The sequence below is a fragment of the Heterodontus francisci genome, chromosome 2 (genome assembly GCF_036365525.1).
Source record: "Heterodontus francisci isolate sHetFra1 chromosome 2, sHetFra1.hap1, whole genome shotgun sequence".
Lineage (NCBI taxonomy): Eukaryota > Metazoa > Chordata > Chondrichthyes > Heterodontiformes > Heterodontidae > Heterodontus > Heterodontus francisci.
This window is the reverse complement of record NC_090372.1, coordinates 70,570,537-70,695,772: the sequence shown is the minus strand read 5'-3', so window position 1 is coordinate 70,695,772 and position 125,236 is coordinate 70,570,537. Positions and strand designations below refer to the sequence as shown.

General features: G+C 45.1%; 1 protein-coding gene across 1 annotated transcript; it reads left to right on the top strand.

Annotated features, from left to right (window-relative positions):
* The first annotated feature begins 55,349 nt into the window (after nucleotides 1-55,349).
* On the top strand, nucleotides 55,350-123,424 carry LOC137380624 (antizyme inhibitor 2-like). Its single transcript, XM_068052746.1, has 13 exons — nucleotides 55,350-55,448; nucleotides 59,705-59,878; nucleotides 68,963-69,135; nucleotides 72,389-72,523; nucleotides 73,644-73,725; nucleotides 86,065-86,148; nucleotides 92,772-92,934; nucleotides 105,218-105,330; nucleotides 115,817-116,031; nucleotides 118,352-118,415; nucleotides 122,327-122,513; nucleotides 122,572-122,745; nucleotides 123,360-123,424. Exons 1-13 carry the CDS (start codon nucleotides 55,350-55,352, stop codon nucleotides 123,422-123,424), a joined length of 1,728 nt encoding a protein of 575 aa, XP_067908847.1.
* Nucleotides 123,425-125,236: the final 1,812 nt, after the last annotated feature.

Genomic DNA, 125,236 nt, shown 5'->3' with positions numbered 1-125,236 from the left:
AATAAAATAAACACATTAAAAAGTGTTGTGCTTAACACCCACTTACTCTTAAAGAATCTGCGGAATCCGATTGGTGAAAGGTATATCAATATTTTATTCACACACTAAATCATCAAGTACAAGCTCTCCCTACTTGTACAGTATACTACCCGTCAAGACATGAGGTGATCAGTCTTGGACTTGCGACTGCTCTTCTGTTCTCTGAGCCCCTGGCTCAGGGTATCTTCTCGCGTGTTCTTCCTCGGGGTTCTCGTACCTTCCTCAGTTTCAGTCAGGGGTTAAATCTTGTTTCTAAGACCCGCCCCTCTTACTTACTTATAGGGGTCTGGTATAATGACATAATGATAATGCCATAGTTGGCTCAGTGAGAACCTGTTCAAAACTTCACAGTTTCCCATTGTCTTATGAGTTTAATCATATCTGGTGTGCATGATGACTCCCTATATCTGCTAAGTCCAAGGACAGTTTCTGGGATCCTCCTCACTACCTTTTCTATCATCATATCTGCAATTCTTTGGCTATCTGTGTGCTGTGCCCCTTTGTTTTAATTAAGTTCTTATGCGTTTTTGCTATATGTGTTTTTACTGGGTCTACAGTCCCCCATTTGTTTCTGCAGGGCTATGCCCAAGGGATCACACTCTCATGTCTCTTAGGTAGTACACTTGTACAATTACAATTTCATTTTCAAAGCAAAAGCATAAGCAGTGTAATATTGAAGAAAGCACAATTTCAACATCACTATTACATAATCAATCAAGTGTGCGAACATAATGCAGTCGCAATTTCATTCTTAGAGCATGTTGATCATTCATTAACTCTTTTAACTTTATATGAATAGGTTATACAATTACCCTTTTATGGCATAACTAATTGTCTCTCCTTTTATAGAGCAAGTTCTAACACTGATTGCCTTTCGGGTAGCTGACCAACCTGTGTTCATACATCCTCTCACATCGCCTAATTAATTTGTTAAGTTGCCAAATTAAGTATGTCACATGTATCACCATGATACCCAAAACCACTATCAGGACATGGGAGATAATTCTAAACCAGGGGTGTATCTGCACGTTTGACCCCCAGTTCCATAAGTCCTCCCACCAGATAGAATTGTTTATCTCATCAATCTCATCTTGTAGCATCTTCGACTGTTGTTCCAGATTGTAGTACACTACAGCAATGGCTTCTAGCTGCTGTCTTTCTTTACCCAAGCGTGTGGGCAATAGCTGAATAGTATATTCATATTCCCAGAGGTAATTTGTCAAGTCCTCCTTAATATTTTCTTTCACAGTTATCGTTTCTGTCTTTCGTTTATGTATGTCTACCCACTCCAACTTCCCTACTCGGGTTGGTATTTGTGGGTTGAAACAAAATGTACTGTTGCTCAATGGACAAGCCCGGTTATATCCATACTGGTACTCCTTCACCGTAGTGGTTAAACAATATCTCCCCTTTCCCATAAAGGCCACATGGGTTAGCCCTGACAATGCTTTCCTAGTCTCCATGGTGCAATTTACAGTGGCATTAAATCTTCATTTTGATTCTGCTGTTTTATATATAGGATGATGACATATGGCCACCTGTTTTCCAGACAACACTCAGACAATGCTGTTCCAACTATCTCTTTTCCAATTTCCATAATGTAGGGTAATATATCATAGTATTTTATGTAATCTTTTCCCTTTATCACCCCTATATTTTCTAATTCATATAATTACATCCCTAACTTATCTCTCAGAATTACAGGTATTCCCAATACGACTCCAATACTCATAGATCTTGTATTTACACACTCTTGACCTTTCCATACCTTAAGTTTTCTGAGTTGGCACCTGGTAATTTTATCATTTGTGTGACTAGCTAAGTCCTCCAACTGGGTGTCATTGATCCAAACTGGTACCTGCCCCTCATCAATTTGCCTCAAAGTTTCCTTCATTTGTTCTAACATCCATGAACTGTGTTCACTACAAACACTTTCATTATTTGAAATATCATGGATGCCCTTTATCTTTTCTATTATATCATTAATAGTATGAGCATGACCTTCCAGTACTCTCACCAGTCCTGTCACTGCGTTCGTCAAATCCTGTCCTACACCACTCTGTGCCTTTGTTCCTTTTTCAAAATATCCTTTACGAGCTGGCTGAGAGTTCTAACCTTCTGGTCCTCGCTTTCCAAATCTATAGTATTGACAATTGAAGTGCCCGTATTAAAGACTGTGGCTGTGTCATTCACTAAACTACGTTTACGTTTCTTTCCCTTTATAATTCCCTCCTCACCAAATTCTTGTCTCAGCAATTATTGCAGTAGTACCTTGTACAACTCTCGGGTCTTCTCAGGGCACCAGCCAAGTAACTGGATTTCTGAGATATTTAATATTACCGGTACCAACTCATGCTGTATATTATCATATACAATTTTATTAGTTTTTATTATCGCAAGCCCATTTTCTGGTCCTGCAGTCAAGGCAGGGCAAGGGAGACCAGTCATTTGTGGCTGCTGGGTCGTAACCTTACTCGTTGGTAATTCGGATTTGGGGGTAACCGTGGGGGTTGGTGCTTCTTGTCCGTTTAATCTCACAACCTGGAATTGGAACTGTCCTTTTTTATTTCTCCAAACAAATAGAGCCAATAGCCCCTATCGTTTTGTGGTTTCACACATATTGATTGGTTTCTACAGTCTTTATCATCACATTTCCATACAGGAAACTCGGGGGGCCCCCCTGGTGGGTCCCTTTTGGGCATTCGACACATACCCACTGTCCGATAGTAACATTTACAAGAAAGACCCACCACAATTTGGCCCTGAGTCTGGGACTTCCATCCTCCTGTACACATAATCCCCATCCTGTCTGCCTAATCCCTTCCTCCCCTGTAGAGGAACCGTCAACAAAAGATTTTGAGTGCTGGTTTGATTGCTGGCTCCTTCCCTTGTCCACACCCCCAATGATTTTGACACAAATGCTCCCTGGAGGGCCTTTGCTGTCAAAACCTGACACTCATGGGGTTCGCCCTGGTAAATTAAATTATCTGCCAGGCACGTAGTAGTTCTTATTTAGGAGATCATATAAAGGGGCTGGCTTTAAGGCAAATCCATCAGTAAGGTTCCTGCGATACCCACCAAGGCCCAAAAATGATCTCATAGCCTTAGTATCTTGCGGTAATGGGAGTTCGAGGATTGTCTGTACTCACTTTTGCTCTATCTCATGCTTTTCCTATGTTATCACTATTCCCAAATAAGAAACTTTTTCTTTCAATATCTGTGCCCTTTTCGGGTTAACTTTCACTCTGACCTTCCAAAGGAGTTGAAGGAGTTCCGCCAGTAGCTCTAAATGCTCTTCCTTACTCTCCGTTTGGAGTAAGAGGTCATCCACATTTTGGATCAAACATTCTGATCGGGAGAAAGGACTTAACCCTTTTGCCAATCGTTGGTGGAATATTGACGGACTATTATGAAATCCCTGGGAGAGACACGTCCAGGTGTACTGTTGTCACTGGAACATAAACGCAAATTTAGATTGACATTCTTGTGCAGTGGTATGGACCAGAACCCATTGCTAATGTCCAACACAGCAAACCACTTAGACGGTTTTGTTTTTCATTTTCTAAAACTTTGATTGTCCTCTTAATTATCAGATAATCTCTTTCTCAAGCACTTTGTCTCATTGATAAAGATGCTGTGACATTTGATGTCAGCAATTAAATTCTTAAATTCTTAAAGCTGCTGGATCTCTTGCTGTGGCATCAGTTCTCATGTGGCCTTGGAACCTACCTTCACTTGCTCAAAAAAAACCAGAAAGATGCCCCTGAGCCCAATGGGTGAACTTGTCCAATTATATCTGTCAATTTAGAAATTTGAGATTTAATAATGTCCAATATATATAAATTTTACTCTCAGCAATGCAAAATTGTGTGGTGGATTAAATGGAAAAACAATAGCTGCAGCAGGGTTAATTTCTTTGTTTGTCTCCAAGGGGGTGGAGCAAAACATTCTCAGCTGCGTCACTTCATGTAACTTTTTTTTCTGATCAAAACGAACTACACTCCATTTTAAACTTTTTTCAATCCTTTTGGTATCCTTAGGGTTTGAAAACAACAAAATCATTCGTAACAACTTCAAAGGAAAGCATCTCCATCAGGAAAGACAGCATTTTATATTAAATGCAATTGTTTCCAAATTTTTAAGAGGTTTCTAATCCAAGGATTTTTTTATATAACAAAAATGATTCCAAATTCCACTTCACTACAATAAATATTTAAAAATCAAAACTGCCAATGTTATATGAACGAGTCTTATGTCCAGAACTGAAGACTCCTCCAAAACTTGACATAATAAACCTGTAAGTTCATTGTGGCCACAAATGAAATTTCCAGTTTTTCAACTTAACAGGTCAATTAACCTAATACTCAGACTTATTAACTTATAATACTTATTAACTACACACAGAACAGAATAGCACATGCTTTTTTTAAAGATGGTAAGTAACGTCATTGTTCTTGTTCTTTCTTCAGGCGCCTTTTCAAATGACTGTAATCAAACCAAACACTAAAGAAAAAGTTATTTAACATTCTTAAAACAAAAGATTTAACACCAGCTTCTTAAACAAACTTTAAACAGATTGAATCTTTCCTGTATCTCCTTTGTTTATCCTTCTCTCCCTTAAACCAATATCCAATTCCTGTAATTTGCTACTTAAAACAGTCAGTAAAACATGTCTTTAATTTAAACTCCAAAAAAGCTAGAATAGGTTTTAAACTGGAACTCCAATTAAAGCAGTGTTTTAAAGTTCAAATTGGATTTCTGCCAAACATCTTCAGACCTTCAAGGCTGAAGCTTATCTCTTACAAAATTGTTCATTGCCTTTTCACAGTTGCAAAGCCAACTTTTAAAATAAAAATAAAACTTTAACTTAAAATATAATTCAATTTTGTATCCCATTCCTGGGTGCACAATCTTAAATTGAAATGAATACACTCAACAATCACTTTTCACACTCATTCAATTCCAAACAACTTAGAAAATTGATTCCTGTAATGGGTTATGAATTCAAAGTACCATAATCTCTGTCAAATTCCCTGTCCCGATGCCAAGGAACACACAGGTTCAACCAATTCACAACCAAAACATGACTCAAGGTTCCCACAAAATATACACGTATAAAAATAGAAAAAGTAACAGACTCATTCTTTCAACATCAAGGCCAGATAACAAAGAGTTAACGACGCTTAGTTCCACAGAACACAGGCTGCAAATCCCAAGGACATTCATTTCATTTGTGGAAGCTTCCAACATTCACACATTCAAATCAAAAGACACAGTAACTTGAAATTTCACTAAAACATAGTCTTTTTATGTCACTCTGCCATAAACTTTGCATTGGAACCCTCTGGCCTTATCTGCCAAGTTGGCCCGATTAAAATTGTCATTGTCATCATCCTCCCTATCCTCAAAAGTGCATATTACACCCCTCTGTGCTGAGAGTTGAGACTATAGTTTACTTGTCTTCTCCTGACATTTGGTATGATCCGCTAACTGGTACACCCGCTCCTTCTGTAAGCGGTGCAGAACCATCAATGCAGTCTGTAAGTTAGAGCATTTCTGTTCCGCTCTTGTGAGCTGTTCCTTCACCTTGTCCACTTCCCTCTCAGCCTTACTGCGACTGTACTCAGCCTTTCAGCAAGAGACTGGAATTGATTTAAATGTACCACCTGTGCTGAACTAACTGACTCTGCCTTCAGGGCCCTATCATGCCACTCAGCAGTGGCTTTCACTAACTTAGGTGCCCTTTTGGCTTGGTGGGTACACGCATCCTCCCAATGTTGTACCCCAACGGACCCCTGGCCCGCGTACTGTTTAACTGCAAACTCTATCCACGAGGGCCACTTGCCCTTCAAATATTTCCGGAGCTCCAACTCCCACTCTGGCCTGGCCAGGGCTGTAATTACTCAAAGGTTCACCAATCTGATCCGTCAGACTTGTAACATTGTTTATAATTTAGTTCAAACTCAGCGAGGCTATTCAAAATAACTTGAAATAGCACTACAACTGAGTCCCTGTTCGGGCGCCAATTATGTTTTGCCTAACACGCACTCTACTCTCAAAAAATCCACGGAATCCGATTGGTGAAAGGTACATCAATATTTTATTCACATACTAAATCACAAGCTCTCACTACTTGTACAGTATCAAAACTCATCAAAGTACAAGCTCTCCCCACTTGTACAGTATACTACCCGTCAAGACACGAGGTGACCAGTCTTGGACTTACGGCTGCTCTTCTGTTCTCTGAGCCCCTGGCTCAGGGTATCTTCTCGCGCGTTCTTCCCTGGGGTTCTCGTAGCTTCCTCAGTTTCAGTCAGGGGTGAAAGCTTGTTTCTAAGACCTGCCCCTCTTACTTACTCATAGGGGTCTGGTATAATGACATAATGATAATGCCATAGTTGGCTCAGTGAGAACCTGTTCAAAACTTCGCAGTTTCCCATTGTCTATTATGAGTTTAATCATATCTGGTGCCCATGACGATTCCTAGTTTCTGGGATCCTCCTCAATACCTTTTCTATAATCATATCTGCAATTCTTCGGCTATCTGTGTGCTGTGCCCCTTGGTTTTAATTAAGCTCTTACGTGTTTTTGCTGTATGTGTTTTTACTGGGTCTACAAAAGAAAAAAGAAAAAATAACGAACGACAAAAATAAAAAGGGGGCCCGTCATGCTCTGAAATGATTGAACTCAATGTTCAGTCCTGTAGTGTGCCTAATTCTGTGTGTGTTCCTCGAGCTTGCGTTGATGTTCACTGGAACACTGCTGCAATCCCAGGACAGTTTCACCTGAAAGGAGTGTTGGGGCCTTGGATAGTGAGGAGAGAGGAGGTAAATGGGCAGGTATTACACCTCCTGCGATTGCAGGGGAAGCTGCCGTGAGCAGGGGACGAGGTGGTGGAGGTAATGGAGGAGTGGACCAGGGTGTCACGGAGGGAACAATCCCTTCAGAATGATGACAAGGGAAGGGAGGGCAAGATGTGTTTGGCATCACGCCGTAGGTGGCGGAAATGGTGGAGGACAATCCTTTGGATGTGGAGGCTGGTGGGTTGGAAAGTGGGGACAAGGGGAACCCTATCACGGTTCTGGCAGGAAGGGGTGAGGCTAGAGGTGCAGGAAATGGGCTGGACACGGTTGGGAGCCCTGTCAACCACAGTGGGGGGGAATCCTCGGTTGAGGAAAAAGGAAGACATATCAGAAGCGCTGTCATGGAAGGTAGCATCATCAGAGCAGATGCGTCAGAGACTGGGAGAATGGAATGGAGTCCTTACAGGAGGCAGGGTGTGAAGAAGTGTAGTCGAGGTAGCTAGTGGGCTTATAAGGAATATTAGTAGACAGCCTATCCTCAGAGATGGAGACAGAGAAGTCGAGGAAGGGAAGGGAAGTGTCGGAGATGGACCATGTAAAGGTGAGAGAAAGGTGGAAATTGGAAGCAAAATTGATAAAGTTTTCCAGTTCCAGGTGGGAGCAGAAAATGGCACCGATACAGTCATCAATGTACTGGAAAAAGAGTTGGGGGAGGTGGCCTGAGTAGGACTGGAACAAGGAATGTTTCACATATCCCACAAAAAGACAGGCATAACTAGGACCCATGCAGGTACCCATAGCAACACCTTTTACTTGAAGGAAGTGAGTGGAGTTGAAGGAGAAGTTGTTCAATGTGAGAACAAGTTCAGCCAGGCGGAGGAGGTTGGTGGTGGATGGGGACTGGTTGGGCCTCTGTTCAAGGAAGAAGTGGAGACCCTCAAACCGTCCTGGTGGGGGATGGAGGTGTAGAGCGATTGGACATCCATCGTGAAGAGGAGGCGGCTGGGGCCAGGAAACTGGAAATTGCCAAAATGAAGTTGAGCATCAGAAGAGTCATGGATGTAGATGGGAAGAGACTGGACCAGGGGAGAAAGGATACAATCAAGATAGGAAGAAATAAGTTCAGTGGGGCAGGAACAGGCTGAAACAATGGGTCTGCTGGGACAGTCCTGTTTGTGGATTTTGGGAAGGAGGCTGTCCGGGGTTGCGTGACTATGAGGTTGGAAGCTGTAAAGGGAAGATCTCCAGAGGAGATGAGGTCAGTGACAGTCCTGTGGACAGTCGTTAGATGTTCAGTGGTGGGGTCATGGTCAGGGGGAAGTAGGAAGAAGTGTCTGAGAGTTGGCGCTGAGCCTCTGCACGGTAGAGGTCGGTACGCTAGACAACAACAGCACTGCCCTTGTTAGCAGGTTTGTTGGCCATTTCAACACTCCCCCCTGCTCTCATGCTCACACCTCTCCTGGGATTGCTGCAGTGTTCCAGTGAACATCAACGCAAGCTCGAGGAATAGCACCTCATTTATCGATTAGGCACACTACAGCCTGCCGGACTGAACATTGAGTTCAATAATTTCAGAGCATGAATTATTAGAGAATGGTGACCTGCTACAGAGTTGGACTCTGTAAGAAAACAGGTATGTTGGTTAATAATGCCACAATGCACAGTTTCAGTCCAGTTGTGCCATAATGTGCTGTCCTTTCATCAGTCTCAGACTATTCCTAAATTAAAAACTTGAGTAGTAAAATGAGCCATTTATGAAATGGCCTCATTTCCAAGTACTATCACAAACAAGTCATTGAGGTGGTATCAATATTTCACTTGTGGCCAAATTATTTTATTGTACCAAAACTTGCCATTTCCAATAGTCTGGAAAAGAAGTTGCTTTTGCTATTTTACTTCTGCAGAGTAAATGGTAAAATCATTGTAAAGTGTGTGAAGAGAACATTTATGCCGCTAATTTGTAAGCAGTAGTTTTGGTTATTGTGGTGCTGTAATTTTGTGAAATTCTGTATTGCTTCTTTTGTTAAAACATTTCTCGTATGCTTCATTTTTAAAAAAACGTTTTCATTCTCAGGATGTCGGAGATGCTGACCAGGGCACGTTTATTGCCCTGAAAAGGTGCTGTTGTAGACTTTGAACCGCTGCTGTCTTCCTCCACCTGCATCCTGGCCGTTTCCGCAGACCTTTGTGGTAATGCTGTTAGTTGAAGAATTTTGGGTTTTTTCCTCAGCAACAATGCCAACATATGTCCAAGTCAGGATAGTGTTTGACTTGGTGATGATGTATTTCCATGATGTTGCTACTCTTATCCTTCTTGGTGGTAGAGGGACTGGAAGCTTCTGCTGCAGTACATTCAGTAGTTATCGTACACACCAGCCAAAGTGCATCAGGGCTGGAAGGGTTGATATTCAATTCAGTGGTGGAGTATGATCAAGCAAGCTACTGTATCCTGGGTGCTGTTTAGCATTTTGTACATTGCAGCTGCATTCATCTGGACAAATGGTGAGTACTCCATCATGCTCCTGAGTTGAACCTTGTAGATATCAAGAAACATTGATAGGTCAAGAGATAAGGTATTCATCGCAGAGTACTCAGCTTCTGGCTTTCTCTTGTAGCTACACTGTTGATATGGCTGCTCCAATAAAACTTCTGGTCACTCATGACCCTCTAGATGTTGGTGGAGGAAGATGATAATGGTGTTGTGGTTGAATATCAGGAGGAGGTGGTAGGGTCTTGTTGGAGATGATCATTATCTGGCACTTATGTGATATGCACGTTACTAGCCACATATCAGGCCAAGTCTGAATGTTGTCCAAGTCCTGTTGTAGGCTGTCATGAGCTGCTTCATTAACTGAGGAGTTGTGAATGGAGCTGAACACTGAACAACACTACCCCTGACCATATGACAGAGAAAGTCATTGATGAAGCAGCTGAAGTTGAAGCCAAGGATGCTGCACTGAGGAACCCTGGCAATGCCCTGTGGTGTTGATGATTGGCCTCTGACAACCACAACCATCATCCTGTGTATCAGGTATAACCCCACCTTGGTTGAGGATAGCATGGCTTATGAGCCTCCTCCTATTTGTTCTCCATTCTTGATTAGCTGTAGTAGGGCTACAGAGTTTTGGACCACTCAGTTCTGTCTTAAACCTGTTTCTTTGGTGCATTCGGCCTTGTGTTGCAGCTTTACTAGTTTGGTGCTTTTTTCTAAGGTTTGCCTGGCGCTGCTCCCCGTTGAACAAGATTGATCTCCCAGCTTGTCGGAAATGGTAATGGAACATTTCGAGGTGTGGGGTTGCAAATTATGGTGGGATGCAATTTTATTGCTGTTGATCACCCAAAACACCTCATGATGCAGTTTTGTTCTGCTAGGTCTGTCCCAGTCTGTCCACTTTGAACAGTGGTAGTGTCACAAAGGATGTCCTCACAGGGCTCCTTTTTCTGGTGCTAGCCCACAATTACCAGATTTATTAAATTCAACTTTTGCAACTTGCCATAGTGGGATTTGAACTTGTAGTTGCTAGTCCAACTCCGTAGCAGGTCACCATTCTCTAATAACTCATGCATTTCTGTGTGATATTCAATTGCACACATTTTGAGAAGCCAATTCAATCTTTTACTTACAGAAAGTCTTGTGACGATGAAAAGGAATTGTGGGTGAGCACAGGAACCTACTGGGAACTTCGGAAAGATCTAGATTTCGACAAGCTTGACAATCCAATACTTTAGTGAAAGGTTATATTGACATTTTGACACATTCATTCATTCTTTGCTCCATGACTGTTATCCTTTATTTTTTTTTAGAGATGCAGCACTGAAACAGGCCCTTCGGCCCACCGAGTCTGTGCCGACCATCAACCATCCATATATACTAATCCTACACTCATCCCATATTCCTACCACATCCCCACCTGTCCCTATATTTCCCTACCACCTACCTATACTAGGGGCAATTTATAATGGCCAATTTACCCACCAACCTGCAAGTCTTTTGGCTTGTGGGAGGAAACCGGAGCACCCGGAGAAAACCCACGCAGACACAGGGAGAACTTGCAAATTCCACACAGGCAGTACCCAGAATTGAACCCGGGTCGCTGGAGCTGTGAGGCTGCAGTGCTAACCACTGCGCCGCCCTATTTATTACAATCATCTATGGACCATCACTAATCTTCAAATATAAGGGGTTATATCTCGATTTATTTATTCTAAATTTGCAATAGTATTAAAATATGTTCTGACTAGGTTGATGCCTTAACAAAATTGATGGATCGAAAACCCATGCAATTTTTCCTTCAAATATCACTTTATGCACTGCAAGCTTTGTTTATTTGAAAGAAACCTAGCAAAAACAGTAGATACAGAACATATGCAAATATATAGGGATGAATTTTACCGGCCCCTTGATGCCACCGGACCCGGGCGGGGGCCGGTAAAAAGTTGCAGGGATAGACCCGCCTTGACCCGCGACGTCGAGAAGGGCCCACCGCATATTACCAGTGGCGGGGGGACCTCGGTGCGGCCCCTCAGCCGCCTGGTGCCAGGCCCTTCATCTGCAGATTTAAATTGACAGTAATGATATTCAAATGAACTTACCTGCCGTCCCATGCCGATTTTACAGCCTCTGTTTGGCCTTCTCGCGCCTTTGGAACTCCGCACGGAGATCGAGGTGAGAACCTGGTGGGGAGGGGGGAGTAATAAAAATTTCAGGGCGGGAGAGGTGGAGGAGCAGGGAAATCAATTTTTAATGGACGTAGGAATGGTGGGAAGGGATTATAGGCCAAATGCTACAGGTTTAAGGGGTAACGTTCGGGGAGGGAAAAAGGAATGTGTTGGCAATTTCAGGCATGGAAATGACCATTGGGGGGTTGGGGAAGGGCCATCCACATATTTCTTATTGTTTGATAAAAATTTAATACTGTTTCCCATTTAAAAATTTAAAGTAATTCTGAGGGCTTAAAGCCCTTTAAAAATGGCGGTGGCACCAGACGCCATTGCTGGGGACGTGAAGGCCACCTCCTTACACGTCATCGGGGCGGGCACTCCGCCCCCACTATTTAAATGAGCCCCCACGCAAAATATCGCAGGGGCTCTGCGGCAGCCGCTGAATGCAGGCACCCCATCGAGTTCAAAGGGCGCCTCCGCAGAGTGCGGTGCCCGAATAACATTCAGCCCATTATGTATTTATTGCTAGCAAAGAGAATGAATGGATGTCTCCATATAAACTAGTATCCAGAGATATTATACGCCTTTGTATTCCTTCAGCTAAGGCACACAGAATGCATCCAAAGTACAAGTTATTCAAAGCTCAATACAGAACTTTTGAATGGTGATGACGTGCATTCAAGATACATTGATAGTCAAGTGTATGTATTTGAATAATGTATCTGCTTTGAGAGTAGTGCACTCTTACGATTCTTCAAAAACACATTTCTACAGTGAAATTTGTCATGAAGTCCATGAACCCCCTGTTGCATTCAGACCAAATGCTGACGTAGACAACATAAAACTGCATCTGCCATAACCAGTTTTTTCGGTCTTGCTGTCCTTTCTTTCCCTCCCCTATCCAATTCACACCTTTGCGAGGAAATTGTGTCTGGGCTTGTGGAAGAATGCAGGCCAACCAAAAAGAAACAAGGTAGAGGAGCTTTTACCCTTACCTGGTAACTGCAGATTGGTTCAAAGTTTGCAACAATGTCTACTTATAAGCTTAGGAAACATAATCTTGCCCTGGCAGTATCTTTGCAAGTAAGTGGGATACTTTTGTTTAATGTAACTTATTATGATTTGCTGAGTGCTCACTCAGTTTAAGAAATGTCTACACTCCCCGAAAGCAGAGGTAAAAATACCAATATAACATAGAGGCTCAAATTGCTTTATTTTGTCAGTATTTTTCCACTTCTATTTGTAGATACATGAGGTTGATTTTTCTGTTTGGTCACAATCACTAGTCTTTAATATATTGATGTACACTTGATCCTGTATAAAAAATACACTTGTCTGTGAAGACATGAAGTGAGTCCTGAGTGTTAAATTCCAGAAAGCTTGTCGTGGAAAGATAATGCTGGAGCTTATCTTTACTCAGTTTCACATTTATTGTACAGAATAAATGGATTCCGAACATGTAGCTGCACACTCAAACCCTCCACCATTCTCAGTAGGAGACTTTTTATAAATGTTCAAGTAAGACCTCAGTTAACACCCTCCACCTGCATATAATTAAACAATTGATACGCAATCAGCAGATTTCCTTCTTTCTTTTATAATAAAACTTAGATTAATATGTTCAAACATTTCAAAATAAATTCCACATTATGTACAAAGTATTAACATGTTCAAAGAACATTTCAAAATAAACCAAAATAAATTCCATATTAAATACAAAGTATTACAATGTGAGACGGCCCTCCTCTAGCACCCCTGCCCATTTCTTTGTACTAGCATTTCTTTTTGTGTAACGATCGGATACCTGATGACTTGCATCTATCCATTTAAGTTTGTAGATTTCCTTTCTCGCCAGCATTTGTTTCAATTCAGTAAAGTCAATAACAATGTCAGTCAGACTTTTTGTAGCTTGTATATTGTCCCACAATGAATGAATATTCACATAACATTCAATGGGTATCCTATCTTCAGTATGTCCCTTGTTCAGAATTTCACCTAAGATATTTGACAAGTAGAACCCCATATCCACTGCCTCCATAAGACCCAGTGTTTCTGCAGCTAAAGTACTCACTTTATTTTCTTGGCTTCCCGAGCTAGAGGACAACATTTCCCATTTTCACCCATCAGAAATGTTAGCAAACCAGCTGCACTTGAATACTCATCAGGAAGATTAGCATATGAAGCAACATTAAAAATGACGAGCTTCATGATCTTTGGGTCACCTAAGGATGGAAGCTTCAGTACACACTTCTTCAGATTTTTTTTAATGCTTTATTTACCCTTAAAACATTCTCAACTTTTGGGTGATCATCATCGTACTTATCTCCAGCACATCAAAATAATCATCAGGTCTAGTCTGAGTGCACAACCAATTTAATTGATCAATCAAGCTTCACAATTGCTCAGTCTCTGTTTTAGATATATTGGGCTGGATTTTATTGCACCCGATGTCGGGTTTCATGGTGGGGTGGCCAGAAAATGCCTCAGGGAGAGGGCCACCATGCACCCTGATACCAGGAGTACCCTAGGAAGTACAGAGGGTCAGAGGGACATTGGTGTACTTGACGATAGATCACTGAAGGCAGCAGCATAGGTTGATAAAGTGGATTGGAAGGCATATGGGCTACTTGCCTTTATTAGACGAGGCATAGAATATAACAGCAGGGAGGGTATGATAGAGCTGTATAAAACACTAGTTAGGTCACAGCTGTGTGTACAGTTCTGGTCACCACACTCTAGGAAGGATGTGACTGCACTGGAGAAGGTGCAGAGGAGATTCACCAGGATGTTGCCTGTGCTGGAGCATTTCAGCTATGTAGAGAGACTGGATAGGCCAGAGTTGTTTGCCTTAGAGCAGAAAAGGCTGAGGGGGGAACCTGATTGAGACATACAAAAATATGAGGGGCATTGATAGGATAGATAGGAAGAAACTTTTTCCCTTAGCGAAGGGATCAATAACCAGGGGGCGTAGATTTAAGGTAAGGGACAGGAGATTTAGAGGGGATTTGAGGAGAAATTTTTTCACTCAGAGGGTGGTTGGAATCTGGAACACACTACCTGGAGGGGTGGTAGAGGCAGGAACCCTCACAACATTTAAGAAGTATTTAGATGAGCACTTGAAATGCCATAGCATACACGGCTACGGGCCAAGTGCTGGAAAATGGGATTAGAATAGATAGATGCTTGATGGACGGCACAGACACAATGGGCCGAAGGGCCTGTTTCTATGCTGTATGACTCTATGAGGGCCGGGCCTGATATTCCTGGCGGCAGCGAGGCCTGAAGGCGGCCCCCGCTCTCCCCTCCCCCCACCGCCGTTCGGCGATGGGACCCCAATTTGAATCTTTAAATAAATTAAAATGATTGATTTAATTCAGGTCATGTTGCCTCCTGATGTACCACTGCAATCTTCGTGGGGTGAGGGGGTGGTGGTGGGCGAGTGGCACAAGAGATGTATTTATTTATTTTAATCCAATTTACCTTTAAAAATTTAAATGAGCCAGTAGGGCTGACAGCTGATGCCATTTCCGGGGACGGACAACCCCCTGCACCCCCCGCCACGTGATCGGGGGGGGTCTGCTCCGCCCTGGGGATGCAAATGAGCCAAAGCACAGAAGATTACAATGGTTCTATGGCCAGATCGGCGGCAAGATTATAAAATCCAGTCCATCATCATCTTTCTGCAATGACCTAGCCTAGCACGGTTAACCGGGATGGGAATAGCACTCTCTAAATAGGATTGTTGATTTAAAGTTATTCCAGACTTACTCTGCTTAATATCTAAACCAATATATTTAAAGGCCCCGCAAGCCTGACTCCCAATCTTAAATTCTGCCCTAATCTTTTAATGTCATATTTTTTTTAGAACATTACAGCGCAGTACAGGCCCTTCGGCCCTCGATGTTGCGCCAACCTGTGAAACCATCTGACCTACACTACTCCATTTTCATCCATATGTCTATCCAATGACCACTTAAATGCCCTTAAAGTTGGCGAGTCTACTACTGTTGCAGGCAGGGCGTTCCACGCCCCTACTACTCGCTGAGTAAAGAAACTACCTCTAACATCTGTCCTATATCTATCACCCCTCAACTTAAAGCTATGTCCCCTCGTGTTTGCCATCACCATCCGAGGAAAAAGACTCTCACTATCCACCCTATCTAACTCTCTGATTATCTTATATGTCTCTATTAAGTCACCTCTCCTCCTCCTTCTCTCCAACGAAAACAACCTCAAGTCCCTCAGCCTTTCCTCGTAAGACCTTCCCTCCATACCAGGCAACATCCTAGTAAATCTCCTCTGCACCCTTTCCAAAGCTTCCACATCCTTCCGATAATGCGGTGACCAGAACTGCATGCAATACTCCAGGTGCGGTGTCACCAGAGTTTTGTACAGCTGCAGCATGACCTCGTGGCTCCGAAACTCGATACCCCTACTAGTAAAAGCTAACACACCATATGCCTTCTTAACAGCCCTATTAACCTGGGTAGCAACTTTCAGGGATTTATGCACCTGGACACAAAGATCTCTCTGTTCATCTACACTACCAAGAATCTTCCCATTAGCCCAGTACTCTGTTACTCCTTCCAAAGTGAATCACCTCACACTTTTCCGCATTAAACTCCATTTGCCATCTCTCAGCCCAGCTCTGCAGCCTATCTATGTCCCTCTGTACCCTACAACATCCTTCGGCACTATCCACAACTCCACCGACCTTCGTGTCATCCGTAAATTTACTAACCCACCCTTCTACACCCTCTTCCAGGTCATTTATAAAAATGACAAACAGCAGTGGCCCCAAAACAGATCCTTGTGGTACACCACTAGTAACTAAACTCCAGGATGAACATTTGCCATCAACCACCACCCTCTGTCTTCTTTCAGCTAGCCAATTTCTGATCCAAAGCTCTAAATCACCTTCACCCCCATACTTCTGTATTTTCTGCAATAGCCTACCGTGGGGAACCTTATCAAACGCCTTACTGAAATCCATATACACCACATCCACTGCTTTACCCTCATCCACCTGTTTGGTCACCTTCTTGAAAAACTCAATAAGGTTTGTGAGGCACGACCTACCCTTCACAAAACCGTGCTGACTATCGCTAATGAACTTATTCTTTTCAAGATGATTATAAATCTTATAACCTTTTCCAACATTTTACCCACAACCAAAGTAAGGCTCACAGGTCTATAATTACCAGGGCTGTCTCTACACCCCTTCTTGAACAAGGGGACAACATTTGCTATCCTCCAGTCTTCCGGCCCTATTCCTGTCGACAATGACGACATAAAGATCAAGGACAAAGGCTGTGCAATCTCCTCCCTGGCTTCCCAGAGAATCCTAGGATAAATCCCATCTGGCCCAGGGGACTTATCTATTTTCACACTTTCCAAAATTGCTAACACCTCCTCCTTGTGAACCTCAATCCCATCTAGCCTAGTAGTCTGACTCTCAGTATTCTCCTCAACAACATTTTCTTTCTCTACTGTAAATACTGATGAAAAATATTCATTTAACGCTTCCCCTATCTCCTCTGATTCCACACACAATTTCTACCGCAAATTTCTCAAAATCCTCAGTACCACCCAATAAGAAATCATCAAGATGCATCATGAAGATATCTGAAAGTTTCCCTTTATGATAACTATAAAACATTGCAGGATCTGCTTTGAGTTGAACACAACCAATTTTCAACAAAACAGATCTCACCGAGAAATACCACACCCTGGAAGCATCATTCAGGCCGTAGATGCATTTGTTCAGTTTCCATAGTTTTCCTTCTGCATCTGCTGCCTCTTTGGGTGGTTTCAGATATACTTCCCTCTGAAAAGTATCACCCTGCAGAAATGTGGCTTTTATGTCAATGGATCTACATTCTCATGAATATGTGGTCAATTTGTTTTGTAAGAGATAAGCTTCAGCCTTGAAGATGTTTGCCTGAAATCAAATTTGAACTTGTCAAAACAATTTGCTTCAATTCATGATTGTCCAACATACAGCTGCCAAAGGTTTCCATCCAGCCCACCAATCTGCCTGTGGCTCAGCTCTGATTGACAACTGCCCTGTACGTCAGGAGAAGGGGTAGGAGGGACCGGTGTCTGATGGGCGGGGTATCTGTGACTGACAGAGGCTGCCCAGACAGCATTAGCTCTGATTGGTAGAACACAGCACTGGCACCCTGGGATCGACCAGCCCTGCTGCTTTTGTGCGATTCAGTAAATGTCCTGTACCCTGATCCTGCACACTGGGCAGGTTCCTGCCTCCACCCGTCCCAACTTAAATAAAACAGGAATGGTAAGCATCCGGCTGTGGGAATGGCTGCTATGGTGAACACGGAGCTGGGGGCGGGGAAGACTGAGTAGGAAGCAGGGAACACTGAGCAGGGAAAACTGAGCAGGGAGACGGGAAAATGGAGTGGGGAACGGGGAACAGTGAGCGGAGAGCGGGTAACACGAAGCGGGGAGCGGGGAACATGGGGCTGAATTTTATTTGGGCACCATGCTGTGTGGTGCGCCCTATAAATTCAGGGAGGTGCCCGCATTCAGCAGCCACCGAGGAGCTCCGACGATATTTTGCGCAGGGGCTCATTTAAATAGTGGGCGCAGAGCACCCACCCCCGATGACGTGTGGGGGTGGCTGCCGCATCCCCGGCAATTGAGTCCGGCAGCACTGCGCAGGCGCCTGCACCATTTTTAAAGGGCTTTCAGGTCTTACAATGAATTGTAATTTTTGAAGGGAAAATATAATTGATTTTTATTAAATATAAAAATAAATGATGGAGGCCCTTTCACCACCATCCCACCCCCCCCATGGTCATTTCAATGTCCGAAATGACCATTAATTTATTTTTCAAATATCTGAACAATCCCCCCCAGCCTTCAATCATTTGCCCTTCAACCCCTTCCCAACATCCCCACATCCAATAAAACTTGATTTCCCCACTCCTCCACCCCTCCTGACCTGAAAATGTTATTCCTCTCCGCTCCACACCAGGTTCTCACCTGGGAACAACATGCGGAGTTCCGAAGGCGCGCGAAAACCGAGTGGACGCCATAAAATCAGTGTGGAATGGCAGGTAAGTTATTTTGCATATTTTGGAGATGAAGGGCCCGCTGCCAGGGGGTGGGGGGGGGGGGGGGGGGGCGGCACCGAGATTCCCCGCCGCCGGTAATATGCGACGGGCACTTCTTGACGTTGTGGGTTGAGGCGGGCCTCTCTTTGTGAGATGTTGGCAGTGGATGTTTCCTCAAACTGTATCGGAGGCAATCCAATGCCAGTTGCTCTAAAGATTACAATATCTCTTAACTTCTATGTGACTGGCTCATTCCAAGCCTTATCAGCAGACTTGTGCGGAGTCTCACAAGCAGCAGTGCACCACTGCATCAAGGTTGTGACTGATGCATTGTTCCAACGTGGTAACCAATTCATCACGTTCAAGGCGGACAACACTTGTGAGGCTGAGAGAGCCAGAGGCTTCAGCACTATATCTGGGTTTCCAATGGAACAAGGAGTGATTGACTGTACTCATGTGGCCTTCAGAGCCCCAGCAGGTCAGTCGGGGGCATTGATTAACCGCAAGAGATACCATTCAATGAACGTTCAGCTCATCTGTGATCATCATCAGAGAATCATGCAGGTGTGTGCACGTTACCCTGGGATTTGTCATGATGCCTTCATTCTCTGAAACTCCCACGTACCTGTACTTTTCAGGCCTCCAGACAGAATGGAGGGATGGATACTTAGTGACAGGGGTTATCCTCTGAAGACATGGCTCATGACACCAGTGAGGAATCCAAGGGGTCAGGCGGAGGAACGATACAATAAGAGCCATGCGGCCACCAGAGTGACCATCAGACAAACTATAGGCCTGCTTAAGATGAGGTTCAGGTGTCTTGACCGCTCAGGTGCAGCACTGCAGTACGCACCTTCAAGGGTTTCAAGAATAATTGTCGTCTGCTGTGCCTTGCATAACCTGGCGATTGAAAATGGAGAGGCACTGGAGAAGGATCAGTGTCATCGCGATGTGTCATCAGATGACGATGATGTTTCTGATGATGAAGCTGGACACCACTGACTTGATGGTCATGGAGAGGAAGCTGAATTTAATTTGGATCTAAGTGCTCGATAGACAAGGGTGTCTTTAAGAGGCAGACGTTTCCATTGAGAGTCTGCAAATTTTCGCACAATTGGGCTCACCGTATGACAAGACTAATTGTGAGGCTCTGAAAGGGCAAATTCACTCACCTTCACAGGGAGAGAGAATGCAACGATGTAATCCTTCACATCATGAGGAACGCCACCCAGGTGTGAGACCTCACATGTTGAACTACTTTTGTTGAGCAACGATGTTGGATTTGACCTCAGGAAAGCCATGACAAAATCTCAGAGAACCCAATTTATTACAATATTTGATAACACATTCAAATAAAAAACCTTTCAATTCACTCTGTGAACCATTAATGATGTTAAAGTGATTTCTTAAATCTTTTCCGAGTGCTCTTTCAGGTGCATGATCCCTCGCCACCAGACACACCAGAGGCAGGTGGCTGAACTGTTTGCTGCCCTGCTTGTGATGACTTTGGCGGACGTCCTCTGCTTGCTCGCGGCCCTGAGGGCCCCGGCATCTCAGGGTTCTCCGGAGAAATCTCATGAGTACCCTGTAACACCCTGGGATTTCGCTGATCACATGTCCCTGGCAGAGGGAGCAAGGAGCTGGAGGATGCATCAGAGGCGCCCTGAGAGGAGCTCTCATATGCAATCTGCTGCCCCTGTGCCCTCGTGAGGCTCGGACGATCCTCCATGGTATCATCAGAGGGATGAGCGGCCTCAACCTGGCGGCAGCGCATCAGATTCTGCTCTCTGATGCTCTGGTCCAGGGAGGCCTCAATCGATCTGACATCCCGCAGTGCATCCAGAACTGGCCCTTCCACTGCAGCTGCCAATCTGTCAGTGGGGGAAGCCAGATGTTCAATTGCCTGAGAGTGAGCAGAAATCATACTCTGGATGGATGTAGCCAGAGTTTGATTAATTGTGCGTTTTGTCTCAGGCAGCTCCGCCAGATTTTCAAGGACCGCTTGCTGCACCTGCAACATCTCCCGCCAAATGGATGTTCTCAAATGCATGTCATCAGCTTGCTGCTCTGCACTGGCCTGGCCTCCCACACTCCTCCGACTGAGTGAGGCATCGGCCGATTCCACAGACACGCAAATCCCAACCGAAGTGTCTGTATCTGCGCTGGTGCTTGGTGCGTTGTGAGGATGTGACGGTGCGCCCTCTGAGGCGCACTCCTCAACCTCAGAGGTGGATTGTGGTACAACTGAGATGCTTCCTGTTCCACGCAGTCGATCACCTGCTGGGAAAATCATATTGATCAGTTTGATCAGAAAGCCAGAGTGGAGAACATGTATTAGAGTCCATTCTGGTCACATCAGTGTGATGGGACTTTTGAGGGACTAATTATGTTCATTAGTCACTCATAACAACATTGGCCCATCAACGCTCCCCCACCCTGCCCCCTCCCCCCCGAAATACACTAATACACCACTTTCCGGATCACTCACGATCATGGCCATGTCCACGTTCACCGCCCTCGTCATCTGCTACAGCTCGTCCTCCTTCCTTCCCTGCTATCATCAATTCGTCCTCCTCCATTCTACTGAGGAATGCTGGACAGGCCACACCATCACCAGTCCGGGACCTCTCTCGGGCGTCGTGTGCCCTCTTTTCCTAATGAAAGAAAAAAATTAGGTCAAACATTTGTGTGCACATTTCACGCAATCACCCAAATGGGTTGATGTGGCATTTAACTGCTGTGCCATTGCTAAGCGTGCCCTCATCAATCCCTCCTTAACGTTCATCTCACATATGCCCATCTTGCATCCCAATGCAAGGAGACAGCCAGGCAATGATCACACAGGGGTTCCACATTGCATCATGAATACAAATACACCCTCCTTTGACAAAATAACGATGAGATGAATGAGGAATTCCCCTTACCCGGGCAGAGCGAAGCAGGTCATTGAGGCGCTTGTGGCACTGTATCCATGTGCGCCGAACGACGCCACGGCTGCTGACCACCTCTGCGACCTCCAGCCAGGCCATCTTTGTCACTGTCGATGGTCGCCTTCTACCATCTGGGTTGAAGAGGATATCACGCCTCTCCTCAACTGCCTGAAGGAGGACCTGTAGTGAATCATCCGAAAAACGGGGGGCTGAGCGAGTGCTTCTCCCCTCCATGACTTCCTCCACCTGTGTTTAAATCTCTAACTCCTTCTGCACTAACAGAATTGTAGCCTCTCAGTGAACCACAACTAATACTGCTGATTTTTAAACAATGAATAAGCACCTGGTCAATTTCATTGAGGTAAACATTTTTCAAGGGTTTTAATCAGACATTCCCGGATGTGGCTCTGCCCCCAATGATGTATATCGTCCCGCCCGCACGAGCTGATTCAGGTCTCAGTTACACCGCGGGACTGCTAATTGTTGTCCCGCTCATGATGCCGGTGGATAGGAGACGCAGTGTGGGAACGGAGGCCCCATCCATTTGAGTTCCACCCGTACCGGAGCCAGCAATTAAGGTAAAATTTCCGGCCATAGAAGTCATCTATGTCACAGAAGGAAACCATTTGGCCCATCGAAGGCATGCTGGCTCTCCACAGAGCTATGCAGTCAGTCCCACTCCCCAGCTCGATCCCCGTAGTCCTGCAAGTCGATTTCTCTCAGCTGGCCATGCAACTTCCTCTTGATGTCATTGATCATCTCTGCTTCCACCACTCTTGTGAGCAGCAAGTTCCAGGTCATTACCGTCTGCTGAGTAAAGAAATGCTTCCTCATAGTCCCCCTGCATCTTTTACCCCAGCCTTTCAATCTTTGTCGCCTAGTCCTAGAGTAGGGAGAGAGGGGGAAAGAGAGACAGAGACAGAGAGAGATAGAGAGAATGCAAGGAGAGGTAGGGGAGCGAGATCACATTCTCTCCTCACAGATGGAAATCTACCTGGAATACTCTGCATCACTGAATCAAGTGTGCAGGCAGAGATTGACTACTTTTGCAAGTAAAAACAATACCAGGTATGTCACTCAATCAATGTTCAATATATTGATGAGAAAGTAAGTCAATAAATTAGCCTTCTCATTTAAAGCTGCTTTACAAAAATGCACATTTGTTGTTGTTTTAATAGTGGGATAAATTTTTAATGCCGTTATCTTTCCGAAATTTGTTCACCGGCCCTCTATGTAGAGCAAAAATTGTAATGCGCCCCTCCCACACGGAATAGTTGGACAACACTGCTTTAATTGAACTAGAGTTTTTAAAAAACTGCTTTTTTTGCGGCTTTAATTAAAGACATGTCTTAATGACTGTTTTTCCAAAGGTTGTTAAGGAGCAAATATCAAGATTTGAAGATTGGTTAAGGGAGGAAAAAGATAGTAAAGGAATTATGGGTAGTAGTCTGTCCTCTTTCCTACTGTTTAAAGACAACAATGTTGCAGTGTTGTCTCTTTAAAACACTAGCGGGAATTCTTGAAGCTCACAAGCTGTGGGACGCTCCACCCTCATTAACTCTTTTTGGTGTAAGAATGAAGATGCTATCTAACTACTATTTTAAGATACTACCAACTGAAAAGGCAGGGCCTGGAAGCCACACAGTGATTTTATGTGGCCTAGGCCCTTAATTGGTCTTGGTTGGGGCTTCAGCCCCTCTGAGGCAGGAAGTCCCGCCTCCAAAAGCTGCCCGCCAATCAGCAGGTCGACAGGTCTTCAGTCCCAACAGTGCCACCGGGAGCGGTGGCCACTGTTGGGACTGCACCCAGCGCAGAGCAGCATTGTAGACACTGCCCTCGGAACAGGTGAGTGGGGTTTGGACCACGCCAATGACAATTAGCTGGGCCCCAGCAAGGTAGGGTCAGTCAAGATTGGGGGGGAGGTGTTCAAGCGGGGGCAGCTCATGTATCTGGGGGGCCCTCCATGGGCACAGGAGCCCCCTCCAAGCCCGCAAAGAAGCCACCAGATAATTCCCGGGAAGCCTCATCAGCTGACAAACTGCCCATCTGCAGCTGGTAATATACCAGCAGTGATGGCAGGAGGCCCTTAAGTGGCAATTAATTGGCCACTTAAGGGTCTCAATCGACCTGGGGCAAGCAGGCCGTATTCTACCTCCCTCGACCCTGGAAAAATGGCAGACGGGGCAGGTAGGTGATGGGAATGGCACCCTTACCTCTCACTCAATTGTACACCCCACCCCGCCTGCAGCCCGCTCCTGGGTGGGTGGGTGGGTGGGTGGGGGGCATAAAGGCATAAAATTCCAACCAAGGTTTTTGCATATATCATTGGCAGTTTTGAATTTTTAACTGTTTAATCATATGAATTGGGATTTGGGATATTTGAGTTAATTCTGGTTGTGTCATCATCTTGGTTGTAGCAAGAAAATCTTGGGTTGGAAACCTCTTACAAAAAAATTAAAACATTTGGAAGCGATTGGAGTTTAATCCAGAATGCTGCCTTCCTTGATGGGAATGTTTTTTTTCCTTAAAGTTATTTCTGTTATGAATGATTTTTTGTTGTTTTCAGTTCCTAAGGATAAAATTTGAGCAAAGTGAAGAAAAGATACCAAAAGATACCATAAGAATTGGAAAAAAAACAAAAGAATTGGGGAGCAAAAACAGTTTAAAATGGAGCTTGGTTCTTTCACGATTAGGGATTTAAAAAAAAGACTTTGTAAACTGGCACAATTGCATGCATATGAGAAGTTTCCTCCCCACCCTTAAGCAGTGAAGTTAATCCTTTCTGCTGACAGCTGTTTTCTTTTTATTTCACCTCACAACTTTTGCATTGCTGAGTGTACATTTACATATCGGGCATTGCTAAATTTTAAGTTTCTAAGTTGAAAGATATGATTGGACAAATGTGACAGCATGGCGATGACTTGGACAAAAGAATTTGCCTTTCAGAGACTTAGCCTTAACCATTTCAGGTCATTTGTTATCTTCTGAGACAAAGTGCTTGAGAAGAGGAGTTACCTATAAACTAGTTGCAAGGAGTTCTGTCTTTAACGCACAACACCATGGGCTGAATTTTAGGAGCACGCTGCAAATTGCGGCAGCGCGCTCTGTCTCGGCAGTCTGCCTGCGCGGATCTGCCGTCGCTGAGCCCCCACAATATTTTGTGCGGGGCTCATTTAAATGGAGGGGGCAGAGCGGCCACCCCCAATGACATGCAGGCGCTGGTGCCATTTTTAAAGGGCTTCAAGCCATTCGGGTAGATTTTAATTTATAAAGGTGCCACAGCACTGAAAAGAGAAATAAAATTTTAATGATACTTTCAATCCCCTTTCCCACCCATTGAGTTATCAATAAATAAAATAATCCATCCCCCTGGAAAACCAATATTTTAAATGACGAACTTTCACCCACCCCCCCCCACCAACTTCAGCATCTTTGACCCGCAATCCCTTCCCACCATCCTCACACCCAATCAGTGGTTTTCCCTGCTTTTCCCCCCACCCCCGCCCTGAAGCTTTCACTCCTCCCCCCCTCCCCATCAGTGTCACGCCTTGGAACTCCGAATGGAGTTCCGAAGGTGTGGGAGTTCCGGCCAGTGGCCAGAATATCCGCGTGGAATGGCTGTGACTTCCAGGTAGGTAATTATTCTTTGATTGTAATATCATTTGCTTATTAAAATGAAGGCCCTGCCGCTGCTGGTAAAATGAGGCAGGGCTTTCCCGGCGTCAGGGGTCGTGGCGGGCCTCTCTGAGAAAAATCTTCCGGGCCCCCCCCCAATCATAACCCCCGATGTCGGAGGGCTCATAAAATTCAGCCCCATGTGAAACCACAAAGCCTGACTATCATTTTTTCTGAGATTGGAATTGATCAAATTTATTTCAAGCACTCAAAGGGAAAATTTACCTGAAGTTTAAGGGTATAGTCAAATTTTCATCAAAACAAACTAATGAAAAGCAGTCTAGGTGGTTCCTGGGTATCAAGAAAAAGGAAGCTTCTTTTAGGGAAAACTAAACTGAACATTGGTAAAAGCTGTCAGCCCAACAACACAGCTTTTTGAATTTGGGGTAATTTTAAAATGAGGAAAAAAAGTTAGGCACAATTTCGCAGGTTACACTTGAAAAAATAAAAGGTCATCGAAAATAAAGAACAAACAAACAAAAAGTAATAACTACCATTACCCAGGTAACTGGTGGGGGGGGGGGGTTCATGTCTGAAGTACAATATTGGCAGGATCAGAATTCAAACTATTACATTAATATAGTACAGAATTCCCAAAAAATCCAGAACATTCCAGTGAAAGTTCAAGAAGGCAGCTCACCACCACCTTCTGAAGGGCAATTAGGGATGGGCAATAAATGTTGGCATAGCCAGTGACGTCCACATCCCATGAATGAATAAAAAAATATATTATTGCCTTAGAGGGAGTACAAAGAAGGTTCACCAGACTTGTTCCCGGGATGGCGGGACTGTTCTATGAAGAGAGATTGGGGAAACTGGGCCTGTATTTTCTAGAGTTTCAGAGAATGAGAGGTCATTGAAACCGACAAAATATTGTCAGACAAACCGCCCCCCACCCCCGCCCGGCACCTGCCAAGATTGAAGCACACATGATTTCGCCACATGAACATTAAAACTTAAAATTGCAAGCCGCTGACTGGAAAGACATTTCCATGGTAACTAATAGTGTTGGAACAAGGGACAAAGGGCCATGTCCTGAGTCATTCAACCAAAAATGAACTTTTGATTACCAGACGTTGAAGGTGGAGCGAGCTAGCATTCCAGAGGCTGCTCAGGTACAATCCACAAACCTCGCAGGAGAGACTGTTCCATATAAGGAGCTAGTCACATGACTAACCTGCTGGGCAACCTGGGAGATTTTTTGAATTTGAACTCCCAATAAAGGAATTGGAACAGAGAAAGCCGTGTGATGATGGAGTAATGATTGCTCCTGAATTGAAGCAGAACCCTCTCTGTCTGCCTCCATCTCTTTCCCACGTAACTGAATCTTGTGAAAACATGTGAAACTCAAAGACAGAGAGTTTTCCTACATGAACAAGGTTGTAAGAAGACTACTAGGCTCCAAAGAAAAGCAAGACTACTTACAAAATGACTAAAGAGTTCCAACAAATTATTGACTCAAACTGTTCCTTATCATTTCTTCTCTTTTCTGTCCCTATTTGCATGTATCGCGTGTGCATGCTAGCGTGGGCATGTCGTTTATCCGTAGGCATGAACCGAATTGAGTTTAAGTCTTCAGTTTTCATAAAATTTCATCTTTCTTCTTTAAACCTGAGAAAGCCTGTGTGAATTGGTTTCTTTGTCTTATAATTGGAAAATTGTGAACAAGGATTCACAAAAAATGGAGCTCAAAACACAGTGTGTTTAAAATAAAACCCTGTTGCAATAAGACCAGGTAAAGACAGTAACAGACCCCTAGACACCTTTTGCACCTGGTCATAACATAAATTAGGTGCTGACGTCCAGATTGTTACCCACAGACAAACGAATGAAAACTGAAGCGGGAAGCCAAATTGTTCCCAATAAAAAAGAGCAAATCAATACAGGTTTTCTAGTGGTTGTATGTGATTGAATACTAACATGTTTCCCACAGAAGTGAGTAGCTCCCCAAGCCAGGGTGAAGTAACTTGGGATAAGTTAAAAGCAATGACTATGGAGGAGCTGAGAAAAATGGCTAAGCTGTGTGGGATCATTGCACATGGCAAGGCTTGGAAGTCTGAACTCCTAAGGCTAATGACCAACCATTTTTCCCTTGAATCTGACGAAGTAGAAGCAGTGTTAGAAGCAGACCCAGAGAGGGTACTGCTAGCAAAGTCATAATTGGAACAAAGGAAACTTGAATTAAGGAAAATGAGAGAGGCAGGAGAGGGAGGAAGAAAGAGCCTTCCAAAAGGAACGTGAAGAAAATGAAAGGCAGGAGAAGGAAGAAAAGACAGAGGAGAGAGAGAGAAAGAATATTCTGGAAAGCATGCGAATAATGAGTGCAGAAGCAGCTTGAGTTAACTGGGGGTGGTGTGCGACAGAGTAACCCTAGTGAAAGCACAGCCAATATGGAGGAGCACAATTCAGGACTGGGTACGAGATTGCTAAAACTCACCCAACTAATTCCAAAATTCAATGAAAAGATGTGGAAGCCTTTGGCGTGTTCTTCGAGAAATTGGTAAGGCAGCTAAAATGGCCAGCTGAGACCTGGTCTCTCTTACTGCAAAGCAAAATAACTGCAAAAGTTCATGAGGTTTATTCCTTGTTGTCAGATGAGAGTTCATCAAGTTATGAACTGATCAAAAATGCTATCCTCGGGGCATATGAATTAGTACCCGAAGCCTATCGCCAGAAGTTTAGAACCCTCATAAAATAAGCCAATCAAACTTATCTGGAGTTTGAAAGAAGCAGGCTTTTGACCAGTGGCTGAGGGCTTTAAAAATACAGCTCAGCTATGAGAATCTCAGAGAAGTAATCCTGTTAGAGGAATTTAAAAACGCTCTCCCAGTTTCAATAAAAACCCATGTGGAGGAGCAGCGGGTTCAGAGAGCCTGGCAAGCAGCCGTTCTGGCCGAAGAGTTTACTTTAATTTATAAGTCGGTTTCCCAGGTGAGAACCTTTCCGAATCACCCCCACAAATCTGAAAAGGACAAAGGGTGGGAAAATAATATCTGCCCAGGCAGTCCTGGAAGAAAAAGGAAAGCAGGAGACACAGGGGGCCCTCCTCCAGCCAAAAAAGAAGGTGCTGTGAGCAAGAGCGAGACCCGGAGACCTGTGTGCTTCCATTGTAATAAAGCAGGGCATTTAAAAGCTAACTGCTGGAAACTAAATGGGAAACCGGTAGGGTTAATCAAGGCATACCTGTTCAGTGGAGACAAGGGCCTGATGGAAAACATACAACGAGCTGTGGCTTTGACTGCAGTAAGGGTGCAACCCAGGAAGCTTACTATGGCCAGTGCAGGAAAAGTTAATAGGATTCATGAAGGTTATCAGGGTTTTGTATTTGAAGGGAAAGTAACCCCATAATCCTCGAGTGGGGCAGGCAAGCCCATAGTGATTCTAAGGGACACAGGGGCCACTAGATCCCTTTTACTGGGAAAAGGCCTGACCTTTCCCCCAGAGAGTGCAGTGAACACCAAAATGGTTGTGAATGGTATTGGAGGGCAGTGTATGTCTGTACCTGTACACCGAGGGTACCTGGAGTGCGACCTAGGTTCGGGACTGCTGACCATAGGGATTGTCCCTAGTTTGCCTGTGGATGGGGTTGACCTGCTCCTAGGTCATGATCTGGCAGGGGTGAAGGTGGTAGTCCCCCCAGTAGTGAAAGAAAGACCGCAGGAGGTCAGAGAGACAGGGCGGTGGCAGGAGACGGTCTCCTGCACAGTCCCTGAATGTGTAGTGGATCAGGCCATGATCAAATCAGCTTCCCCAGAGGAGACTGTATTGGCACTGCAGGCAAATGACCATGAGGTCTTCCTGTCCGAGACTTTCTTTGGAAAGTTGGAGACCCAGGGAATGAATTAAATGGATTTTCCCTACATGAGGCTCAGCGAGCTGACCCAGTATTGTGAGAGTTAGCACAGGCTGCCCAGTCTGAAAGTGAAGCCAAGGGAGTCCCTGACTGCTACTTTTTAAAGAATGAGGTACTGATGAGGAAATGGAGTTCTCCTCACAGACCTGAGGGCAAAGAGTGGACAGTAGTTCATCAGTGGGGGAGCTTGCATTCCAAGTTGACTGCTAAGATTGCTGAATACATAAACAGACATGGTCAAACCAGCTAGTCACATGATGGAAGGAATGCCAAGAAAGAGAACTGAAGTGGCTTGAGTTAACTAGGGGGTGACAGAGTAACACCAGTAAAAGCATGGCCAATATGGAGGAGCGTAGTTCAGGGCTGGGTACAGAATTATTAAAACTAGCTCAATTAATTCCAAAATTCAATGAGGAAGATGTAGATGAATTTTTGTGTCCTTTGGGAAACTGGCAAGGCAGCTAAAATGGCGATCTGAGACCTGGCCTCTTTTACTGCAAAGCAAGCCAACTGGAAAAGCCCATGAGGTTTATTCCCTGTTGCCAGATGAGAGTTCATCAAATTATGAACTGACCAAAAATGCTATCCTCAGGGGATATGAAATAGTACCTGAAGCTTATCGACAAAAGTTCAGAACCCTCAAGAAGTAAGCTAATCAAACATTTCCGGAGTTTGAAAGAAGTAAGCAGCTGGCTTTTGACCAGTGGTCTCTTAAAGTACAGCTGAGCTATGAGAATCTCAGAGAAGTAATTCTGTTAGAAGAATTTAAAGAGTTGCTAACAGCATTTACAGGAACCTGCAGAGACAAAGAAAGACCTCTAGGGGGCAGAGAAACCTTGAGGGTGATGTCTCACCTAGTCGAAGTGCCACAGGGGACTGTAGTAGAGTCTGCACAGTTACTTGCAGGCGGGAGTGCTCTCTGGGACAAAGGGGAGATTAGCAAAGAGTCAGAAAAAAAGCAAACCAGCCATCCCCTGAAATCAAAAGCCTTTGCATGACTCAACAAAGCACTGAAAGGGAGTTCAGGATAGACCCACACACTGCTGACTCTTTTTTGAAAAACAATTACCTCAGTAAGAACAAAAACCCTCAGCAGTCATGGAAATGGGCAAACTGAAGAGAAACTTCCCAAAAAAAAGAACCACATGTTTATTGGGTTGCCACAAAGGAGGCAATTAAAGCAGCACTGGCACCTAGAAAAGACAGGCTGTAATAGGTTTTAGGATTTGAATGAATGGGAATGAATTAGAGAAATGCATGTTTTTTTTGTATCTTACATTTTTCTCGATCCTTTTAATGAAATGCACCTTTTCTCAAGTCGCATTTCATTCCACTGGGTGTAGAGGTGTCATGCTAGGTCCCCACCTGTCAAGAACGGGGCACCGTAATGTTATCGTGAATATTGATTTTAAACTGTTACCGGAGTGAGGGGAGGACTTGTTGAACAGACCAGCCGTGGCTGGAAATGACATTTGCATAATAACAGACAGTGTTTGGAAGGACAAAGCAGCATTCCCTGACATTCAACCCACAATGGACTTTTGATCACCAGACACTGAATGTGGGAGAGCTCGCATTCCAGATTGACTGCTAAAATGGCTGAACACATAAACGGGCATGGTCAAACCAGCTAGTCACATGACTAACCTGCTGGACAACCAGCGTTTTTTGAATTTGTACAAATAGTTTGGGCAGAAAGCGGAATGCTCCTGGACTGAGAATATCTCTCCTGGCTGGCTCGCCACCGCTTCTCTTGTCTGCCTGCTCCCATCTCTTTCTCACAAGCCTCTGAATCAACTGAAGACACATGAATCCCAAGAGAAAAAAGTGTCCTACAGCGAACAAGGTTTAAGAAGAATACTGGGCCCCAACGAAAAGCAAGATTTACCTCCAATCAAGGACTCTTCAGTGAGCTCGAAGAAGCGTAACAAAAACTCTTCAGATATTGCCTCAAACTTTTCCACTTTATTCTTTTGTTCTTTTCTGTCTCTATTTGCATGTGTGTATCGCATATGCATGCTAGCGTGGGTGCATCATGTATCTGTAGGCGTTAACCGAATTAGAGTTTGTTTAAGTTTAATAAATTTCAACTTTTCTTCTTTAAACCTAAGAAAGCGTGTTTGTGTTGGTTTCTTTGCCTTATAATTGAAAAGCGGTGAACAAGGATTCACCAAGGTGGAGTAAAAACACGGTATGTTTAAAATAAAACCCTGTTACGGTAAGACCAGGTGAAGGCTCAGAGGGACCCCTAGACACCTTTCTCACTTGGTCGTAACATTAATCTACATAAAAGCAGCGTTTCTGCAGGGTGATATGATACTTTTCAGAAAGATGTGTTTCTGAAACCACCCAAAGAGGCAGCAGATGCAGAAGGAAAACTATGGAAATTATACAAATGTTTCAATGGCCTGAATGATGCTTCCAGGGTGTAGTATTTTTCAGTGAGGTCTGCTTTGCTGAAAATAGGTTGTGTTCATTTAAAAGCAGATCCCACAATGTTTTATTGGTATCATAAAGGAATATTTTCAGGCATCTTCATGTTGCTGATTTCTTATGGGGTGGTACCGCAGAACTCGAGAAATGTGTTCTTAATGGGATGAGAGTAGAATATAAGTCTGCGTGTCAGGCTTCTGGGGCTTTTAAATATATTGGTTTTGATATTAGTCAGAGTAGGTCTGGAATAAATTTGAATTAACCTGCACAGTGGCAGCAGTATGTACCATCTACAAGATGCACTGCAGCAACTCGCCGAGGCTCCTTCAACAGAGGACTGGAGAATTTCTAATGTTACACCCTTGTTCAAAAAAGGGTATAAGGACAAGCCCAGCAACTAAAGGTTAACCTTTAGTTTAACAGTTTAACCTCGGAGGTGGGAAAGCTTTTAGAAATGATAATTTGGGACAAAATTAATAGTCACTTGGATAAATGTGGATTAATTAAGGAAAGCCAGCATGGATTTGTTAAGGGCAAATTGTGTTTAACGAGCTTGCTTGAGCTTTTTGCCGAGGCAACATAAAGTGCTGTTGAGGATAATACTGTTGATGTGGTGTACATGGACTTCCAAAAGGCATTTGATAAAGTGCCACATAAGCAAGGTTAGAGCCCATGGAATAAAAAGGACAGTGGCAGCACAGATATAAAATTAGCTGAGTGACAGGAAAATGAGAGAGTAGTGGTGAATGGTTGTTTTTCAGATTGGAAGAAGGTATATGGTAGAGTTCCCCAGGGTTCGGTGTTAGGACCCCTGTTCTTCTATATATATATGTTAATAACTTATACTTGGGTGCACAGGGCACAATTTCAAAATTTGAGGATGACATAAAACTTGGAAGTATTGTGATCTGTGAGGAGGATAGTGATAAATTCAAGAGGACATAGACAGACCAGCAGAATGAGCAAACAAGTGGCAGTTGAAATTTAATGCAGGGAAGTGTGAGGTGATTCATTTTGGTGGGAAGAACGAGGAGAGGCAATATAAAATAAAAGGTACAATTCTAAAGGGGTTCGAGAACAGAGGGACCTGGGGGTATAAGTGCACAAATCATTGAAGGTGGCAGGGCGGGTTGAGAAAGCGGTTAATAAAGTATACAGGATCCTGGGCTTTATCAATAGGGGCATAGAGTACAAAAGCAAGGATGTTATGATAAACCTGTATAAAACACTAGTTCAGCCTCAACTGGAGTCCAGTTCTGGGCACCACACTTCAGGAAAGATGTGAAGGCATTAGAGAGGGTGCAGAAAAGATTCACAAGAATGGCTCCAGGGATGAGGAGCTTCAGTTTTGTTGATAGGTTGGAGCTGTTTACCTTGGAAAAGAGATTAAGAGGAAATTTGATACAGGAGTATTGGGGGTTGGTTAGCTCAGTTGGCTGGCTGGCTAGAGTATGATGCAAAAAGATGCCATGGTATAGGTTCAATCCTGTACAGGGTGTGGTAGTTTAAGGAAATCTCCCTCCTTGCCTTGCCCCATGTTTGAGGACTGGTGACCATCACGTTTTACATCACCAACAGTCTCTTGTTGATGGGGAGAGATACCTAAGGTCCTTTGGGACTATGACTAGAGTATGATACAGGTGTTCAAAATTATGAGGGGACTAGAGAGAGTAGATAGGGAGAAATTGTTGGTGGAAGGATTGAGAAGCAGAGGACACCAATTTAAGGTGATTGGGGGAAAAAAGCAATGGTGACATGATGATTAGGATCTGGAATGCACTGCCTGAGAGTGTGATGGGAGCAGATTTAATTGAGACCTTCAAAAGAGAACTGGATAATTATATGAAGAGAAAAAATGTGCAGGGCTACAGGAAAAAGGTGGTGGAGTTAGACTTGGTGAATTGCTCTTGCAGAGAGTCAGCACGGTCGTGATGGGCCAGATGGCTTCCTTCTGCGCCGGCTCTCTGATTCCATGATTCTTATGTTCCAGAGACAAGATAGAGCTGGCACTGACAAAATGTATTCAGTGCTGCCAACCATGCAAGAATGTTCCTTTTGACAGATATAAATTCAACAGGAAATCACTGGGCTGGTGAAATGTATGACCTTTATCATATGACACTCTGGAAACTGACTGAAGGGTGCAAGATTAAGATTATACTGCAGGAGGAGATACTTAGAGACTGACTCATATTTGGAATTGTGGATTCAAGGATCCAAGAGAGACTGTTTCAAGAGGCTGATCGAACCTTGGTGAAGACGGAGCATATTTGTACTGGGGCTGAGCGCATGGTGGTGCAATTTAAAGTTATCAGGACGTTGAAGGGACAGATGTGAGTGCAGTATATAAAAGCCAAAGAAAACCCTATGCATGACAAAGGCAAGCTGTGGGACAACGCAAAGCAATCCCCAAAGTCTCATGAGTGATGGAACTGAGGGAAGAAACACAAGAGAAAGCTTTGTCCTGCCTTTGGAAAGCTGTACAACAAGTGCTGAAAGAGCAATCATTTTGCAGCAAAATGACATGGAAAAGAATTGCCTGCACACAGATAGCTAAAGCAATAGATGAAGAACCAAGGACTAAAGAAATCTTTGTCATTGTGGTCAGTCTTACTGGTTTAGACCATTTGGAGTGTGTTATACCTAAGCTGGAGTCTGGCAACTACCTAAGTTTTCAAATAGACACAGATGCTTAACGTAACATAATTCCACTTCACTTATATCAAAAACAAGAGATTTTAAGTTTGCAAAGTTGGAACCACTTAAGTCAGTGATTATAGTTTCTGGTGGAACAAGTTTCCCCATTTGAGGAAAAGTGGGACATGGTGATTATACGTTTTGTCTGGAGTATAAGCTCGTCGAAAGCATGACTATACAACCTGTGCTAGGTAGGAAGGCCTGCCTGGGCATGATCATCATTAAATACAATGAGAATGATGAAATTAATAGAACACCATCTACTGGAGTAACCGTTTACACAATCAATGACTACATACAACAAACCAAGGAATGTTTAATACTGAAGCAGTGGTGGGGTAGGACAAGTTGAGGGAGAGTACTGAATCAGGCTCAACAAGGCAGTATGTCTGGTCCAACATATCCTGCATTGTGTACAAGTGGCTTGAAGGGATAAGGTGAAAGAAACCCAGGATGATCTGGTCACACAGGACAATATCACGCTTGTAACTACGCTGACCTCATGGATCAGTTCAATGGTAGTAATAAATAAGGATGGCATGCTACGTATCTGCTTAGATCCTAAAGACTTAAACAAGGCTGTCAAGTGAGAACATTATCCTTTATCAACAACTGAACATACAGCTGCACATCTACATGGTACTCAAGTTTTCACGATTCTTGACATCTGAAGTGGGTTTGCACACGTGAGTCTCAATGAATGGTAATCATCTGAAAACAATCCACTCAATGTTTGGATGATACTGCTGGAAGGGTATGCTATTTGAGATCAGCTCAGCGCCAGCAGTTTTCCAATGAAAGATGCATGAGCTGATAGAAGGACTGCAAGGGATAGATGTCATTACAGACGATGTTGTGGCAGTTGGTTTTGGAGAAACGCTTGACGTGGCAATTTGAGTTCATGATAAAAATCTAGAAACTTTCCTACATAGATGCAACCATCATGATGTGGTGTTAAGCATTGCTAAAAATGAAACTTCATAGGCAAGAATTTCCTTTTACAGGACATGTTGCAATGGGATGTGTGTGCGGGTCCAGCCAAAGTTAAAACAGTTTTAGAGAGGGCAATTCCAATTGATGTAGCAGGAATTGCTCAATATCTGAGTGAGTTTTTCCAGTGTTTGTCAGAGATAACAAAATTGCTCAGAGACAGAATGGTTTTGTGGAGAATTGCATGAATTGGCACTGCAACAACTCAAAGAAGGGATCACCAGCGTACCAGTCCTTAGTTATTATAATTTTAAGGACAAAATTACTCTACAATGTGATGAATCACATTTTGGACCTGGAGAAACAACTGGGCTGGATTTTGTGTCGGAGGCGGGGCTCCCGGCACCAGGCCGAAAAGGTGGGGGGAACCTGCCTCTGTAGTATAATGACCTGAAAGGGTTAATACTGGAGACAGTCAGACCAACCCCTCCCACTGTAATGATGGTGATGATTATGTAATAGCCACATGGTAATGGGCTTTGGAAGAAGAAAGTAGCAGCACGAAGGATGCTAGCTAGAGAGGCTGGTGGAGAGTGCAAATAGAGATGTGGAGAATTACAAGAATGTTGCTCGGGCTTAAAATTTGCAGCTATGAGGAAAGATTGGATCAGCTAGGGTTGTTTTCCATATCATAGAGGAGGCTGAGGGATGACTTAACTGAGGTTTACAAAATTTGAGGGGCCTAGATAGAGTAGATAGGAATGAGCAATTCCCCTAGCAGAGAAGTCAATTACAAGGGGGCACAGATTTAAGGTGATTGGTATAAGGATTAGAGGGGACATGAGGAAAAGCTTTTTCACCCAGAGGGTGGTGGGTGTCTGGAATTCACTGCCCGGATTGGTGGTGGAGGCAGAAACCTTCTACTCATTTAAAAGGTACCTGGACATGCACCTGAAGTGCTGTAACCTGCAAGGCTATGGACCAGGTGCTGGAAGGTGGGATTAGATTGGGCGTCTAGTTTTTTCAGCCAGCGCAGGCACGATGGGCTGAATGGCCTCCTTCTGTGCCATTACCTTTCTATGGTTCTATGGTTCTAATAAAAGAGTTATTAGTTGACCTATCCAGACTGTGAGACTTTATCAGCAATGCCCTAGCTATGCTACAACTGCAACAACACATAATATGGTGGCAGTGGTTAAAATGATCAGAAAGTACTGAAAACACCTTACCTCGTGAAGTCGCACCAGGAGAACAGCAGATCCCATCCTGAGACTGCAAAGAGCTCCAGGGCTGCTCTGTAGCCGAAAAAGATGCAGACAGTTGATGAGTCAGCCATGCAGTCATTCGGACTGCATCACAGAAGCGTGGTGGTCTGCAAAGAAACATCCAGGTCCAGCAATCGGGTTCCGAGTCACAGTGCCGAACGACGGTCCAGGATCGGGTGAGAGAATTTTCAAAGGGGTCAATGTTGGGTAATGACGCACTGGATTTGAAAAATGGGGAGAGAGGTCGATCTCTAGTGAAAAGATGACTCTGGGGTCGGGCAGAATTGGCAGCTATTACTCAACCAGACCACAGAGAGAAAGCACGGGAAACCTCAGAAAATTGTGGGAAGTCCTGGAAGGTGCATAAAACCCCCAGAAAGAGCACGAACCTCCATTAAAGTCAAAATGATATAAAAAGAAAGAACACCCTAAAAAGCCTAGCAAGGTCTGGCAAAACAAAATGGATTCAAAATTTAGAATGCCTGAAAGCTTCAACGATCAGGAAGGATCCAATCAGGTTCAAAATTGATGCTTATGGGAAAAAAGATTTCTACGATTTAGGATAGTTTTCCAGCTGCAGACTAAATCAGAAGCAGAACAAGTAAATATTCTTTTATACTCTATGGTTGCAATTGTGGATGATGTGATTGTGAGATAAGGAATAAACAAGGCTTCTGATAAATTTGAAGATGTACTACAAGCCTTTGACAAATTTTTCAATTTAAGGTGTAATAAAATTCTGGAAAGAGCAAAATTTAACAAGTGAGCGCAAAAGATAGGCAAATCCATAGATTCTTCTGTAAATAACTTGTACAGATTGGCTGAGGGAAGTAACTATGGAGAATTGAAGGCAGAACCGATAAGGGACCAAATAATTGTTGGAATAGCTGATAGGTCTTTATCAGATCTTTTACAGTCAAAACATGACCTTACACTCAAGAAGGCAATTCAGATTAAAGGCCTGCTACCCGACCCGAACCTGATGGGACCCGACGACATGTGTTGGGTTCGGTTCGGGTCGGGTCAGGTCACTCTTCCCGGTCCGGCTTTCAGTTCGGGTCTGGGTCAGACACACAGTAAGTATTTCTCTGCTGGGAAGTTGAGTTTCGTCAGTTTCAAAAATTTAAAAGCCTACCTGAGCTGGGAGTCTGGGACATCACGGAGGAAAACTCTGAGTCTGTACAGTGAGTGAGTGAGGGTCTCTAAGATGTCATCGCGCTCATGCTGCAGCTTCCTGCAGATTCGGAATCGCAAGGTAGATAAAGTGAACATTCTATTTATTTTGAGATACAGCACTGAAACAGGCCCTTCGGCCCATCGAGTCTGTGCCGACCATCAACCACTCATTTATACTAATCCTACATTAGTCCCATATTCCTACCACATCCCCACCTTCCCTCAATTCCCCTACCACCTACCTATACTAGGGGCAATTTATAATGGCCAATTTACCTATCAACCTGCAATTCTTTGGCTGTGGGAGGAAACCGGAGCACCCGGCGAAAACCCACACAGTCACAGGGAGGACTTGCAAACTCTGCACAGGCAGTACCCAGAATCGAACCCGGGTCACTGGAGCTGTGAGGCTGCATTGCTAACCACTGTGCCACTGTGCTGCCCCTGGTGGTCAGGTTGGCCTCAGGTCGGGTCGGGTAGGGCTCGGGTCAGGTCGGGCGCAGGAAAAAATGGAGGGACTCGGGCCAGATTGGGCTCAGGTCCCATCTGATTCTGTTGGATTTGGGTCAGGTATTTTTTTCCTGACCTGAGCAGGCCTTTAATTCAGATCGTACGACAGGCAGAAAGTCTGAAGACAAAATACAGTCATTCTGCGGTCTGAAGAGAGGGCATGGATTAGAAGAAATCCAATGATTGTACAGTTCTTGAAGCCAAAGACAGAGATAATCTGCAGAAAAGGCGGCAGACACAAGTGAGAAGGTGCATGACACCAGGAAGACCCATGGATGGGAACAGTTCCTGCTAGTAAAGCGGAATGTTTCAACTGTAAAAAGTCAGGCCATTATGGGAAAATGTGCCACAGCAAGACCTCTTCATTCAAAAGAGGGAAACAAATTATGGAAACCCTGTATGTCTTGCAAAACCAGGAATTTTCCCTGTTAAGCAGAAAAGCATGTTTAGACCTGCATCTAATCAAGAGGATTGATGAAGTCAAACATAGATTGATGAAGTCAAACAGTCGCTTTCAAGCAGACTATCCAAAAGTTTTCTCAGGTCTAGGAAGACTGAAGTCCGAGTATAGAATCACACTTAAAGAAGATGCCAGACCAGTATTTATCTTTATACACAGAAAGATACCACACCCTTTGATGAACCAAGTTCAAGAGATGACCAGGCTGGGAGTCATTTCTCCTGTTACAGAACCAATGGAATGGTGTTCGGCTATGGTTCCTATCCCAAAACAAAATGGTACTCTTCTTGTGGATTTAACGCAGACTACGTATCTAGATCTTTGTCCGAGACGGAGACAAGGTATGCGGTAATTGGAAATGAAGCATTTGACATCAAATCGGCATGTGAAAAGTTTTCTGATTACATTGTTGAATTGAGAGTTGTCATCGAGACAGATCATAAACCTTTGGAGATCACAAAAATGCTTCCAAGAATCCAAAGATTTCATTTAAGATTGATGAGATATACATACGAGACCGTATATGTCCAGGGAAAGATGCAAACGTCTGCTGATGCGCTATCTAGAGTGACGGTAGACCATCCGACACAACAGAATGTGAATTTTGTGGACAGGATAGAGTATACTGCACAACAGTGGCTGGCAAGTATACAGAAACAGCAAGAAATTTGTCACGCCCAAAAAAGTGATGAAGAATGTATTCGTATAAGGCAGTATAGCACACACAGGTGGCCACAAGAACATCCTATTGGGAAGACAATGAAAACTTTCGATGACCATAGAAAATACTTCACAATCATCGATGATTTGCTAGTTTATAATGACAGACTAGTCATTCCCAGTTCACCTCGATCGGATATCTTGGAACGTCTACATCAAGGCCACATGGGAATAACAAAGTTCAGAGCATGGACACACTCATCCGTGCGGTGGCCAGGAGTATCCAAAAACATCGGAAATGTGATCCAGAGCTGTTAGATCTGTGCAATACAAAGAACAGAACAACATGAACCTCTGATAACAACTCAATTTCTGACCAAACCACAGGAACATCTAGGTATGGATGTATTCATGTTCAATGGAAAATCCTACATAATCATCATTGATTATTTCTCAAGGTGGATAGAAGTGAGAAGGTTGTATTCAACTACAACAGAAGCAGTTATAAGAGTTCGACAAGACATCTTTGCGAAAAATGATATCCCTGATGAAGTACTTATCAGACAACGGACCACTGTTTGCATGAATATTTCACACAGTTTGCGACAAGAATAGGATTTCAACATCTCACAGGTTCACAGTCGAATGGTGAAGCAGAAAGAGGTGTAAGAACCACATAAAGTCCTGATTGAAGAAGAATGAAGATCTTCCAAACTCACTTCTAATTTATCGATCTACACTGTTGATGTGTGAACTATCACCAACAGACTTACTGATGAGCAGGAAGACTTCCTATGCTGCCTAAAATATTGCTTCCAGGATTGAATGTCCGGGACTACGAGAGAGTAAGAGACCAGGAAAACTCTTATAGAAGGCAACATACTCGACATTACAGCAAAAGATTTAGTGCCAGAGACTTACCGAAACTGAATGAAGGTCAAAGAGTATGGATACACAACCTAGAAAGTGAAGGTACTGTAATCCACCGAGCTGAAAACTACCAGAAATCGTATGTGGTACACACAGCAGAAGGGAACATGCGTAGAAATAGGATAAACTATCCCTATTCCCCAGAAGCAAGTCAATCGTTCATTTGGAAGAACCTAACCATGATGAAGAAACCCAGAGCAAATAGGAGACTTACAATCCTTCGTAAAAATCAATCAAGCCAGTGATCAAGACTTACAAGAAAGTTACTGATCATCCCAATCTGACTAGAACAAGATCAGGGAGAGTCATGAAACCTCCTAACAGACTAAATCTGTGAAGTTAGAGACTTGGGGGGGAGAAAGGGTAGTAGGTAACGTCAAGAATGTATATATGTTAAAGAAAATGTATAGATCAAGACTTGGTGGGGATCTGAAAGGGTTAATGCTGTCCTATCTACACCTTCTCCTTTGTTATCTTTTGTCCCATCCCCACTTTACTTGCTTATCACCTTTCACATTTCTAATATTTGCCAGTTCTGAAGAAGGGTCACTGACCCGAAACGTTAACTCTGCTTCTCTCTCCACAGATGCTGCCAGACCTGCTGAGTATTTCCAGCATTTCTTGTTTGTATGCCAGTAACTGATAATGATCTACTATTTGCATCTGCAGAATTTGCAGTGCTTTCCAAGAGCTGGAAGTTTAGACAAGTGATGTCATCAGCTCACTACCCTCAGTCCATTGGCAAAGCTGAGAATGTTGCCAGGATCATGAAACAATTCCTCACCAAGGAGGACTGTGGAAGACACTCGACCGTGTGTTGGCATGAAACAACATGAGCAGTATTTACTATGACAGGAATGTTAAACCACGTCAAAATATATATCCTGGTGACACAGTGTGGATGAAACTCCCTGGACAAAATACTTAGAGTGTCGGAAGACATACACATGTGGTGGGTCCTGGAAGTTACGATATTGTTAGAATCTGCTTTGTCATATTTCCTAATCAAATTATTCTCAGCTTTGAGTCATCCGGGAGGGAGTGGGGGGGGGGGGAGAAGGAGGGAGTGGGCGGGAGAAGGAGGGAGTGGGGGGGGGCGGTGGAGAAGCGGGAGGGAGTGGGGGGGAGAAGAGGGAGGGAGTGGGGTGAGAAGGAGGGAGTGGGGGGGAGGAGGGGGTGGGGGGTAGAAGCGGCAGGGAGTGGGGGGGAGATGCGGGAGGGAGTTGGGGGGAGAAGGAGGGAGTGGCGGCAGGGAGTGGGGGGGAGATGCGGGAGGGGGTTGGGGGGGAGATGCGGAAGGGAGTGGAGGGGGAGATGTGGGAGGGAGTGGTGGGGTGAGATGCGGGAGGGAGTGGGGGGGTGAGATGCGGGAGGGAGTGCGGGAGGGAGATGCGGGAGGGAGTGGGGTGGGGAGATGCGGGAGGGAGTGGGGGGGGGAGATGCGGGAGGGAGTGGGGGGGAAGAAGCGGGAGGGAGTGTGGGGGGAAGAAGAGGGAGGGAGTGGGGGGGAGAGAAGCAGGAGGGAGTGGGGGGGGAGAAGGAGGGAGTGGGGGGGGAGAAGGAGGGAGTGGGGGGGGAAAGGAGGGAGTGGGGGGAGAAGCGGGAGGGAGTGGGGGGAGAAGGAGGGAGTGGGGGGGGAGAAGGAGGGAGTGGGGGGAGAAGCGGGAGGGAGTGGAGAGGAGAAGCGGGAGGGAGTGGGGGGGGAGAAGCGATAGGGAGTGGGGGGGAGAAGCGGGAGAGAGTGGGGGGAGAAGCAGGAGGGAGTGGGGGGAGAAGCGGGAGGGAGTGGGGGGGGAGAAGTGGGAGGGAGTGGAGGGGGAGAAGGAGGGAGTGGGAGGGGAGAAGGAGGGAGTGGGGGGGAGAAGGAGGGAGTGGGGGAGAGAAGGAGGGAGTGGGGGGAGAGAAGGAGGGAGTGGGGGGAGAGAAGGAGGGAGTGGGGGGAGAGAAGGAGGGAGTGGGGGGGGGGGAGAAGGAGGGAGTGGGGGGGGAGAAGGAGGGAGTGGGGGGGAGAAGGAGGGAGTGGGGGGGAGAAGGAGGGAGTGGGGGAGGAGAAGGAGGGAGTGGGGGGGAGAAGGAGGGAGTGGGGGGGAGAAGGTGGGAGTGGGGGGAGAAGCGGCAGGGAGTGGGGGGGGAGAAGGAGGGAGTGGGGGGGAAGAAGGAGGGAGTGGGGGGGAGAAGGAGGGAGTGGGGGGGGAGAAGGAGGGAGTGGGGTGGAGAAGTGGGAGGGAGTGGGGGGTAGAAGGAGAGAGTGGGGGGGCAGAAGAAGGGAGTGGGGGGGAACCGGGATGGAGTGGGGGGGAGAAGGAGGGAGTGGGGGGGGGAGAAGGAAGGTGTGGGGGGAGAAGCGGGATGGAGTGGGGGGGAGAAGGAGGGAGTAGGGGGTGAGAAGAAGGGAGTGGGGGGAGAAGGAGGGAGTGGGGGGTGAGGGAGTGGGGGGGAAAGCGGGAGGGAGTGGGGTGTGAGGGAGTGGGGGGGGGAAAAGCGGGAGGGAGTGGGGTGTGAGGGAGTGGGGGGTGAGGGAGTGGGGGGGAGAAGCGTGAGGGAGTGGGGTGTGGGGGAGAAGGAGGAAATGGTGGGGGAGAAGCGGGAGGGAGCTGGAGACAGCAGGAGGGAGTAGTGGGAGGGGGTGTTGGGGGGGGAGAAGCAGGCAGGGGTGAGAAGTGGGAGAGAGCAGGGGGAAGGAGCAAGAGGGAGTGAGGTGGGGGGAAAAGCAGGAGGGAGATGGGGGAGAAGTGGGATGGAGTGGGGAGGGAGGAGCTAGAGGGAGCGGGGGGTAGATGCAGGAGGGAGCGGTAGGGGGGGGGTGTATAAAGCGGTGAGGCCTGGAGCGAGTGGTTGACGAGGAGGAGGCGGTTGGGGTTTGAAGTGGTGAGCAAAGCAAGAGGTTAATGGGGATGAAATGGCAAGTGGGAGCGAGTGGCTGACAGGTGGGGTGAGAAGGGTTGAAGCGGGGAGGGTGTGGCTGTGGGAAGGCAGCAGTCAGGCCGGAAGTGAGCAGCTGCAAATGGGCGCGGGAGGCAGCGCCTGGGAAGAAAAGTGGGAAATTGTTGGGGGAGGAGTGGGATCACAGTGAGTGAATTTTATTTTTTTGTGATAAGTTGAGCAGTACCATCTTTACTGCTGGCAGCTGCCTAAAACGTCGCAGACAGTGACATTTCAGTGCAGGAGGCTGCATTTGTGCATGTGCAAGTACTGCACCACCTACAGATTGCATTGTCAGTGACTCCTGACAATGGATCCGGCATCCCGCCATCATTAGAGCGCTCCCAGCTGCACACATGTCAAGAACTATCTGTTGCTGTCTTCTAGAAAACGGGGGCAAAATCTCAGGATAAGGGGCCAATCATTTAATACTGAGATGTGGATAAATTTCTTCAAAGCATTGTGAATTTTTGGAATTCTCTACCCCAGAGGGGTGTGGATGCTCCATCGGTGAATATATTTAAGGCTGAGATTAATAGATTTTTGGGGCTGGATTTTCATTATGGGAATCAGGAACCAGGTCTGGTTTTGGGTCAGAAACCAGTCTGTTGGACGCTGATCCAGATTGCAATTTTCAAGTGGGAAAGCCCTGAACATGGAGACGGGTCTCCTGTTCTCTTGGTGCCAGTGGGATTGAAAATGGCAGTGGGTCAGATCAAGCGTGGGGCTCATGCAGACTTCCACAGCAGCCATCACTGAGGCTGCTGGTTGTACTGAGAGAGGGATCTGCCTTCCAGAGGCAAGCAAGATGTCACAGAGGAGCTGGAGGTCTGGCACGAGGGGTAGGGCAAACTCTCGCTTCATCAATGCCCATCTGGATCTAATGCTGGAGGCCACGAGAGAGCGGAGGGAGATCCTCTTCCCAGAAGGTGGTAAGAGGAGGCCACCTTGTCATGCAGCAGAGGCACCTCTCAGTTCTCCAACTGACTCCTCTACCTCCTCCTCTCTTACCTCCTGCTCCTCCCCCTATGAGCTGTCTCCTTCCAGGGCTTCACTGTCCTCAAGATCCACACCTTTCTGGAGGGCCATGTTATGGAGAGCGCAGCAGACCACTCAAATGACAAACATCCTTGCAGGAGGTTATCGGAGGGTGCAGCCTTACTGATCCAGGCACCAGAATTACATCTTCAGAAACCCGCTGGCCTGCTCAATGATTGGCCTGCTGAGCAGGGGCATTGGTTCTTTTGCCTCTGTGCCTCTGTCTGGGGCTCCCGTAGAGATGTCAATAGCCATCTCTTCAAGGAATTTCCCTTGTTCCCTTGGATCCATCCATGCACTTTGGGGGATGGAGTAAAGATCCGAGGCAGCCTGGACTGGCAGACAATGAAGGAGTCATTGGCAGCTGCCAGGAAAGTGAGCGCACACATGGAGGAAGCTCTTGTTGTGGTTGCAGACCAGTTGGACATTGAAGCAGTGGAAGCCCTTCCTCTTGATGGATCTCACTGCCCGGTTATTGGGTGCCTGGATGGCGACATGGGGGCAATCAATGATGCCCTGCACCTGGGGGAATCCAGCGATAGAGGTGGAACCCTATGCTCTTAGTGCCTGCATAGGCTCATCTATGTCAAAGTGGTTGTAGTCTCTGGCCCTCCTGAAAATGGCATCAATGACCTGTCCAATGGCCTGATCAGTTGCCGACTGCGTGATGCTCCACATCTGATTCCTGGAGCAAACCGGTTGTATTGAAGTTTAGGGTGATGGAAACCTGGCTGCAAATAGGGGACTGCCATGAGGCCTCAGGTCATTGTGGGTCAGAGCACAAGATCTGTGTGGATTGGCGCAGCCTCCTGTGGCACTGGCAGTCTGTCATTTGCAGGTATCTGATTCTTAGGCTGTGCACCCGATGTCTTGGGTAGCACCTTCCTCCCTTGCACCTCCCACTGTGCTCCTCTGGCCCTCTCCAGTCAAGGAGGTTGCATCTGCTGCAGCTCATCCTGGCTGCTCTGTCCAATGTCAGAGTAGCCTGTTCCCATCAACTCCCTCAGCTGGGCTTTGTGTATTCACCAGGTCTTCCCATGCCAACCCCAACTGCCCCAGTGATGCCAGCATCCTCCTGCCACTCGCCACTGAGAAAATCAAGTCTTAGAGCTGCAGCAATGCCCAGTCTGTGGCACTTTTGAAGCAGCTGCCCTTTACATTGGGCCTCTGCAGAATTTTAATCTGCCTTTCCCATAGCCCTCATATCCCCCCGCTGTATTCACGTCTTGAACACCCTGCCATGTTCCCCACATGACATCCTCCATATTCCCAGCATTTAAACATTAAAAATTGCTGTTAATGAGCTGCTCAATGAGCTCAACAAGTACCTCATTGGATTCATGTGCCCGACCTGTTCTCTCGCTGCCGCCGTCCTTTTAAAAATGGCGTCACATTCTGGAGACAGCAGGTCCCAGTGCCGACCTCTGAGAATGCGATTTTCAAATCGCACTCACCTCCATATCTGCCTTCAGTGGGTTTTTAAAATCCTGCCCTTGGTATCTCAGAGAATCAAGGGATATGGGGAAAGTGGAATTGAGGCCGAGGATCAGCCATGATTATATTGAATGGCGGATCAGGCACGATGGGTCATACTCCCACTCCTACTCCTATTTCTTATGTACCGACCAATCACCAATTGCAGATCTGGAAGACAGTGTCAGCATTTATCTCAGGAGAAGAACTATTTGTAGTTATGGTGCCTGCTTGTGACTGTCTGTTTTGTTTGGGTTTGAATTTCAGAGTTCTTCTGTTTTTTAAACTCTGACGTAGTTAGCATATTCTTTTGTCTTTGACGAGAACGATGTGACATGATGCACATGGTGGATGTAAGGGTGTGGCATCTGCATTATGAGTGATGAGTCAGGTGATTCCTTTCTTCTCGCTCACCTCTGGGTTTGATTTGGTAACACAGCAGGTTGTTGCAGCTCTTGTTATTTTATATATCTATATAAAACATTGTCACTCTTTATAATATATCATGGTGAAGCCTACTTTCTTAAAGAGGTATTGACACAGCTGGTGGACGCTGAGTTGGGGACTGGGTTGGGCTTCGGGTGGACTGAACTCCCGACTCACTGGGACTCCACCACAAAGAGGAGAATCCCTCCCAGCCTGTCTCTCCCCACTCCAAGATCTGGAATGGCCTTGATGTTCCCTCTAGTTCCTGAAAGGTCATTATTAGCTCCTTAAATTCTCTGTTTTTGACACATTTCATTTTGCCCCCCCTGCCTCCAATTTGCATGTGTTTTTCTCTTTTGTTTCTTATCTGTCAAATTTGAATATTCAGTCACTTGTATTTTACTGCCAACTGCACTCACACCTTCAGTACCACTGAGCTCAGTTTCTGCAGCAGTCTGGCAGAGGTACTTCAGCAACCTGGACTTCAGTGAGGGTAAGAAACTATTTTTCTCTTGCTTGTAGTCAGAGCAAATTTAAAAACTGTAAAATTTGTGGTCACAGGTGGTGACCAAATAAAAAGGGACCCAGATCCCTAACAGCAAAAGAATCTGATAATCTGAAGCCACTCAGTATCTTTATGTATTTATTTACAAAGTGATTCCTGACAATGCAGCCGGCCGTTCATGTCATCACGCTGCGGCAAGATGCACACATGCGCAGATGGGCTCCTGCTCTCTACGCGTGTGTGGTTTTCCGACGTGCCAGGACTGGTTCGCGCCCGCGCCGAAAACGTCATCACGCAACGTGTACACCTTCGTGCAATGTGCCAGGTTGGCTCTGCTCCCCCCCCCAACCTGGCGCTCCCACCATCCCCGCCACCCGTTCTGTCCATCCCCGCCACCCACTCTCTCGATCCCCTCCATCCCCTCCATCCCCGCTCTCTCCATCCCCGCCACTCACCCTCTCCCCTCCGCCACCCACTCTCTCGATCCCCTCCATCCCCGCTCTCTCCATTCCCGACACTCACCCTCTCCCCCCCCGCCACCCGCTCTCTCCATCCCCGTCACCCACTCTCTCCCCTCGCGCTCTCCCCGCCAGCCGCTCTCTCCCCCCGCCACCCGCTCTCTCCCCCCACCACTCCCTCTCTCCCCCCACCACTACGAGCTCTCTGCCCATGACACTCGCTCTCTCCCCCCGCCACCCGCTCTCTCCCCCCATCACCCCCTCTCTCCGCCGCCCCCCCCCCGCCACCCGGTCTCTCCCCCTCCTGCTTGCTCCCCCATCCCTCCAGACACTAGCTCAAGGCAGTGCCGTTTCCCTCCTCTCTGCCACCTGCTCCTCCATCGCCTTGCTTCTTAGGGTGGCACGGTGCGGGAAGGAAGCAGCGGGCAGAGAGCAAGCGGCCAGAGCGGAATGGCACTGAAAACAATTCGAATTGTGCAGCACTCTCAGAGGTGCTGTACTTTAGATTTCCATTGCGTGCTGCCAAAGGTTTACTTTGTCATTCTGTGATTATTTGAGCAGCGCCATTTTTCGTCCTGGCAGCTGCCTTAATGTCACACACTGTGATGTTGAAGTGGAACAGGCTGCATTTGCGCATGTGCCAGTACAGCGCCACCTAGTGGTTGCATTGTCAGCAAATGGAGCCATTTATTTATGAATCTGAGATAGCTCATAACCTAGTTTGATGTAATAGTGTAAGTAGAATTTCAATGGTTTCAATACATTTACATTTTTTCAAATTACAAAATTTTGAAATCATTTATTTATGTCTGCTGAGCACCGAGGTGACAGGTTTTTTTTCTCACCTATTTTGACTGATAACTTATAATGCATCAGTTATTTTCATAAGTTTGTATATTTATGATACATCCTCATTAAGCAAATTGGTCCTGAAATTCTGTGAATGTTTGCCTAGTCTTCTGCAGTAATTCAAAGAGAAGACTGGCAAAACTCCCCCAAAAATGTAGCCCAATGTAGCCTGGTTACAAGAGGTCAAGAGAGGCCCTTCAGAATTCTTGGGCTGAATTTTAATTGTAGGCCGCAGGTCCTGATGTCAGGACTGGAAGCAGATACGGCATCCATTGGGGTAATGAGCGGCCGGTCGAACGTGATTACACAATGGTCGACCAATTAAGGTTTGGGAGGTACAGGCCATCCACTGAGAGGATGGAGGCAGCGAAGTTGGCATCAGGTGATGCTGCAGAAGCTCCAGGCACCATATTTGAAGGACTGACAGCCCTGCAATTATTGCTGCCTGATGTGACACAGCCTTGCATGAAGGGTTCCAAAGATCGGATTGGAAGCCCGCAGGCAGAATGGCAGAAGGAAGATCCCAGGTGGCTTCACAGTTCAGCAATGCCTCCATCCAGACTCTACTCCACAGATGGGAGGAAGAGACCATCCTGACTGACCAAACAAGCCTGGATTGAGATAGCAGGGGAGGACAGTAGCCATGGAGTCACCCCAAGGACCTGAAACCAGTGCTGGAAAAGGGTCAATGACCTGATCTGGTCTGCCAAGATGAATGTTCCATACACTTCCAACCCTTTTTGTCAGAGCGCGAGGCTGCGTTTGGTGGAGAGGGACTGACCACCCAGCCATGGCAGTGGGATTATTGAGGCAGAAACGGGACCTGAGGCATGGCTGTACCTCAGTGAGTCACTGCATTCCCCTGCATAGTCCATCGAGAGTGGCCGCATGCAGGAGGCATATGTCTAACTGGACTGTCATCATCAAAGGTCTGGGACTTTTACCCACTGGGAGACTCATTTTGTTCTTCATTGTGGCTGCAGGAGACAGCCCACGGCAGTGGAGTGCCTTATCTCCATGTCCGAACCCCAATGGAGGAGGAGGCCATGGAACTGACAGGGCAACAAGGCGGCCCATGCCATAGCTGATGGTGAGACAGGGGCACCTCCCAAGAGCATCGCCTGGGGCACAAGGGTATAACTGGTGCCAAAGAGCCATGTTGTACATATGATCCCCACTGCATCAATGGAGAAGCACATTTGGGGTGATAGGAATGTGATGATGGGCAGACCTTAATCCTTCAATGTCTATGATTTTTCATGCAGGTCAAGATGAACAAGAGAGAGGAGCTCAAGAGGCTGGGGGGCAGTCGGCCACCTCTGAGGAGGAGGAGGCAGCCTCAGAGGGTCCACCGTCACATCATTCCCCGCACTCTCCACTACTGCAGATACTTTCACATCAGTGGGTAGTCGCAAGCATTTAGATTTGGGCACAGCACAGATGCACCAGGGTATCTGCCAGAGGCTGTGACAACCGAGGCCACTGGCAGTCAGAGGGCAGTGGGAGGCCAGGCCCATGCAGAGCACCAGGCTGATGATGTGCCTCTGGTGTTGGTGCAAAGCAGGAAATGCTGCAGCGAGTGGTCAGGCAACATCTGGCAGAGATGCCAGAGGCTCTGTGTACACAAGTGCGGACAACGGAGGAGTCTATCCAGGCCTTTGGTACTGCATTGTCTCTGCGGATTGTGCATCTGGCTTCCTCCAGTGAGAGATTGGCGACTCTCATGGAGAGGCAGATCCAGCAGACCAATCAGTGGCTGCCGAGATGCACGCAGACCTACACACCATCGCCTTGTCCATCAGCTCCGTGCAGCAGTGGCAGGCAAGAAGGGGACAAAATACCTGGAGTCTCCATCAGGTCCATATCCCTCTCAGGTCAGCAGGAAGGTACAAGTGTGCCTTATATGAGGGGAGGAGCAGCTGTCTGTTGCATCTGGGGAGGCTGGAAGGGGGGGGGGGGTGCGGTTCCTCTCAGGGTGGACAATAGTTCCAAAGCCCCTCTGCCAGTGATGCCAGCACCTCCATCATCCCTGCCAACTGAGGTTGTCCCTGCACGTTTGCAGGAGTCCTTCAGTCTGCCAAGAGCCCTCCAGCCCTCAGGCAGCCAAAAGACAGCCACCAAGGTCATCCCAAGCCAGAAAGTAGCAAGGTCAGCAGTCTGCCTCCACCTTAGCTGATAGCACAAGGGGTGCAGCACATAGGAGCACCCGGAAAAGATGTAAAAAGCGTACCGAGATGCACTTCGTGGTTCATGGGTGAAGATGCAGTAGAAATGGGTAGTTATGCATTGGTTGTGGTGCGGAATAAAATAATGATCACTCACCATGTCTCCCTTCTGTTGTTGATGCCCTTTGGAAATGAATTTAAACCCTTCCTCCAGGGCCCGCTAGCATGGGTGCATCGTGTATCCGTAGGCATCAACCCAATTGGAGTTTAAGTTCAAGTTTAATAAATTTCAACTTTTCTTCTTTAAACCTAAGAAAACCTATTTGTGCTGGTTTCATTGCGTTATAATTGAAAAGCGGTGAACAAGGATTCACCGAGGAGAATCCAAAAACACAGTGTGTTTAAAAATAAGACCCTGTTATGGTAAGACCAGGTGAAGGCTGAGAGGGACCCCTAGACACCTTTCTCACCTGGTCATAACACTGTACGTCTCCCCTGCACCCATGCATGGTTTCCTAACAGGCATCAGTAGCCATATCCTTAGTGGCCCTTGTCTCCAAGTATCCATCCCTGAAGGTGCGGGGGCACAGAAAAGGTCTGGCACCTGGGACTGCCTTAGTATGTAGGCGTCATGGTTGCTTCCCAGGAAGCGTGCACACCTGTAAGATCCGTTTGTGGTGGTCATAAACCAGTTGTACATCGAGCAAGTGGAAGCTCTCCCAGTTAATGAAGGCCACTGACTGGTCTGTGGGAGCCTTGAAGGCCAGTGACCCCGTGCACCTGGGGGAATCCAGCGATGGTGACAAATCCTATACCGCTCTCAGGTTGACTGGATCGGTGCGGAAGCGCACATAGTCGTCAGCCCTCCTGAACATGGCATTGGTGTCTGCCTTGATTCAGTGATGCACCACAGACTGGGCGATTCCACACATGTTTCCAATTGATCTCTGGAATGATCCAGTGGTGTAGAGGTTTAGTGTCAGTGACTTTCAGTTACACTGGCATCGGGTGTCCACCAAATTCCATGGGACTCATCTCATCTTGTATCTTAGCACATAGATCATTGCCGGCCTCCCTGGAGAGGCGCAGTCTTCAGAGACAATGCCGCTCAGACATCTGCAGGTAGTAGAGCCGTGGCTGGCAGGCCATCTCTGGAGGGTAGCTTCTTCTGCGCACCAGAGATTCTTGGTGTGCCCCTCTGCATCCTTCTCCAGCCTCCTGTGCCCGAGGCTGGTTCTCCTGTGGGCCCCAAGTTGCTGGTATTCCCCTGCCTGTGCCTGAGCTTCCCTCCCTCCCTGCTGTTGCTCCTCCTCCACAGGGGCCTTGAATGAGCCCCATGAGAGGTGCCTCTCCCTGAGTGTAAAGGCAAACAGATCTTCCAGATCTTCCCCCACCAGCGCCAACCGCCCCCCACCACCCCCCACCACCGCCACCTTACTTGTGAACTTGGATGAGGTAGCACTGCCCCAATGTCACCCTTGCAGGGCTGGCATATTAGTCCACATTCCTTACACTGCTTCCTGATGCACCCACCCTTCCTACCTAGCGATGCTGCCTCACCCAATGGCTTCCCAGCGAAGCCAAAGCTGAGCTCCCACTTCCTTGTCACCTCCTTTCACCAGGCAAGGCCCTGAAGCCCCATGATTCCCATATGCCATCAGGAAAATTTGAAACCCTGAGTAAAATTGCCATGTATTGGCTTGTTAAGTACTTAATTGGCTTCCCGACTCATGCATGTGTGAAGTCCGCCCTCCATGTCAGCCGTCGACAGTAAAATTCAGAATTCTGAAGTCTTCCATCCTTATTTTATGCTCCCTCTGCTTCCGTTGCCATCTCAAACGGCCTCTTAAAATTCAGCCCGTTGTGTCTTAGCACAAGAATCTCTTTAATAGCTTTCTACTGAAATGCTGATAGCTTGAGATGAAGTAGGGTGGGAGAAGGGTAGTGAGGAGCATAAACACAGATGTAGACCAGTAGGGCCAAATTACCTGTTTCTGTGCCATAAATTCTAAGTAATTCTAGTGTGTGTTGCTCTCCTTCAAAATTTAAGATCCAGAACAGACAAAATAGATTGACAATCATAGAGTTAGACATGAGATAGATTGATGTTCAGCACTTATCCTTTACCTACGAGAGCTAGATGTGTATCCTTCCTTACCAACAGTGTATGTAGATCTAGGGAAAGAGGCCAAACTGGCAAAAAAATTGAGGGTTGTACCCTTTGGGTTCAAGGGGTTTTGTCACATTAGTCTCCCTTTCACAGATGAGTATTGGATCAACAGCTACCTCACATCAGTCTTAAATCAGTCTTTGGGAAAATACTAGAATCTATTCTAAAGAATGTGATAAATGGACACTTGGATAATAATGATCTGATTGGGCATGGTCAACATGGATTTATGAATGGGAAATCATGTTTGACGAACCTGTTGGAGATTTTTGAGGATGTTACTAACCAGATTGATAAAGGGGAGTCGGTGGACATGGTATACTTGGATTTTCAGAAGGCTTTTGTAAAGTCACCCACAGGAGATTGGTTAGCAAAATTAAAGCATATGGGATAGGAGGTAATATAATAGAATGTATTAAGGATTGTTAACAGGCAGAAAACAGAGAGTAGGAATAAATGGGTCATTCTCCTGTTAGCAGGCTGTGACTAGTGGTGTACCGCAGGGATCAGTGCTTGGGCTCCAGCTGTTCACAATATATATCAATAATTTGGATGTGGGGACCAAATGTAGTATTTCCAAATTTGTGGATGACACAAAACGAGGTGGGAATGTGTGTTGTGAGGAAGGTGCAAAGCGGCTTCAAGGAGATGTGGACAGACTGAATGAGTGGGCAAGAACATAGCAGATGGAAAATAATGTGGAAAAATGTGAGGTTATCCACTTTGGTAGAAGGATTAGTTGTGCAGAGTATTTTTTAAATGGTAAGAGATTAGAAAATGTAGATGTACAAGGGGGCCTTGGTGTCCTTGTCAATAAGTCACTGAAAGCTAACATACAGGTGCAACAGGCAATTAGGAAGGCTAATGGTATTTTAGCCTTTATCACAAGAGAATTTGAGTACAGGAGGAGTGAAGTCTTGTTTCAATTGTATAGAACCTTGGTTAGACTGCACTTGGAGTACTGTGTGCAATTTTGTTTCCTCACCTTAGGAAGGATATTATTGTCATAGAGGGAGTGCAACGAAGATTCACCAGACTTGTTCCCAGGATGGGGGGACTGTCCTATGAAGAGAGATTGGGGAAACTGGGCCTGTATTCTCCAGAGTTTAGAAGGATGAGAGGTGATCTCATTGAAACCTGCAAAATACTTAAAGGGACAGACAGGATAGATGCAGGCAAGATGTTTCCCCTGGTTGGGGAATCTCGAACCAGGGGACACAATTTCAAAATAAGTGGGAAGCCACTTAGGACAGAGATGAGGAGAAATTTCTTTACTCAGACGGTTGTGAATCTTTGGAAATTTCTACCCCAGAGGGCTGTGGAAGCTCAGTCATTGAGTATGTTGAAAGCAGAGATTGACAGATTTCTAAATACAAATGACATAAGGGGATATGAGGGTAGTGTGGGAAAAAGGCATTGAAGTGGATAATAAGCCATGATCATATTGAATGGTGGGGCAGACTCGATGGGATGAATGTCCTACTCCTGCTCCTATATTCCTATGTTCCTCACCCATTTTTTTCCAGTGGTGCAGCAGGAGACCACGGTTTAGAATAAAGATTGGGAAGCTGATGGAGCCATAAGTATCCATTTTAGCATGAATCACCATTCACTTCATTCATTATAAGGGTGGCCTTTCTAATCACCATCTTGTTAATGTTACTGGACACTCCACTTCAGAGGAGCCCAGTTACCAGTGCTGTTAGGGTGTTGCTTTCTGATAATCCACAGGGCCTCAAACACCAACAAACATGTTTATAGCCCATTACTGAAACAGAGTCGGCTTGTGCCACCCCGATTATTGATCATTATAAACCAGCAACCATGGCAAATTCATCCTCTGTTTATGAAATCCCTTTTCTTTGACCCTTAGTGAAGTTTGTTTGTTTTGTTACTGGGGATGCTACAATGTTCAACAACAGCAAGGAAATGCATGTAACAATTTTTGAACAACAAACTATATGGCAGTTACTCTTGTTAGCATGCATAAAAACAATCATGAGGCTCTGTTTAATGGCCACTAGATACCTTGCATAACTCATATTCCCCTTTACAAAAACACTGTCCGACAACTGATATGAAATAATTTCTCCCAACACTATAGAACAGTGGTCCTCAAACTGCGGTCCACGGACTCTTGGAAGTCCATAGACATTTTCTAGCCGGTCCACAATATAATGTGAATGGGACCAATTGCTGCAATAGCACCGACCAGATGCTCATTGTTGGAAGTTAATTTGATGTTCTGGATCCAGATTAAAGCTGCGGTGCCTTTTACTGGAGGTGTCCAGAAATGCCATACACTCAAAGCTTGTCAGTAATATTCCAGTGTAAACAGACCAGTAAACAGCAGAGGTGGAGGAAAAAACCTTGAAACACTCAATATCTATGCAGCAAGTAGGCAGGCAGTGGAGGGTTACACCCAAAACTGTGCCAGTGCTTTCAAAAGGAACCCTGAGCCTAATCCCACTCCAGGAAGAGCAGGGAGGTGTGGTGCAGTGAATTAGGCTGAACCTGTCGGGTTACCATTCAGCTAAAGGGAGGATAAAAGTTTTCACATCATCAATCACGTCAATGTTCACTATATTGGACAACCCTGGAAAAATTTTGTATAACTTACTTTAACAGTACGCTAATGAACCTCACAATCAGAAAGGTAAACCTGCAAGTTGTTTATGGTATAACTTAGATAGGGAGTGCATGATTACCAATCCATCTGCAAAGGCTCCTTGAACTAAAAACCTTTGAGAACCATTGTTCTAGAAATGATTACTGAGGATTCTTGGAGTAAATATAAATCATGAACTATATGTGGGTCAGACAATGATTGCTGCTGCTCTCTAGTTCTCCAATTCTCCCTTTAGTTTTAATTCCTTGATTTTATTTTGTCATTATTACTTAAGTGTTTCATTTGTTTGAACAGGAGAAGCGAATGCCAAGTTAGTAATAATGGTGGGGTCTTTCAGAGCTGGCAGGGTCCTTGCTGCTGGGGCCAAAAACAGTGGGGGTGGGTGCGATCCTGCTTTGGCAGGAACTGGGGCCACATTTTACAATTGGCAGCATTTAGGTTCCTACACCGAGCCTGCTGTCCTGTAAAGGATGACGGCCTGCCCCCCCAAGCATCGTCAGCAGTGTTTAGTATAGATCTTCCTCTGATTCTTATTATGATATTTCTAACATTTTGAGATTTTTAAATTAAATTTGTTTCACTGCGTGAATTCTGGAACACTACCAAGTTGAGAAAATGGAAAGCTGCACTAATGGATCGGACTTTACCATTTTGGAGGAGGGTGTCACTGCAAGGGATGTCATTGACCAGAAGATCAATGAGCAAATGCTCATGGTGAGTGTCATTATGATGGTAACTGCTGGTAATAAAGTAATTGATTTCATTGTTCAACACAATCAAAAGATTAACAGCAATCTTTCAACTCTTTAAAGACATTTCAAATTCTGTTAAGAAACCCTGATATTCAACCTGACAATATATTTGAAAAGTGAGTCATGTGTTCACAATGTTTGAAATTATAATAATTGGAGAGTTTTGCCGCAAGGTGATGAGAAGGTAAGTGAGTTTCTGCTTACAGTGAGTATCAACACTTTGTCAAAGTAATTCATCTCATTAGTTCAATATAATCAAAAGATTGTTCAAAACGTTCTGCAATTCTCATTAATCCTGACAATGATATTTGAAAAACATAGATTGCAATTTATTGGGGGTGATTGTTTTTCCACAGGAATGGGGTGGTAATGGGATCATAATTGAAATGGAAAACTTACCTCTTTGTTCCTGTTGTCTTCTCACCCGTTCCCATATTGGTCCAGGCCTTCAAACAGCTGACCCAGGCTTCCTTCAGAAATAGGCAGAAGCCTCATGACGATGTTCTAATCAGAATCCTATGGCATACACAGGACCTTGATGCAATATTGATGGATAAGTGCACATTGACTGAACGATTTAAGCCCCATCCACTACAACAGTGGTGTTTCTTAAAAGCAATGGCTAGAGAACAGCCAGAAGAACATCATACTGTCAACCTATTCCATTCAGGCATAAAAAAATAGGTCAGGTTTATGTATAAGAACTATGCTTACAGAGAAACAAATTAATACATCAAAATACTGACCAAAAAAGGGCCAATCTTGCACTGTATTGGAGTTAATGGAGGTGACAGGTATCTTGGTCACTGGCTGGAGAACTGGTGAGAGCCCCAGGTAGCCACCTCCTGAGAAGGCCTGCCGGTATTACGTGGTAATCAGGCACTTGAGAGGCCACTGGGGGGCCTTTCCCCAGGATCAGGACTGAGGGCTGTGGGCCAATCAGAAACTGACAGCTCCTGGGAAGGCAGTGGTTGCTGCCAGAACAACTCCCACTGGAGACTCATTGGATCCAGGCCACAAGTGAGTGATGGCAGGAAGGGATTTTCGGGGTGGGGGGAGTGGGGTGTCGGGGATCAGCAGCAAGGGCAGGCAGGTGGCTCTCAATAGGCAACCCCAACCCCCCCCCCCCCCCCCCCTCCCCGGCCCCCACACAACTTCCTGATGCCGTGTTCCTTCAACAGGCACTGAGTAGTTTTGAATGGGAGACTTCCCTCGGAGCCAGCAAACAACCTACACAGGTTTGCTTGTTCTGCTCCCCGCATGGTGAACCCCCGGCCCTCTGCTGGGTTTATACGTCCCTTTTTACACCCACAATGTGACTGGCCCCCTGTGCCATGGTGTTGTCCGGTTTGCTCATTGTCCCTGCAGTCCCTGCTCTCATCCACGCAGTCTGCAAGAACCATGTACCTGTTGGACAAGTGAAAGGGCTGTGTTCCTTCAATGCTACTTATGGATCCCCATACCTGCCTCACTCATAGTCACACTCTCCTGTCCCTGACATGCGAACATACAAACATACGAATTAGGAGCAGGAGTAGGCCACTTGTCCCCTCGAGCCTACTCCGCCATTCAACAAGATCATGGCTGATCTGATTGTAACCTCGACTCCACATTCCTGCCTTCGCCCATAACTTTTTACCTCCCACCCCCCACTTGCTTAGCAAGAATCTATCTACTTCTGCCTTAAAAATATTCAAAGACTCTGCTTCCACCACATTTTGAGGAAGAGAGTTCCAAATACTCACGACCCTCTGAGAGAAGAAAATTTCTCCTCATCTCTGTCTTAAATGGGTGATCCCTTATTTTTAAATAGTGACCCCCTAGTTCTGGATTCTCCCACAAGGGGAAACATCCTTTCCACATCCACCCTGTCAAGACCCCTCAGGGTCTTATATGTTTCAATCAAGTTGCTTCTTAATCTTCTAAACTTCAGCAGGTCCAAGCCTAGCCTGTCTAACCTTTACTCAGAAGATAACCCGCTCATTCCAGGTATTAGTCTAGTACCCTTTTTGAACTGCTGCTACGCATTTACATCCTTCCACAAATTAGGAGAACCATACTATACACAGTACTCCAGATCTGGTCTCACCAATGCCCTGCATAACTGAAGCATAACCTCCCTATGTTTGTATTCAATTCCCCTCGCGATAAATGATAACATTCTATTAGCTTTCCTAATTACTTGCTGAACCTGCATACTAATCTTTTGCGATTCATGTACTAGGACACCCAGATCCCTCTGCATCTCAGAGCTCTGCAATCTCTCACTATTTAGATAATATGCTTCTTTTTTATTCTTCCTGCCAAAATGGGCAATTTCACATTTTCCCACATTATACTCCATTTGCCAGACCTTTGACCTATCATATCCCTTTGTAGCCTCCTTATGTCCTCTTCACAACTTATTATCCTACCTATCTTTGTGTCATCAGCAAATTTAGCAACCATACCTTCAGTCCTTTCATCCAAGTCATTTATAGAAATTGTAAATAGTTGAGGCTCCAACACTGATCCCTGTAGCACACCACTCTTTACATCTTGCCAGCCAGAAAATTACTCATTTATGCCTACTGTCTGTTTCCTGTTAGCTAGCCAATCTTCTATCCATGCCAATATGTTACCCCCTACACCATGAGCTTTTATTTTCTGCAATAACCTTTGATGTGGCACCTTATCAAATGCCTTCTGGAAATCTAAGTACAGTACATCCACCTGTTCCCCTTTATCCACAGCACATGTTACTTCTTCAAAGAACTCCAATAAATTGGTTCAACATGATTTCCCTTTCACACAACCATGTTGACTCTGCCTGATTACCTTGAATTTTTCTAAATGCCTTGATATAAAATGTTCAATAATAGTTTCTAACATTTTTCCAATGACAGATGTTAGGCTAACTAGCCTGTAGTTTTCTACTTTCTGTCTCCCTCCCTCCCTTTTTGAGTAAAGGAGTTACATTTGCTCTTTTCCAATCTAAGGGAATCTTCCCTGAATCTAGGGAATTTTGGAAAATTAAAACAAATGCATCAATTATCTCACTAGCTACTTCTTTTAGGACCCTAGGATGAAGTCCATCAGGACCCAGGGACTTGTCAGCCCACAGCTCTGACAATTTGTTCAATACCACAGACCAAATCTGAAATATTTAACCTAAGGGGTGTAACTGCCTCCTGGAACAAAGTGTCCAAGTAAATTTCTCCCTCCCTGATGCTTCAGTGTCCGAAGCTCAGACTCCAGCTCATCAACACTGACCTGAAATTCCTCGAGCTGCAGACACTTATTGCAGATGTGGTTGTTGTGGATCACACTGGTGTCTACCAGCTCCCATATGCTACAACTGCAATACATCACCTGCCCTGTCATCCCTATTGTATTTTATTTAGGTTTAAAAGTTTTCAAATATCACTCAATTGTTTATTTATAGTTTTTAATCCTGGTAATAACCTTGTTTAATTTATTAAATTTAGTTATATGCATTAGGTCTTTACTGTAACTTAGCCCACACTCCAATTTAACCCTATTTGTTTATTTTTTAATATATCAAACAGCACCTCTTATCCTACCTCATGGCATTCACACACTTGCCAAATTCCCTGACTCTCTGGTAAAATCTGCACTCAGGTGAAGTTGCTCTGTGCTAATACTTTTACTCATGCTCGCACGAATTTTGATAAAACAACAAAAAGGGGAAAAAACATATACATAGATCCTAGAAATTCTTTTTCTGCTCTTCCTGACACATCAAGCAGGGAAGCAATGTTGTAGCTAACAGTGGGATTTATACATTTGTTTTCTTTATGTATTTTGATAATCTGAATCAATAATTGTATAAATAAGTCTTTTCCCAGTTCTGATTTTAAACCAATGCCCTAGTTTAGAAAGAAGAGAAAAAAAGAGAAATACTCACCAACCAATCCTGCTTTGCTGTAACGTCACATTTGGTTTTTTTTTGATCTCTTGATTTGAACATGGTCCGTCCATTGCCAACAGAGCTCTTTGTATCCCATTCCAGTCTCGCTCAACTCCTGCTCCTCCTGACAGCCATCAGGTCCAGGGGATTTATTGGCTTTTAGTCACATTAATTTCTCCAGTACTTTTTCTTTCCTAACCCTTTGACACTTATTATTATGTTCAGTAAGGAGCCATTATTGTACGACACAAGAACATAGAATTAGTATGTATAGACTATCTTGGTGATCGTCATGTCCTTTATTACAGGATAACACAGATGCCTTCCTTGTGGCTGACCTGGGTGATCTTGTCAATCGGCACCTGCGATGGCAGAGGGCACTGCCTCGAGTGAAGCCTTTCTACGCTGTGAAATGCAACAGCAGCAAACCAGTGGTTCAAATTCTTGCTCAAATGGGAACTGGCTTTGACTGTGCTAGCAAGGTAGGATTTGGTGAAAAAGCTCCTAGAAAGCTCTAGAAATGTATGCCTGTTAATTCTGTTAAAAAAAATATAGTTAACAGACACACATCATTAAGTATTAAAATATTTTCTGTTTTACAAATGTGATAATGATAGAAATGTACATGTACATTTATTTTAAAAGTTGTGGTTGTACAGATAGAGGGCTAGATTTTCCTCCAAAGATGGATTGACCTCGAGTCCTCCAATTTCTCCAGTATAGGGCCGGGTGCCAACATGTTACACCACGGACATTTGACAAAATTATTGATTCAGCCACAGATATGGGGACAATCAATCTGTATATAAAATATAGAGCCAAACAAATGCCATAAAAACACAGTCTGATTTAAAACAACATCTCTCCCTATTTAGTGAGATACCTGGCATTGTTTTTGCTTGCACAAGTAGTCAATGTCTGCCCGCATACTTGATGTAGCGATGCGGAGAATTCGGATAAATGTCCATCTGGCAGGCGCGATTGTGATTTCTCTCTCTCTCCCCCTCTCTGTGTCCGTCCCCCTCTCCCCCTCTCTGTGTCCGTCCCCCTCTCCCCCTCACTGAGTCCATCTCCCTCTCCCCTCTCTGTGTCCATCCCACTTTCCCATCTCTGTGTCCATCCCCCTCTCCCCTCTCTGTATGCCAATCCCCCTCTCCCCTCGCTGTGTGTCCATTCCCCCCTCTCCCCTCTGTCCATCCCCCCTCCCCACTGTGTGTCTATCCCCTTCTCCCCACCACTGTGTCCAACCCCCCCATCCCCTGTGTGTCCATTCCCTTCTACCCTCTGTGGGTGTGTCATCCCTCTCTCTGTCCCTTTCTGTGTGTCCATCGCCCTCTCTGTCCCTCTCTGTGTGTCCATTCCCCTCTCACCCCTCTGTCCATATTCCCTCCCCATTGTGTGTCCATCCCCCTCTGCCCTGTGTGTCCATCCCCCTCTCCCCACTTCTGTGTCCATCCCCCCTCCCCTCTCTGTGTCCATCCCCCTCTCCTCCTCTCTGTGTCCATCCCCCTCTCCCCCACTGTCCATCTCCCCCTCCCCCACTGTCCATCTCCCCCTCCCCTTTTTGTCCATACCCCTCTCCTCTGTGTGTCCATCCCCTTCTCCCCTCTCTGTGTGTCTAATCCCTTCTCCACCTCTCTGTGTCCATACCCCTCTGCCTCGTCTCTGTGTTTAGCCCCCTCCCCCCTCTCTGTGTGTCCATTCCCCTCTCCCCCTGTGTCCCCAACCCCCTCTCCCCCTCTCTGTGTCAATGATGACACAGCACAGCACATCAGTGCAAAAGACAAGGCTGAAACATTTGCAACAATCTCAGCCAGAAGTGCCCAGTGGATGATCCATTTCAGAATCCTTCTGTGGTTCCCATCATCATCGATACCAGTCTTCAGACAATTTGATTCACTACACGTGATATCAAGAAATGGCTGAACACATTGGAGACAGCAAAGGATTTGGACCCAGACAACATCCCGGTTGTAGTGCTGAAACTTGTGCTCCAGAACTAGCGACACACTCAGCCAACCTATTAGAGTACAGACACAACACTGACATATACCCGACAATGTGGAAAATTGCCCAGCTTTGTCCTGTCCACAAGAAGCAGGACAAATACAATCCTACCAAATACTGTCCTATCAGTCTTCTCTGAGTCATCAGCAAAGCAATGGAAGATGTCGTTGACAGTGCTCCAGCAGGATTTACTCAGTAATAACATGCACACTGATGCTCAACCTGGTTTATGCCAGGGCTACTCAGCTCCAGACCTCATTACAGCCTGGGTCCAAAGATGGACAACAGAGCTGAATTCTAGAGGTGAGTTGAGAGTGACTGCCCTTGACATGAAGGCAGTATTTGATCGAGTGTGGCATTAAGGCACCCTAGCAAAATTGTAGTCAATGGGAATTGGGGGGAAACTTTCCACTGGTTGGAGTCATACTAAGCACAAAGGAAGATGGTTATGATTGTTCGAGTCAGTCATCAGCCCTAGCAGTAGTTCCTTAGAATAGTATCTTCAGCTACTTCATCAATGATCTTCCCTCCAATAACAGGTCAGAAGTCAGGATGTTTGCTGATGATTGCACAGTGTTCAGTAAGATTTTCAACTCCTCAGATACTGAAGGAGTCCGAGCCCGCATACAGTGGGGGAGAGGGGTATGGCCACAGAGAGGACAACATTCAGGCTCGGGCTCAAAAGTGGCAAGTAACATTCGCACCACACAAACGTCAGGCAAGGACCATCTCCACAAGAGAGAATCTAACCCATCTCCCCTTCAATGGCATTGCCATTGCTGAATCCCCCACTATCAACATCCTGGAGATCATTGACCAGAAACTGAATTGGAGCAGCCACACAAATACTGTGTCTACAATAGCAGATTAGAGGTTAGGAATTCTGTGGAGAGTAATTCACCCCCTGGCCCCCCAAATCCAGTTCACTATCTGCAAGGCATAAGTCAGGAGTGTGATGGAGTACTCTCACTTGCCTGGATGAGTGCAGCTCCAGTAACACTCAAAAAGCTTGACATCATCCAGGACAAAGCAGCTCACTTGATCGGTATCCCATTCACCACTTAAACATTCACTCCCTTCTCCACTGGTGTACAGTGACAGCAATGTATACCATGTACAAATTCCACTGCAGCAATTCACCAACCTCCTTTGACAGTACCTTTCAAACTAACGATCTCTACAGCTTAGAAGAACAAGAGCAGCAGACACATAGGAACATCACCTCCTGTAAGTTCTTCTCCAAGTCACACTTCACCTGACTTGGAAATATATAGTTGTTCCTTCACTGTCTCTGGACAAAATCCTGGAACTCTTTTCCTAACAGCACTATGGATTTAACAACCACCTTCTCAAGAATAATTAGGGATGGACAATAAATGCTGGCCTTGCAAGCAACACTCACATCCCAAGAACAAATAATTGAAAAAATTATGGAGGGTGGAATGTGGGAGACCAGCCAGGAGGGCATTGGAATAGTCAAGTTTAGAGATAATAAAGACATGGATGAGGGTTACATCAGCGGATGACTTGTGGCATGGCAGACATGGGGGATGTTATGGAGGTGCAAGTAGGCAGTCTTAATAATGCTCCAGCTGATCTGGTCCCGAGCTAATCTCATTTGCGAACAGTCTGATTCAGCCTCAGACAGTTGGCAGGGAGAGGGATGGAGTCATTGGCTGGGGTATGGAGTTTTGCAGTGGCTTCAGTCTTCCCAGTATCAACTTGGAGAAAACTTCTGCTCAAACCATATCCTTCTACAGCCCCAGGACTCTCCGAGATCTCTGCACTCCTCCAATTCTAGCCTCTTGTGCATTCCCAATTTTCATTATTGCACCATTGGCAACATGCTTTCACCTGCCGAGGTCCAAAGCTCTGGAATTCCCTACCTGAACCTATGCACCTCTCTACCATGCTCTTCCCCTTTAACACGCTTCCTAAAAACTCGCTCTTTGGCCGGGCATTCAGTCATCTGACCTAATATCTACTGATGTGGCTTGGTGTCAAATTTTGTTTGGAAACGCTCCTGTGAAGCGCCATGGGATGTTTTACTATGTCAAAAGCACTATATAAATGCAGCTGGTTGTTGTTTTTGTTGTGTGGTTGTACCAATTGTTTAATGAAGTGGCTGGCAGGATTACTTCACTATTTCATGTTCAAGTAAGCAAGTGATTTTCCGCTATTGTTTAACTGCTATTTTAATAATTTGTAGTCTACAGTCTAAATCACACAATCTAATAGACAGTTCATGTTTCCACTGTGCTTCTTCTATGCAAATACAAGGCGAAGGTGAATGAGCTTGGGCAGGATTTTCCTTCAGGGGGAAGGCAACAGAGGTCGACACTGTTTCCAGGTCCCAAACCACCACCACCCCCCACCCCTTCCCCGGAAGAAAAGAGTCACAGGCCCCCATTTTCACAGGGGCACCCCCTTAATTGGTTTGGTGGCCAATTAGTGGCTACGGGAGTGGGAAGGGATATAGGACTGTACAAGTGTGGGCCGACAGACCACTGCAGTTATAACTGTGGCTGCCATTTCATTCCTTTACATTCTGTTTGAAAGAAGTCTCAGGAGCGGCAGAGGTGTGGAACCTCGGGCAGGGCAACCCCTCGATTCACGGTTGCAGACCTGGAGGTCCACCTCGAGGCTGTGAGGCAGAGGAGGGAGGTCATCTTCCTGGAGGGTGGCAGGAGTTGGCCACCCACCCAGAACAAGCTGGCCTGGATGGAGATAGCTACAGGAGAAATGCCATGAACAACAGATGTCCCTCTACGTTGCTTTCATTGATCTCACCAAATCCTTTGACCTCGTCAGAAGACGTGGTCTCTTCAGACTACTAGAAAAGATTGGATGTCCACCAAAGCTACTAAGTATCATCACCTCATTCCATGACAATATGAAAGGCACAATTCAGCATAGCGGCGCCTCATCAGACCCCTTTCCTATCCTGAGTGGCGTGAAACAGGGCTGTGTTCTCGCACCTACACTGTTTGGGATCTTCTTCTCACTGCTGCTCTCACATGAGTTCAAGTCTTCAGAAGAAGGGATTTTCCTCCACACAAGATCACGTGGCAGGTTGTTCAACCTTGCCCGTCAAAGAGCGAAGACCAAGGTAAGGAAAGTCCTCATCAGGGAACTCCTCTTTGCTGACGATGCTGCATTAACATCTCACACTGAAGAGTGTCTGCAGAGACTCATCGACATCATTGCGGCTGCCTGCAACAAATTTGGCCTGACCATCAGCCTCAAGAAAACAAACATCGTGGGACAGGACATCAGAAATGCTTCATCCATCAATATCGGTGACCACGCTCTGGAAGTGGTTCAAGAGTTCACCTACCTAGGCTCAACTATCATCAGTAACCTGTCTCTCGATGCAGAAATCAACTAGTGCATGGGAAAGGCTTCCACTGCTATGTCCAGACTGGCAAAGAGAGTGTGGGAAAATGGCACACTGACATGGAACACAAAAGTCTGAGTGTATCAAGCCTGTATCCTCAGTACCTTGCTCTATGGCAGCGAGGCCTGGACAACATATGTCAGCCAAGAGCGACATCTCAATTCATTCCATCTTCGCTGCATCCGGAGAATCCTTGGCATCAGGTGGCAGGACCGTATCTCCAACACAGAAGTCCTCGAGGCGGCCAACATCCGCAGCATATACACCCTACTGAGTCAGCGGCGCTTGAGATGGCTTGGCCATGTGAGCCGCATGGAAGATGGCAGGATCCCCAAGGGCACATTGCACAGCGAGCTCGTCACTAGTGTCAGACCCACCGGCCGTCCATGTCTCCGCTTTAAAGACGTCTGCAAATGCGACATGAAGTCCTGTGACATTGATCACAAGTCGTGGGAGTCAGTTGCCAGAGATCGCCAGAGCTGGCGGGCAGCCATAAAAACAGGACTAAAGTGTGGCGCGTCGAAGAGACTTAGCAGTTGGCAGGAAAAACGACAGAAGCGCAAGGGGAGATCCAACTGTGTAACAGCCCAGACAACCAATTTTATCTGTAGCACCTGTGGAAGAGCCTGTCACTCTAGAATTGGCCTTTATATCCACTCCAGGCGCTGCTTCACAATCCACTGACCACCTCCAGGTGCTTACCCATTGTCTCTCGAGACCAGGAGACCAAAGAAATAAAGAAAAAAGATTTGCTACTGTCCAGTCTGATGGAACCTTTCCAAAATCTAGCAAATTTTGAAAAATTAACACCAACGCAGCTATTACCTCATTAGCTACTTCTTTTAAGACCCAAAGATGAAGCCCATCAGGACCCGGGGACTTGTCAATTCGCAGCTCCATCAGTTTGCTCAGTACCACTTCCCTGGTGATTATAATTCCACCAAGTTTCTCTCTTCCTTCCACCTCCTGATTTACAGCTATTGCTGGAATGTTTTTTGTATCATCTATAGTGAAGACAGAAGCAAAATATTTGTTCATTTCATCTGCCATTTCCTTATTATCTACTATTAACTCCCCATTCTCACTCTCTAGAGGACCAACACTCACTTTATTTACTCTTTTCCTTTTTAAATACCTGTAGAAACTCTTGCTACCCATTTTAACATCTCTAGCTAGCTTCCTCTCATACTCTCATTTCTTTCTCCTGGTTAACCTTTTCGTCATTCTCTACCGTTCTTTACAATCTGACCAATTATCTGACCTGCCACTCTAATCTTTTTTCCTTAAGCTTGATGCTCTCCTTAACTTTTTTAGTTAACCACGGATGGTGGGCCCTCCCCTTAGAATTTTTCTTTATAGTAGGAATATACTTATCCCGAGTATTCTGAAATATCCCCTTGAATGTCTGCCACTGTTTCTCTATTGATTTATCTCCTAGCCTGGTAACTCAATGCAAGTGTTAGCACAGGCAGCTCAGAGTAAGTTCCAGACCATCCCATTCCTCCTGGTCAGACGGGCTCAGTTGAAACAAGTCTGAGTCAGATGATCCCTGAGATTAGTGAAATCTTAACAAGGTCCTCAAGCCCAATTCCAGATCCAGCCACCTCCTAGTGCAGCAGGGGCACCCTGGTATTCTGCCTCTTCCTCCTTCACTTCCTCTTCGTCCTCCTCTTCCACGTCCTGCTCCTCCTCTTACTCCAATGAACTGTGTCATTCCTCTTCAAGGTCCACAGCTCTCTGGAGGACCATGTTGTGGAGAGCACAGCAGACCACAATGAGCTGGATGCTTGCAGGAGTGTATTGCATTGCACCATCCAACTGGTCCAGGCACAGGAACTACATCTTCAGAAGCCTGCTGGCTTGCTCAATGGTTGTCCTAGTGAGCAGATGGCTTCAGTTAAAGTGCCTCTGTGCCTCTGTCTTGGGCTATCGTAAAAAGGTGAGCAGCCATCTTTTCAAGGGATATCCCTTGTCCCCTAGAATCCATCCATGGAGTTTGGGGGATGGAGTGAAGAGCTGTGGCAGCCTGGACTGGCGGAGGATGGAGGAGTCATGGAAGCTGCCAGGAAAGCGCATGCATTGAGGAAGCTCTTAGTGTGAATCGCAGACCAGTTGAACGTTGAGGGAGTGTAAGCCCTTCCTGTCGATGAATTTCACTGGTCAGCCAATTAGTGCCTTGATGGCCACATGGTACAATGGATGATGCCCTGCACCTGGGGGAATGCAGCAATGGAGGGGAAACCCAATGTCCTCTGTCCACATGAGGTCATGTTTTTTTTATTTATTTATTTTTTATTTATTTAGAGATACAGCACTGAAACAGGCCCTTCAGCCCACCGAGTCTGTGCCGACCAACAACCACCCATTTATACTAACCCTACACTAACCCCATTCTCTCTACCACATCCCTACCTTTCTCCTACCACCTACCTACACTAGGGGCAATTTATAATGGCCAATTTACCTATCAACCTGCAAGTCTTTTGGAGGTGGGAGGAAACCGGAGCACCCGGCGGAAACCCACGCAGACACAGGGAGAACTTCCAAACTCCGCACAGGCAGTACCCAGAATCGAACCCGGGTCTCTGGAGCTGTGAGGCTGCGGTGCTAACCACTGCGCCACTGTGCCGCCCTGTCATGTCTGTCATCAAATGAATGTGCTGCCCAGCTCTGACAAAGAGGGCATCAGTGACCAGTGTCATGCAGTGGTCTGCAGCCGCTTGTGAGATGCCACCAAGGTCCACAGCTGATCCCTTGAAGGGGCCAGAAGTGAAGAGGTTCAAGGCCACAGTGACTTTGACGGCTACTAGGAGAGCATGGCAAGCAGAGCTGCAAGGTCTGAGGTCTTCAGTGACAAAAGGACAGATCTCTGTGACCATCTGTCTGGAGAGTCACTGTCTCCTTTGGCACTAGTTCTCAATCATCTCAAGGTAGCTGCATCTTTGGGGTAAATCCAGTGCTAAGGGTCTGGCCTTCATGTCCTTCCTTCCCTTGTTCCTCTCCTCTGCCTTCCAGATGCCTGGGGCTCTGCTCTTCCTGTGAAGGGTGTTGCTCCTCATCGCCACTGTGCCCAAATTCTGAGAGCTATGCCCTCATTGCCAGCTGCTGCCTCCCTTGTGCACAGGTGGCCCCCCTTCCCATTTGTGTTTGGCGGCCTTGCCCCCTTCTCTTATGGACCCGTGATGCCAGGAGGGTGACTGCCCCCTGCACTGCCCAAGCGCTTACTGACCACTCTCCCTGCAACCTGCACTGAACCAATGGCACCTGTGTGCCAATGGCCAAGCCCCCCCTCTACGCTGTTCACCCTTTCATGACTGACACCCCGCTGTGTGTTCACCTCCATGCGCCTGGTCTTCCCAGACAGCACATGTAGCCTGTGCACCCCCATCAATATTAGAACATGCCCCTTAGCAAGCTCTCAATGAGCTTTGTAACGGTCTTAATTGCTGTGCTCAATGGATCAGGTGGAATTATGAGGCTGCCGTTCCCTCATCCTGGTGAAACCCACCAGTCCCAGGTCAGGAAAATGGCACGCCAACCAGCGCCAGTGTTTTCATCCCTCATCCGGTTCCATTCCCACACTCACCAGTACCTGAAAATTCAGCCCCTCATGATTATTTCAGAAAGCTATCACAGTGGCATCTATTTCTGATTTGCTGCTGCTTTATGAATATGATATTTGAGCCAAGTTTGAGCTATGACAGTTTGTGTTGTGGTTTCTGTTCAACGTTCAAACACCTCCTGTCATCCTAATGTCATGGTACTTTGGTGACCACAGAAAGTGAATGGAGGCTGCAGAATGAAGATGAGCAATTGATTACATACCTTCTTCCATACATCTGCTATACATCAGAGCCCGCCCCTCAATTTTTGCAGACGTTTGATGCTGGGTCATGGTTGTTTTGTGGGAAGGGACTGATTCTTAGTTTAGCTTCAGATCATATATAATTGGCACAATAGAGCAGGCCCGGAGGTGTTGCATGGTGCGGGACTCAGAGGCCACATATGGTCATTTGTATCATCATAACGTGTGCTCAGTGTATGGTTTCCTCAGCACCTGTTAAGCTTTGCTGCATGTCTATAATGTGTGGCAAATATAAATTAAAGAATAAAGAGCACACTGCCAGATATGTAACCTAACTTGCTTTTCTTTCCCAACCAGAATGAGATTGCTTTGATACAAGACATTGGTGTCCCTGCAGAGAGAATTATTTATGCAAATCCCTGCAAGGAGAACTCTCATATTAAATACGCTGCCAGTCATGGGGTTCAGATGATGACATTCGATAATGAAGATGAACTGCCCAAAGTTGCAATGAGCCATCCTACTGCCAAGTGAGTAGACTCAAATGCATGCATTTGAAGTAGGTGAAGCCCTAACTTAAGTTCAGTTTCATATTTGTAGATTTAATTCTGTATTCAGTGCATTAATAAACAAAAGTCAATAAAGACACAAATCCCTGATTTTGCAAGACCAGCATGGTGCAGGCACAACCATACTGACATCAAGGGGTTGGGATAGGAAGGTAAACCTTATTAACCTTGAAGAAGGTAGTCTCTCTCCTTAAAGAAAAGCAAAATATTGCAGATGCTGGAAATCCAAAATAAAAACAGGAAGTGCTGGAAATACTCAGATCTCTCTCCACAGATGCTGCCAGACCTGCTGAGTATTTCCAGTAATTTCTGTTTTTATTTTAGCCTCTCACCTTCTTTGGAACAGCCTCCTTATTTGTAAGCATGTCTGCTCTTAGTTTATTGAAGGTTTGGTCCCAATGGAAATGTTTCCTCCACCCCCAAGAATAGACCATGCTCCTGGGTCAGGACTCATTCCATATGTTGAATGGGCTCTGGTAGGATTCTGCTCACCGAAACCAAGACAGCAAGTGTGAGGATGGTAAATCCTGGTGATGCTGCAGTGGGGCTGCCACTGTATTGGTGCTGAATGGTCAAACCAGACAGAAATTCCCCAGTAATCAGCACCCCGCTCTCTGCTGCCATTTGCATGTAGTGGATGGGGAAGGAATACCCAGTGGTGATCTCAACAGGGAAACGGGGGTAGAGGGGGGAGGATGGCCCTCAGTGGGGTGGGTAGGCACCAGTAGGCTGAACTTTTGCACATTCGCTGCTGCAATCCTGCCCAATTTATGGTTAAAAAGTGGAGAAGAACTCCCCCCAGAGCTTTCTCAGACCTGTGTACAGCTACAATGATTCTCTGAGTCAAGTGTGCTATATTTGGAGGTGCAGCACATCCTTAAACTTACCATTGATACAGGAGTTGCAAAGTCAGCACCTGGCTGGGGAGAACCTTCACAGAGGCCTATCACTGGGTGGCCAAAAAGACTGCCTGAAACAAGTGATCACTCAGGGGAACATATGGGCAAAGCTCACGACATGAATATTCCGCCCAGGTATACAGGCATTCCAATCAGGACTCAGCGACTAAACATTTTAAATTGAAATATTGAGGAGCTGGAAGGAGCAGAAGCAGGCTTCCTGGCTCCACAAAAATACTGAGGGCAACTGCATGCCTCATCCCACCTTGATATCGCTTCCCTCAGCCTCCGAGCCCTCTGCTGGGATCGCAGCTGCCGACAGTCCTGAGGCCAATGACCAGCGAGTTGCATCAGGACACCTGTTCACAACCCATCTGCTAAATTCAAATGATGCCGCTATCTCAAAATCACGGCCACTTTTTAAACCACTGGAATGAGTGGCTGGCATGAGCAGCCAATGACATTGCTGGTTGGCCGCCCAAAAGTCAAATCAATCCCATTGACTTGACCACATAATCCAACTGTCACATTTGTGCAGTGCTGCGGGCAGACGTGTTGTCCTTTGGGTGAGTTGCCTACTCAGATAGGAAAATAGGGAATAGGAGCAGTAGGCCATTCGGCCCCTCATCCCTGCTCTGCCATTCAAATAGATCATGGATGATCATCTACCTCTATGCCATTTTTCCCCACTATCTCCATATCCCTTGATGTCATTAGTATCTGGAAATTTATTGATTTCTGTCTTGAGCATGCTCAATGATTCAGCTTCCACAGCCCTCTGGGGTAGCGAATTCCAAAGATTCCACCACCCTCTGAGTAAAGAAATTCCTCCTCATCTCTGTTATTCGGAGACTGTGTCTCCTGGTTCAAGACTCACCAGCCAGAGAAAACATCCTATCCACATCTACCCTGCCACACCCTGTAAGAATTTTGTAAGTTTCAATGAGATCACCTCTCATTCCTTGAAACTCTAGAGAATACAGGCTCAGTTTCCTCAATCTCTCCTCAGAAGACAATCCTGCCATCCCAGGGATTAGTCTGGTGAACCTCTGTTGCACTCCCTCCATGGCTAGTATATCCTTCCTTAGATAGGAGACCAAAACTGGACCAATACTCCAGGTGCATTGTTACCAAGGCTCTATACAATTGCAACAAGACATCTTTACTCCTGTACTCAAACCCCCTTACGATCAAGGGCAACATGCCATTTGCCTTCCTAATTGCTTGCTGCACCTGCATGCTAGCTTTTAGAGACTCAGGAACAAGGACAGACAGGTCTCTTTGGACATCAACACTTCCCAACCTCTCACCATTTAAGGAATACTCTGCCTTTCTGTTTTTTTTTCACCAAAGTGGATCACTTCACATTTATTCACATTATATTCCATCTGCCACGTTCTTGCCCAATCACTTAGCCAGTCCAAAACCCCTTGAAGCCTCCTTGCATCCTCCTCACAACTTACACTCGCACCGGGTTTTGTGCCATCAGCAAATTTGGAAATATTACATTTGGTCCCCAAATCCATATCATTTATATAGATTGTGAATAACTGTGTCCCAAGCATTGATCCTTGTGGTACCCCACTAGTAACAGCCTGCCATCCTGAGAATGACCCGTTAATTCGTACTCTATGCATTCTGTCTGTTAACCAATTCCCAATCCAAAGCAGTATTTTACCCCCAATCCCGTGTGCTCTAATATAAACAGAAAGTGCTGGAGGAAACATTGGAGGAAAGTGGAGGAAACATTTCCATTGGGACCAAACCTTCAATAAACTAAGAGCAGACATGTTTACAAATAAGGAGGCTGTTCCAAAGAAGGTGAGAGGCTAAAATAAAAACAGAAGTTACTGGAAATACTCAGCAGGTCTGGCAGCATCTGTGGAGAGAGAAACAGAGTTAACATTTCAGGTCAGTGACCTGTGAAAGCTGGTTCTCCTTCATCTATGCTACACGTAACATCTTCAAAAAACTCAACAGGTTTGTCAAACATGATTTCCCTTTCGTAAATCCATGTTGACTCTGCACAATCATTATTTTCCAAGTATCTAGTTATCACATTCTTTATAAGAGATTCTAACATAAATGTGAATGATGAATGTAAAAGATTCTATTTCACTACTTGAAGAAGAGCAGGAGAATGTGTCTGATGTTCTGGCAAATATTTACCATTTAACCATTTATCCCAATTAGTTCCTTCATTTGTCTACATAACAACATAACATCAAAAATAGTTCATTGACTGTGAAGTACTTTGGGTTTACCTGAGGACATGAAAGGTGTTATATAAGGGAAAATTTGTTCTTTCTTTCTAGAATGGTTTTACGTATTGCCACAAATGATTCTAAGTCCGATCTTCCCCTGACTGAAAAGTTTGGAGCATCCATCAATGAGTGCAATGGCTTGATGGAACAGGCAAAGGCCTTGAATGTGGACATCACTGGAGTTAGGTAGGAAAATACCTGCTGAACTCTGACCTGCCAGTTGGTATATATCAATATATCATCGTGCTGTAATTGGCGAAAAGTGAATTGACGTTTCTTAGCTACTATTTTAGCTCAAATTAAAGCTCATGGAATTGAAGGAAAGATATTGACCTGGTTAGGAAATTGGTTAGGTGGTACAAGACAAAAATTTGTAGTTTTGAAAGAAATTTTAGGGTAGAGAGAAATGTTTTCCACTGCTGAGGGAGCCTAGGACAAGGAACATAACATTCAGGAGTGAAGTTAGGAAACACTTCTTCATGGAATGTGTGGAATTCTCCCACAAAAATCAGTAGATGCTACCTAAATTTTAGAAATTTTAAATCTGAGATTGATTATTGTTTGTTAGTCTAGTTTATTAATGGATATGGAGTGAAGGCAGGTGAATGGAGTTTGGATGAAGATCATTGAATGGCAGAACAAGCTTGAGTGGTTGAATGGCCTGTTCCTCTTCCTACGTTCCTGTGTAATTAGATTAGAGATACAGCACTGAAACAGGCCCTTCGGCCCACCAAGTCTGTGCCGAACATCAACCACCCATTTATACTAATCCTACACTAATCCCATATTCCTACCAAACATCCCCACCTGTCCCTATATTTCCCTACCACCTACCTATACTAGTGACAATTTATAATGGCCAATTTACCTATCAACCTGCAAGTCTTTTGGCTTTTGGCTTGTGGGAGGAAACCGGAGCACCCGGAGAAAACCCACGCAGACACAGGGAGAACTAATCTCATAGTTTTATGCAGATCTTTTCTGTCCCAAGCCACTACAAAGAGGCAGAAGGAAGAAATGAAAGCTGAACCAAAGAACAAGAGGGGTGGGCTCCACAACAGGTAGGTGATCCATTCTGCAAGATTAATGATCTGGCAGTGATGATGACGATTTAACGTCTTCAGGAAATGAGGGGAGAAAATTGATGAGAAAAAAATGTGTTTGTGTTGTGAACTTCACTGCACATTCCATCACTTAATGGAAGTGTTGATGTAAAATTGGTACATTTCACACAGAAAGTAGCCGGGTGGCATGTTAAAATATAGACAATGTTTTGACCCAGTATAACCTCCCTTTCCTTTCACAGTTTTCATGTGGGAAGTGGCTGTACTGATCCAAATGCTTTTACTCAAGCTATAGCAGAAGCACGTCTTGTCTTTGACATAGGAGTAAGTATTATGTTTTCTTATCTGAATTCTTTGCTCTATTCTCTTGTTCATTATTGAAGCTTTCTTCCACTTAGTTCAGAACCACTATTAATATTAGAACTATTAGTTCTTCATCTGTTTTCAATACCATTGCTGTTCCAGTGGTTACTAAGCAGGAAGCACGCTCAGGCAGCAGACATGAGGCCTTTATTTTAAGGCAATCCACAGTATTCCCAGTATTTTTGTTTTTATTCGTTCATGGGATGTGAGCAACGCTGGCTAGGACAGCATTTATTGCCAATCCCTAATTGCCCTCAAGAAAGTAGTGGTGAGCTACCTTCTTGAACCGCTGCGGTCCATGTGGGGTAGTCAGACCCACAGTGCTGTTCGGAAGGGAGTTCCAGCATTTTGACCCAGCAACAGTAAAGGAACAGCGATATAGTCCCAAGTCAGGATGGTGTGGAGGGGAACTTGGTGTTCCCATGCATTTGCTGCCCTTTTCCTTCTAGGTAGCAGAGGTCATGGGTTTGAAAGGTGTAGTCTTAGGAGCCTTGGTGCGTTGCTGTAGTGCATGTTGTAGATGGTACACACTGTTGCCACTTTGCGTCGGTGGTGGAGGGAGTGAATGTTTGTAGATGGGGTCCCAATCAAGTGGGCTGCTTTGTTCTGGATGGTGTCAAGCCTCTTGAGTGTTGATGGAGGTGCACCCATTCAGGCAAATGGAGAGTATTTCATCACACTCCTGACTTGTGCCTTGTAGATGGTGGACAGGCTTTGGGGAGTCAGGTGTTGAGTTACCTGCCACAGGATTCCTTGTCTCTGACATGGTTTTGTAGCCATGGTATTTATATGGCTACTCCAGTTCAGTTTCTGGTCAATGGTAGCCCCCAGGACGTTGATAGTGGGGGAATTCGGCGATGGTAATGTCATTGAATGTCATGAGGAGATGGTTAGATTCTTTCTTGTTTGAGATAGTCATTGCCTGGCATTTGTGTGGCGCGAATGTTACTTGCCACTTATCAGCCCAAGCCTGGATATTGTCCAGGTCTTGCTGCATTTCTACACGGACTGCTTCAGTATCTGAGGAGTCGCCAATTTGAGTCACAAAGTAAAGTACAAGAAGAAAATAATGCAGATGCTGGAAATCTAAAATAAAACCAGAAAATGCTGGAAATGCTCAGCAGGTGTGGCAGCATCTGTGGAGAGAAAAACAGAGGCAGGGATTTTATGGTCCGCCCTTGAGATGGAGAAGGAGACAAGGGGGCATTGAGTATCGCGATGTTGGTGGAGGGGCAGGGGGGCAGGGCAGAGGGCCCGTTGCCAAGTGATCTTCCCCGGGGGTGGGATAGGCCGACGACAGCCTTCCCACCTTGAGCCCAATTGAGGCCTTTATGTAACTTATTAATGGCCAATTAAGGTCCTGGTCCTGGAGTTGCTGGGATCCTACCAGCGGCGGGGGGGCGTGGGCCCTCCACCATGCAGGGAGGATGCCTTGCAACATGAGGCGCCCTCCCTGTGGGCTTCGGGGGGGCCTTCCTACATGGGCAATTTGTGGCCCATAGAGGACCCCCACCAGGAACAACTTTACCCCCGGGTCCCCTTTTCCCCTGGACTTCACGACCTGCAAGTTCCCCTCCAAGTCACACACCATCCTGACTTGGGACTATATCGCTGTTTCTTCACTGTCGCTGGGTCAAAATCCAGGGACTCCCTTACCAGCAACACCCAACCCCCACCCCCATCCTCCCTCGCTGGTGCCTTCCAGACTTGCCCCGGCGACCCCACCTCACCTACCTCTTCTCGGAGGTTCCAATGCTGGGCCTGGGTCTGAGGCCTCTGAAGTACTGGCTATGGTCACCGCACCCAGTGGCGCTGCCGATACTGCTGAGCTGCCAGGTCGCTGATTGGCTGGCAGCTCATGGAGCCAGGATCCCCATCTTTAAAGGGATTAGGATCCCGGCTCGTGAATCTTTAATTGAAAAACACCGGAGGATCGCTACAGGGGACTGCAAAAATGTATAGGTGGGGTTCCCCCTGCCTTTTCGCCCTGACGCCAGGAGCCCCGACTCCTACATAAAATTCAGCCAGAGTTAGCATTTCAGGTCAATGATGTTTCAACAAACGATTGTCTTCACCCCTGCTACAGCCTCTGTTCCCTAGCTACCAACTCCAGCCCTCTCCCCTGCAATTGTCAGAGACTGAACCAGATTGTTTGCAACCTTGGCATCATATTTAACCCTGAGCTCTGCTTCTGACCACATATCCATCCATTACTAATAATTCTTATTTCCACCTTTGTAACATCGACTGTTTCCGCCCCTGCTTCAGCTCATACGCTATTAAAATCCTCATCCATGCCTTTTTTTACTTCTAGACTTGACTATTTTAATACACTCCTGACCAGCCTCCCACAGTCCTCCCTCCATAAATTTGAGGTTGTCCAAACTCTGCTGCCCATATCCTTACTCACACCAAGTCCCATTCACTCATCACCCCTGTGCTCACTGGCCAAAGATGATAATAAACCACAGCAATGGCAGTGCAGAGCAGACTGAAGAGACTGATGCAGTTGTCAAATAACTAAGATAATAGAGCCACTCACCAGGCTTTCATTGATGATGCCTTCTAATTATCTTCTCCACCCATTCCTTGAAAAGTTCTTCCTAAAACATCAACACAGCAAAACAAATATATCATCACCTACACTGTCATCACCATCTATTGAACGGGTGAAAGATATGAGATCTATCACCTGCTGATACAGAATCCAATATTATAAGAACATTCTCTCTCGTAAATATTTGCTGCACCCTCTCTAAAGCCTTCGCATCCTTCCTTAAGTGCAGTGCCCAGGATTGGACACAATGCTCCAGTTAAAGCCGGCCAAATGTTTTATAAAGGTGCAGCATAACTTCCTTGCTTATGTACTTTATTTTTTTTATTCATTCATGGGATGTGGGCGACGCTGGCCAGGCCAGCATTTATTGCCCATCCCTAATTGCCCTTGAGAAGGTGGTGGTGAGTTGCCTTCTTGAACCGCTGCAGTCAATGGGGGGTAGGTATACCCACAGTGCTGTTAGGAAGGGAGTTCTAGGATTTTGACCCAGCGACAGTGAAGGAACGGCGATATAGTTCCAAGTCAGGATGGTGTGTGACTTGGAGGGGAACTTGCAGGTGGTGGTGTTCCCATGTATTTGCTGCTCTTGTCCTTCTAGTTGGTAGAGGTCGCGGGTTTGGAAGGTGCTGTCTAAGGAGCCTTGGTGCATTGCTGCAGTGCATCTTGTAGATGGTACACACTGCTGCCACTGTGCGTCGGTGTTGGAGGGAGTGATTGTTTGTGGATGGGGTGCCAATCAAGCGGGCTGCTTTGTCCCGGATGGTGTCGAGCTTCTTGAGTGTTGTTGGAGCTGCACCCATCCAGGCAAGTGGAGTGTATTCCATCACACTCCTGACTTGTGCCTTGTAGATGGTGGACAGGCTTTGGGGAGTCAGGAGGTGAGTTACTTGCCTCAGGATTCCTAGCCTCTGACCTGCTCTTGTAGCCACGGTGTTTATATGGCTACTCCAGTTCAGTTTCTGGTCAATGGTAGCCCCGAGGATGTTGATAGTGGGGGATTCAGTGATGGTAATGCTGTTGAACGTCAAGGGGAGATGATAAGATTCTCTCTAGTTGGAGATGGTCATTGCCTGGCACTTGTGTGGCGCGAATGTTACTTGCCACTTATCATTCCAAGCCTGGATATTGTCCAGGCCTTGCTGCATTTCTACATGGACTGCTTCAGTATCTGAGGAGTCATGAATGGTGCTGAACATTGTGCAATCATCCGCGAACATCCCCATTTCTGACCTTATGATTCAAGGAAGGTCATTGATGAAGCAGCTGAAGATGGTTGGGCCTCGGACACTACCCTGAGGAACTCGTGCAGTGATGTCCTGGAGCTCAGATAATTGACCTCCAACACCCAAAACCATCTTTCCTTGCGCTAGGTATGACTCCAGCCAGCGGAGGGTTTTCCCCCTAATTCCCATTGACCTCAGTTTCGCCAGGGCTCCTTGATGCCATACTTGGTCAAATGCGGCCTTGATGTCAAGGGCAGTCACTCTCACCTCACCTCTTGAGTTCAGCTCTTTTGTCCACGTTTGAACAAAGGCTGTAATGAGGTCAGGAGCTGAGTGGCCCTAGCAGAACCCAAACTGAGCGTCACTGAGCAGGTTATTATTAAGCAAGTGCTGCTTGATGGCACTGTTGATGACACCTTCCATCACTTTACTGATGATGGAGAGTAGATTGATGGGGCGGTAATTGGCCGGGTTGGACTTGTCCGGCTTTTTGTGTACAGGACATACCTGGGCAATTTTCCACATTGCAGGGTACTTGCCAGTTTTGTAGCTGTACTGGAACAGCTTGGCTTGGGGTGCGGCAAGTTCTGGAGCACAGGTCTTCAGTACTATTGCTGGAATATTGTCAGGGCCCATAGCTTTTGCAGTATCCAGTGCCTTCAGTCGTTTCTTGTTATCACGTGGAGTGAATTGAATTGGCTGAAATCTGGCATCTGTGATGCTGGGGACTTCAGGAGGAGGCCTCAATATATAAAGCCCAGGATCCCGTATGCATTTATAACAACTTTTTCAAACTGCCTTGCCAGCTTCAACAATTAGTGTATATACACCCCCAGGTCTCTCTGTTCCTGCACCTCTTTTACCCTTTAGTTTATATTTCCTCTCCTTATTCTTCCTACCAGAACGTATCATTTAAAATTTTCTGCATTAAATTTCATCTGCCACATGTCCGAAGTCTATTACTTTCCTCCTCACAGTTCACAATGCAAGTTTTGAGTCAACTGCAAATTTTGAAATGGTACCCTGTACACCCAAGTCAAGATCATTAATATATATATACCAAGAAAAGCATTGATCCTAGTATGGACCTCTGAGGAACCCCACGACATACCTTCCTTGGTCCAAAAAAGCAACCATTCACCACTACTGTCTGTTTCCTGTCACTCAGCCAACTTCATATCCATGCTGATCGTGTCCCTTTTATTCCATGGGCTTCAACTTTTCTGGCAAGCCTATTATGTGTCACTTTACCAAACACCTTTTGGAAGTCAATATACATTACATCAATTGCATTACTCTCATTAACCTTCTCTGTCTCATCACCAAAAACCTCGATAAAGTTGGTTGAACACAATTTGTCTTGAAAAAATCTGTGCTGGCTTTCCTTAATTGTTCCACATTTGTCCTAGTGACTGTTAATTTTGTCTTGGATTGTCATTTCTAAAAGCTTTCCCACGACTGAAGTTCAATGGACTGGCCTGTAAATGCTGGGCATATCCTGACACCCTTTTTTAACAGGGTGTGCCATTTGCAATTGTCCAGTTCTTTGGTATCACCCCCCCTCCCCTCATGGTATCTAAGGAGGACCAGAAGCTTTTGGCCATTACCTTCACAATTTCCACCCTTCCTTCCCTTAGTATCCTCGGATGCATCCCATCTGGTCCTGGTGACTTATCAACTTTAAGTACAGCCAGTGTTTCTAATAACTCCTCTATCAATTATTAGCCAATCCAGTGTTTCAACTACCACCTCTTTTGCTATGACTTTGGCAGTATCTTCTTCCTTGGTAAAGACGGATACAAAGAACCCATTAAGTACCTCAGCCACGCCCTCTACCTCCATATGCAGATCCCCTATTTGGTCCCAACTCAGCCCAACCCCTCCTCTTACTACCTTTTTATTATTTATATTTCTATTGAAGATTATTGGATTCCCTTTTATGTTTTCATTCTCTTCTCATACTCTCTCTTTGATTCTCTTATTTCATTTTTCACTTCCCCTTTGAACTTGTTATATTCAGCCTGGTTCTCACTTGTAACATCAACCTGACTTCTATCATATGTGCCCTTTTTCTGGTTCATCTTACTCTCTATCTCTTTTATCATCCAGGGAGCTCTGGCTTTGTTTTCCTTCCTTTCCACCTCTGGGGAATGTAGCTCAACTGTATCTGAACAAGCTTTTTTAAAGACAACCCTTTGTTCCTTTACCGTATTGCCTGCCAATCTTTGATTCCAATTTGCCAGAGACAGATCCATTCTCATCCTATTGAAATTGGCCCTGCTCCAATTAAGTATTTTTGCACTAGTTTGCTCATTGTCCTTTTCCATTGCTATCCTAAACCTTATGAACAATGATCACTGTTCCCTAAATGTTCCCCTACTGACACTTGACCCATCTCATTCCCCAGAACCAGATCCAACAATGCCTTCTTGCTCACTGGATCGGAAACATATGGATCAAGAAAATTGTCCTAAAACTATTCCCCCTCTCTGTCCTTTCCTATTACTATCTCTGTTTATATTAGGATAATTAAAGTCCCCAGTTATCACTACACTATAGTTTTTGCACCTCTCTGTAATTTTCCTACAAATTTACTCCTGTAAATTTTTCCCACTTGACCTCTGTGAATAAGCCCTTCAGATGGCTCAGCTGCAGGCTACATCATTTCTGCAGCAGAGGGGCAGCCTAGCCTTGATCATTTTCTCACACAAGTGCAGTGAACAAAGGGAGTGGCTGGAGATTTAGGGTTTTGTTATAAGAACATATAAATAGAAGAAATAGGAGCAGGAGTAAACCATATGGCCCTTCGAGCCTGCTCTGCCATTCAGTACGATCATGGCTAATCTTCTGTCTCCAACTCCACTTTCCCATCTGCTTTCTATATCCCTTGATTCCCTGCGTGATCAAAAATCTATCTCAGCCTTGAATATACTCAATGATGGAGCATCCACAATCCTCTGGGGTAGACAACTCCAAAGATTCACAACCCTCAGAGTGAAGAAATTTCTCGTCTCAGTCCTAAATGATTGACCCCTTTTCCGAAGGCTGTGCCCCCATGTTTTGATTCTCCAGCTAGGGGAAATAACCTCTCATTGTCTCCCCTGTCAGGCCCCTTCAGAATCTAGTACATTTCAATGAAATCACCTCTCATTCTTCTACACTCTGGAGAGTATAGGCCCAATTTGTTCAGCCTGTCATCATAGGATAACCCTTGCATCCCAGGAATCAATCTGGTGAACTTTTGCTTTACCACCTACAAGGCAAATATATCCTTCCTTAGATATGAAGACCAAAACTGAGCACAGTACTCCAGGTGTGGTCTCACCAAAGCCCTATACAATTATAGCATGACTTTGTTGTTCTTGTACTCCAGTCAGCTTGCAGTAAAGGCCAACATGCCATTTGCCTTCCTAATTGCTTTGCTGCACCTTCATCCTAACTTTTTATATAAAAACAAGAATTGTTGGAAATACTCAGCAGGTCTGGCAGCATCTGTGGAGAGAGAAGCAGAGTTAATGTTTCAGGTCCTGAAGCGTTAACTCTGCTTCTCTCTCCACAGATGCTGCCAGACCTGCTGAGTATTTCCAGTATTTCTTGTTTTTATTTCAGATTTCCAGCATCTGCAGTATTTTGCTTTTATTATCCTAACTTTTTATGTTCCTTGTATAAGTACACCAAAGTCTCTGATCATCAACATTTAAAAGTTTCACCTCCTTTAAAGATTATTTGCTTTTCTATTCTTACTAGCAAAATAAATAACCTCACACTTCCTCACATTATACCCCATTATGCCACCTTGTTACCCACTCACTTTACCTGTCCATATTTCTTTGCAGCCTCTTTGTGTCCTCCTCACAGCTTACATTACCACCAAGCTTTGTTTCGAAGGCAAGCTTGCATACATTACTTTCATTCTCTTCATCTATGTTATTAATATAGATTATAAACACCTCAGGGACTCCATTAGTTACAGCCTGCCAACTTAAATGCCCCGTTTATCCCTAATCTCTGCGTCCTATCTGTTAACCAATCCTTCATCCATGCTAATATATTACCCACAACTCCATGAGACCTTGTTTAACCTTTTATGTAGCACCTTATTGAATGCCTTTTGGAAGTCCAGGAATACGATGCTACTGTCTTCCAAACCTGCAAACTCTTCCACCTGGAAGGACAAGGACAGCAGACGCATGGGAACACCACCATCTGCAAATTACCCTCCAAGACACACACCATCCTGACTTGGAAAGGCTGTTCATTTACTGTCACTTGATGAAAATCCTGGAACTCCCTCCTTAACAGCACTGTGGGTATACCCACACCAGATGGACTGCAGCAGTTCAAGAAGGCAGTTCACCACCACCTTCTCAAAGGCAATTAGGGATTGGCAAAAATGCTGGCCTTGCCAGTGACTCCCACATCCCATGAAACAAATAAAAAAAAAACTTCCAATCCACTGGGACTGGATCTAGAAGCTAGGGAATTTTGTACAATCATAACCAGTGTAACCACTGTCTCTGCAGCTACCTCTTTTAGAACCCTAAGATGTAGACAATCAGACCTGGAGATTTGTCGGCTTTTTGTCCCTTACGTTTCTTTATTACTTTTTCTCTTCTGATATTAATTACCTTAAATTCCTCACTCTTATTAGCCTCTTGGTTTCCCTTTATTTCTGGTATGTAATTTATATCTTCTACTGTGAAGTCAGGCACAAAATATTTGTTCAATATCTCTGCCATTTCCTTATTCCTCATGATAATTTTTTCTGACTCGGCCTCTAAGGAACAAATTTACTTTAGCTGCTCGCCTTTTTGTACACATGTAAAAGCTCTTACAATCTGTTTTTTATATTCTTGGCTAGTTTACTCTTGCATTATATTTTTTCCTTTTTTATCAACTTTATGGTCACCCTTTGTTGGTTTCTAAAACTCTGCCAATCCTCAGGCATACTAGTATTATTTGAAACATAATAAGCCTCTTCTTTTAATGTAATTCTATCCTTAACTTCTCAGTAAGCCACGGGTAAATCTTCCTTGCTGAACTTTCATTTTAAAATAGAATGTACTTCTGTTGAAAATTTTGAATAATTTCTTTAAGTATTTCCCATTGTTTATTTACCACCATACCTTTTATTCTATTTAACCCAATCAACCTTGGCTAGCTCTCCCTTATATCTATGTAATTGGCTTTGTTTACGTTTAAGATTCTTGTTTTGTAATGGAATATTTTGCTCTCAAACTTAATATGGAATTCAGTTGTATTATGATCACATTTTTCGCAAAGGATCGTTTAGTATGCGATTAGTAATTAACCCAGCCTCATCACACAATCCTGGATCTAAAATAGCGTTTTCCCTAATTGGTTCCACAAAATATTGTTCCAGGAAATGTCACAAAAACATTCTACAAACTCATCTTCTAACCTACCTTTTCCGGTTTGATTTGCGCAGTGTGTGTGAGAATTAAAGTCCCCATGATTATTTTATTGCCTTTGTTACAGCACCAATTAGTTCTTCCTTAATGCTCTGTCCAACAGTATAACTGCTGTTAGCGGGCCTATTAACTTCTCCCACCAAAATTTTCTGACCCTTATTACTATTACTATTAATCTCTATCCATACTGATTCTACTTCTTGATCATCTGAGTCAAACTCTTTTCTTACTAATGTTTAAGTTTCTTACTAGTGGTGTTCCGCAGGGATCAGTGCTGGGACCTTTGCTGTTTGTAGTGTATATATAAATGATTTGGAGGAAAATGTAGCTGGTCTGATTAGTAAGTTTGCAGACGACACAAAGGTTGGTGGAGTTGCAGATAGTGATGAGGATTGTCAGAGGATGCAGCTGGATATAGATCGGTTGGAGACTTGGGCGGAGAAATGGCAGATGAAGTTTAATCTGGACAAATGTGAGGTAATGCATTTTGGAAGATGTAATACAGGTGGGAAGTATACATTAAATGGCAGAACTCTTACGAGTATTGGCAGACAGAGAAATCTGGGCGTACAGGTCCACAGATCACTGAAAGTGGCAATGCAGGTGGATAAGGTAGTCAAGAAGGCATATGGCATGCTTGCCTTCATCGGTTGGGGCATAGAGTATAAAAATTGGCAAGTCATGTTGTAGCTGTACAGAACCTTAGTTAGGCCATACTTAGAATATTGCGTGCAATTCTGGTCGCCACACTACCAGAAGGACATGGAGGCTTTGGAGAGGGTACAGAGGAGGTTTCCCAGGATGTTGCCTGGTCTGGAGGGTATTAGCTATGAGGAGAGGTTGGATAACTTGGATTGTTTTCACTGGAACGACGGAGATGGAGGGGCGACCTGATAAAGGTTTACAAAGTTATGAGTGGCATGGACAGAGTGGATAGTCAGAAGCTTTTTCCCAGGGTGGAAGAGTCAGTTACTAGGGGACATAGGTTTAAGGTGAGAGGGGCAAAGTTTAGAGGGGATGTGCGAGGCAAGTTTTTTACACAGAGGGTGGTGAGTGCCTGGAACTTGCTGATGGGGGAGGTGGTGGAAGCAGGTACAATAGAGACGTTTAAGAGGCATCTTGACAAATACATGAATAGGATGGGATTAGAGGGATATGGACCTCGGAAATGCAGGAGGTTTTAGTTTAGACAGACATCATGATCGGCACAGGCTTGGAGGGCTGAATGACCTGTTCCTGTGCTGTACTGTTCTTTGTTCCTTGTCCTTATGTCATCCTTTATTATCAGGGCTACTCCTTCTTCTGTTCCATTCTGCCTATCTTTTCAAAATGTTGTGTACGCTAAATTATTTATTTCCCTACCTTGTCACCTTGCAACCAAAAGCGGGATTATCACCCCTGATATGGGGGTAGGAATAGAGGCAGTAGGGTGTGTAATTTTGCACTGCCAGCATCATCCCACCCCCGAGCCATCTACCCAGAGAGCGGATCGATGGTGGACCAGCTACCTGCCTGCTAATTCAGGTCATTAAGGAGCCAATTAAGACCAATGATCAAAGGTTGACTGCAATTTTCCAGTTGTCCTGCAGGCGCACCTCTGCCCCACCCTACCCCATAGCGTCAGCAGATCAGCAGATGCCGGAGGCAGCCCCCCAGGGGAAGACCCGGGTGGGGGGAAATGCTCACTTTGAGGCCCCCCACCTATCTGGCCATAGCTGCAACCACAAGCTTCTCTGTGGAGGGACTCCTCTTCCACAATGGTGGCCTGCTAGCTGTGGCCATTTTTTATTTCAAATTGTTTTAAAGTTGCTGTGAGAGCACCTCAAGATGGAGGCACCCTCTCTCTTCCTTATCTGCAATGGCAGACTGCAGCTCCTTCCATGCTGGAGGGCCTCCTATTGACCATTTGGCTTTGAGAGTCTACCCACCATCCTTAATTGGATGGCAAGCGTGCTCTCTGGCCACTAATTGGTCAATCAAGGCAAAATCCATGTTGGGTGACTGCTCCCAACACCATGTGGGTCAAGACCCGCATTTGACCCCAAAGTCGTGGTCCCGTCCCAAAATGTAAAATCCTGCTCCATGTCCCTGCAATGGCGATTATACCAAACCCCTTTATTTCTATTTGAGTCCACCATCTACAAGGCACAAGTCAAGGGTGTGATGGAATTCTCTTCACTTGCTTGGATGGGTGCAGCTCCAACAACACTCAAGAAACTCGACACCGTCAAGGACAAAGCAGCCACTTGATTGGCACCCCATCTACAAACATTCACTCCCTCCACCACCGACGCACAGTGGCAACAGTGTGTACCATTTACATGAAGCACTGCAGCAATGCACCAAGGCTCCTTAGACAGCACCTTCCAAACCCATGACCTCTACCAACTAGAAAGACAAGGGCAGCAAATGCATCGGAACACCACCAACTGCAAGTTCTCCTCCAAGTCACACACCATCCTGACTTGGAACTATATCGCTGCTCCTTCACTGTCGTTGGGTCAAAATCCTGGAACTCCCTTCCTAACAGCACTGTGGGTATACCTACCCCACATGGACTGCAGCGGTTCAAGAAGGCAGCTCACCACCACCTTCTCAAGGGCAATTAGGGATGGGCAATAAATGCTGGCCTGGCCAGCGACACCCACATCCCATGAATGAATAAAAAAATAAACAGCATTGGTGTCAGTCTTGAACTGTTTGACCTTTCCTCCTCAAGTTAAGAAATGACAGCAGATTGATACAGTGGCCTATGGAGCCCCACCGGGACAGTTTCATTTAAGGTGAATTGTTGTGATAGAAGTTTCTTTGTTTAATCACTGCATTAATAATATTCTACAGGCCTATTTCTTCATGCATTTTACTACATGCTTGTGTTTGGATAGGAGGCTGTGGGTGTGCAGAGCAGTCCCAAATTTTCTTCGTGCCAAGGCCCCAAGAATTCTTAATCCAGCTGTGCTGAGTGTCCACTGTATGGATGTTATTAACAAACTCCAACAAACAGTAAAATGGGGATTAGCAATTGTTTCATTGTTGAGGGTATTTGGCATACAGCAAGATTATTTTAGTGTCTTTCTTCATTTTGCAGACTAATCTTGGATTCTGCATGAATTTCCTTGATATTGGAGGTGGTTTTCCTGGCTCTGATGGTGTCAAAGTTCTATTTGAGGAGGTACAGTGAAGTGGGTTAAAATTCACAGCATTTCAGTATTGATCCCTCTCTGAAAGTTTTAAAATTCTCTATGAACTGATGCCTTATTCCTTCCTTTCAATCTCTCTCTTATATCCAGTCCACATTTCCCTCTCTTTGGAACTTTCCTCGAGTCCATCCTAAAAACTATGATTCTTCTTATCCTTCAAATACCATATTGCTTAAACATTTTTACTTTTTAAAGTTATGGAAGCTGATGTTTGTAAATTATCCATGACCTTGAAAGGTCCAGACTTGGACACGAATGTCAGTCTGGTCTTGGGAAGTATTGTTCCATTAGTGATCTGCTTTCCTGTGTTCAGCCTTGTCTTTGGCTGTTGCCACAAATGCTATTAACAATTTGGGTAAATCAGCGAATAAAGACAATGCAATAGAGAAACGTATTAATATAGGAAATGACAAACAGACTGTGATAGGAAGGGACAGAGAGCACAAAACTAAAAGTAAATCATCAGATAAGGCTAGAGATTCCAAAAATAATAAAAGGGCAAAACTAAAGGCTCTGTATCTGAATGAACGTTACATTTGGAACAAAGCAAATGAACTGATAGCACAAGTAGAAGTAAATAAGTACAATCTGATAGCCATTACAGAGATATTGCTGCAGGATGACAGAGATTGGGACCTGAATGTTGAAGGTTGTATGGCATTTAGGAAGGACAGGAAGCTAGGAAAAGGTGGAGGCATAGCTCTGTTAATTAATGATGGTATTAGCTCAATAGAGAGAGATGGCCTAAGTTCAGTATACCAGGATGTAGAAGCAGTTTGGGTAGAGATGAGAAATCATGAAGGCAAGAAGTCACTTGTGGGAGTGGTGTACAGGACTTCTAACAGTAATCAATGATAGGTTGGGGTAGAAAGGAAGAAATAATAGGAGCTTGTCAGGAAGGTACAGCGATAATCATGGGGGATTTTAATCTACATATAGACTGGGAAAATCAGATGGTCAAAGGTAGCCTAGAATGTTTTCAGGACAGTTTCTTAGAGCAGCATGTTCTGGAGCCAACCAGAGAGCAGGCTATACTAGACCTGGTACTGTGAGATGAGATAGGATTAATTAATGACCTCATAGTGAAAGCACCCCTAGGCTACAGCGATCATAATATGATTGAATTTTACATTCAGTTTGAGGGAGAGAAGAGTGGGTCTGAGACTAAGATTTTAAACTTTATTAAGGGCAATTATGAGGGCATGAAAGCAGAGCTAGCTAAAGTGAACTGGCAAATCAGGTTAAGGGATACGTCATTACAGATGCAGTGGCAGACATTTAAGGGGCTATTTCAGAAGACACACAATAGATACATTCCGACGAGAAAAAAACATTCCAAGGGGACAACCCACCATCTGTGGTTAACTAAAAAAGTTAAAGATAGTATCAAACTTAAAGAAAAAGCATATAATTGCACAAAGATGGATGGCAGATCAGGAGATTGAACAGAACAGAAAAAAAGCAAAGAATAAGTTAATTGATGAATTAATAAGGAGGGAAAATTAGAGTACAAGAGAAAGCTAGCTAGAAATATAAAAACAGGTGGTAAGAGTTTCTATAGATATTTTAAAAAGAAAAGAATGATCAAAGTGAGCATTGGTCCTATAGAAAGTGAGTCTGGGGAATTACTGGAAAATAAAGAGATGAAAGACAATTTGAACAGGTATTTTGCATCGGTCTTCAATATAGAGGATGCTAGAAACATCCCAAAAATAGCTGTAAATCAGGAAATGGAAGGGATGGAGGAACTCAAGACAATTACAATCATCAGGGAATTGGTACATACATAGAAACATATGAATTAGGAACAGGAGTAGGCCACTCGGCCCCTCGAGCCTGCTCCATCATTCAATAAGAACATAGCTTATCTGATTGTAACCTCAACTCCACATTCCTGCCTACTCCCAATAACCTTTCACCCCCTTATCAAGCATCTATCTACCTCTGCCTTAAAAATATTCAAAGACTCTTCTTTGACTGCCTTTTGAGGAAGACAGTTCGAAAGACTCACGACCCTCTGACAGAAAAATTTCTCTTCATCCCTGTCTTAAATATGCGATCCCTTATTTTAAAACCGTGACCGTTTTTCTAGATTCTCCCACAGGGGGAAACATCCTTTTCACATCCACACTGTCAAGATCCTGCAGGATCTTATATGTTTCAATCAAGTCACCGCTTCTAAAATCCAGAGGATATGAGCCTAGCCTATCCAACCTATTGGTACTGAGCAAATTGCTGGATCTGTGGGCTCACAAGTCCCCGGGTCCTGATGGACTTCATCCGAGAGTATTAAAAAAAGTGGCTAGTGAGATAGTTGACGTGTGGTTTTAATTTTCCAAAATTCCTTCGATTCGGGAAAAGTTCCGTTATATTGGAAAACAGTGAATGTAACTCCTTTATCAAAAAGGGAGAAAGAAATTAGGAAACTGCAGGCCAGCTAGCTTAACATCTGTCATTGGGAAAATGATAGAATTTATTACTAAAGACGATATAACAGGGCACGTAGAAAAAATCCAGGTAATCAGGCAGAGTCAACATGGTATTGTGAAAGGGAAATCATGACTAACCGATTTATATGAGTTCTTTGAAGAAGTAACATGTGCTGTGGATAAAGGGGAACTGGTGGATGTACTGTACTTAGATTTCCAGAAGGCATTTGATAAGGTGACACATCAAACGTTATTGCAGAAAATAAAAGCTCATGGTGTAGGGGGTAACATTTTGGCATGCATTGAAGATTGGCTGGCTAACAGGCAACAGAGAGTAGGCATAAATGGGTGATTTTCTGGTTGGTAAGATGTAATGAGTGGCATGCGACAGGGATCACTGCTGGGGCCTCAACTATTTACAATTTATGTAAATGATTTGGATGAAAGGACCAAAGGTATGGTTGCTAAATTTGCTGATGGCACAAAGATAGGTGGGAAAGTAAGTTGTAAAGAGGACATAAGGAGGCTACAAAGGGATATAGATAGGTTAATTGAGAGGTCAAAGATCTGGCAAATGGAGTATAATATGGGAAAATGTGAAATTGTTCATTTTGGCAGGAAGAATAATTAAGAAGCCTATTATCTAAATGGGGAGAGATTGCAGAGCTCTGAGATGCCGAGGGATCTGGGTGTCCTAGGGCATGAATCGTAAAAGGTTGGTATGCAGGTACAGCAAGTAATTAAGAAAGCTAATAGAATGTTATCTTTTGTTGCGAGGCGAATTGAATACAAAGTGGTTATGCTTCAGTTTTACAGGGTATTGGTGAGACCACATCTGGAGTACTGTGTACAGTATTGGTCTCCTTATTTAAGGAAGGATGTAAATGTATTAGAAGCATTTCAGAGAAAGTTTACTAGACGTATACCTGGAATGGGCGGGTTGTCTTCTGAGGAAAGGTTGGACAAGCTAGGCCTGTGTCTGCTGGAGTTTAGAAGAGTAAGAGACGACTTGATTGAAAAATATAAGATCCTGAGGGGTCTTGACAGAGTAGATGTGTAAAGGCTGTTTACTCTTGTGGGAGAATCTAGAACTGGGGGTCGCTGTTTAAAAATAAGGTGTCACCCATTTAAGGCAGTGATGAGGAGAAACCTTTTCTCTCAGAGGATCATGAATCTTTGGAAATCTCTTCCTGAAAAGGCAGTGGAAGCAGAGTCTTTGAATATTTTTAAGGCAGAGGTAGATACATTCTTGATAAGCAAGGGGGTGAGAGGTTATTGGGGATAGGTGAAAATGTGAAGTTGAGGTTACAATCACATCAGCCATAATCTCGTTGAATGGCAGAGCAGGCTTGAGGGGCTGAGTGGCCTATACCTGCTCCTAATTCGTATGTTCATATGACACCAGATCTATCCCTCTCCCCAGCCACTGTCTCACACTGAACCAGGCCACTGGCAACCTCGGTATCCCTGAGCTCGATTTAAGACGCCATATGCTTTCCATCACAAATGCTGCTTACTTCCACCTCGGTAACATTGCCTGATTCTGCCATTACCTCAGCCTTTTATTGCTGAAATCCTCATAGATACCATTATTGCATCCAGACTCGATTGCTCTACAATTCTCTCCTCAATGATTTCAACTCTACACTTTCCATAAATTCCAACTTGTTCAAAACCCTATGCTGAAAGTTGGTGTCACGCGTACAAGAACTGCGATGATGAAAAATCATGGACAAAAACTGATGAGTTATAAAAAGTGACTTTGTCTTTTAAAAAATGGACCTTTCTTTTAAAAAGTGAACAATATGCTCCAAAATGGCCACTAAAGGTTAAAAGATTTGGCCTTTGTATATTCAAACTGTCTGACAGGAACAATTGTAAAGCAAAGAAATCAAACAGGTTTCCTTAGATTTAAACAAGAAAGGTAGAAGTTCATTAATCTTAAACTCTAATCTGGTTAACTACTACGAATATGCGACGCGATCACGCTAGCATGCATACGCGATAAAATACACACGCCGATAGAGACAGAAAAAATAGAGAGAATAAAGGGGAAAAGTTCGAGACAGTGTCTGGTAGTTACAGTCCTTTAAGTTCAATGTGGCGTCTTTGGTTGCCAGTAAGTCTTGTAATTCGTTGGGGCCCAGTTCACGCTTCAACTTGTTCCAATGTTTTTTCTCTCTTGAGGTTTATGTGTCTTCTGTGGGTCCGGTGGCTTGAGAGAAAGAGAGAGAGAGGCTTCCTTGTTCCAGTTTCAGTTGCACACTACCTTCTGAATTCAAACTGTCCTGTGGCTAGTTGAAAAAAACCTTGGCCAGCCAGTTAGTCATGTGAGCAGCTGGGTTTAACCAGTCCTGGCTCTGTGGATTGTATCATTTTAGCAGAGTCTGGAATGCACCTCCATACACCTTCAATGTCTGGTGATCAAAATCCATTTGGGTTAATTGGAGCAGGGAATAGTGCTTTGTCTCCACAAGCAGTGTCTCTTAGTATGCAAATGTCCTTCCAGCTCAGTGTCTGGTGATCTTCAAACAAGTAATTTCTTCACTCCAGTTTAAAATCAATGTTCATATGACAAAATTAATATGCCTCATTATTGACAGGAGGGGGTCTGCATGACACAATGTCTTCAACTGAACTTTCAACTGCGAGAGAAATCTGCACACACCTCAGGCCTGCAGCCAATGAGAACTTGACTTCCACGATAATTCAACAGGTTTACCTTGACCCCCCAAAACCCTACCCTCACTTAAACCCACTTACCCTTTTTCCTCTCTATATGTCTCTTGTGTGCGTGAGTGAAAGAGTGGATGTGGTTGCGATAATTTCAGGTTAAGGCATAGACAGTGTTTGGAAGGACAAAGCAGCCATTTCCTGACACATTCAACCCACAATGTGCTTATGATCTCCAGACATCAAAGGTGGTGGAGCTCACATTCCAGGTTAACCAAATTAGAGTTTAAGTTTAATAAATTTCAACTTTTCTTCTTTAAACCTAAGCAAACCTGTTCGTGCTGGTTTATTTGCCTTATAATTAGAAAGCGGTGATCGAGGATTCACCAAAGGGGAGCTAAGAACATGGTGTGTTTAAAATTAAACCCTATTACAGTAAGACCAGGTGAAGGCAGAAAGGGGACCCCTAGACCTCTTTCTCACCTGGTCATAACAGAATGAATGAATGGGTGAATGGATGTGGTTGTGTTAATTTCAGGTTACGGCATATTGATTAATAAATAATTGATTTTCTGTTTTAAACCTACAAGAAAACTTGTCGCTGTCTGTTTATTTGACAAATAAAACACAAAGGGATTCAACCCCAAGAACAAAATACCCTTGCTACAGTCAGGTGGGAATTGAACAGTGGAAACCACCCAAAATCCTCACCACGTGGCCATAACAGTCAGTCTTACATCTTGCTCACCCCCATGCTCTGTCCTCATTAACATACATTGGCTCACCATCGCTGTTAAATTTCTCAGGGCAAACTGGTGCTGGGTGATAAATGGAACTTTGTCAGTGCTGCCCCCATCCCCAGAACCAAAAATCCTACAGATGTGGTGCACTGTCTCATTCTCTTGAGTTTGGATCTGTGGTAGTGCAGTTGCCTCTGAATCAGAAGGTTGAAGGTTTAAGCCCAGTTATGGATGTGAGCATATACTCAAGGCAAACACTTCAGTCCAGTATCGTACTGAGCGAGTACTACATTGTTGAAGGTGTATCCTTTGGATGAGACATATCTGCCTGTCCAAGTCGATGTAAATGATCTTTTTTGTCTTATCATTACCTAAAGAAGAGCAGGGAGTTTTCCCAGAGTCCTGGACAGCATTTATCCCTCAATCAACACCAACACTTATCTCATTTGCTGTTTGTGGGACCTGGCTGTGCATAAATGCGGCTGCCGCATTTGTCCACACAACAGTGATGACACTTCAAGCAATGTTACTGTATTGGATGTGAAATGCTCTGGGATGTCTGAGGATATGAATGACACTGTATAAATGCAAGTATTTCTCTCTTTCTCTTTCAGTTTTTCTTTCTATCTCTTTCCATCTCTTTTTCTACACAGAGGATGTTAGCACAAATCTTGTCGTGTTACTCATACTAATTGTCTTAAAGCTAAAGTGCAGGCAATCTTGTATTAACACCCAATTGTTTGCCTTTTCCAGATAACAGCAGTGATCAATCCTGCACTTGACCTTTATTTTCCTGAAGAAAGTGAGGTCCAGATAATTGCTGAACCTGGCCGTTATTATGTGGCATCATCGTTCACACTGGCTGTGAATATTATTACTAGAAGAATAATTAAAACTGCGCAATCCAGCTCCTCTGGTAATTTTTATTATTATTGCAGCATATTTCATTCGGAAGGAAAGAACAATTTATTCTCTCAGGTGGCATGCAGTGTGTAGCATGAGGTGAGCAAAATTGGAGAACAAAGGTTTTAAAAATGGGAAGAAAACATGTGTTGGATTCTCAAAATTAGAAGCATATATAGGAAGAACTTATTTCACATTTCGCTACAAATAATCAGTGTCAATGTTTTGTATTGTGTTTCTTTTCCTTTTTAATAATTGTACTGCCAATTTTGTAGAACATAAGAACATAAGAAATAGGAGCAGGAGTAGACCTTCGAGCTTGCTCACCATTCAGTATGATCATGGTTGATTTTCTGCCTCAACTCCGCTTTCCTGTCTGCTCCCCATATCCCTTGACTCCTTGTGGGATCAAAAAAAGCTGTCTATTGCAGTCTTAAATATATAAAATGATGGAGCATCCACAACTCACTGGGGAGAGAATTCCAAAGATTCACAGCCTTCTGAGTGAAGAAATTTCTCCTCATCTCAATCCTAAATGATTGACTCCTTATCCTGAGACTGTGCGCCATGTTTTAGATTCCCCTGTTAGGGGAAACAGAAATGGTCCCTGAGTTTCACAGGGGTGACCAGATAATTGCTATGGAAATGGGTTTGGCGGCCAATTAATGGTCGCGGGGGCTGCAACAGAGGTGGGCGGACTCAAATACAGGTCCGATTTAAATTCAGGGTTGCCGTTTCACTGCTGTGACCACACAATGAAAGATCACAGAAAACTTTATTTCCACAGAGACCTGGAATCCAGGGGAGGGCAGCCCCTCGATTGTCAGACACAGACCAGGAGGTGATGCTGGAGGCCATGAGAGAGAGGAGGGAGGTCCTCTTTCTGGAGGGTGGAAGGAGGAAGACGCCCACCCAAAGCAAGCAGGCATGGATAGACATGACTGCCAATGTCAGCAGCAAAAGCGTGGTCAGAAGAACTTGGCTCAAGTGTAAGAAAAGGTTCAATGATCTGATACGATCTGAAAAGGTAAATGCTACCCCCATCCCTTAGGACAGGACTCTGGATAATCACCCTCCAGCAGACATCCTAGCTGAGGAGCCCAGGATACATACTGCTCCAGAGCTTGGGAGAAATGTGTGCACAGGCCACCTCTGACCCCTTAGAATGGCTCAGAGCCAGGGTGCTGTTGAGGAACCGGCCAGGATTTTATTGGCACACTGTGGTTTCCGACGTCGGGAAACAATGTGGGTCCCAAGCCCGCGAGGGCAAATGATGGGACTGTGGCGGTAACTTTAGCGCAATGGTCAATTAAGAGGCCACCGCCAGGACCGCTGTCCCATTCAGGATGGCGGCCTGCTTATGCAAGCTGCCATCCAATCAAAGCCACAGCTGAGGCAACAAGGGGACAGAGGGGCAGACTCAAAGGGCCAGGCAACAACATACTAATGTTCTGGGGCTAGGCAGGCAGACGCCACTGCTTGGGGGAGTGAACACTCTGAAGGCAGCGTTGGGGCCATCACGGGGGGCCATTGCTGCCACGGGGTCCCTCCATAGGAGCCTCCAGAAAGGAAGGAATTCCCCGGGAAACCACTGGGAGGCAGCCTCAATGTATCTGGCAGTCTCCCCATATGGTGGGAGGCCGTTCTGACGCTCATAAAATCCCGGTGACCTGTTAAAGTGGCTGCGATCGGTCAATTACCGACCAGAGGAGGCCAGCCAAGCTGCTACCATCCCACCGCTGGGAATATCCCCTGGTGGCGGAAACACGTTGAACTTCCCACCCATGCCATTTTACCACCCCTTCTGTCTCCCAGCCTGTCTCCAATGGGCTGGTAAAATTCCAGCCCCTGTCACCACTGATACGCACACCCTCCTGGAGCAGCTATCATCGACCATCATGCTATCTTTTGTCCTTGCGGGAGAAACAAGCACAAAATGCCGGAGAGGGACCTAAACGAGTGTAGGGTTATCCTACCCTCACATCATCACACCAATGGAGGAGGAGTGATAGCTAGGATTGCAGATCATGAAGAAGTCGGCCCCAGCAAAATGTCACTCATAGTGGAGATGGTGATTACAGAGGGCAAAGTGCTCATTGAGGAGGTGCATTGCACAGACAGCATATCGAACACTAAGTTGCATTGGGAAGACTCAACATTTGCACAGGCTTCTACTCTGCAAGGTTAGTGCGCATGATCTCTTCTTGTGTCTCGCACAGGTACAGATGTCGAGCCAGGGAGACCTTCTCCCTCACTATCACTGGGCCAAAAGGAGCAGCAAAGAAGCACCACCACACCTTACAAGCCACCCTTCACCAGCGCAGGTAAATTCACCTTGGTGGATCCTCATGTGTCTTTGGAGAGGGTGGCACTGAGTAAGGACCACATTATTAATGTGCAGAAGGAGGTGCCAGAGGCAACTGGGGGTAGTCTCATTTAAAGGAAGGAGGACAGACACAGCCCTGTTGGCTGGCACAGATACAGGGCCTCAGGAGTCACTGGAAAGGAGGCTCTACCTAGACAGCAGCTTCAGATGTGCACCCACATGTCGGTGGGGTCCACACGAGGCAGGTGGGGTCAAGGGCTGAGGACGGTATCCATCCAGTTCCCATTGCTCAGTCTTTGAATGCATTAGCTCAGCCATGGAGAGAGTGGCCAACCTCATGGAGAACCATATGCAGCAGCACTTGGAGTACATGCAGGAAGTGAACAATGACCTACACAGGATGCATTCCACATGATGTAGACTGGACCAGTCAATGGCACAGAGATGTTTGGAGGTGATGCCAGTTGTACCCCAGTTGTTGCTACCCTTCAGCCACCTGGAGCACCAGCCAAAGGCTGAGGATGTCACCAAGAAGGATGATGTTACCACTCTTCATGGAATCCCTTCATCATCTTCGGCCTCCTTGACATCTGACTGTGGGAGCATCTGTACAGCAGGGTTCCATTGATGGAGACTACCCCTGCAATACTGCAGGTCAGTAGTCTCTGGAGATGCCCCCACAGTCACTTCCATGACGAGGTTGACTGCCACATGCATCTCTGCCACAAACCAAGGCAAGTGAGGAGACTGCCTTCACCTCCTCCGAGGCCACAAGGGGAGCACCACGTAGAAGTGGCCAAGTGCGGAGGCTACTGTGTTGCGTGGTGTACTGAGTGGGACACTTGGGTGTTTTCTTCTCGTAACTGTTCACTTTTTTTTCTGAGCACCATGTAAATAAGGATGCTTGAAGCCACACATGAGACTCCTTTTATTGTGGCAGGACAAGAAAAGGGATATGAGGTGGTGAAAGAGGTCAAAGCTTCGTCAATGGTGATGTTGAATCCTCTGGGCAGATGTTCATCCTTCATAGTCGCTAAGAGTTTGCATGTTCCAGGTTGCATCTTCAACGGAAGTACTAGCTGATAAGATGTTCCCTGATATTCATGGCATCCTGATGAGACCTTTGATCCCCACGCCCTGCTTGGCCTCCTCCCTGTGCAGCCAGACCATCTCGGTGCTCTGCAACCTCCCCGCTGCCTACTCTTCCATGTCCTGCTCCTCTTCTAGCTCCAATGAGTTGTCACCTTCCAGGACTCGCTGACCTCACGATCCACACCTCTCTACAGGGTGATGTTAATGGAAAGTGCTGCAGACTTCCACAATGAGTGAGACCCTTGCAGGAGTGTATTGCAGGGTATCACCTGGCCGGTCCAGGCACTGAAAATATATCTTCAAAAGGCTGGTGGCCTACTCAGTGATTGTCCGAGGGAGCAGATGGTTTTGGTTGTGTCGCCTCTGTCTGGGGGTCTCGTAGAGGTGTGAGTAGCCATCTCTTCAAGGGATATCCCTTGTCCTCTAGAATCTATCCACGGACTTTGTGGGGTGGAGTGAGGATCTGCGGCAGTCTGGACTTACAGAGGATGAAGGAGTCATGGCAGCACCAGGAAAGCAAGCGCACAAATGGAGGAAGCTCTTGTTGTGGTGGCAGACCAGTTGGACATTGAGAGACTGGAAGCCCTTCCTGTTGATGGATCTCACTGTCTGGCCACTGGGTGCCTTGATGGCTACATGCGTGCAATCAATGATGCCCTGCACCTGGGGGAATCCAGCGATGACGACAAAACCCATTTCTCTTTGTGCCTGTGAAACTCCATCTGTCGTGAACTGTAACAAGGGGTCTCACTTCCCTCTCAGGTCCTGACCCTGTACTGAGTATCAATCACACGAAATAAACTTTGGATACAATTTCCACTTTATGTGGAAAACCTTTATTAACTCAATAAGCAATAGTATATACTTACACCACCAGTTGCTTAGTTAGACCCGCGTACAGGAGCTCGTTCCCGAGTGGTCAGATCTGCTGAATGAATTCTTCTGCAAAACTTCCAGTAACTAACCAAGTCACATTTCCCAGCTGCAGCAACAATGTCCTTGTGAGCTATGACTTCATACCCTTTTCTGACCCTGGTCCTTCGACATATAATGCAATGTCTTGAATTGGGTCATCCGATTGGATTTCAGTGCCTTAACAATCCCACCATGGCTAAGCAAGACCACTTGCATGTTGTTATATCCTACGCTCAGCAGGGGGTGTCTTAGGTGCATACCAACAATGGATGTGGTATCTGCATCTTGATTAGTCAAGGGGCTAATCATTCACACATATTCCAAGAGGCCGTTGTCCATTAGAGTGGTAGTAGACGAAATGTTTGATGTTGTAATAACCTGTGGCTACCACCTTAGTGACATTTCCTGACTTATCTATTGTGTGTGTCTGTATGGGTCCTTGTACAGTTACACTGTCTTTACTTTTAAGAAGGTCAATATGAGCCCCAGTGATGACGTCTTCGGTCAGAATTCCTCTCCCAATGTCCCGATGTCCTTCACCTCCATTTTCTTACTATCCAGTGAGCTTCACATGCAGCTCCACACCGCAATTGGTTACATTTTACTTATGAACAGAAATGCAAGAGATATCCAAATGCCTTACAGCATCCACCCTTAAGTGTATCATTTGGGCTACTAATATTACTACACTTCCTAATCTAATCCACTCACCCTATTCCGTCCCTCCAGTAACATTTTCACCTACTGTTCCGCTCTCCGATGTTTGCATGATGACATAGTTCATATGACAGATATACAACAATAAATGACTGCACAACAACCGGAACATGAGATTCAATTTGTAACCAAGGATAATTTTGAGGTTAGGAACAATGTCCCACCAGTGGCTATCGTCACCAATGTTGGCTATTTCTCCCTTAATTTCCTTGTTCCTTTGTTGAAGGGTATATAAATGTCTCCTGGAAGTGCTAATCCTCTGTAACAGCTCTACAAGATGTTTGGGCAGCGGGGGTATGTCATACCCAAACTGGGCAACATACTCGTGTAGCTGTTCCTTCAAATCATTCCTTACAGTGATATTCACCTGTCCATGACCATAAACATTCAATAATACCCACACTCCCAATCTAACGGGGCGAGTTGGGGTGAAACAAAACATTCCATCCAGAATAGGACAAATCAGATCCTCATCCTGGTATTCCTGGTATAGGTTGTGACACAATATTCCCCCTTTCCTTTATTTGCCACGTATGATGGGAACTCTTCTCCCCAGGTCACCATGATCGTGCAATTGGGTCCCTCCTGATCCCAAGTGAACCTGCAGGTTGGTGCTGCACTTTCAGTTACATCATACGGGCAAGCAAAAGTATCCCCTTTCTGAGCACACCCTGACAAATCCAGGGCTACCCAAGTGATCCCATCCACTTGTGCCACATACTTAGGGTGTTGGTCATAACATGACACATGACCCTGATTTTCTGCCCCAGTGTTTTCGACTCTAAAGAGAGGCTTCTCCCCTTCCTTCAGGACAGGATAATACAAAACCAAAGCTAGCATTCCCATGTAACTGTTCCCTAGATGGCATTCATGTTTCACCAGGTATACCTGCACAAGTCCTCTGATTTTCTAGATATCGGTGGTAAGTTTGTAAGTGGACGTTGCTCTAAGATATTTCTCAGTAATCCAGGAGGTCAATCTCCCTTCCACAATCCTCTGGAGGTTTTCACAGACCTGTTCCACCAACCAAGAAGCATAGATGTAAAAAATGTCATTTTCAGCAGCTTCCACAGAGGCATTTTTATCCTCTCTTACTATTTCATTCATGCGGTGAGCAAGTCTTTTCAATTCCCCCACCCATCTTCAAATGAATGGTCATAATTTGATCTCCTCTAATTCATTCTGTTCCACATCATTCATCCCATTTAATATTTTCCTTAACCTAATGCTGAGTTTTTACTGATGCGTCGAAAGTAGCTAAATCTAAACTATTTACGAATGATGTCCCAGTATTAAATATAGTTGCTGCATCATTAATCGAGCTATGTCGTATCCGCCTATGAGAGTGAAGTTTCGTTTGATGTTCTGAATCCTCGTATCAGACGAAAGCATCCATCCTCATTTATCCGCAGTGCTGGTTTGTTCCTTTAATTCCCTCAAAACATGATGCAGCATTCAATTCTGCAATGCTCGTGTTTTATGTTTACAGCATAGGGGTAGTCCCATATCTGCTATATTAATCATCACCGGCACTACCTCGTGATATCGTACCATTTTTTTGGGAGTAACAACCAGCCCATTCCTTGGCCCCGGTGTATGGTGAGGGCATTGTACAGCTTTTCGGTTACTCTTGGCTTTCTTAGCAGAGGGAGTGAGCTTCCTCATGGCCTTTAATGTTACAATGATTCTGTAAGATAAAGATAAAAACAAAACAAAGCCCTGCTGTATTAGCAGATTTGATCAGAGGCATATCATAATTATATACAATTGAACTTTAATGGTACATGAAATTAGGGTCCCATCTGGGTCCCGTATCCCTGTTACTCTTCTCAGGGGCTGCATTGGCGTTCTCTGTCGTGGGGATGGTGTTCTCCCAGATGCCTCAATTTTAGTATCTGCAGCTACTCTCTGGAAAAAGTGTTCTAATGTCCAGGTGTTGTTAGCTGTCGTGTCACCCACAGGAGCGTCTATGGAAGTGTCTTCTATGATACCCCCCTGATGTGGGACTGGGGCTTCACCACAATCCCACATGATTGGATCACAGGGTCGCAGAGAGGCAACTGTGCCAGAACCTTTAGGCTTCGGTCCTGAGTTTAGCGGCTGGTGACACTTCATCTGATTAATGTGAAACCAATTGACCCACTTGTGCAGCTCGGCTGCATACACCATAGGACTGGCTTTGTCCACTATAGAGTAGGGGCCCTTGTAGAGTGGTTCAAACACTCCCACTCTAGCATAATTTCAGATCTCCCACACCCCATTCCTGAGGTTTCAATGGCTCCAAGTTCAAGCGGATCTGACCAGCCAGGAATGAGCTCCTGTACGTGGGTCTAACTAAGCAACTGATGTTGTAAGTATATACTATTGCTTAGTGGTTATTAAAGGTTTTCCACGTACAGTGGAAATTGTATCCAAAGTTTGTTTTCTGAGATTGATGCTCAGTCTGGGGTCAGGACCTTAGAGGAAGTAAGACCCCATGTTTAAGAGTCTTCAAGATTCTGACAATGAATGTACTGTCCAGCTCTGGCAACTAGGGCATCAGCAACCTGCAAGATGCAATGGTTTGCAGCCATTTACGAGATGCCACCAAAGACTACAGCTGATCCTTGGGAGGAACCAGAAGTGAATACATTGAAGGCCACAGTGACCTTTACTGTCAGGGCCTGGCGACAGTGGTGTGAGGTCTTCAGCGATGAGGGTACAGATCTCTGTGACCAACTGCCTGGTGAGTCTGTCTCCTCCGGCACTAGTTCTTGGTCATCTCCAGGTAGCTCCATCTTTGGCAGTAGATCCTATGCTGAGGCTGTGACTTTCATATCTTTCCTGCCCCTCGTTCCTCTCCTCAGCACTCTTGATTCCCAGGGCTCTTCCCTTCTTACTGAGGGTGTTGTTGCTCATTATCACTGAGCCAAAATCTGATAATTGTGCCCCTATTTGCAGTTGCTGCCTTGCTTGTGCTCAGGTGACCACCCAATTGTCCTTGGCAGCCTTGCCCCCTGCTCTTGTGCCAGATGCCAGGAAGGTCACGACACACTGCACTACCCAAGTGCTTACTGCCCACTCACCCGATCTTCTGCACTGCACCAATGGCACCTGTCAGCCAATAGCTGAGTCCCCCTCTGCACCATTCACCCTTTTGTGGTGCCCAGCTAATTCACATGGGGTGGCCATGACTGGCTCCCCACTGTGTACCTGCCTCCCTTAACCTGGTCTGCCCCAGACAATGCACGCAAACCATGCGCCACATGAAAATCGCAACAGCCCCCATTAACAAGCTCTTAATGAGGTTCTTAGCCAGCTCAATTGGTCTTAATAAGGGAATTGTTGGGCTGCTCTCCTCCCGACTTGGTAAACATGGCCAGTGCTGGTAACACAGATGGAAAGAAGGCAGAAGACTACATGCATGATGGTCAGTATTAGTTCATTGTTATTGAGCACAGGGTGGCTGAAATCAGGTTATTATGAGGTCATCTCTTTCCTCCATTGTGTATCGCTCACCATGTTTGGCCTCCATCGCCCTGTAGTTATCTTCTGTAGCTGCTTGGTCCTGTCTCTCCTCCGTGGCCTCTTTGTTGGAGGATGTTTGTCACTCAGGCATATCATCCTCATGTAGGTAAAGCCTGACTACCCGACCCGAACCCGACCAAACCCGACTACATGTGTCGGGTTCGGGTTGGGATCAGGTCTGTATTCTGCGTTCAGCATTCGGGCTCGGCTCGGGTTGGGCTGGACTGTATTGTTTTGTTTCGTATTATTTTCGTTTTAATCTACAATTTTTTTCTGTTTGACTAATATGTTTGTTATTTTCGGGCTCAGGTCAGGATTGGGTTGGCTGTTGTCAGGTTGGGCCCAGGTTGGGTTTTAATTTTATACCCGAGCCAGGCTGTTATGTAAGGCCTCTCCCCTTTGTACTGCTGGATTGTGAAGAGCACAGCAGACCACCACAATATGCGAGGCCCTTGCTGGGGTATACTGTAGGGTTGCACCAGATCGATCAAGCAGCGGAATCTCATCTTCAGTAACCTAGTGGCCTGCTCGATGGTCGCTCAGGTGGAACCATGGCAAGCATTGTAGCTCTCCTCGGCAGCATTGTGAGCGTTCCTCACAGGCATCAGTGGGAAGCCTTTGTCCCCGAGAATCCATCCCTGAAGGCAAAGGGGGGGTATTGAAAAGCTGTGGCACCTGGGACTGTTGAGGTTTGTAGGTGTCGTGGCTGCTTCTCAGGAAGTGAGCACATACTTGTAAGAAACGCTTTCGGTGGTCCCGGCCAGTTGAACATTGATTGAATGGAAGCCCTTCCTACTGATGAAGGTGGCTGGCTGGTCTGTGGGAGCCTTGATGGTCACATATGTACAATCAATTACACCTTACACCTGTGGGAATCCAGCTTTCGCCTTAAATCTGATGGCTCGCTCGGCCTGACTGTCAGGGTCTGTCTGGTAGCGCACACAGTTGCCAGCCTTCTTGAACAGAGCATTGGTCACCTCCTTGATGCAGTGGTGTGCTGCGGCCTGGGAGACCCCACACATGTCCCCGGTGGATCCCTGGAAAGATCCCAATGCATAAAAGTTGACTGCCACATTTAGGGCCACAGGCATAAGGTGACCACCAAACCCCATTGACCGCAAATCGTCCTTCAGAAGGCCGCATAGGTCTGTGATGGCCTTCCTGGAGAGCTGTAGCCTTTGCTGACAGTGTCGCTCAGACATTGGAGGTAGAGTCCTGTAGACTCTCTGGCGTACTTGGGTCCTTCTTTGCCTTACTGGTTGCTGCGGTTCGTGTCTTGGAGATTCAGGCTGAGATGCAACTGACTCTTGGGCCTCAGCCTGCCTCTTTCGGACGCACCACAACATGCCAAGGAGATCCAGATACACAGGGTTTACAAGACCCTGGGCCCTGGGCCCTTTGGCTCCCTTCCAATAAAGAGCTGAGCCTGTCTGGACAAATATCTTTGTAAATCTTTGCTCATTTGGCTGCCTGATGAGTCTCAAGACTAAAGGTTACTATTGGTCAACCATCTTTTCCAGATGTGTGAGACATCACACACATTACAACATCATTTATTCTACCCTCTAATGGCCCCCGACAGACACAACCCATCCCTTTGCAGAGTCCCCACCTAACAAACATCCCTTGTGCAGAGCTCCCTCCAGATGCGCATCCTCCTTGCAGAGCTCCCCCCCCATTCACACAGCCCCAGCAGAGCTCCACCCATACACACCTGGCCCTTGCAGAGCGCCCACCCCCATTCACACATCCTCCTTGCAGAACTCTCCCCCATTCACACATCCCCCTTGCAGAACTCACCCCGTTCCATTCACACATCCCCCTTGCAGAACTCCCCCCTCCCCCATTCACACAGTCCCCTTGCAGAACTCCCCCCTCCCCCATTCACACAGTCCCCTTGCAGAACTCACCCTGCTCCATTCACTCATCCCCCTTGCAGAACTCCCCCCTCCCCCATTCACACATCCCCCTTGCAGAACTCCCCCCTCCCCATTCACACATCCCCCTTGCAAGACTCCCCCCCCCCCCATTAAAATATCCCCCTTGCAGAACTCCCCCCCCGCCCCGCATGCACACATTCCCCTTGCCGAACCCACCCTGCTCCATTCACACATCCCCCTTGCAGAACTCACCCTGCTCCATTCACACACCCCCCTTGCAGAACTCCCCCCCGCATTCACACATCCCCCTTGCAGAACTCCCCCCCCCCCCAATTCACACATGCCCCTTGCAGAACTCCTCCCCTTTCACACATCCCCCTTGCAGAACTCCTCCCCATTCGCACATCCCCCTTGCAGAACTCCCCCCGCCCCCCCCCCCCCCCCCACCATTCACACATCCCCCTTATGGAGCTCCTCCAGTTGAGCGGCCATTGGCCTGACTACCCAGCCCCCACACTCCCTATGCTGCTATGGTCAGGTTACATTCCCTGTTGCAGCACCGAGGCCTCTTGCTTTGCTCCCGCCAGCTTTTCAAGATAGTGAAACTGAAGGCACATATTGCCACACGTCACTCACAAAATTGCAGGACATCCATTGGATCGCAGATAATTTGATCCAATGAATATAAAACAGCATTTCAAGCATTTAAATTACGATGCTGTCGTGTCGGGGCATCAGTGCTGCCACAGCACTTCCCCTCCTCTGATATCATTGGAATATTGCAGCATGGCGCTGGCTTTCAGGGTGGACAAATCCACACCAATTCTCCAACCCCCACGCACCAAGCCCACCTTAGATGGGAGCACAAAATTCAGCCTTCTGTGTGCAGCAAATACTGCCTACTTAGAGTCATAGAATCATTTATGTCACAGAAGGAGGCCATTTGGCCCATCGACTCCATGCCAACTCTCCACAGAGCTACGCTGTCAGTTGCACTGCCTAGCTCGATCCTCGTAGCCCTGCATGTCTATTTTTCTCAGGTGGCCGTCTAACATCCTTGTGAAGTCATTGGTCATCTCTGCTTCCATCACCCTTGTGGACAGCGAGTTCCCGGTCACTACCACCTGCTGCGTAAAAAAAGTGCTTCCTCATATTCCCTCGGCATCTTTTGCCCAAAGCTTTCAATCTGTGTCCCCTAGTCCAAGTACTATTTGTTAATGGAAACAGTTTTACCTTATCCAATTTATCTAAGCCTGTCATAATCCTACACACTTCCATTAAATCTCCCCCAATATCCTTTGTTCTAAGGAGAACACACCCAGTTTTTTCAACCTAACCTTGTAACTCAGATCCTCCATCTCTGGAACTATTCTGGTAAATCTCCTCTGCACCCTCTCAAGGACCCTCACATCTTTCCTAAAGTGGGTGACCAGAAGTGGATGCAGTATTCCAGTTGGGGCCGAACCAGAGTTTTGTAAAGGTTCAGCATAACCTCCTTGCTTTGCTACTCAATGCCTCTACTTATTAAGCCCAAGATCCTGCATGCTTTACTAATAACTCTCAATAGGTTCTGCCATATTCAAAGATCAATGCACATGCACTCCAAGGTCCCTCTGTTCTTGTACACTCCTTGCAACTGTGCCATTAAATATATATTGCCACTCCCTATTCATTCTGCCAAAATGCATCACCTCACGCTTGTCTGTATTAAATTCCATCTGCCACCTCTCTGCCCATTCTGCTAACCTATCTGTGTCCAGTTGCAAGCGGTTCATAACATCCTCACTGTTTGCCACACCTCCAAGTTTGGTGTCGTTATCTATGGATGTTATTAATAAATATGTAATGATCATTTCTAGATGAGGAGACTGAGAATAAAGAGACTATTATGTATCATCTAAATGATGGAGTATTTGGTGTATTGATCATTTATTCCCAAATGTCTGGCACCGTGAAGCCACTCTTGTACAAGGTAAGCAACTTTCATTTTAATATAGCTGTTATTCGGACTGGCAATAGCTCTGCTATGCAAATGCCAATATACAAATATATTATTTACTTAGCACTTAAATGTATAACATCCAATATAAAAAAATTTATATTATCAAATTAATGTTGCTTATTTATCCATGCTTTACTCCAGCTGAATCTCTTGTAACAAAATTTGAGGTAAGGCAGTGTTTTCAAGCTTGAGCATCCTTCGTTCTCTGTTTGAAGGGGATCTAAATGGAATTACTGCCTTTAAATCACTTACCTTAGGTACAATGTCTTTTTATGTTTTATCTTATATTTTTCTATTTATTAAATGTCCTTTTTTTAGCTTTTTATACATATCCAGTATTTGTACCAGTGAGAAGACATTTCGTAGGACTTAGTTTAGTTTAGAGATACAGCACTGAAACAGGCCCTTCAGCCCACCGAGTCTGTACCGACCATCAACCACCCATTTATATTAATCCTACACTAATTCCATATTCCTACCACATCCCCACCTGTCCCTATCACCTACCTATACTAGGGGCAATTTATAATGGCCAATTAACCTATCAACCAGCAAGTCTTTGGCATGTGGGAGGAAACCGGAGCACCCGGAGGAAACCCACGCAAACACAGAGAGAACTTGCAAACTCCACACAGGCAGTACCCAGATTTGAACCCAGGTCGCTGGAGCTGTGAGGCTGCGGTGCTAACCACTGCGCCACTGTGTCGCCCGATAACTTGTAGGTTATCTTAAATTATCTTCAGGGCATTCAGACAAAAGGAATAAGGAGAAGCTGGGGCTGATACTGTGCTCCATGCCACAGAATCACAGAATTGTTACAGTGCAGAAAGAGGCCATTTGTCCCATCGTGTCCGCACTGGCTCTCTTAAAGAGCAATTCACTCTGTTCCATTCCCCTGCCTTCTCCTCGTAACCCTGCACATTCTTCCTTTTCATGTAACAATCTAATTCCCTTTTCAATGTGTTACGACCAGGTGAGAAAGGTGTTGAGGGGTCTTTTACTGTCTTCACCTGGTCTTATTGTAATAGGGTTTAATTGTAAACAGGATGTGTTTTGGTGTTTTGAGCTCCCCTTTTGTGCATGCTTGTTCACAGCTTTCCAAATATAAGGCAATGAAATGAGCACACGAGGTTTTCTTTAGGTTTAAAGAAGAAAAGTGAAATTTATTAAACCTTAAACTTAAACTCTAATTCAGTTAACGCCTACGGATACATGCTGTGCCCTCGCTCGCATGCACACACGATATACACATACAAATAGAGACAGAAAAGAGAAGAAAAATAAAATGGAAAGGTTTGAGGCAATCTCTGACGAGGGTTATTTTTTACTGTGCTTCCATCTCACTGTAGGGTCCTTGATTGTAGGTAATCCTGCTTCTCGTTGGGGCCCAGTATTCTTCTTAAACCTTTTTCAACATAGAAGACTTTTCTCTCTTGGGGTTCATATGTGTACAATGGTTTCCGAAACTGGTGAGAGCACGATGAGAGCAGACAGGAGAGAGGTTTTCTCAGTCCAGGAGAAAAGTGCTTTCTGATTTTAAATTTCCTGTTGAAAGCTCAAATTCAAAAAACTCCAACAGTCAGTCAGTCAGTCATGTGACCAAACTGACCTGACCACGTCTGTTTGTGTATTCGGTCATCTTAGTAGTAAACTTGGAATGCTTCAATGTCTGGTAATCAAAATTTCATTGTGAATCAAATTGGAGCAGTGAATAGCTCCTTTGTCCATTGAAGTACTTGCCTGTTGATATGCTGATGTTGCTCTCCAGCCAAAGTCTCCGATTGTTTTTTAAAGCAAGTTCTTTGTTCACCATCAACAGTTTAAAATCAATGTTCATGTGGCTTCACCACACTCTCAGGCACTACATTCCAGACATTAACCAGTCTCTGCATGAAAATATTTTTCCTTATTTCACTTTTGCTTCTCTTACCAAATACCTTAAATCTGTGCCATCTCGTTCTCTATCCTTTCACGAATGGGAACTGTTTCTCTCTATCTACTGCGCAAATGACTACTGGCAACATCTATGCAGTCATATTCAGCTGGCCTCAGACGCCGGAAACATCAGAGGAATGTATGATGGCATTAAGAGAGCTTTTGGGCCAAACATCAAGAAGATCGCCCCCCTCAAATCTAAATCAAGGGACACAATCACGGACCAACGCAAGCAAATGGACCGCTGGGTTGAGCACTACCTAGAACTGTACTCCAGGGAGAATGCTGTCACTGAGACTGCCCTCAATGCAGCCCAGCCTCTACCAGTCATGGATGAGCTGGACATACAGCCAACAAAATCGGAACTCAGTGATGCCATTGATTCTCTAGCCAGCGGAAAAGCCCCTGGGAAGGACAGCATTACCCCTGAAATAATCAAGAGTGCCAAGCCTGCTATACTGTCAGCACTCCATGAACTTCTTTGCCTGTGCTGGGATGAGGGAGCAGTACCTCAGGACATACGCGATGCCAATATCATCACCCTCTATAAAAACAAAGGTGACCGCGGTGACTGCAACAACTACCGTGGAATCTCCCTGCTCAGCATAGTGGGGAAAGTCTTTGCTCGAGTCGCTTTAAACAGGCTCCAGAAGCTGGCCGAGCACGTATACCCTGAGGCACTGTGTGGCTTTCATGCAGAGAGATCGACCATTGACATGCTGTTCTCCCTTAGTCAGATACAGGAGAGATGCCCCTCTACGTTGCTTTCATTGATCTCACCAAAGCCTTTGACCTCGTCAGCAGACGTGGTCTCTTCAGACTACTAGAAAAGATTGGATGTCCACCAAAGCTACTAAGTATCATCACCTCATTCCATGACATTATGAAAGGCACAATTCAGCATAGCGGCGCCTCATCAGACCCCTTTCCTATCCTGAGTGGCATGAAACAGGGCTGCGTTCTCGCACCCACACTGTTTGGGATTTTCTTCTCCCTGCTGCTCTCACATGCATTCAAGTCTTCAGAAGAAGGAATTTTCCTCCACACAAGATCAAGGAGCAGGTTGTTCAACCTTGCCCGTCTAAGAGCAAAGACCAAAGTACGGAAAGTCCTCATCAGGGAATTCCTCTTTGCTGACGATGCTGCTTTAACATCTCACACTGAAGAGTGTCTGCAGAGTCTCATCGACAGGTTTGCGGCTGCCTGCAACGAATTTGGCCTAACCATCAGCCTCAAGAAAACGAACATCATGGGACAGGATGTCAGAAATCCTTCATCCATCAATATCGGCGACCACGCTCTGGAAGCGGTACAAGAGTTCACCTACCTAGGCTCAACTATCACCAGTAACCTGTCTCTCGATGCAGAAATCAACAAGCGCATGGGAAAGGCTTCCACTGCTATGGTCAGACTGGCCAAGAGAGTGTGGGAACATGGCGCACTGACACGGAACACAAAAGACCGAGTGTATCAAGCCTGTGTCCTCAGTACCTTGCTCTACGGCAGTGAGGCCTGGACAACGAATGTCAGCTAAGAGCGACGTCTCAATTCATTCCATCTTCGCTGCCTCCGGAAAATCCTTGGCATCAGGTGGCAGGACCGTATCTCCAACACAGAAGTCCTCAAGGCGGCCAACATCCCCAGCTTATACACACTACTGACTCAGCGGCGCTTGAGATGGCTTGACCAAGTGAGCCGCATGGAAGATGGCAGGATCCCCAAAGACGTATTGTACAGCGAGCTCGCCACTGGTATCAGACCCACTGTCTGTCCATGTCTCCGCTTTAAAGACGTCTGCAAACGCGACATGAAGTCCTGTGACATTGATCACAAGTCGTGGGAGTCAGTTGCCAGTGATCGCCAGAGCAGGCGGGCAACCATAAAGGCGGGGCTAAAGTGTGGCGAATCGAAGAGACTTAACAGTTGGCAGGAAAAAAGATAGAAGCGCAAGGGGACAACCAACTGTGTAACAGCCCCGACAAACAATTTCTTCTGCAGCACCTGTGAAAGAGCCTGTCACTCTAATATTGGCCTTTATAGCCACTCCAGGCGCTGCTCCACAAACCACTGACCACCTCCAGGTGCTTACCCATTGTCTCTCGAGACAAGGAGGCCAAAGAAGAAGAAGAACTCTGTCCAGACCCCTCATGATTTTGAATACCTCTATCAAATCACCTCTCAGCCTTCTCATCTCCAAGAAAAACAGTCCTAACTTCTCCAATCTATCTTCATAACTGAAGTTCTTCATCCCTGGAACCATTCTTGTGAATCTTTTCTGTACTCTCTCCAATGCCCTCACGTCTTTCCTAAAGTACGGCGCCCAGAAATGGACACAATACTCCAGATGAGGCCAAACTAGTGTCTTATACAAATTCAACATGACTTCCTTGCTCTTGTACTCTATGCCCCTATTAATCAAGCCCAGGAAACTGTATACTTTATTAACCATTCTCTTAACCTGCCTTGCCACCTTCAATGAATTATGCACAGAAACACCAAGGTCCCTCTGCTCCTGCACCCCCTTTAGAATTGTACCTTTTATTTTATATTGTCTCTCAATGTTCTTCCTACCAAAATGAATCACTTCACATTTCTCCGCATTGAACTTCATCTGCCACCTGTCTGCCCATTCCACCAACTTGTCTATGTCCTTTTGGAATAAAAACAAGAAATGCTGGAAATACTCAGCAGGTCTGGCAGCATCTGTGGAGAAAGAAGCAGAGTTAACGTTTCAGGTCAGTGACCCTTCTTCAGAACTAGCAGATAGAAATGTGAAAGGTTTTAAGCAAGTAAAGCGGGGGTGGGGCAAGAGTTAACAAAGGAGAAGGTGTAGATAGGACAAGGTCACAGAGAATAACTGACCAGAAGGTTATGGAGCAAAGGCAAACAATATGTTAATGGTGTGTTGAAAGACAAAGCATTAGTACAGATAGGGTGTAAACAGACTGAAAACTGAACAGCCACAAGTACAAACATGTAAAAAACAGTGGATAGGCAAACTGAACAAACTAAGGTAAAATAAAATAAACACAAAAAAACATTAAAAAGTGAAAAGAAAAAATAACTAAAACCAAAAGTAAAATGGGGGGCCCGTCATGCTCTGAAATTATTGAACTCAATGTTCAGTCCGGCAGGCTGTAGCGTGCCTAATCAGTAAATGAGATGCTGTTCCTCGATGTTGATGTTCACTGGAACACTACAGCAATCCCAGGACAGAGATGTGAGCCTGAGAGCAGGGGGGAGTGTTGAAATGGCAAGCAACCGGAAGTTCGGGGTCATGCTTTCGGACTGAGCGGAGGTGTTCCGCAAAGTGGTCACCCAGTCTGCGTTTGGTCTCCCAAATGTAGAGGAGACCACATTGTGAGCAGCGAATATGTCCTTTTGGAGCTCTACACTACCCTCCTCACAGTTCACAATGCTTCCAGGTTTCGTATCGTTCTCAAACTTTGAAATTGGGCCCTGCACACCAAGGTCTAGGTCATTAATATATATCAGGAAAAGCAAGGGTCCCAACACTGACCCCCTGGGGAACTCCACTACAAACCTTCCTCCAGCCTGAAAAACCTCCATTAACAACTACTCTCTTTTTCCTGTCACTCAGCCAATTCCATATCCATGTTGCTATCGTCCCTTTTATTCCATGAGCTATAAGTTTGCTCACAGGTCTGTTGTGTGGCACTGTATCAAACGCCTTTTGAAAGTCCATGTCCACCATATCAACATCAATGCCCTCATCAACCCTCTCTGTTACCTCATCAAAAATCTCCAGTAAGTTCGTTAAACATGATTTTCACTGAAGAAATCCATGTTGGCTTTCCTTACTTAACCCACATTTGTCCATGTGACTATTAATTTTGTCCTGAATTATTCTTTCTAGAGATTTCCCCACCACCGAAGTTAAACTGACTGGCTTGTAGTTGCTGGGCTTATCTTTGCACCCTTTTTTTGAACAAGTGTGTAATATTTGTAATTCTCCAGTCCTCTGGCACCACCCTGAGTCTAAGGAAGACTGAAAAATTATGGCCAGTGCCTCTGTGATTTCTACCCTCACTTCCCTCAGTAACCTTGGATGCATCTCATCCGGTCCTGGTGCTTTATCCCCTTTAAGTACAGACAGCCTATCTAATACATCCACTTTATCAATTTTAAACCTCTCTAGTGTCTGAATTACCTCCTCTTTCACCATTGCCTGGGTTGCACCTTCTTCCTTAGTAAAGACAGATGCAAAATATTCATTTAATACCTCAGCTCTGCCCTTTGCCTCCACGTGTAAATCCCCTTTATGGTCCCGAATCGCCCCCACTCCTCCTTTTACCACCCTTTTATACCACCCTTTTTTTCTTCATCGAAAACTTTGGGATTTCCGTTAATGCTAGCTGCCAGTCTCTTTTCATGCTCTCTCTTTGCTTCTCTTATTTGCTTTTTCACTTCCCCTCTGGACCTTCTATATTCAGCCTGGTTCTCAATAGTATTTTCTACCTGGCATCTGTCATAAGCACACTTTTTCTTCTTTATCTTAATCTCTACCTCTTTTGTCATCCAGGGAGCTCTGGATTTGTTTGCCCAGCTTTCCCCTTCGAGGGCACATAGCTTGACTGTGCCCGAACTATCTCTTCTTTGAAGGTAGCCCATTGTTCAGCTATTGGTTTTCCCGCCAACTTTTGACTCCAATTTATTTGCCCCAGCTCCATTCTTAGCCCATTGAGGTTGGCCTTCCCCCAGTTAATTATTCTTACTCTGGATTGTCCTTTGTCCTTCTCCAGAATCAGCCTAAACCTTATGATGCAATGATCACTGTCCCCTAAATGCTCTGCTACTGATACTTGATCCACTTGGCCCACCTCATTCCAGAGAACCAGGTCGAGCACTGCCTCCTTTTTCATTGGACTGGCAACATACTGCTGTAGAAAATTTTCCTGAACACACTCTAGGAATTCTTGCCCGTCACTGCCCTTTACATTACTACTATCCCAGTCTATGTTTGGGATAATTGAAGTCCCCCATTATAACTACGCTATAATTTTTGTACCTCTCTGTAATTTCCTTGCAAGTTTGTTCCTCCATGTCCTTCCCACTAGCTGGTGGCCTGTAGACAACACCGAGCAATGTAACAGCACCTTTTTTGTTCCTTAGCTCTAGCCAAATAGATTCTGTCCTCGACCCACTGCAATGCTCTCCTTAATCAATACTGCCACCCTTCCCGCTTTTTTTTCCTTTCCTATCTTTCCTGAACACTTTGTATGCAGGAATATTTAAAACCCAGTCCTACCCTTCTTTGAACCAGGTTTCCGTTATAACCACAACATCATATTTCCACATGGCAATCTACACCTGTACCTCAGCAACCTTATTAACCATACTCCGTGCATTCACATAGGTGCACATTAACCCTGATTTAGACTTTATTACTTTCTCCCTTACTCTGACCCCACCTAATAACTTACTATTCCCTACTTTAGTGCTATCTATCTCCCCCAGTGTTTTGTGCACCTTGGTATTCCTCTCTGATATTTGGTCCTGGTTCTCTCACCCCTGACAAGTTACCAGTTTTGCTTCCCTCCAAACTCAGGTTCCCATCCTCCTGAAAATTTAGTTTAAACCCTCCCCAAAAGCACTAGCAAATCTCCCTGCGAGGATGTTAGTCCCAGTCTTGCTAAGATGGAACCCGTCCATCTTGTACACTTCCCACCTGCCCCAGAATTGGTCCCAATGCCTCAGAAAACAGTCAGTTTTATTGCCATTACATGCATCTACGCTTAAACAAACTGACCATGTCGAATATCAATAGGTCAGCTATCTACAAAATGTTCAGGTGCTCCAGACATGCCACTTAATGCATACCGGAGTGTCAGGGCCGGAGAGGCAGACCCCTGCAGTTAGTGAATCTGATGTCTGCTTTTACTGCATTGGGCAATTTCCCAGCGTGATGGGGAGAATTAGGGGTAGAGGCAGAGGCGACACAGCAGATGGTGAGAAGGGATAGGGCACAGGAACAGGAGGCACAGCAGGTAGTGGGGAGGGCTAGGTACAGCGCAGGGGTTATAACAGGTATTGGGGAGGGTTGGGGGTACAGGCACACGAGGCACAGAATGTGTCAGGCAAGGATGTAGGAGTGCAATGATGCATTGGTTTTCATGCCAGTTCCAGAGGATGTTGTGGTGTTGAAGCACTCCTCAGTTTGACAAGTTGCTTTATCAAGCAGCCTGCTTGATAGGCACCCAATCCACAAGCTTAAACATTCGCTCTCTCCAACACCGGTGGCAGCAGTATGTACCATCTCCAAGATGCACTGCAGCAACTCACCAAGCCTCCTTCTAAAGCCTGGCTCCACGACCTGAACCCGACTAGACCCGACTACATGTATCGAGTTTGGGTCAGGTTGAAATTCCGAGTCCAGCATTCGGGCTCGGGTCGGGTCGGGTCAGGCTGGACACTGCTTCTGGGAAGTCACGGGATCATGCTTACCCATGATTCCGCACAACTCCCCACAACTCCAGCTGCGGGAATCGCCTGCTGCTGGAACAAATGAAGGAGATTTGGGTCCGGTCGGGTCGGGCGTGAAAAAAAATTAAAGGGCTTGAGCTAGGGTTCGGATTGACTGTGGTGGGGTCAGGCCCGGGTTGGGTTTTAATTTTATACCCGAGCCAGGCTTTACCTCTTTCAACAGCAATTTCTAAACCCACAACCTCTACCACCTAGAAGAACAACAGAAGCAGACACATGGTAACACCATCACCTGTAAATTTCCCTTCAAGTCACACAGCATCCTGACTAAGAACTATATTGCTGTTTCTTCACTGTCACTGGGTTTGAATCCTGGAAATCCCTCCCTAACAGCACTGTGGGTGTATCTATACCATTTGGACTGCAGTGGTTCAAGAAGGTGGCTCACCACCATCTGCATGAGGGCAATTAGGGACGATAATAAATTCTTGCCTTGCCAGTGACATTCACTTCCCAAGAACATATTTTTTAAAAAGTGGCGATCTCTATTTTTGGAGCCCAATGAGCTTGTGACAAGGTTTCCTGACCAATTTGTGCTCACGTTCCACACTGGCACATACTGGGTGCTTGATTGCATTGTGACCTTCATATGTATGCATCTGGTATAGAGGGAGCCACAGGACATCCATTACATTGGGTGTTCATTGTATTAGTATTGGCCCAATATTTGTAGCAGTGAAAAAAACAAAAAACAACTTATATTTATCTGGTGCTTTTAATGTGGAAACATGGTGTTTCACAGAAGAAAATAGAGTCGGGAGGCCATTGTGGATGGGTGAGAAATGGCTGGAAACCTGGTCAAATAGATGAATACTGAGAAGATTTTAAAGCTGGAGAGAAAAGAATACAGTGAGGAGCGTTTGGGGGATGAATTTCCAGAGTAGCGCTGAGACAACTGAGATACTGAGTCCAGCACCAAGGGTAGAGCAGATAGAGGTAGGATGAACAGGTGCAGTGGGTCAGCGAACTAGAGGATATGGGAGAGATATGAGATTGTAGAGACAGGGTGGAAAAAGGCTGTGGAGGGGATTGAGGGGAAGAATTTTAAATTCAATCAATTGACATGGAGAGCAAATCAAGGCGAACAAGAAAAAGTGTAACTGAGAAGGCTAATGGGCGGCACAGTGGTTAGCACCGCAGTCTCACAGCTCCAGCGATCCGGGTTCAGTTCTGGGTGCTGCCTGTGTGGATTTTGCAAGTTCTCCCTGTGACTGCATGGGTTTCCACCTGGTGCTCTGGTTTCCTCCCACAGCCAAAGACTTGCAGGTTGATAAGTCAATTGGCCATTGTAAATTGCCCCTCGTGTAGGTAGGTGGTAGGAGAATGGTGGGGATGTAGTAGAGAATATGGAGTTAATGTAGGATTAGTATAAATGGGTGGTTGTTGGTCGGCACAGACTTGGTGGGCCAAAGAGCCTGTTTCAGTGCTGTATCTCTCAAATAAAATAATTCCAGCTTTGTGGAGGTCAGGTGATCAGCAAGGAGGGTGTTGGAGAACTCCAGAGATGCCAAAGATGTAATTAATGGTGTTCAAAAAGGGGATCAAATGAATAAATGCAATATATATAAATATATCTATCCATATTTTAAATTAAAAACTGCCTACAGAAGCTTGTCATGCTGTAATTACACCCTCCTGCCAGTGGTGATGCTGTAGTGCCTCAATTTTTCATCTCCTGTGCCTGCACGGCAGAGAAACTCCAATGTTTCAAAGTTTTGCTATTTAACTATAATAAACTAACAGATATATAAAGACAGATGGTAGGAATTTACAATGGGGACTGAATTATATCTGCATGTGCCAGCCCAATTATCTCCTTCCTCCTAAGCCCCTTTCACCCAAAGATGAGACCTGATCTTGATCCCGTGTGTGCAACAGGAGATCAGCATGTGCATTTAATAGATAGATAAAAATAAATATAACATAGTGATTAAAATAAAAGGCGAGCTTAACTGCTCAAGTTGAGCTACACTTTAAAGTTAATAAAACTGATCTGATTTCCTTCATATATGAACAGAAATACTGCCCTGACCAACAACTGTACAACACGAGGGTTTGGGGACCCACCTTAGCTGAAGAAGATCATATTAGTGATCAGTGGAAGCTGCCGAAACTGGAGATTGGAGACTGGCTGATCTTTCAAAATATGGGAGCATATACTATCAGTTTGTCATCTAATTTCAATGGTTTTCAGAGATCTCACATACATTATGTGATGTCGAAGGTTCCCTGGTAAGAAAAAAGAATTCCTCTTCTGTCCTATTTTAGAGAAATGACACTGAATAACAATGTTTACTCTGTGGGATAACTTCATGGCAGGATGTCTCACCTGTTGGCAGCGAAATATCAGTTGCACAAGATTTTCCATTTATTAAAAAGGGAAAACAAATGAGCACCCCTCAAATGGCAATTAAGACATCTCATGATTCCTGACCAGAGAGTATAAAAATTGCACAAGTGAGTAAAGTCAGGGCATGAAAAATGTTCACAACCTTGGGAACACATTGTCCAAGGTGAGGAACTGCCCAAAACCCTCCCTGGTTCCCCTCCCCAACCTGCTGAGGAACAATTCATACTCAAACACTCCCCTCATCCCTGCTGAAGCAGACTCACACTTGACCCTTTCCCCATTGCTCTCTCTCTTTTACACTTCGTCCCCCCCCCCACCCCGTCTCCCCAATCTTCCTCCTCTCTCCTTCCCAATCCTTCCATTGACAGCTGTTCCCATACCATCCTTTTCTTTCTGTCCCCTAACCCCTCTACTTATCATCTCATCTCTTCTCCCTTTTCCATCACCCCTTCTTTTCCAGTCCTCTCCTACTCACCTCCTTTTTACAATCCTTCATTTACCTCCTTCGTTCTCCTCTGCACCACTCCATTCCTAACTTTCTCTCCTTTTCATCTCTCCTCCCCTCCTCTCTTCTCCTCTCCCTCCCCAACCGTCCGCCTTCTCCTCCTCCTATCCACCCCTTATTTTCCTAATTCTTGCGCCCTTTCCTTCACCTGCATGGCCTCTTCCTCTTTACTCTCCCATTCCGCCTCCACCTTTTCTCCACTCCTGCTTCACCTCTTCACTCCTCTCCCCTTTTCTCCTCCCTTCTCAGCTTCCATGCTCTCCCCTGTTCCTCCCTCTCCCTTTCAGTCTCTCTCCCTGTTCCCACTGCCCTTTCCCATCTCCCTATCCATTATCCATTTCCCCGCTTACTCCTCTCCTGGCTTCAACAACCCTCCTCTTCTCTGAACTATTCTCTCTTCTCCTTCTCCCCCTACTCTTTTCCCTGTTCTCTCCCTCTTCCCCCTACCCACTTCTCTCAGGCTCCTCTCCCTGTCTTTCCTTCCCCTTGCATCTTCCTCTTTTCCCACTCCGCCACCTGGACAGAATTAGCTTCCCACACTAACCCTGCTCGACTTTAAAAGCGCCCTTGGTTTTGACTCCCTAAGTGCAATGGTATATGTCTGACTAATTTAACAGAACTCTGAGGAAATCTTGGAATGTATTGATAAAGGAAATGAAGTGTATGTTGTGAGCTTGGTATTTTCAAAATGTATTTGATAAAATGCTGCATAGCAGGCATGTTGTGAACATTATGTCACACAATGTTAATGGGAACACAGCATAAATCATTGGGTAAAAGTCAGAAACATCACAGTGATTAGTGGATTACTTTCATACTGAAGAGATATAAACCATGGTGTCCCCAGGAACAAATGTGTGTGTGTCTCTCTCTACTGCAAATCAAGCACAGGAATTCTTTGATTCAAAACAGCTTTATTTGCAACTGATCATTTCATTAAGCTGATCATACTAAAAAATAAAACAGACTCAATGACCCTGACATTCTGACTGTTCCTCTCAGTTGTTGGAAGTGTGGTTGAGCAGAACCTGCAGCTGCCGATGTAGCTGTTCACAGGCACCATTCCAAATTGGAGGGATGAGATCACTGACATGATCAGGGCTAGCAGCCCACACCTACAAGGTGCATCAGAGACACCTGCACTGATCTCCCTGTAGAACTTGGACTGACTTTGTTTGGCAACCACAGAAACGACAGTTACTTTTCTCGAGGACCCCATAAACCACAGTCACTCTGCTGGCGACAGGAGAGACTCTATCCTGGCTGGATAAAATCAGATTCTTTCTTCTTCAGCTCCTAAGGGAGCTCAGGGTCATGAGCTTGGAGGCAATTGACCTACTCTGGGAACAATTATATTTGTCTTGGTAACTTTCCAGAGCTGTATTAGGCCCTGCCTGCCCTCAGATACTCTGGCATGGTCTGGAGCAGAGATTAGGAGAATCTTCACAGCCAAACTTACTCCAGCAGAGTAGCCATGAGGAGTCTTTGGCTCCCAACATTGTAATGCTGCTTATCCAGTTAAACTCTGATATAATATCTGGATTGTGGTTGCTAAACTAATTTTTAGTATTCCTTGGTAAGGCAGAGAAAGAAATGCAATGAATCCATACTATTCTGGTTGTAATATTGCACACTATTTCCTATGTGTTGTGATGACACATTCATTAATTGTTTGACTTCATACTTTTCCCACGTAGGAAAACTCTGCAGAAGATAAAGACTGGAAACCAAGCTCAAGGAGAAGAACAGGAGAAGCCCAGTGTAAATGTTTGATGTCTGGGCCGGTATTGAATACCCTTTTCATCAAGTATCACCAGTAGTAAGTTGGTGAAAACAATTCTGACATCTCCAGCTTCTATCAAGCTCAGTTTTAATTTGCTGATTGTATTACCACTGTTGTAGAATTTATTATTAGGCGTTAGTATTTAGTTCAATAATGAAATTTCATTTATATTGGGAAAAACCTCAGACTTTCTGTCTACTTAGCAGGTCTTAGAATAAAAATACTAATCGATCTACTAATCAACATGTATCTAAATATCTTGCATCAATGTACATTTATAATGTCATAATGTATGCAAAGCTTGAGGCAACAAAAAAGCAGGTAAACTCCTATTTATCAAAGTGAAATGGTCTTAATTTTGAAATTCAATACCTAAAATCATAGAATCATTGAGTGTTTACAGCATAGAAAGCAGCCGTTCGGCCTGTCGGCTCCGTGCTGGCTCTCTACCACAGCAAATTAGCTAGTCCCTCTCCTCCATCCTTTCGCCGTAGCTCTGTAAATTTTATCCCTTCTGGTGCTTATCCAATTCCCTTTTGAAAGCCACAATTGAATCTGCTTCTACCACCCTTTCAGGAAGTGCATTCCAGATCGTAATCATTCGCTGCATAACAAAGTTTTTTCCTCTTGTCACTTTTGTTTCTTTTGCCAATGACCTTAAATCGTTGTCCTCTGGTTCTCGACCCTTCTGTCAATGGGAACAGTTTCTCTCTATCTACTCTGTCTAGACCTCTCATGGTTTTGAACACCTCTATCAAATCTCCTCTCAACCTACTCTTCTCTAAAGCGAACAACCCCAGCTTCTCCAATCTATTCACATGACTGATGTCCCTTACCACTGGAACCATTCTGATAAATCCTCTTTAAAGCCTTCACATCCTTCCTAAAGTGTGGCACCCAGAATTGGACACAATACACCAGTTGAGGCTGAACCAGTATTTTGGAAAGATTCAGCATAGCCTCCTTGCTCCTGTGCTGTATGCCTCTATTTATAAAGCCCAGGATCACATAAGCCTTTTTAACCACTTTCTTAACCTGTTTTGCCACCTTCAAAGATTTGTATGCATATACCCTCAGGTCTCTCTGTTCCTGCATCCCCTTGAGAATTGTACTCTTTAGTTTGTGTTGTCTCTCCTCGTTCTTCCTATCAAAATATATCACTCCGCACTTCTCTGCATTAAATTTCATCTGTCACATGGCTGCCCATCCCAACAGTCTGTCTATGTCCTCTTGAAGTCTATCACTATCCTCCTCACAATTCACATTACTTCCAGGTTTGGTGTCATTGCAAATTTTGAAATTGTGCCTTATACACCCAAGTCTATGTCCTTAACATACATATCAAAAAAAGCATTGCTCCAAGTATGGACCCCAGGGAATCCCCACCGGATGCCTTCCTCCAGTTTGAAAAACAACAATTCATCACTACTCTTTATTTCCGGTCTCTCAGCCAGCTTCATATCCATGCTGCCACTGTGCCTTTCATTCCATGGGCTTCAACATTGCTAGCAAGCCTGTTATGTGGCATTTTATCAAACACCTTTTGGAAGTCCATGTACATCACATGAACCATCACATTACCCTCATATACCATCTCTCTTGCCTCATCAAAAAAACTCAATCAAGTTGATTAAACATTTTTCCAAGTGACTGTTAATTTTGTCCTGGATTTTCCCACACTGAAGTTCAGTTGTCTAGCCCGTTGTTGCTGGATTAATCCTTACACTCATTTTTGAATGAGAGTGTAACATTTGCAGTTCTCAGTCCTCTGGCATCGCCCCCTTTTCTAAGGAAGAATTGAAGATTTATGGATAGTGCCTCCATAATTTCCACCCTTACTTCCCTTGGCATGCTCGGATGCATTCCATCCAGTCCTGGTGATTTATCGACTTTAAGTATAGCCAGCCTTTCTAATAGCCCCTCTTTATCAATCTTAGTCCATCTAATATTTCAACTACCTCCTTTTCCACTATGACTTTGGCAGCAAGCATCTACTGCCTTGGTAAAGACAAATGCAAAGCATTCATTTAGTACCACAACCATTCCCTCTGTCTCCTTGTGTAGATCACCTTTTTGGTCCCTAATCAGCTCCACCCTTACTACCCTTTTAATATTTATAAGGCTATTGAAGATTTTTGAATTCTCTTTCATGTTACTTGTCAATCTCTTCTCATACTCTCCCTTTGTCTCTCATATTTTCTTTCTCACTTCCCCTCCTTAATTATCTTAATATTCAGCCTGCTTCTCACTTGTATTATCAACATAACATCTGTCATATGCCACCTTTTCCTGCTTCATCTTACCCTCTATCTCTTTGTCATTTACAGAGCACTGACTTTGTTTGCCCTACCTTAACCCTTTGTGGGAATATACAGTGGCTGTATCTGAACTCTCTCCTCTTTAAAGGAAGCCCATTGTTACATAACAGTTTTGCCTGCCAACTTTGATTCCAATTTACCTGGAACAGATCCGTTCTCATCCCACTGAAATAGGCCCTTCTCCAATTAAGCATTTTTGCTCTAGATTGCTTCTTGTCCTTTTTCATAGCTAATCTAAACCTTATGATGCAATGATCACTGTTCCTTAAGTGTTCCCTGACTGACAATTGATCCACTTGACCCACCTCATTCCCCAGAATGAAATCCAGCAATGCCTACTTCATCATTGGGCCAGAAAAGTACTGGTCAAGAAAATTCTCCAGAACGCACAACAGAAATTCTTCCCCCTCTCTGACCTTTACATTATTATCATCATCCTGGTCTACATTAGGATAATTGAAGCCTCCCATATCCCTGCTGTATAGTTCGTGCACTTCTGTGCAATTTCCCTGCAAATTTGCTCCTCTACAGTCTTCCCACTAGTTGGTGAGCTATGGAATGCACCCAGTAGTGTAATGGCACCTCTGTTGTTTCTTAACTCTAACCAAATAGATTCTGTCCCTGACCTCTTGCTGGACTTACTCTCTCTCCAGCACTGAATATTCTCCTGAATCAATACTGCCACTCCTCCTCCTTTCTATCCTTCCCTATCTTTCCTGAACATCTTGTATCAAGAATATTTAGTTCTCAGTCCTGCCCTTTTTTGAGCCAGGTCTCAGTTATCACCACATCATCATATTCCCATGTGGTTGTTTGCATGTGCAGCTCACCAACTGTATTTACCACACTTTGTGCATTTACGCATATGCACTGTAAACCTGAATTAGATCTTATTGTATTTCCTCTTAGTCTGTGAGTGAAGAATGATCGGATGAAAATGATGAAAACTAACACATGACTGCTTCCATTTCGATAAAATCTCAGATACACCTTATAACAATCAAACAGAAAGTGGCCTGTGTTTGCCTCCATATTCGATGCACTTAGTATGTTAGGGGTGCATGGGCACTTGCAGCTTGAGCGCTTGGTGTGTATGAAATTCATAATATCTTCCAATTTAATGTAAGTTGGGGAGGAAACTCCTGATAATGCAATCAGGAGGTGAGATATTGGGATGGATTCATTCTCTCAGTGCTGTTTAAATCAGGCCTTGCTGGTGAAGCCTGTTCGCTTAGTTGGGCCCTTGTTCTTAAGAGGACTTTGTTGGGGGGTTTTTGGTGACTATCTTGACTTATGTTGCTTCTTCATTGATTTTGTCTTAGAGCTGCAGTCCTTTGAGTGAATTGGCAGGGAATTACGAATCTGCATTATTGGTGCTCATTCTATTGTATGATTGCCTTTAAGAGTGATGTCCCTTTAAGATGTTAGTATGCTAATGAGCTAAATACCAGGATGTAGTCTTGTAACTCGAAGCCAGAGTCACTGTGCAACTGTAATACCTAGAGGCAGGTTCTGTAAATAGTTTTCTCTGTACTGTATATAATAGTTTAGTTGTAATAAACCTGTTTGAGATCTTCAACCAACTGGACTCCATGCAGCTCTTTTATATTGCATCAGACAACCTAAAGAACTCATTACACATTCCAGTCATTCCCTTACTGCTGGTCAACTCCCCAGCATGGTCTGAGATATGTGTGGGCTGCAATGAGCTTGTGGAGGATCTACACTCTCGATGTCATATTCTGATTCTGCAGAATGGTAAATCAAGAGGGCACAGTCTATTGTTGCTTGGATCTCAAACTCTCCAAATTGACAGAACAAAAATTTCTGAAAGAAGCAAAGCCTGATCTTACAACCTTGGCCAAAGGCTTCTGCACTGCTGAGAGCATTGGAATGGCTTCATTCTGTACAGTGTCTGCATACAGGTTCTTTGAGCAACAAAAGTGGTCCCACCTGGATATCCAGGTCTGGATCCATCCGGAGAACACTAGTAAAAATTCCAGCAGCATGAATCTTTTTGACCCATTTAGAAATGTGTCTGATTGGGATAGTGTTAAAAATGTCTTTTGCTGATTGTGTTGGCTGTGGCACTCGGGGTTTTCCAATGATATTTTTTCTGAACCCTTTCCCCTCAGGGCATTCAAGATTTGATTTGGACATGCTCCCACAATGTCTTGCACTATGCTGCATGTGCCATGACACCACAAATTAGCTAACCTCACCTTATCAAGTGAAACTAGCTCATGTGTGTTGTACAGACAAGCTGATAAACATAGGCCTCAAGTGCACTGTGCAGGCTCACATCATTAGCCCCATAACCTGCCTTTTCAGTGTAACTTTTGAACATTTGTTACTTCTCAGGGTGGTGTGGCTGTATAACTTGATTAAGAGTAAAGTTTCTGTTGACTGTAAAATATCGAGGTTTCAGCATTCGTGTCTTGGAAAATTTTATGTCATCAATGTTATATATGTAGTTTTCCATCAAAGCTTTTTCCTTGCTGTGTTGTTTCCAGGAATTTCTTTTGTTAACACTGCATTTGTGGTGACCATATATGTAAAAATAAAAATGGGTTTCTGCTGATTTCCAGAGTGTTTTTTTTTAAGAAAATGCCTGCTGTGATTCCACAAGTTATTTCCGTGCTGTCATTATCGAACAACACATCCTCTGATTGATTATAAGCAATAATATAAAAGCAAAATACTGCAGATGCTGGACATCTGAAATAAAAACAGAAACTGCTGGAAATACTCAGCAGGTCAGGCAGCATCTGTGGAGAGAGAAGCAGAGTTAACGTTTCAGCTTGTGACCTTTCATCAGAACTGACTGACATTGACGATAAGTAATGGCAGGAGACATCGGCTAGTGGAAATAAATGTATTTATTTTAGCTGATTATTATGGGTCAGAACTTTCTGCAGAAGGGCATCTCACAGCCTGTTGGTTATTAGGCATTTTCCTGCACCCTTCAGCTTGAAACATTTTTCTGTGCAAGTTTCTGGAATTGGGAGCAAATAATGGCACAATGAGGGCAACAGGACATACGAGACCTTGGTGAATCACAAAACCAACATTTTATCTCCTTAACCAATGAGATTGTAAGATTGAGAAATAAACAGAGGGAGGACTAAATGAGTAGATAGTCAATTAGAGTGGCTCAATTCAATATTGTTACAGACAAGTTCCCACTGTTCACCTCCCAACTGACCACAATTGTGTTTTATTAAAGTGATCATTTAGCCCCTGAGTGTCTTTAAAGTCAAATAAACAGACAACTGACAGGTTTTCTTGTAGGTAAAAAAAAATACTTATTTTTAAACAAATTTCAAAAAGATCGCAACCTCATTCACATGCCGATTCACCTACACATACATAAATGAGCATAGATAGAGGGAAAAGGATAGGACGTAGTTTAAAGTCCTAAGTGAGGTAAAGTGGTTTATTGAGTCTTCTCGAGAGGAAAAGTCCTTTTTTTAAAAGTTGCAGGTGTTAAATTCCAGAAAGCTTGTTGTGGAAGGATGATGCTGGAGCCTATCTTTACTCAGTTTCACATTTATTGTACAGAGTAAAAGGATTACAAACATGTAGCTCCTCACTCAAATCTCCACCAGTCTCTAAGTGTCTGCTTATAAATGTTCAGGTAAGATCCCAATTGACATCCTCCACCTCCATATAATTAAACAATTGACACAAAATTAACATATTAACAGCAGGCCTGGTTATTCGCAGTCTTGAACTTGCAGAGGTATTGTAGAGCTCTAGTGGTTGTAATAAAGCCCAAAGCTGGTGGAATGTAGTTTGTTACCTTCACAGATGATTAGTGTCAAAGTCGCTTTGTGATGTTTCTGCTGTGGTGGCTGTTCTTGGTCAGCAGGGTTCTTCTCTTGCCTGTTGGATCCTTCTCACAAGCTTTCTGTGTTGTTGGCGCGATCTCTCCTCTCTCTAGATAGAGAGCTACCTTTTTAAGGTAAGAATCTCTCATGTCACTTTCTGTTGGGAGAGTCGTGACCCTGTTCTGATCATACAATGGGCCAGGATATGATAACCATGGCCGTCATGTGATGTTTGAATGGGAATCATTCAGTTATGATGTTGCTTCACACCTTATTTATCTCGGTTTGGCCATGAGCCAGACTGTATCTAGCATCCTCTGTTAATCCATTCACATCAATCAGAGTCATTAATATGCAATAGCTCCTTTCAATTTCAAAAGGGTTCTCCCCAGAACTATTTCAGTCAAGGTTAACAAGCCTCATCATTGCAAACGTGTTTGTGGATTTCCAATAAGGGGTCACATGGCCGTTATTCCATTTTGGCTGTGTATAAGTGTCCATATTCTGGTGATGTAGTTCAGCAGTTGACTTTTTAAATTCATAATTCTTCCATTTCATTGTTTATTTCACCACGACTCCTTCCGTGCATGACAATATCAAATCAAGTACAGAAGAAGAAAAAAATGATGCAATTGTAACTCCCAAAATGGG

Bases quoted from the DNA above. Each gene is read 5' to 3' on its own strand.
- LOC137380624 (XM_068052746.1), top strand. From the start codon at position 55,350: ATGGAAAGCTGCACTAATGGATCGGACTTTACCATTTTGGAGGAGGGT. The intron at 72,524-73,643 runs GTAGGAAAATAC...TTCCTTTCACAG, and splicing joins GTGGACATCACTGGAGTTAG to TTTTCATGTGGGAAGTGGCT. The intron at 116,032-118,351 runs GTAAGAAAAAAG...TTTCCCACGTAG, and splicing joins GTGATGTCGAAGGTTCCCTG to GAAAACTCTGCAGAAGATAA.